We start from the raw sequence: 133849 nt of genomic DNA, 5'->3' as shown, positions 1-133849 counted from the left end.
ACTACAGCGGCTGCAACTGTGAGAATGCTACATGGATTGGTATCACGTTTTGGATCACCTGTTACGTTGGTCAGCGATAATGGACCACAATTCACAGGCAGTGTGTTTAAAGAGTTTTGTGATCGGCATGGAATAAATCATATGACTACAGCCCCATTTCATCCACAATCTAACGGGCAAGCCGAAAGATTTGTGGACACATTGAAGCGAGCGTTACGAAAAATTCGAAACAGTGATTTATCATTAGATGAGGCTTTGGAGACATTTTTGCAAGTATATCGGGCTACACCGCACCCATTATTAGAACGGCATAAAACACCTGCTGAAATCATGTTTGGTCGTCCCATACGTACCGAGTTAAATCTGCTTAGACCTACAAAAACTACTCAATTGCAATTAGCTTCCGTATCACGCACATTCCAAATTGGTGAACCAGTATTTATGAAATATTTCACGCACAATGCATACAAATGGATATCAGGCAAAGTTGAAAAACGGCTAGGGAATGTTATGTATGAAATTAAAACAGCAGATAGCAAAATCCATAGGCGTCATATCAATCAGCTTCGCAAGCGTAATGTATACTCAGAACATGAGCACCATCCCGATGGATTGCCGCTAGACGTTTTGCTAAGTGAGTGGAATTTAAAAGGCACACATCATACGATAGAGCACGCAGCATTGCCTATACCGCTAACTAACACCGACATAGATATCCTTCCCAATCAGCGTCCTCGAATTAGTCGCACGCTGGAACGACCTCCTCGTCGATCTTCTCGTATTAGAAGACCGCCACGTAGGTTCGAATCGTACCAGCGAATTTAAAGGAAGGAGATGTTGTGATCGTATTGTTGCTCACCCCTGGATCGCGGCTGGAGACAGCCGCCGATACCAGTCAGGCGGCCGACGCAACGAGAGAGGCGAAAACTAGATAGGCAAGGCGAAATCAGGAGAATTAGAAGTAGGAGAATTAGAATCTAGGAATTGCTCTCGCTCTTCCGATCTGGCTTTGGTGGCGAACGGTTGTGTGTCAGCGCGGCACGGATGTTATCATTTTACTTATAATATAAGTTGTAAATTGTAGTTTGTGTTCGCGTCATTATCATCAACGCTTCATCGGTCATCCGAACACAAAAGTTCCAAGTATATCATTGCCATTTTTTCCTACAATTTATCGTTAAATTGGCTGCGACGAGCTCCGACCGCTAAGATTATTCTTTAAAACCGCAAGAGCAATTTTGACACACATCGTTGTTGTTATTGTTTTGGATTATTGTTATTGTTGCTTTTGTTTTGGATGCTGTTCCAAAACAAAATTAAAAAGTTTTGTAAGTGAAAAAATAAACATTATTTTAACATTTTTTAAGCTTTTGTAAGCTATCTCAAGATGCTGGAACACTTTACCGATTCGTAATGAGTCAATATCCTTTGACAATGCGGCACAATGCTTTAAAAAATGAACCTGAAACAGCGTAAGTTAAGTCAATGAAGTCAATTTTCTTAGGGGCGTATTAAGAACTAAGCAAACCAAGTGGCCGTGTAGGGCCCACCCCTTACTTGAAAATAAGGACCTACCCCCCGCTTGAAAGACTTCTTCTTCTTCTCCTTTTTATGAAACAGTCATGGTCGGTCTCAATACATGGTACCTGCTTTCGTTTCTCTTGTATAGCCGGTTCAACCTACAACCAACTAATGGCGATAGAGAACCACTTTCAAAACTATCTCACAGCGTACTTTTTCCTTATTCCGTTACTGTACAATTTATGACGATTCACGTTTCGGGTTGCATTGGACCAGACCACTACCCCCAGGAAAGTTATCAAATTATATATACTATTTTTCGCGCGCGTGTCTCAATGCTATATCGACTCATTCTTTTCTTTTATTTTTGTTTTTGTGTTTACTTGTTTATTTATTTTAGCTTTTTTAAATTTAATTTTAAAAAGATATATAGAAAGAAATAAAAGCAAAAAAAAAGCTAAAATCATCATCATCATCAAAGCTGGTTATGACAAGTGAGGTTTACACAACAAGTGACTAAAACATTTATTTATCAATTTATATTTCATTCACGCTTTCGCGGATTTAATCTTTTCTAAATTAATCTACTTCTTACTATTGTCAGAACAGTCATACTTCATACAATAGTAGCCTTGACGTGAGTTGCACACAGTCTCTTAAATTGGGGTATAGTCGCTGCATTACAAACCACTCTGGGCATCATATTAAAATTTTGTATGCCTTTGAAAAACAAAGAGTTTATTGCTGATGCTGTCTCAACCTTAGGAACTCTCGGATCTGCTGCTCTTCTTGTGTTGTAGTCGTGCACATTTAATCCTCGAACAACCCGATCACAAAGATATTGAGGCAAGTGACTGTTCAGGAGTTTATAAACAAAAATCATTGTTTGGTACATTACCCGCTGTTTCACCGACATCCATTTTAGGGTATCCAGCATAATCAATGACGACGTATACCATCCGCATCCTAGAATAGCTCGCATTGCTCTGTTTTGCAGTTTTTGCATTCTTGTCGTTTGTCCTGCATTAACCATAAAAAGAATTGACGGACAAAAATCCAGATGTGGAGCCATAAGAGACTTTTTTTAGTCGACAAATAATCCCGCATTTTTTCGCCATTTTCTTAATGATATTATCAATGTGGCTTTTAAATTTCAGTTCTTCATCTATTGTGACTCCAAGATATTTATTTCTTTAACTCTCTCTATGGCCTCGTCATCAATATTGATCTGTAAGTCAAAGAGGGTCTTGGTACGGGACAGCACTAACATTTTAGTTTTTTTTTTGCATTTTATTTCAATTTTTTGTACTTCAACCATTGATCAAGCGAGGCCAGATCCTCATTCAGCTTCGTTGTTGCTTCTTTTACAGAGCTACAAGAGAGAAAGACCACCGTGTCGTCAGCAAAGAGATGAATATCACAAAATTTTAATACATTTTTCATGCCATTTATATACATAATAAACAAAATAGGACCAAGCACACTTCCTTGGGGAACTCCCAATGAGTTTTCAAGAGATTCCGATGTTGTGGTTTTAAAACGAGTTATCTGAGTTCTCCCTTCTAAATAATGTTTAAACCAATCTAGTTCTTGTCCCACAATACCGAAGTTTTTTAAGGCATTGCTTAACAAAGGTCTCGATATTGTTTCAAAGGCTCTTTTTAAATCTAAAAAGACAGCTAATGTTATATGTTTTTTGTTTAAATTGGTTTTCCACTTCTCAAGTACAAGGTTCAGAGCTGTTTCACAGGAATGCGATTCTCTATATCCTGATTGTTCTGGAACTAATAATTTATTTTCCTTTAAGTATTGAACCAATTGCTCCTTCACCACGAGTTCTAAATTTTTTTCTAGGGTGTTTAGCATATTTATCGGTCTGAACTCTTCTGCAATGATTGTACCATTAATCTTAGGGATGGGAATCACTATTGATTCTTTCCAAGTATTTGGAAATTGTCCCGTAATCAGAGAATCGTTAATAATGTTAAGTAACGTGTCCCCTGTGACACTGAGACAATCTCGTATCACTTTACCATTTATATCATCAAGTCCAGAAGCTCCTTTCAATTTGAAACAGATTCTTTGGAGTGTTTGAATATCAATCGGCTGAAAGTGAAATCTTTTTCTTGTTTGCTCCATATTTTTAATTTGCTCTGGTTCATTGCATTGAGGAATGCTTTTATGTTTATCCATAACACTATTGACAAAGTGTTCATTAAACAACCGGGCAATTTCTGATTCATCTTCGATTATCTTGTCATTAAATTGCACCCTACCTGTTTCATTGGAACCTGTTTGCAACCAACTTTTTAACAACTTCCACAATTGTTTGCTATCATTTTTTGATTCATTTATTTTTCGCTCAAAATAATTTCTTTTCGTCATTCTGAGCTCACGTAGGTAGCAATTTCTACTGGTTTTATAAGATAACCAGTCTAACTCTGAATTGGTTTTTAAAAATGTGAAGTAGCGTTTGTCCAAGCGCTGCTTTTTACATTGTAAATCCCCGGTGTACCAATTTTGATAATTGTTATTATTTACGACAGCAACATCAATGAGTTGAGCTATACTATTTTTTATTACTTGTTCTAGCCGGTGTGCTTTATCATGCAAACATAAATTTGTGATTGGTAGATTAACATTCACAGATGAACATATTTTGTCTTTACTGTATCTTTTCCAACTTTTAAATGTTTTTTTATTGTTTAATGAAACGTTGCATTTTTGTAAAGTTAGAACAATGGTTTCATGGTCTGCTATTTTCAATGTAGGATCAGTCTTCGCTATGAATGAGTTATGATTGCAGTATACATGATTTATTAGAGATTTACTTCGCTGAGTTATTCGAGTTTCCTCAGTGATAATCTGATTCATGTTCAAAGATTCCATTAGCTGTCTCAGTGGTTTAGATTCTGCGGAGTTCAACCAATTGATGTTAAAATCTTCTATTATAATGTTGTCTTGTCCAAGATCAAGAAATTTATCAAACCACCATTCGAGTAAATTAACAAAATTAAAATTTTGTAAATTATCGACTCTTTTATAAATATAGTCACACCTCCAGTATGTCGAGAATTGGATAAGCATGAAATTGCCGTGAATCCAGGAATTCCATACTGTTCGAAAGCTTCAGCTTCCACAATGTGTGTTTCGGTTATAAACACTAACCAAGGTTGAATTGTTTGTACAATATGATTCAACATTATGTGACTAGACGACAATCCAGCCACATTCATGTATAACATCTGTATGTTCTTACTTTGTTTATTCTGCAATTGCTACTTACTCAATTGCTGTTTTCTTGATTTCAACCATTTAAACATGAGACATTCTTTACTGAAGGCTGAATGAGCAGTGTTCAGTTTTAATCCTCTTTGCATATTTTGGGTGGAACAGTTAATGCAGCTTTCAGATGACGACTTACAATCTGATGTTTTATGTTTACCACTACGTTTGGAACAAGTTTCTTCATTATCACATGTTGTGCTTTTATGACCAAATTGTCCGCACTTAAAACATCTCATGATATGAAAAGATTCGTGTACGTAGACTCTATCAAATCCAATATTAATCTTTTTTTCTCTGTCTAAGTAAATTGCTGTGTCGTGATCCACCTCAATTATGACATTATACTTTTTGTATTTATAGTCAGCTTTTTCAAATTTTCCTAAAATTTTGATGTACGCTGCTTAAAAGCCATTATTTTGCGTTTTGATGAGATCTACCATTTCGTCTTCTTTGTAATTTTCCGACAAACCGATAATACGGAACTTTCTAGTTGGCAAGGAAGTTAGATACTGCTCACCCAAAAATGTCTGTATTTCCTTTCTTATATTGTCAATCCCTTCTTGTGAAGCCCATCCAACAATAATTTGACCAGGCTTACCATTACGGAAATTTGAACTGAACTGAATCAAATGAAGAAAAAACCCAACAATAAATCAAATGGATTTACACCAGAACATTAGAATAGCCGTTGCTCGCTATGGCAAGGACCTTTTATAGACGGTCTATGAAGAAATGCACAATGAATATTGTTTCCAGGAAATAAATTTCAGTCAACTGAATAACTGAAAAACTACCATGAATGTTATTGCAAACGGTCTGCGAGGGTACCTTCAAATTCCTTCGGGTTCCGTTAACCGGCCGTGTTTTGTGCGTTTATTGAAGAGTGTGAAAAAAACTAGAAAAAAATACTTTTCAATATAACTTAGCGTCGTCAATACGACAGCACGGCGTTGACATGTTAAGAGAACCAATTAGAATTAAGCTTTTTCATACAAGAAAGTTCTATTTAAATCTAATTAAGTGATCTGATATACCTAAAACCTTTTTCCTAAAACCTAAAACCTACTATCCAACAAGTAGTATATTTGAAGGACACAAATCAAACGAAATATCGATTTCAAACAGTTATACAATAGACTCTATAAATAACAGTCATAGTCAACGTAAAAATTATGCTACTAAACAATGTGTATAACTATAATTTTTATTTGAGTTATGAGCCCAAACGGGTTGTTTTGCATACTAGTTAATTGTTACTAAACCCGCATTCGTTTCAACAAAAATGTTAAAGCTCTAAGTAAGCTCACCCGGAAGATGAAAATGATCATTTACAATCGTTAAATGCTGGACTCACCGTTCTTACCCAACCATTTCGTACTTTCTCTTATTATAAAAAAATTAACCACTCCCGCAGCCACTGAGTTATGCAGTAAGCGAATCGTAAAGGTGCCAAAAGCATGAAAATAAAAGTAGGTGGCCAACTACCAAGTGCGGCAAGAGCATCAAGCAAAGGGATAAATGCCAATAGAAACGAGATGCGGAAAACGTTTCGCTCATCATCAAATGGAGCGGGTAATATAACTTTTATGATTAATCACCTTCTAACCATGCTTCCTTCACCCTTCCACCAGTCCTAACGGCGTAATGGCTGCCCCGGTCCCGTAATTAATCATCCTAATCAAACAACGCTCAGTTGCCGTGCGTACCGGTAAGATACTTATTTTATCATTTTCTCTCCCACTCTTTCTCTTCCCACCTTTAACGGTGCTTGGAGCAACACAAGCGTGGTCAGAACACAATGCCGTGGTTAATTTCCCTTTCAGACAGTGCAACATTTTTCGCCTGGATACTCGTCGTGCATTTAGTGTAAATTGTGTTGAATGCAAATCTCATTTGCAATTCACTCAAATGTTTTTAATACAGCGTAAAGCGAGAGAAACATCAAGCTGTCCTCCCGACGGATCCGAACCCTAGCCGTTGACGAATCTATCAATAGCTGCTTAAGGAGTTTACCTTACAGCTCCCGGGTAAGGGCAATCAATCTAGCTAGCACGCAGCCTGGAACAGGAGAAAGATCGGGCGCCGGCGAAGAACCAATCATCGCCATCGTCAACGCCATCTGACGGTTATCGGTTCTCAGGCAGCTACCCCGTAGGCGCCGTACCGAAGGCTGCTGATTAAGTATTAAAATGAGATTTATATTCCTCGGTTGAATAATTAATTAGGCATTAGTTAAATATTAATCCTGACGCTAGCCGTGCGGCATTGATTAAAAAAGGTGTGAGTGTATGTTTGCAAATGAAACTGATGGAGCAGGGAGGGGTTTCTATTGATAGTTGGATTGAGAGGGGTTTGGAATAGGTTATGAAAGGTCAGCAAAGGATTTAGCTGTTAGTAGTGCAAATCATGATTTCAAGATTAGAGTTACTGAATTAAATTTTGAATAGGAAATCATCATTCACAATGCTGCAAGAAGTTTAATAATGACTCGATTTCATAATGCTTTCCAGTCATGTTTTTAAGAGGCTTTTGATGAAAACTCAAACTTAAAACAAGTAAACAATTATATTCAGGTTTGACATCACGCTATTGTTAAGTTATCTGATATCTGATATTAATATCGAAAATGTCTTTCAAATCATACGTTCCAGTTTCAATAATTTCGAACAACGGCTAAACATAGCAACACCGGCATTAACACACTGATAGCTGGGATTCATTGTACAACTAACTAAACAACAAAGGCTTGTGTTCCACATTCCCCATCGACCAAGAATTATGCTGCAGTTCGATATTGTCTGACTTTGTGGAATGTTTAGCCAACACGCGATACGTTCCATAAGGTAAGGTGAACGTATCCATCGCATTGCGATTTTCTGTTCAATTGTGGACTATACGTTATTTATGTGCAAGTTACATTTGCACATACCCGGTTATCCCATGAGACTATTACTAAAACTGATTGGTGTTATAAAATAACATAAAAGAAACGGAATATGCCACTTTATACTAGCAGTATTTATCAGCAGTCTTATCTTAATTTGTGATTATTAAATTCACGGGGTTGTTGTACACAATAACAATATATTACAGGGTTTATTGAATATTTGTCGAATTCAATAATTCAATATCATCATTTGAAATTAAACATAAGCAATTTAATGGTAAAATATTCTACCCAAACTTATATAAACTCCTAATATTCAAGCAAAAGCCTCACGAAACTGCACACTGTTCTGTTCGTGAAATATTGATATAAAGCGGCCTTTCATCGTATTTCATGCCATGGAGATAGAAGATAACAAGCACAGACGTTATATCATGCGATAGGCAATTATGATTTCTAATGCATTGCGTAGCGCTGGCATATCTTCACCGATCGCATCGCGTACCATTCGAGTCCATTGCCTTCCTAAGACAACGGTTGACAAGGAATGCTGCATCTTCAACGTCCACCGTCCCCACGCACTGGCGCTGGCGGAATGTCGCGTTGAAGTTCAATTCTACATCGTTTTAGCCACAGTGGGACAGTCGTTAAAACATAGAATCAAACTTCAAATCATGGAATCTTTTTAAATCATTCCTAATTTATTATTGTATTTGTTAATTAACTACAAAATGTTTTTTCTCTTTGTTTACGTATGAGCCATTTGTTATTTAAATGTACTTTTAGATAGTAATACCATCTAATTACACTTTACTTCCTTCTCTGCCCATAGTTACCTCGCCACTCGAATTGTCAGGGAATGTCGCGAAGCTTTCAGAAAGAACGGCTATCTGTGGAAGCAAGACACATCCGTAGCACATTCCACCGGACAGCATAGCACTTTGCCTTCGAGATTGGAATGAAACGGAAGAGCAAAGGGACCGAACAGCAATCCAACGGCTAGAAATTGTTATTTTCAGCGTCATGATTTTATATTATTCATACGGCTAGTGATGATTTATGTGCCAAAGATACTAAAAGTTATTTCAGCATAATTTATACGCTCGGAAACACTCCAGAATCGGCTGCGGCTGCATTCAGAGATTTCTGCATTCTGTGCACCCGGCCTGACCGAAACGGACCCTGGCAGGAGGCCAGCAGCATACCTCACGCCCTTCCTTCCTACAACCACATGCACGCATGCACACACACATACACAATGCAAAAGGACGAAAACTATGTCAATTGGAAAACGGAATTCAATTGACGGCATTTATACGTTTCCTATTGTTCTGCTCAAGTGGTCCCATTTACTTTCGGACGCGATGGTGCTGCTCTGCTTTCCCTCGACAAAGAGGCACTGGTTTTGGGAGCGGTAAAAGTACGTGGAGGTAACATTTCCAGCAAATGTGCATCGAATGATTTGTTCGTGCTGTTAGGCACGTTTCGAACGTGCAGAAGGTGGAGAACAAATAACTGGCGCAAGAAACTGTCGTTAGGGGAAGTGATTTCTTCGATTATCCAAAAAGCACTCACACTCATACACCGAACCTTGATAAAGATGCGTCTTGGGGTTTAGTTTTTGAGCGTTATTTGCCGGGTAAAATGTGATGGCAGTACTGGTTTAAACTAAATATTTACAGCGTGTTTAACAGTGGTAAAATAAGCTTAAAATGAAAGCTTTACTAGCAGTAGGGAATCAAGAGATCATATCGTCATTTATGAAAGATTGCTCATAATTAATACAAACATATAAATACGGCGATCTTTCCACGTGCAATTGCTATTGCTGACTGACCTCATTGCAAACCATTTTCAACCACTTCTTCGCATTATTTCAAATCATTCATTTGCTCTAGCCCACAACACTTAATCAACATCACTCTTCAGCACGGTTCGGCTCTAAATCGCAACACGACAACCAGAGCGTGAACATATTTTCCAAAAACGTGTTGAAAATGGACAGCGACTCCTTCGATAATGTATGCCGTGCCAGATGTGAAGCTGACCTCATTCCTGCTTTATTAATTCAATAACAAATTATCTAGCAATAAACACATTATTTTAACGTGACCCCTGGGAAACACTGTTTCGCTTTTATTGAACCCTCCATCCACCGCCGTTGTGCGCTGTTGCGTGTGGAAACATTATGCACCCAGTCCAACTCGGTACGTTGGTTAGTGAAACACTCGTTACCAGGTATGGTACAAGTGGTACCGTGCATGTGGTTTAGCTGTAGGAATACTAGTCATTTTAATTAAGGTGTATTTTGTGTTGATTACTAATGCATGAAATATTCGCAGGAGTACATTTCAGAAAACTACTGGGGTACTGGTTAAACTATGTCCTTTCCTAAAACTCGCTAAACAATTCTAACTAAAACAAAAAAATACTAAACAAAAAAAAACTAAATTCTTCAAATTTAGTGCTACAAATGCAGTCGATCTAGCATAAATCTTTCTGTGCTGTAACCTTGGATGATAATGATTTAAAATGAATTGATTGAACAATGAAATGAAGCAGCACAATTGCAAACGTGTGACAGCCCCTCATATTATTACTAATTACAATGTAAAATTGGGATCAAACAGGATTGAGGCACTTTGTATGGCAAATAATTTTCTGTGTTTCATTGTCAATTATAAGAATTAATTGTTAATTTATTTTTGCAACTCTGTCTTTGATTGATTTTCAGTATTTTTCTGTGCAAGAGGAGGCCCTCAATTATTATTTATATTAATGAGGAGAGGCCTACAGCAAACCATTCATTGGAATTAGCTATCAGTGAATGAATAGTTTACCCAAACAAAAGAAGGATAGGAAGCCCTACGGTATTAGGAAGTTTAATACAGACTACGTTTGAAATTATGACAGGCATACTGTTAGGACTAACCCCGAAGAGGCTCCAATCATCTTTGCACAAATACTACTGATCAAATGCATCAAAAGTCATTTAGTAATTTTACCTGGTTTTCGACTTTGACGCTACATAAAAGTGATTTAAAGACCGTCTATACTCCAGGGGTCATCGATCTCTTCAGTTAGCGGGACACAAATGCCGTTGTTCCGGTTCATGTTGACATTGACTTAACGGTGATCGTTAATTCTGAGTTTTATATATAAATACTCACTGAAACCGTCATATTTATACAGTTTTCTAACAATACGTTTCGTCATAATATAGTAAAGAAGAAAAAAAGATAAAAATAGCCTTATTTTTATTTTATTTTAACCTTTAAGTCATCGTGGGCTGCGTTTTACCCATGATGGAGTTTGAAGAGCCCTCCTCCAGCATGTTTTAATACGTATACAACTCAAATTTGGTCTGTACCTAAGAAGGAAATAGTTAAAGAATAATTATTTAACGAGTGATCTGATCTGAGTGCATTGCATGAGCATTTTTTGGATTCGGTATAACTATGAAAGCCGGTCTCGTAGTACAGTCGTCAACTCGTACGACTTAACAACATGCCCGCCATGGGTTCAATCCCCAAATAAACCGCGCCGCCATACGTAGGACTGACTATCCTGCTATGGGGGGAATCAATTAGTCACTGGAAGCCAAGCCCACAAGTGGGTACAGGCAGGCCTTGACCGACATCGGTTGTTGAGCCAAAGAAAAGAAAAAAAAATAACTATGAAAAAAAAATTAAACAACATTTACATGTAATAACTGCATTGAGTATCTGATTGCTCTGTTTTTTCTTCATTTATCTCAAATCTGATAAGATGCTTACTTAAAGGAGGTGATGCCTTCGCGACTTTACAAAATCAAGTTAAGCCGGTTATTGATTATCGTCAAACTATCCCTGGTTCGTTAAAAGTACGATGGGATTAAAGAAGAAGGTAGCAATCACTAAATGATTTGTGAAAACCTCGAGAGATCTCGAGAATCAATTTGAAACAAATTAAAACACAACACATTTATTATACATATTTTAAAAATAATAGTTTTGTTTCAAATTATGCTACAGTTAAAACAAATCACTTAGACCGCAAATCAAAAGTAGCGCTTCACATTAGCTTTAGAAAACTAACTAAGCAGTGAGATAATAAAAAAATAAACAATTCAATACAAAACGTGTTTCGAAGCTGTGTGCATTTACACTAATGAGTACAACTAGTGTAACTTTTTTGTGATGTTTTTCGGTCAAGCAGGACCTTATCGCAATCGTGTTTATTTGCGTGTGTGTTCGTGTTAGGAGTTTATTTACCTTCCATTTCTTGGCTGAAACGAAACGGACTAACACTATCAAAAACAGCCAAAAACCGTACCGATAACACAAACCAAATACCATCAGCGTTGATAATTTTCTGCCAATTTACAATTACATAGACAAGTCTATCGTAATCGTCATTAGTGACGTCATGGTTGATTTTGTCTATGTTTTTTGCGATCATTTGCATGTGATCTTCACACACTAGAGTTGGTTTTCAGTGTATTTAGTGTGTATTTTGGTGAAGCGAGAATGGAAGAATGATTTTGGTCCCATTTTTGTCAGTGTTGCTTTTGATGTGCACCAAAGCACCTCGTGGTAATGCACCTTTAAAAATCTAAAATGACACATTTATCAAATAAACCTGTGTTAGCTGAATAAGGCTGATTTTTTTACTATTGTGGTTCTTACAACAAATTGACAGTGTAAAATCAAGTATTATTCATAGAAAAATATGCAAATGATATAAATTTTAAAGAGTGAGTTATCAGTGCGTTCAAGAGCAAGCAGTGTCAGTTTCAATTCCACTCGTATACCGATGATAAGCACAGCTATAAAAGACTGCAGTGAATAAAATCGAACCAAATTTGATACCGTAATAACAAAAACAAAGCTGAGTAAAAAAACAAGAGCAATGTGGGTAACATATTCCTACGGAAATGTTTCTAGATTATTTTGCACCTTTTTATTACAGTGCAATGAAATCGTTCCGATGTGCTATTATGCTAATTTTGTCATGGAGTGAACAATGAGTGTTCCAGCAACTGAGATTTTATTTGTTTATATAATTGACATCCAAAACAAAATAGCACTATCCAAAAGTCACACTGATCACGAAATACTAACATCTTTTGCACTTGATTTGATTTCAATTCAAGGCTCCATCAAGAGTGTGTACGCTAAATTTAATTTGCATTGGAATCTCGAAAGAGCCACGAGGTCAGCCTTGAGGCCAACAAAACTCGAACATAAATGCTTATTATATTCCCTTCGCCAAGCTGCAATCGCTTAGAAGTGGTGGCATACGTATATATTCATATTTTCAATCTTTTCTCATCCACTCTTTTCCACTGCACGATCTCTTTTAAAGAACTTCATTGGAGAGGGTTTCCCCTACATAAAGCATCATTACCTAGAGCACCCTTGTTCTTTTCTTAAAGTTTTTTTAAGCTCTGATTCTTCAAATCATTCCTTATCCTGAGCAGAAGCAGAGCGAAACCACCAAGTTCAAAAGTTTGAAGATAAGCGACCAGCCAACACTCAAACTCGACACTGCAAAGGGTGCATAATCGAATTCAGCTCATCACCATCAGCCGAGAAAGCAGTTCGCTTGAGTTTGTAGTTTTCAGAACTCATCAAAAATGGATCAGTCCTCGGCGGTTGGAGCCACGACAATTTCGTGCTCGTCTCTCTCGACCACTTCCAACGTGCTGACACACGCGCCGGACGCTTCGCACAGCAGCGATATGGAGTGCATCGATGAGAATGTGATCGTAAGTGCACGTTTCACTCGCTCGTTGCTACATACCGTTCGTTAGGGGAAAGGGGCATTGAAGGGGGGCAGAATAGGGGGTGAATTCTCTCACAGGTGCATTGTGTTATCAGGGAAAGCAAAAAACCATATTCGCTGGGTCCATCAAGAAAGTGAATAGAAAGCAAACGACTTCCCGTGTGCTCCCGAGAGATCAAAGTGATGAAACGCAAACCATGTGTCAGCTTTTCTCGACTAATGCAAGTGATTCGGACTCCGCTTCTGGTAGAGGGCAAGCTTAACAAGACAGTAGTTCAGTCCTTTTTATCAACTCTTCTTTTTTGTCCCGCATGTGAACAATGTTACTCGCTTAGCTCACCTTGGGCAAACTTAGCAATACCAAACGGTACTACCTGTTCCGTTACCGGGCTGCAGAATCTCTCCAACACATGAGGAAGCGACCATTTTCTGAATCAATTTTAAAACAGGCTCTTTGCAGCTGTGCGACCAGGTGCATCGACGCTGAAAGGATAAATAGAACGCTATTCGAAAGGGTCCGGGCATAGTACCAGCTGGCGAAGGAATGCGAGAGATTAGAGTAAGCTGTTTCTTTGCGTTTCCACTCCAAGTAAAGAGCATGCAAAAGCAATCTGTTTATATGGGGAAAATGGAAAAATTCTAATCCTCTCAACCTCAACCAACGAAGCAAAGCACTCTCACCTGTGACAAAACTTAAGAGATTCATGCAAAACGCACCTAATGAAACCCGACACACTGTAACTGGAATGTACAATTCCATATGATCTTTAGTCTCAGGAGAGATTTGAAGTATGCTCGTATTCTGACAACTTTTTCGTTCTAGTTTAGCTCTCTTTATGAGTGGAGTTTTAAATATATAAATACTTTTAAGCAGGTTCTCCAAAACACGTTATGTAAACAGTCGAAGAATAGGATGTTAGTAAAATGCCCTAGTTGGTTTATCCTGTTTTCATAATGGAAAAAATCATTTCAACAGCCTTTGACTTTTTTGTAACAAAAACTGTTATCTGAACCCTCCACTCGTCGTCAACTCAACAGCATAGCTTTGAAAGATACTAAACGTTTTTGCCAACCTTTTGCCAACCCATTTTGCTAGGCTTCATCAAATCAGCATAATGCACTCTCTATCTGCACTTTTCCCGTGTCGAAACTTGTACGGTTGAGTTTGTTGAAAGTTCAACAGCATAACACTAGGACACGCAGTATACTATTCGACGAAATCGTTAGCTAAGCTATGTGCCAAGAATCCCAAGTGTATAAGCAGAGCATAAAAGCAACCACAAAAACGAATTCTCCATAAATACGGTGCATCATACAGAAACAATGATTATGTGTATCAAGGCCTTTAGGGTTTGATTCGCTATGTTGTTTTTAGCTATGTTTCATCCTTTTTTTTTTTTAATTATACCATCAGATTGGGTACAAAATAGAAGTAAAGTAAACATCCACGCAGTGGCGGATTTAACGGTACGCGGACTGAGCGGCCACGGGGGGCCCGTCAATTTAGGGGCCCCGTGGATGGTAATTCCAGCACATACAACAGTGTGTACAGTAGTCTCATCGAGAACTTCTGTGCCCAATAGGGGCCTCATGGACGAAAAGAGTCATACTTGGTGTTTGGTACTTGGTGTCTAAAAATGATCTAGATATATTTTTTTTATTATATCGTTTCATAGACTTGAAAAACGATCAAGTATAAATATTCGCTATTAGGCAGCGTGTTAGATCGTCAACAGGAAGTTTGTAATCTAGGTGTTAAACTGTCTTCTTCTTTGGCACAACAATCGCTGTCGGTCCAGGCCTGTCTGTACCCACTAGTGAGAAGTGAGCTTGGCTTTCAGTGACTTATTGTTACCATAGCAGGATAGTCAGGTTTGAATCCATCCGAGGTTTGAACCCATGACGGGCATGTTGTTAAGTCGTTTGAGTTGACGACAGTACCACGCGACCGGCCTGCACCGTCAAATAATGACACTAAAACTCAATAGGATCATTTCAGGCGAAAATTGGCGGAATTTCGATATGACATCCAAGTCCGCGAACCAACAATTTTGTCGCGAAAACTAAGAAGCAATTATAAAAATCAATTATTATAAGCAATTATAAAAGAAGGTAGATCTTAATACATGCCTACACGAATGTGTTCGTCCGCACTGACAAACATTCCGGATAACTGACGATAGATAGCTCGCAGGGGCGAATATTTATTTTTGAAAGTAAGTTTAAATAATTACCTTTCCAAGGATGTTCATGGAAAGACATTATTTCGCATAGTTTTGTTTCTATAGCCAGCCCGAAAAAGTTCTTTTTCAAACGTTATGTAAATCTACGAAAATCAAGTGGGCTTATGAGGTCCGTCCATTTCATTCGAAAACAGGCAAATTGTTGCAGCTGGCTGCTTTATTTTGCATTCTTTATAGAATGCTTTGTTAACAATATATCTACATTTTTCATCAATATACGTGCTTTTGGGATATTTCCCGGTAGAACTTCATTCAGTCGTCAAACCTTCATTTTCTAGCCACCGATCACCCATTTGAAGATTTTTTTGATACAATAAACATTTGCCAAATTACGAAAAAAAACAACAATTAAATGGTTTTTGATGCAGCATTTCAACGAAAATATTTAAACATACTGACTGGTCCTAATATTGAAATTTTCATGTATGCCTCTCTTCGTCTTATGCATATATTTCTGCCATATCAATTTGAACACTTCATATTATGTAGGATCGGTTGAAAAAGTCATTATTGCTAAGTGGAACACTTCAATAAATAGTATTTTTTCGGTGAATTCTGGCATTCTGATAATATTATTAAAAATAAAAATAAAAAATTTAATACAAATTAATATGCTTGTTGGTTACAACTTGAAACAGTTAAATAAACAGAATTGTTTGAAGACTGTTAATAAAGTATTTTAGTTAAGATGGCCACCACTGTACATTCAAAGGAGTTTGTATGGAATAATTAAACAATTGATATCCGTATTGGATCACGACTTTAGGGTACAAGCAATATTGTATCTCAAAATCGTATTAAATTATATCTAAATATTTGTGGCCTAGTCTCGGTAAAAAATAACCCAGATACACAGAACTGAGATGTCGGATATGATCTGAGTTGAGTCTGACTAGCAGTTGAGATTTATGTCACCACTACTAAAGTCAGACTAAACTAAATACAAGCTCAACACATGTTTTTTCCGAAATTCGGTAAAAAAATAAAACCAACTAACTTTTCGATAATTCGTTATCGCTCAAGAAAACTTTAACTCATACATTAGTAAAATAATCAACAGCCGGGAAGTTTCGGCTATATATTTTCAACTTGGATAGTAAAGTGTGTTTAAGTGTGTAGCTAGAATTGTTAAACCTTACAATTTCTCATTCCTAAATGATTGGATATTAATTTGAAAAACAATTAAAAAAATAAGATTCATGAAAACAACTTCAAAATTACATGACATGTACGAATATCAAACTAAATATGAAAAATATCCCGCGTTGTAACAATATCTCATTTGTCGATGAAATAATTTATCAGCACTTATTTATCTAGAGAGCTTTGCCAATCGATCCTTTGCCGATAAGCACCCAATTTCATTAGGCATCCATTTGCCATTTCCAACGATACCATAGATCGTCATTCTATATCTGAGGTTTCGTTAGGCTAAAAAAAATTCAGCAAACGGGTTTTCACCACCATTTCCAATCACTCTCGGTGCAGATTCCAGATGACATTCAACTTTTTTTTTAAATAAAATGATACATGAATAAAAAAAACAATCCACAACAGTGCTACGTTCGTTACGGAGCGACAAAGCGTCACCCAATTCACCGTCCATCGATCATTCCATTTAACGTTTTGCATTTGCACTAGCAACCGACACCGAGACTGGCATGAGGCCTCTGGTTGTGCTGGCATTGATTTATGGGATTTGCAGTGAAATGTGTCTACTCGATGCATTCATTCCTTACCCTTTTTTGTAGCTGATCCCGTTTCACACCTTTTGGTGGGAAAATCCCTACGGAGATGAAACTGCAACTACGGTTTCACTGCTCCCTGGATACTCGAAATGGTTATATTATCGAACAAGCATGCCGTTAACATGATGGACATCGGAAGCTGACCACCGATGACATTTGTCGGTGGTTTGACATTTGCTTATATATCGATACGAATAGGGATACGTTTGGAAAAATGGAGGCCTTTTTTAAAAGCTTTCGATAGAAATGCATTTTTGAATGTAAAGCTTTTAATCGAAGTTTATCGTAGATATATGTTCCATTGTAAATAACGGTTCAAAATACACATCTTTTAAGTCGTTTATTCATTTATTTGAATTATTTTAAAGTACCTATAATCTTACCAATGTGTATGGTTTTGTTGTAATGTTATGATACGATATTTTATTATTAGTAAAACTGTCTAACTTATTGGTTTAATATCTAATATGCAAAAAGGATAATATTTTTCGAACATTACACTTCAAACAGATTAGTTTTAAAAAGTTACACCGTTTTGCCACTTGCAAAATCTTGATTCGACTAGAGTTTGTCAATTTGATGTATTGACATCTACTTCCATTCACTTTTTTAGATTTTTAGTTTTAGTTCCACTGACTTCACTTTTTGTACGTTTAAAAAATATGAAAAGGTAGGTAGTTTATGTCTACATTGAATTGCTTATTAACAAATATGATTGCAAATTCGAAATGTATTTATATACAGTTAGATTTAAAATTAAAACCGGTATGATTTAAATTACGGACAACTTCAAATTCCGGACACTCGGTATGTTTTTTTTTTTGTATTTCATCATATTCAGTCCGTGGCCATACCGCTATTTAATTTGAAAAAAAAAATGCTATGATGTACTAGAATAAATTAAAAGTGTGTCTGTCGTTTAGTAGACCATGATGCCACAGTAAATCAATCTTTTTAGTTTTGTTTCAAACTGACACCAGTATTTTTTCTTCGATTATTCCTTGTAATCGCACCCACATGCATTGAAATTCATCGGAATCCTCAGTGGAAGTAGTTATTAACGTGACAAACAGTGTTTTGTCACATGATGCTGTACAATTCGAAGCAAGATATTTTATCTTGTTTTAAATTACGGATAGCCGAAGTAAATTGTGATTAATTGCATGAAAATATGTTTTTTAGAAAATGTTAATGAGATTAAAACAACGATATTTAAAGATGTATGTGACAAATGCTTTAATGTATCTGACAAATGCTTTACGGAATAGATCCTCAATTCGTGTAACAGTTCCTTGGTTTTATGCACTTACGAGTGCATAAAAAACAGCACCCAAACCCCGTTGTTTTTAAGTCCGTCGTTCTGTCAATCTAGGAGAACTCCTTCACTCAGAATTCAGTATTCGGAACATAAAATAAGACAACAACTAAAAAAGGTGTAGTGTGAATATAAAAATTAAAGACCAAATTTTGAGGCTGTCCGGAATATTGATCGAAACGACTGTAATTTGAAAAATGAACTCTAAATTGTCCGGAATATGAATCAAAATATCGTTGCCATTTTGGGATTTTAGCAATATTTCGTGTATAATTATTGGAAATCCTTATTTTTTCTCAAATGTATAATATTTGCTTCAGTACTGCGTATCGTCATCATTGTTGCGAACGGTGACGTTCATCGACATAAAATTGTAAACATTCATTCGATTTGAAGCTTCCCATTCCCATCTCTCTCTGTCATTTGACATTCCCGTCAAAAAATGTCATTTGACATGAAGACATTTTCAAGATACATTCATTTGACATTCGCCAACCTGTATGAATCGTGAACTGTGTCGTATTGCAAACGGCCGTATTCATGTCAAACTACAACAGAGCGTGCGGTGCAAAGGCTTTCGTTTCACTAGTTTTTGCTATTTCACTAGAATCCCCATATTCAGCGACGATACACTTCATAATCCTCCGATCGTATCGATTTGTGTTGTTCAAAAAATGTCAAACGACATTCAGACTACATTGTTTACATTTCATGTCATTGCATCAGCCCTGACGGTAGCGACACGAATGAATTTCGTTTAATGACAGTCGTGTCGTGGAAGCATTGAATGTCATCAGCCAAAAATTATTTTGACCGGCTGTTTACGGTGACTGTCATGAAAAATGTCAACAGTTAACAACACTGATCGTCATACAGCAACTTGGTTATCATCCAACATCAGACGCCATCACGACACGCTGGATTCGCTAAACACTGACGGAAGTGCTACTTGAGCCGAAGGTAGTCTTGGAAAATCCGTCAGTGAATTGGCGGCTACTCTGGCGCAATATTCATCGTTCCTGTCTATCGTCCCTTCAACGCAGTACGCTCTTCTTGCTGGTAAACAGCAAGATCAGCCATGGAGAGCTGCTGCATCGAATGAACCGCGTCCCATCTCCGTCATGTTCGTTTTGTCCTGCAATAGACACTCTGGAACACAAATTCGCTGGCTGCAAAAGAGTTGCTGATGCTTGGCAGATTCTGCACCAGCGAATTAGCGTTGTAATTTTGAGGGTGTCCGTCTTCGTCAACATTATTGTTCGGTTTGTTGCGTTTGCCTGTACTAAATGGCATTAGTGCAGGTAAACGTAACCATATCCTAAGTTTGTTTGCGAACTACGTCATCCACATCTTCTTCTTCTTCTTCTTTGGTGAGTGAGGATGTATTCCCCTACATTTGACGTTTCAAATGTATTCAAGGATTTACCCACTCTATATTTTAACCTGACAGTTGTCATTTGCTTTTTTTGTTATTTTGTTATTTTTTTTTCTTGAATTCATTTTTGTCTTTCTATGTTATTTTGTTTGTATTTTTTAAATTCCTATTTGATTTTCCTTCATGAATTTGGTAATTTTTTTAATTTCATATCCTGATTTTTATTTCCATCTTTCTTTTAATCTATCAAATGTTATGTCTCCTCTATTTGTTTCGTATTTTTTGCAGTTAAAAACCATATGCCGCCCTGTATTTTGTGTTTGGCATATTTGGCACACTCCTGATTCTACTAATTTTATTTTGGCCAGCCAAAATGGTGACAGGTCGTGTCCTGTTAACAATTTGTTTATTGTTCTCACTTCTTCCGGGTTTATGTCAATATCTTTTTCCCACGGTATCATTTCAAATTTTCTTTGAAATGCCTGGAATTTTTCTCCTTTGTTTTGACATTGTTCCTCGTACCAGATTTTTGTTTTCTTTATCATTTCTATTTTATATCTTTCATACGCATCTACCAATCTTATTTTGTTTTCTGTTGTTATATTTGAGATTGTTGCTTCTTTGGCTAATCTATCCGCACATTCGTTTCCATGTATTCCTACATGTGCGGGTATCCACCATATTTTTGCCTTTAATCTATTTCCTATTTCTATTATATTATATATCGTTTCTTCAATTTCTTCTTCATTTTTGGCTTTTTTCAGGATATTACAGCTTGTTAGACTATCCATGTATATTGTTGGTCTCTCCATCTTTAGTTCTTCTGCCATTTTCATAGCTATTTCAATTGCTTTCAGTTCTATGCTTGCTATGCAAGCTTCGTTATTTGCTTTAATGCTACGATACCAGTTTTCTTGTCCTTTCTGTATGTATATTCCTATTCCGTATTTTTCTTTCTGTTTACTTCCATCTGTGAATATGTTATTTCTTTTTTTCATTTGTTCATTTATGTTCTCTAATACTATTTGTTTTGTTACTTGTTTATTCCTATTTTTCTTCTCTTCTATCTTGTTTTTTATGCTGGTATTTATGCTTACGTTATGTTCTATGTCGTTTATTCTACTTATGGCTATGTTTTGTATGGTACTTCTGTTCTCTTGAAATAATTGTTGTTGTGCTGTTAATGTTTTCTTGTTTGTGTTATTTCGTACTGCGTTCAACAGTTGTTCTCTTATTGTGGGGCTAACTGTGTAAGCTTTGGTCATTTCTTTGTTTGCTATATATTTACACCTTATTTCTAATGAGATTTCTGCATTTATGGCATGCAGTGAATTAATCGGGGTTGTTTTGGTACATCCTGATATTTTCCTTAGGGCCGTATTGGCTATAGTACTTATTTTCTTTCTGGTGTTGTTTTTTGCATTTTTTGTAATCGATCATCCACATCATTGCACATTGGGCAAACGCCTGTATAAAACTCGAAAAACCAACTTCATCGCAGGTTAACACCATAATCATTTTCTTAAAATAGATACTTAAACTTAGTTGAAACCAAAAAAAATCACGTTTTTATCTTAAACTTACTGAGATATAGGCCATCAAAGTGTAAACTTTGTGTTTTTTGTCCCAAATTTGAGCTATTTTTCGACCGAACATAAACCATCATATTTTAGTATATGATGGTTAGATTTTGATAATTAATGTGTCATTGAAAAGGTTTTTTGTCATACTTTGATGTAATGTCTGAATATTTTGCAAAAACTTGTTGTTAAAGTTCATTAATGATTGAAAACCAAACATCATTGCCGAATTTTTGGATATTTTCATTTTGGAGAGTGAATTTTTTTTATGATTCGACTCGATTTCACTCGTGTGTCGTATATCATAGGAAAGATCAACATTTTTCCTACGTTTTGACGTTGAAATTAGCTGCGACCATCTGCGACCCCGAAAATTATTAAACTTTTTCTTGAAAATAGCGCGAGCGATTTTGACGTGTTGTTGTATGAGCCATTAACCACCAGTATCCAACTACCTGTCATAAACGGGCATTTGAAACAAACAGGCAAAAAACAAAGCTGAAGAGAAGAAAAATAGTTTAAAAAAGGTCGTAAGATAGGAATCAGCTCTTTTCCAAACAAACCATTAAAAAACACAACTTTTTTAGTGCGTAATACTTTAAAAATACATGTTCAGTCAGAAACTTATTGCACCTTCGTTTTAATTCCTAACACTTACTGTTGATGCTGTTAACTGATACGCAAGAATGCAATGTTGTGAGCGATAATTATTAAGTTTTATTCGCTGTCTTGACGATTTTAGTGTAGGACTACCCTGTATAGTAAGAACAATTGTATTAAATGAAGAAAAACTGCAATAGCACGAGGAATTGATTTTCATCCCGGCGTTTGTATGGCCGTTGCCCACTGTGCATTGGAAACAATGATGCTGTGATTGACATAGAAGTTCTGCGTTGTTCCTTGTAAATATTAATGTTAAATAGAACCTAAGCACGTTTTCAATAAAACATTTTATAAAAAAAGTAAAATAAGTTATATAGAGGTTTGACTGATTTAAATTAAATTAAGAAAATTAAGAAAATATTAAATGTCAAATATGCCTTACGTGTCCGTAATTCGAAGCAATACGGTGTATATCAGTAATTATAATTAAAATGATTCTTTGAAAAAAAAAATGAAAACAATGCACAGTGACCATTTGCCGTGATGAAACCTCACAAATAAAAATTATCTTTTTGTCAAATTAAATTAAAGAATAAATAATTAAACTTTTTCACCAACTACTTCAAATGATATTTTTTGCTATTTTCTTATGTCTAGCGAAGACATTAAAAATCATGAAATGCTGCATTCTTACAAATGCTTTTCTCTACCTACTCAAATATTACTTTTTAAAACCGATATAAAAACAGAAATAATAGATCTATTATACGAAGTATATCACCAAGCTGGTATAAGACAAAACAAAAAGGAGGAAATACCTTGAGACGGATATAAATCGTTAGCACAGGAAGTGTTATCAATAAAGACAGAAAAAGACGTCATTCTCAAAATTTAAAAAATAAATAAATAAGTAGTGCTTTTTTACATCTCTCGCAACAGATTTTCAGGTAAAAGTACGTAGAAGAATCTCAGTAGAATTGAAAGCTTACTTAGCCCTTAAAGCTTTTTCCTTTTTATTTCCAAAGTCCCAGACAGTGTAGCACCTACCAAACAACTTACACCATACTATGTGTGATAATTTTACGTTAAAATCCCTATTGCCAATGCTGCCCCTCTTCGCTGCATGTGTACAATGTTGAAATTTAAATATAAATTGATTTCTGCTGTTCTCCGACCGTGCATCCAAAATAAAACCCTCGAACTCTAGTTTTGGACGTTGGTCGTTTGCCAAGTTTTTGTTCTATTGGGAGCTAAAAGTTAGTTACGAACACCGCACTCTGGCGACGATTGGAAAGTTTTGTATAATATGTTTGCCACAGCACGGGAAAAGCGATAGTCTCTTGTGTAATGGTGGTGATCACGTATGCTTAATGTGGGCGAAATAGGTGTTAAATGGAGGACACTGTGTAAATACGATGTTATTCAAATGCGTAATTCAAACATGGTAGAATGTAATAACCGAAAAAATGTAACATGGTAGAATACGCGCGCGAAATCAAAAAGCTTTTATTTCGGCAAGAAATTGCTCAATAAAGCGTTGTATTACACATTCAATAACTGGGAAATCCCTTTAATCAACGACGAATATACAACATATCCATCATGAATTCAAGCTTTTTGGCTATAGCTAAACCGAAAAAGCATAGATAGTCAGGTCCGTTAATTGAAAGCCTACATCGACTACAATTGTTGAGCCAAATAAGAAGACCCAGTATTTGTAATATATGTTACATATATTACAGATTGACGAAATTACTGAAGCTGAGCCTACGTCTGTTACGCTGCGGTTCTGCAAACGTAAGGTAAGCATACCATTTAAAATTTATTTTCCTAGCTCAGGAATGGAATTAAATTTTTAGGAACTGGATAATTAAGGCAAACATTTTTTATGACACCAAAAACCAAAGAATGAAGCGTACAATTCAGTACGAACTGTAAACAGTTGAAAGTTTTTCTTCACGGTAACAAAGATGAGCTCCTAAATTTGATAAAGCACTACGAAATTTCACAGCACTTAAACAAATGTCTGCCACGTGCACTACAACACATCTCATTCACTACTACTGGAGGATGCGAATTCGCTTAACTATGGTGACTTGTTACCTTGGCAAGTACTCAACTTGATACAATTCATTATTAAACCTTTGCAATCTTAGAGCAAACACTTTCTCGTACCGTGTCTACTCTGAGTTGACTGAGCCACATTGCAAACTGCACGCTACACAATCTGCGTTAGTTCACAATAAACTTTTGATCCACGATGTTTTGGGGAGTTTGGTTATTGTAGATAGCATCATGAATGGGTTCCTTGTCGTAAAAGATTAAATGATTAAAAATAGTTATTTAAGGTCCCCAGTGCAAGACTTTCAAAAATTTTAAGCTCCATAGAAACTCCAATAATGAAAAAGTTTTGGAAGTGCATCATACTGATCAATATAATACTATGCAATACTATCAATGTAATATTATGGAATCATAGAAAAAACTGGCATATTTTTCTTTAAAATAAGTTTTAAATCTTGTTTCGAAGAACACTTAAATATTGTCGAAATATAGTACTATCAAAATAAAAATGAACAATTCAGCTATACTTGAATTTCATCGCTAGGCAAGAACTAGTCTAGGCTGTATAGCTGAACAAAACTCAACTTGCACATAAATAGTTTTATTGTAGCTATCTCCGCAAAAAAGTATCCATTTCAAGTTTCATTCAATTATTCCACAATTCGTTTGTCCTGTGAAGGTGTAGCTTTCGTTCCAGCATAAGCAGTTTAAGCCCTAAATGAACTAAAGTTTACTTTGCGTGCAGCTCAACCAAGTCTATCAAATAAAAAATAAAAATCATTATCCTCGTACTACAAAAGGTATAGTCAGGATACTGCTAACGCTAAGCTATGATTTCGGAAAAAGCATCTTCTGCGCTGGAACAAACGGGATCGTTTGCCAGAAGGAACAACTTCGTTGATAAATCTTACTAGACGTCAAAACAACATCGTTAGTGCTTATGCATCTCCCAACGTAAACTATTCTTAAATGAGGAAAACTTAACCTTACAACTTACAAAATGCCCATCAGTTTCTTTTAACAAGCTATTTTGTAGTCGTTGAGAGAATACTTCTATTCCGTGATTAATTTATGCCGCGTAGCTTGAACAATTGAAAAAAAAAATATTTAAAAAACAATAGACTTATTTTGATATACTCTACTACTAAAAATATAGTGTATACACTAAACTATATACACTACAACAATAGCATGTGTGATTTATTTCAAGCTAGTTGAGAAACAATAACAGTGTAGTGCATTAATAACACGATTAATAACAAGAGACTATGAATTTTATTAGTTTTTTCCAGTTTGATACTTTTTTCACTGGCTCGCATTTTAACTTGTCTTTCGATAAGCGGTCTGTTTCAAAATCAATCACATGCTATCAATATAAACTGAAATTTGTATTAAATAAAAAAACACTAAATAAAAACGAGACGTAGTAAAAGAAAACTTCACTAGGACTTCGGACACTCTTCGCGCAGTCAACAGCAAAAACACTGTATTTAACTTTTTGTTTTGTGCAGAAGTAACGCTCATCTTATGTTGCCTAAGTAATAATATAAAACTAAAATTAAATAGCACAAAATTTACATAAACCAATTTTTTTTCAATTAACCTACTTTTCAGACTTGAATTAAGTCGATATTTGCAGTTGATCCTTCAAAGACATCCTATAATTACTTAACGCCAAAAACGAGAGATTTATTAACACATTTGTAACTTCATCTGCATTATATTTTCTAACGATAATTTTCCCACGCTATATTAGTTTCTTCGTCCATATGTGGTAATACTTGCCATTGCTGGACTACGCCCCAGTTCCAGCGATGTTGAATTTCTTGGTCGTTGGATAGGACATCTACAAACTTTCTTAGTGCTGCTACTACTCATCGTTGGATACATGCTGCAGTTTTTGTGTGGTTTCAGGTAAATATATAAAAATAATGGTTTAGTCTAAAGTTATTTACAACATTTCGTCCCATAGCGCGTATTTGTATGTTACATATAAGTTAATTATGCATTCATCGTAAAGCCTTCAAATGGATCGAGAGAGCCGTACTGTACATAGATCATTAAATAAACATAAACATAAAACATTTATTACCATTCACATATAATTCGTAGTATCTGCGAAACAATTCTATAGTTTATCAAATCGTATCAATATGCACCTACATTAACTGATCTCAATGTCTCACATTGTCTCACTAATGGCTACTTTGTGTGGTCAGATTAATCGGAATCCCATCGAGCACATTTTCACGCGTTTATTGAAACATGCACATCTTCACACAAACGGAGGCATGTTGCATGGGCCAGAACATTCTATTCACGCACTTTATGTTACTGACTGCGAGTAAAGAGAAAAATAAAACAAAGAAAAAAGGGTAAACCTTCCACGTACGCGCACGAAACTTCACTCTTAAAGGTCGCTTTAGACCTTGCGTGAAAGTGAACGTGAAATTTTGGGTTTTTGCTATATTTCATTGAATATTTACCGGAATGTGATTTATCGTACACCAAAAGAAAGGATATTCAATTCCCCAAATATTCATATACAACACATTCCCTAACATAAAACATATTGAAATAATGAATTAAATACATTTCCTTGTGATTCTTCGCTGATCATTATTTTTCCACCGCGAACAATGCGTGGAATCGCAAGAAAATTTATTTAATTCATTATTTCCGTATATTTTATAGATTGAATAGTTAAGGAATTATACTATGAGGAATTATTTATGAGGAATATCATTTTTTTGGTGTACATTCATCCATTTATTTATATTATTTATTTAGATTCACATTATTACGGTTTCGGGCGTATTTTCATACAATAAGCCATATTTTGATAAATATTCAATAAAACAAAGCAAACAACCAAAATTTCATGTTCACTTTCACTGGAGCTCTAACGTGGACTTTACAATGATGCAACGAATGTGTGAGATCCATTGACCTGCGGTAAAAAACAAGTCATGATGTGAGTTGGACCATGAAAGAACTTCCAGCCGCCGTCTACGACACGTGCCTGGACAATGCTAGCATTGGAGATAGGTGTGGGTATAAAGTAAAAGCTCTCTTCCAGAAAGGACACCAGTCTACAAAAAAAAACTATGTTTTTTACTGAAAGGACAACAACTATATCTTTCAAGTAAATCCTCTCTCAACTAAAAGGGCTGCGAGTTACAGGAGCGACTCACAACATACTACCCAACAAAAGTGTCGTGCCTATTATTCATCTCGCCCGCAAAGGTAACCTTGGCCGCGGGTAAAATCATGCTACCTTTATGTTGTGTTTGTTAATAAAAAAACACATTTGCATGCGTTCAATTAATGTTAGAAGCGCTCCTCAATTATAACACCCTTTTTGCCGGTCTAATGACGATTGTTTGACATTAGTTTGATCATATTTTAAAAAAATACCTTAATTATCTGTTCTTCGCAAAACAAATATCGCAATACACATTCTTTAATACGTTTGAAACCCTCCCTGCCAAAAAAATCACACCCCGGAAACACTTTCTAACCATTTCGGGTTAAACACATAGGTATATTTGCATATTTACATATTTTTAATATTCGGTCTAGAATTACCATTTCAAGCATACGCGAGCAAAGAGTGCGTTTGCTTTATTGTAAATTTTACCAAGGATTATACATATTTATGACCCGTGGTGTTTGTGTTAGGACAAGTTTTTAACCAATAAGGTCTTTGTTGTCGTAAATGGACGCACGTAGGTAAATGAAAACAGTGGTTGTTTTGTTTGCCTAAATTAACGAATATTGTATGTTCACCTGTGCTGTTGTTGTCATATAAAATGGCAAATTGCATACCATGCGTAGTAAAATCGCTGCCATATTGTAAATGCTTTCATACAGAGGCTCGTTTGAGAATGTTATTCAAACCAACCGCCATGTACATGCCCTTCGAGCAAAGAAAAGGAATAATTTTCATTTCATACGCCTCGTGAACAAGGGCGGCTTAAACGGTCATATGCCAATTGTTTTTTTTTTCAATGTATTTTGTAATACAAGGAATGTAAGCTTCAAAGAATGTAGTTCAAATCTTAGTTTTTATCTTACAAAAAAATAAAGCATGGATTAACGATTATCAATTCTTACATTGTGGTGTTTTTCATTTTGTCAGCATTGTTTACATTTTCGCGCCATTATGACAATTACATTCGATTTTGTTCATCAAACATGGCAGCTGCAATGTTACATATTTAGTGTATGTATTTATGCCATGAAATCTTCCCGTAATTCTTTCACTTTTTCTTATTGTTAATTAAGCAAACCTCAGCTGGAAGTAAGATGTGCAGCCCATGCCTTATAGTTCGCTTCATGTAGGTTACATGCTTGATCTCTATCTCATATTTTCGATGCAAGCTAGAAGCTGTTTTAGTACCCTTAATTTTTACCTCTATAATGACTCGACCTCGCTCGTCTTACACTTACACCCTCCACTCAACATTTTATCCATACCGACCGCACAATTTTACATTTTTTGGCTCATTTAGTGTCCTATATACTCAAACCCAACCGTTTACCACTAACGCCCGAACATCGATGGCCCTTGTGCAGGCATTGCATGTCTGCAAGAATTGTGAATTTCACAAGCATAAACTTACCCTCGGCAAGCACTGACGGGCGTGTGCTCCCTGGAAGGGTATAAAACATCCAAACCAGTGCAAGTGTTGGATATTGTCCACCACCACCAAATGCGCACAGGGAACGGAGGGTTTTTGTGTGATTAATGTTTGCACTTCTCGCATGCCACACGACACAGGAGAGTGCAATTTTTCAATGCAACAACGCTACTATCGCAGCACTAGTGTGAGGTAGAGAAAACACATAAACCAAAACCTGCCCGTCCTACCTCCATACCCGACAATCTGTCTTTCCCGTCCACCAACCACTTGTCTCTGCAATGGTTGGATTACAATTTTGTACCCACCATTTTCCTCACCCTTTCCAATTCCCCGTGGGTGGGTTAGAATGATCCAATTGGGCGATAGACTGGAAGTAAAAACAAAAAAACGAACCGGCAAGGGGAAAAAAGGCACACCATCTACCGACCAACTCGCTCCGGATAGATAATGAACCATTTCAACTCAATTTCCTCTAATGACCATGATTACGGTGCGGTGGCTTCGCATAAAATTCCATCATCGTGCAAATCTTGCAAAACCATGCTTGCTGCATTACACTGCGCAGTATGTATATGGCAAACAACAACAACAAAAAAAGTACACCAGCAACTTGCAGCACCACTACTGGGAAAGAATGCATGAAAGTCTCCCGATACCAATTTCCCGCATCATTGTACCGATTCAGGCGGGTGTCCCATTTTTCTACTGCGGGCAAGAACATAGAATGAATGGCATGTAGAAACATCATGTCCTTTGCTGGAGCATTGAGTGAAATGTATGGTGAAAAAATCCCGTTTCCTTCCCCATATGCAGGATACCGATTCATTCCGTCCATCGTTTTTTAGTTTCTTTTGTTTTCACTTGGTTTTATGCTCAAAATCTCTGTGTCAACCAACCATTTTGTGATCGGTGTAGAAAAAGAAGCATCTGCTCGTTGTGCCCGAGTTTGCTTGTTCATTCTTCTCTTCTTGTAACGTGTTGAAAATGAATTGGCCGGAACTCTCCTGGCCAAACCTTTAATCATTCCGTCTATTTTCTCCGCTATTATCAAACATCCCAGTGACGATTGAGACGATTGGGTTTTGTTTGAGTAAGCAATTCACAAGCAATCATGTTCGTGTTTCGGACAAAACCCACCTACCCCATACCTCCAAAGCATGCTGGCAAAGGACGTCTGGCAGGGTGAGCTTCCAGACACTACAAACCCAAATGGAAATATTGTCCTGAAAATTGCCCCGCAGCTACCGAAACCGAAAGTGCAAGAAACTTTGGAAAACAGATTTCCTCTACTCATCGTGCTGCCATTTTCTGCAGACACAAGAAAGGATGCATTCCAGCTGCCGTACAAACAGCAGAACGACAAAAAATCGACCGCAAATAAAACCGAAAATCTTACGATCATTACGCTTCAGGGGGGTTGTGTTCAGCTCAATGTTTGCTTCAAATGTAGGAGAAATGCTTTGGACACGAACAAAAAACCCCGCTTATTGTAGCTTGCTTGGGTTGTGAATATTTGGGTAATTCCTTGGAAAAGCTCTCTTCAGAAATCGACGGGGAGGAGTGATTCTCTCATTATTCTTCTTTTTTCCTACTATTTTTGCATATTGCTGTGATTTACAACTTCATCATCATCGTTTCTCGCCCATAATTTTGGTCATAATTTGTTTTTGCTCTTTTGGCATTTGCAAGTGTACATTTTGGCTTTTGTTTTGGTACTATTCTATTATTTTCTACTGCTTATGTTGCAGTTTTTTTACCATGCATGTATGCAGTAATAGCGTCAAATCATATTCAGTGATTGTCAACACGAGGGGCATTTCCTACTTGTACTTACACTGGTTATTAATTTTTCATTTTAGTTTGTTTTTATTTCTTTGTTATAAATTAATACATTTACGATTTTTGTTTTTGCTTTATAGATTTGACAAAATTTTGAAAATATATTGTTTATTATATGAAATATCCAATAACAATTTAAGAAACACTGAATTATACCATAGCGTACAAAACCCACACTTCGTATCCTCTATTCCTATTCCTCACCAACCTCGTCTATTGGTCTTGGTCTCCCTCTTAGTGGTGCAAATTGGCGCCTCAGTTGCTTAATTTGCTGCAAACATGAAACATCAAAAAGTGGTGGTCGTAAAAGTCACGAACTGTTTGTCCCACAGTCCCTTGTTGCCTTGTTGCAGCACTTCTCCAATGGTTCTCCAAGCATTTTAACTTTTCATGGTCCGTACTATTCGAGCGGACTGCGTCAAACCCGTTTCAGCGGTTTACGAATGTTGCACAGCATAGAATGATGTGATTCGATGTCATCTGCTGTGAGATGGTATTTAGAACAATCGGGTTTCACTCATTTTTGGTCACCATCATTTCCTCTTATTTTTATTAAATCTTTATTTGATGTTTTACAGCATTTTCATATCAAACCTTTGTGGAATCATGTTTTTGGGGAGTTTTTTTGTGGTCAGCTACTCATTCCATTACGTTCCATTTTTCTAAAGTTTCAACCATTTTGTGGCCTCATTTTCACTTACCCGTAACGTCCGGACTTTGAGACTCATGAAGGACTATTTTGCTGCTTATTTTTTCAGTTTGTGTCTCTGTTCTTCTCTCCCGAGTATGTAAAAACTGGCCCTATTGAAATTAATGACAATTAATCGCTAGAATTTTCCAGACAGTTCCCTGTATTAAACCAAATTTGCTAAAATTGCAATTCCTGAATATTGTGGATACTGGATGCTTTTGAAATCGTTTGTTTAACATCGTTTATTAAAAGTGTTACGTTTACTTTTGCATAAAATACGTAGACTTGAAACGACCAAAAGGAATTTTCAAAAATGTACGTACTTAAGCAAACCTGTAAAGGCTGAAATGACTACTCCGGTCGTGAAGAAAACGCACAAGCTTCGTTAAAAGCACAGTTATTAACATATAGTTACTATAGTTTGAAAAAAATGAACCGTTTTTTAAATACATAAATAGATATAAAAATGCTGTAAGAATCATTTCATGGAAAATATGGTTACAACAATCTGAGTGTAAAAACAAAAAAATGGCTTAGCACGCAGTTAAGTGTTAGAATACACAAGGTTATATTGATCTATGTGTTTAAGTCAGAAGAAACAAGCTATAAGCTGATTAAAATAAAAATATAGTTTTGGGGTAGTTTATATGAAATGCAATTAGAAAAACATAAAGGTTAATTAGCTTTGGGTATTGACACTTGAAAAGCGTGTTTTTGAATGTTTGATCCATTTAGGGGAAGGTAGGTAAAGACAGACACGTTAAGGGAAATGTTAAAAATCTAAGGATATATAAGTGAAACGACCATGAAAATATGCATATATTATCTTACACTCATGTTTTATCAAAAAATGTGTTGAAACTTTTAAGTTTCCATCGATTTTTGCGTTTTTTTCATGAATGAAAAACATTTTTTTTTGTTCGTGTGGGTTTGAAATGTACGGGTAAGACGGACACCTGATATGGGAAAGATGGATGAAGGGTAAGATGGATACCTGTAGAAAACGTTGGAAAGAAAAGAGTTTTACAGTATTTTAACAAATTCTATCGCTTTCCATGTCTTAGTACGTTTATAAACCAATTCTTGGTCTATTGCAACGGCGATTCATTCATCCGTGGTTTTAGAAATTGTAAGCGGCGCTTGCAATATATCGTAGAATGCAGCATCTAAAGCATTATTGAACTATCGCGCACAGGCAGCTGACGTTGCTATAGCTTACAGAACAACAATCTAGAACTTCCTTTTAGGAAATTACACCACGTAAAGTCCACGACGCCTGTATTTTTTAAGGGACTTGTTAATAGTGTAAGCTATTTTCCACCATGTCAAAATTCATCATTTGATATTTGTAATCCCATAGAATTTCTCATCTATTCCTGAACTATGTCGTATCAATGCATCAAATTTTTATTGCTTAAAGTTGTCCAAGTCGTGACAAGATATTGGATTTCGTGAGGCGCCTCATCAGCGTCGAGCGAGTAACAGCATATCGAATGGCTACTATTTTGACCGGTGTTTCATTTCTCGCTTATTTCAATACTTTCTCTAGTTGCTGATTGGTTTATAGCTTCGGAATGCCCTTATTTAAGGTATTTGAAGAAATCTATTCATCACCAAGTGATATAAGAAGTAAAATAAATCAATAAATCCATTTTTCCCTACAACAAAGTGTCCGTCTTTCCCGCTTTGATGTCAGAATGTTTAAACCACCAGAAAACAATATTTTGTATTGCTTTCATTCTCGTTCTTTCGCCAGTTTTTTTCATTAATGATCACGAAAACTCATTCATGAAATAAAACTTCTGGAAATAAAAACAATACAAGTTGTAGAACTTACGATCCGTAGTAGTCAAATTAGATCGACGAGGGTGCGCGCGATTGAAAATTTATTTTGTTTGTGGATTTAACCAAGTTTGCATATATTATGCCAAAAATGTTCTCAAATCTGTTGTTTAACTTTAAGTTAGGATGCTGCATTGTTGATTATTTCGAAAATTACCATTTTGATGCATATATGAGAAGTGTCCATCTTACCCTCATTGTCCGTCTTTACCTACCTTCCCCTACTAGTTACGCTAGATTTCTTCATAAATAAGCATTTTTATCGCCTACGTAATAATATGATTTTTCACAGTGTTTACAAACCTGCTTTAAAATTTTAACTTAATAATTCATATTCAAGAGATGTAGTTCTATTACTAAGTTTTATTACTATTCCAGACTCAAGACCTTACAATCAAGATGCGTGTTATAAGTTTTGGAAGTTTGCATCTTATTCATTGCTATCTATTCTATGAAGGCAGGGATACATACTCCATTTCTTTACCTAGATCGATTGCCAACATTGGATTATTTGACAGCCCATGTATATCTTTTTAAAGACATTTTTTATTAACATATTTATTGACACACTTTAAAATATATTACTATCATCTGCGCTGCCATTGATATTACTATTTTCACTAAACTTTTTTAGACGTGATCATGGGATCATAGAACCAATCCAACCTTTATCCATCTCCACAACCCCAGGATGGACGATAACCACAACAACGACACCAGACGTTGTTAAACAATCACCGAACTGGACGATCCGCGACGAGACGTCAGATTTTTTAACGGAGAGCGGCAATTTAACCATAAAACTGAACCGAGAACCTGGACACCTCGGTCTCCTAGCATCGGGTGAAGCAATCTTCATCTATCTTGTCCCTGCTTTGCTACACCTGAACGGATTCATACTAGCGGTTTTTATCTATCGCTTTGCTGACAATGAACAGTTGCAGAACCTCATCGAACGGGTACGTTTGTGTTTATGAAACAAATAATTCATAACAGTATTATTAATAATTACTGGAATAGATATTTTTGGACGGAAGCTCATCATCATAATCAATAATCCAGACATTCTCAGTCATGAGAAAAATAGAATTCTTGATGCGCTTCAATGCGCTGTCAATCGATTTGCAATGCATATAGGGTTAACATGGGGATAGTACCAATAGTGCTACCCCTTTTCGTTTTTAGGTCGTAGGCTGAAATTTCAGCCTGTCAGCTGTTTCCGTTGTATAGCAGTTTTCAAGAAGCTATCAAAGTGGGTATTAGTATACAGGTAAGCTTGTCCCAACGTGCATGTATTTAGAAGGCTGATTTTTATCGCTTCTGCTTCTGAATGAAGATTTTAAGAGTGTTTTGTGTATTCGCTACCAGAAAGCCTGTTTGAGCAAAAGTTTTCACCCGTCCTGTAAAAAGTGACATTCAAATTTGGTGATAAAATGCTATGAGACCACCTGGTTTAAATACACTTTGATTCTAGATTCCACTACGTGATCTCTTTAATGCACTTCGGGACAAATCAAAACACCAACTTGTTTTACCATCGAGCAGGTACTCGAATCTAATTCTGGCTTTGAGGCTAAGTAAGCAGGCTTGTTTTGTGAGTGGATTTTTATGGAGTGTTTACATGATTTCAGCCTCCAACTATCAAACTCCGTATAAAAAGCAGATTAGAAACGTAAAGGACCCCTGGTGGTACTGCACTACAATGCGCTCCATACTATAATTTAATAGTAATTAAGTATGAAATGTTATCTGGGTTTTTACAAAGGGGTTAAAAGTGTTGCATAGTGTCCAAAAATCCTTTTTTTTGTTAAATGTGTCAACATTTTTTCGGTATCCGGAGAGCATCCGGTATGCCTGTTTGAATATAGTGTACCTAACCATTTACAAAAACTGTGTCTTGAATAAACCTACAAAAATTTGGTGATAGTTTCATTAATAGTGGTAGTGTTCTAAAATACTTTCCAGGAAATTCACAAGTTTGCGGAGGATAACCTGAAAAATGACACACAGACAGTGGTCATGCATCAGATATGTAGGCTAGAACTACGTTTTACGTAAAATTAAGCAGCCCATAGATGCAAGAAGCAACGAATGCAACAATAGTGTTCCATACAAAAACCTGCAAAATTTCGGAGAATATGGCAGATGCACCATCTGTATCAGTAGAGGTGCAAATGATCAATGCTCCGGAGGAGACAGGGAAGACAGTTATTTAATTTTTGGCACAATACGAATATGTGAAAAATGTCAAAACCGTCAAAGTGGGGAGCAAGTATATGACCAAGAGTGGCGACTATATTGCCAGAATAATCATGAAATCCATCCTAGCAAACGAACACAAAATCACGAACACCTATCAAACCCAATCAAACTCATGCAGATTCTGCAACTGCAAACTGTACCTCAATTTATTATGTGCTTAAAACCTATGCCTAGACGATAAAAGCAACATCCAAAACAGTAAATACTAACACCACTAATATAAATAAATACTAACACCATTAACAAAACCAATACATTTAACAATCATCAGAGACCCACAATAACAGTTACATCGCCAACAGCAGGATTGTCAAAAAACGTTAGCGGAGTGCATCTGCAAAACATAAACTAAAAAAGAGGAAGAAATAAATTTAGAAATGTTCGATCTCTCGACATTCTCCCTCGAGGCAACATCAACAAACAAACCTCAAAGTGGAGCATCGTTTCTCGCAAGAAACAGTGGAATAAGAAAAGGAAAAACTCAAGCGAGGAAGGGGAAGGGCACCGAAGCTAACTCCGAGCTATGACAACAAATTAGAAAAAAATGAAGATAATAAAAAAACAGCAGATATTACATCAAACAACATCAAAAAAAATACAACAATAAGAACCTTGCTTGAACCTAGAAACTAGATTTTAAATACAACCTAGAAACTATTTACAAAAAGACCTTCACCCAAGAGCAATTAAAATAGTATCCTTTAATGAAATTAAATAAGTAAAAAACACACTACTTTACACAGACGATAGACTTCCCCACAAAATATCGTTCCTTAGTACAATTATAAAAACTTGCTTAAGCGAGCCTCTTTTAATATGTTAGGTAAGTATGATTATATCGTTATTGCTGACAAATTCAAAAGATTAATTAATATATATGAATACCGTATAGAAATCCAATCTTTTGTTAAACATATTGATTTCGTTAGAGGAAATATTAATAGTATTTAATGGTCAAATCAATAGCCAATAACATTACAGCTACAAAAATCGTATAATATTTCATTATGATGAAACATCTGCTTATCAACGCTAAAACCTCAAAATCCTTATCTTGTTAGCCATTTGCTAAATATTTGATTTTGCTTATTTTAAAACGTTAAAAATGCTTCTGGCCTCTTCACATTATGCGTACATACGTATCTCTCGTTTTTTCTTCCCCGAGATGTATGTGCTTCACTTGGACACATCACATGATAACGTTAAACAATTTCCCACAAACCCATTACCTGTGTCGTGGAAATTCCCGCCTACCGACGCCTATCCTTTCCTACTGTTGCATCTTTACTATGGCTTCACAGCTGCGCGGGCAGAGGAGTATCGAAGTAAATGAAAAACATAAATTCCATTAACGATGACACCGATGTACTGAATCCGTTTGTGCGAATAACCAACGGGAAATTAGCGTCCGACAGCCGGAATTGATTGAACTGGGCTCGTAGATTTTGAACCGGCATTATAAATTCATCGCCTGATTGATCGTGTGCATATATGCACATACATTTTTTGCAGGTCTTTATCCTCAGCAGCAATCCGCGCCGGTTAGTGTTGACACTTTGGCTCTACTTTGGACTGGGACTGGTTTGGCTGGGCGTCTCCATCGCGTACGTAACGCTGATCGGAATCGATGGAGTCACCGTTTTCGAGCGATTTTTATCGTTTGGATGGACCGGTGGGTTGGCACGATGGACACATACAGGCGAGCTATTGAGGGCGCTGCTCTCGGTTACACTGTTTCTCCATGATCTCGTACAGATGGTAGTGATTGTGAGTTATGGCTTGATGTGTTATATGCTGCGATGCTATTTAAAGGCGCTGAAGGAAAAGCTGCTACTGCACACGATCGAACCACTGAACTGGATGCGGGTGAGTTGTTTTTTTATATCACACTTTTGCTAAAACTTTTAAATTGTTTTATTGATTTTCATTGTATTTTTTATGGGGAAACGCTATTTTAGATGACATACATTCAGGACATATTAAGATGTAATATTTTAGTGTTTTTTTTTTTCAAATATTTAATTAATATTAAAAGTGTTCAAAAAATTGTATTAAGTGCCTATTAGACACAAACCCGAAAACTCTTGAATAATTATCAATGCAATAAACAAGATCAAACATTACTTAATATAACACCAAATCAGGACTAACTGTATAACAACCTACTTCCAAAATGCTGTGGCTTTACTTTACTTGCACATGTATCTGTAAAATTTATTGCATTTAATACATGCAATATATTTACTTGTTTCACATCATTTAGGTTTCAGTTCTACTCTAGTTTGCCGGTACTTACCGGATTGGAACAAAAATCCAGCTCGCACTAACTCTATGTTACGACGATGTATTCCAATTACTGTTCGACAGCTCGAAATGGAATGAATGTGCCGTTTGCCTTTTTCAACCCAGCCCGCAAAGAAGATTGGTAAACAAAATCATGCTACATAGTGTTCTGGTCATAGAAAAACTTCCAGTTCGATCAGAAGTGTATAATAATTTAAACTTTGAGCAGTATTTCAAATGTGGTTAGAATACAACATAAGTCTAACTTGTAACATAGCGTGAACGTTTCTTAACTAAGATTAATTAAGCAATCGATATGGCACAGGAGTAGTCAATAATCGCAATAGAATCAACACTGACTTGAAAACAGAGAGAAAATCACAATTTTGAAATAGAAATAGAAGAAATAGAATTGGGAAGCAACAACACATAAGTTTGCTCAACAAGTAATACAACACAAAATGAGAGAGCTGAACTTCCAGCAACGGGTTATTCTAGCCAACACTTTACTAACATTGAAACTATGGTACATACGTTCAATTATGACCATAAGTAAATATCATCTGGGAATATTTATATGATCAAATGGAGGCCCAAGGATAAAAATGCAACAACTTGCTTTAAGCAAAGCCAAGGGAGGTCTTAAGTTGCTAATACTAGAACACTAACTAATGCTAACTGCTAACTAATAACATTATTGATCAACCGACATATTATTGAAAAACAACCTTTTTCATGCCTTTTACAAGAAGCTTCTTCAACCAAACAGAAAATTCACCTAACATTAAAGATCTTCCAACATTCTATCCCTTCCTAGTGCCAATAAGAACAATAGTCCTTCAGATAAAGAAATTTATAAACAAGTAATATATTCACTTCCCCTACCACATATTTAATCCAAAACACCATCACTGAAATGGAACAGGAATTGGCAAAATATTAATAATAACTAAATGAATTCAAAACAAAGAAGTTACTATTATTGTTTGGTTAGCGAACAAATAGCGACTGAAGAAATTAAATTCAAATTTGGAATGAAAACAAACCCGAACTGTGAGAAATGATGAATTATCTAAGATCTTGACATTTCATGAACTCATCAAACCAGCCATGAATAATATGAACAAAGAAAAAAGAACTAAAATAACAGTTTTGGGACATTTTTCATTGGTAGTAACAATTTTTGTTCAAAATGTATTTATGAATTATACAGAACCAAACGATCGTTTTAAAAAAAAGTACAGTATAATACGGAATGTTTTTGATTTGTTTATATACAAGGAGAGATAATATGGAGAGAATATCGATGGCGATATAAGTGAATAAGGAATTTTAATTTTTTACTTTCTCTTTAAAGAATTATAAAAACAATGTACAACACAAATATAACCTCCTAGCAATTCAACTTTCTCACTCTCTACACGAACATCTCACTCTTGCTGGATTATACTCTTTTATTCTCTGTGACTCACTCTTTTCGGATTCAATCAACTCAGTCTCTGGGTCGACAAGAGACACACACTTTAACTCATCCACTTTCCTCGTCGACTAGTCATTTACTCCTTTAGTGACTGTGCTGTACATGCTGTGACTGTAAATAGTAAAAACAAAATCTCCTAAACTTTTCGAGCTCAGTTAAATCCATACATTTTTTTAACAATTCAACTCACTCAATCTATAGTGATAACAGCGTATATCGATAGTTTGTATGTTTTTAATTATTTTCAAAATATTCATATAGTTAAATGCCTTTTTATTTAGTATTATAAGGCCTTAGCCTTAGTATTTAAATTTTACTAGTTTAGTTAACTAGTTTAGTTCTAGTATTTATGTAGTAGCGATTTACGCGATCATGACAGACTTCCTACGCTTATTTTACCACAAGTAATCGGATAGCCAGTGCTTGCTGGGCGTACTGGATATAAATCGATCTATGCAAAATTTGTTTTTACCTATGATCTATGAAACAAGAAGCGTTTACCCTAAACACGCATGCTTTTTAATTAACTGTCAGCCAACTATTGACAATTGAACTAGAGGCGTAAAATTGTTGAATTTTAAATGCATAAAAATGAGTTTCTTTAAAAAAATAATAGGGTTAACACCACCACGACAACAAATAATATGATTAAAACACTTGATATGAAAAAGCTGACGAAGTTACCTAAAAACTCCCTACAAGAGCTACCTGTAGTTTGTTCACATAAATCTAACGGCTTCAACATACACATGATTTGTGTAGCTGTAGCCGGAAACAATCAGCACCCGAAATCGACAATGCTCTTGCGATAATCGGCATAAATATTCTCTACGGTCGCACAGGAATCCAATTAAATGTTCACGCTGCGAAAAGTATACCTTTCACCAGCTACCAACAAACACGGCGCTGCACTACACAAAACTGCCCACCGATGACCGTCTCGCCTCTCAGAGGACAAATTTGCCCACGGGAAAATTTATCGAAAACATTCCTCCTGCACATTTTCTCATTACAACGCGGTGGTGTATCTTTCCTGCTGGCTTCGGCACGGTTGTAATTAACGCGACCATGTCCTCTCCCAGCAGATGCATCACACGGGCCTAGCGTTCAGGGAAGCGAAGTAATTTCATTGTAGTTTGAGAAGGCATCGGCCAATGGCGGACCTTGAGCGGCATACCCATAGTCGACACTGCCGTCTAGAGTAAAGCGATACGTTATGTTACGCCCATCGAAAGCCCCAAAACATAAACCCATGGTAACAGGCGCTAATTTGACCATTCAATTATAGATATTTTCCGCATAATCACTATCATAATCTATCGAATAAATAAATCAACAGCTTCAGTTCAGTTTAGGGCCATAGCCCTCGATACCGGTAAGCTTTCCTCCGCTGGTCGTTTAGCAGTTTGCGCAACTTGGGTGTTTTGCCACGTCATGGAATGTTGGGAAATTCTTACGGACAATTGGTTTCATGCTTAGAACGAGGGTTCACATGGATGGCTTTTGATTCTAGACCAAAGGTTTGTAGAATGGGGGTTGTTTAGGAATGTGTGGTGTAGCCAGTTGCTAAACATTCGGACAAAAATTATAACCGCTAGAATTATTGTTGCAACGCTGGAATCATAAATATTGTGTAAATTGGTGTCAGAACAACGTATGAAGTAAAGTGATATGGATATGAAATGAAATTTGGTTAAATTAAAAAAGAGATTAATAATTGAGGTTTTTTTTGGATTAGCTAAGTTGAACCTAGCAGCTCATTATCGAGCTTTCATTAAATATAGTCACATTGTTGCTTCCATTAACTTTTGAGAGAATTTATGGATAATACTATTGAGAAAATGTGTGGATATTCATATTTCATCAACATTTGCCAGTTGGTACAGACGTCAACTGGTACGACTTAACGATATGCTTGATGTTGACTCAAGCCCCGTATAGAACGTGCCTTCATAATAGAACTAACTATACTACTATGGTTAATCAATAAGTTACTGATATTCAAGCCATTAGTGTCATAGACAGGTCTAGGTCAACTACGGTTGTTGTGAGAACTAAGAAGAAGAAGATTCATTGCTACAATCACTTTTCTAAACTACGAGACAATTTGGCATTTAATAATTTCTTTCATTACATTCTGTGCTGATTTAAATTGAAACGACACATCGACTCCCACATAGCCTAACGGATGTCATTTCTGTACATGCTGATAAAGACGTAAGACATTGTAAGACATTAGCGGAGCTAAACTGGCGGTTGCTTAGTCCGAATACCGTTGAAGCTGTTGCAAAAAATTCCAAACAATCAAGTTGAACAATGGTCTAATATCAGGCTCCATAAAAATAACCATACGTAGTAACAATTACCAATTAACAATTAAGTAGACACTAAAGAAAATTATTTGTACCATATTACCAACATCAACTATATAATTGGTAGATTTTGATGGATTTGATGGTAGTACAATAAAGTGTTCCCCTATGTTGCCATCATTCAAAAAAATTAGGAACTCTTCAAATAAATTAAATGCACTTGAAAATGTAATTAAACAAGTACAAAAGCAACCAGCGAATAGCCCATTTATTCATCATTGTTATTGTTATGGGTATTCTTCTCTATCAATGCATAATATGCATTAAAAGCAATCGTTCCTACTGCATTAAAAAAAGTATAGCCACTATCAAAGATAATTATTACCAACTTCAAATTTGTACTAAAATTATGACTATAACAATTGTAGGAACAAGCCTTTAATCTATACCTATAGTAGCAAAATGGTAAAAAAAAACCATAATGGAGCAATTGGAACCAAACGGCAATGCATTTTAGTAAATCATTTATAATCCATACTATAGTAGAACATCGATTATCCGGGGGCGGATTAACCGGCGGGCGACTTAACCGTACCAGTAAATTTGACGGTAGTTCAATCGTGGTGGACATTTGCAGCGATAGTCAAGTTGGTTAACTTTTTTTTGTACAGCTCTCTAGTTAGTGTCTAGTGTTATTTTCTAACTTCATTTTGTTAAAAGTCGATTGTTGTTGTTGTTAAAAGTCGAATGATTCAAAGTTAAATGTTAATAAAATCAGTTATTATTATAGTTTTTACATAAATTGACATTTCTTGGACCATTATCTCTAGTAATCGATCAACCGGTAACCGTCCAGTCTCAAGCTGCCCAGATAATCGATGTTGTACTGTAGTAATAAATATTTAAAAAATATTATTTTAGTGAAAGTGAAGGACCAGAGAATATTAAGTACTTACATAAATAACGTCATTAGTTCTAAACTGTCATTTATGTACAACGTATTTTAGTGCTACTACAATTATTATTAGTACTACCTACCACCACTACAGTTACAGTTACACTTTTCGAATATCGTCTTCAAAAGTTGAATTTAGAAAAGTTAATGAATAATGGGTTAGCTTTGTAATTGCTTACATATAAAAAAATAGCAATACTGGCGGAACATTTCAAATAAATAAAACAAATATGGAAAATTCATAAATTGATCCGAATATTGAATAGAAAAAGCTCGTTTGCTGCATTAGCTTGCTGGCTCGTTTCATGCATGACATTAATAAAAAAATATTATTAAGTGTGTATTTTTCTTGTTTTTAACCATTCACTAAATGTTTCCAATTATTCTAATAACAAAAATTCTTGTTTCTTTCAACATTTCTTGACTTTGCCGATTCCTACTGACCAAATCTACTGTGGATGTGTACAAAAAAAAACATAACCATAAAACAACAGGAAATCTGCGAGTTCCGGAAGCTTCTTCACCATCTAAACACAAAAATCTCACTACCGGTGGCCAGCCTGACCGTGCTTAACCTCAGCTACACGGTGTCGAGCGTGGCGCATCTGTTCCACAACATGACGGCCTGTCCGATTAACATATTCACCGCGAGTCTCGCCAACATTCTGCTCTGGCTGGTCATCGCACTGGTGCCGTTCTTTCAGGTAAGCCTACTTGCGCGTGGTCGCAACCTAACCGCCTAAGCTGCCCTGTAATCCTTTCGGATCATCTAATCACAAGCGACCGTCGTTTGGACGCGCCGCCAAAGGGCTGTTGGTAGGCTACGCACACTTGGCGTTGAGCTTTCCCCTAGAGCGACGCTAGGCCGGTAATGGGGGTTGACTTACCTCAAGGATTTACATTGATCCACTCAGCTGAAAAGGACTGCTGGTGGGGTGGGGTGGCGATGGGGGTTTTATTGGTGGAACAGTGGCATAACATTCCGCAGTGTTTGGCGGTGCACTGGCCTTATTGTAGCGTGTGTTCAATTAGCGCCGCGCGCGATGAAACTGCTTCAGTTCGATGAAAATCCTACCGATTGCTGGGAAACCAGCACACCATCACAATGCAGCCAGATTACAGAAATGTTGATCTCTCGGACACTGTTGGTACCGCAGGGAGTGTAGTTATGGTGGATTCTCGTTAGGTACTACGGCATGGTGAGTATGTTTGATTGGGAGAATATGTGTTGCATGCACGGTTGATTTGATCCAGATTATTATAACTCGGGGTTAGTAACAACCTTAAACTGGGTCAATATTTGTTGAAACCTAGATGTATATGCTCATAGATTTATTTGATCGGATTCTTGTGCATTTAAAAAAAAGGAGACCACTCCCTGCAATGCGAGTGTATTATTTATAATTGTCTACATGTATACAGATACAGTTATTCTGACCTTAATGTAACGAACCATAAGTTATCAAAGCTTCACTAAACTAAACCTAATCAAACTGGTACAATGCATAGTGGTAAGGAAGCTGTTGCACTTTTTGTGCTTTAACAATAGACATCTAGCAGAATTTGGAACAAAAGTTAAGCAATTAAAAAAGCCCATAAAAGCCGATTTGGCTTTCAAAGTCATTTAACAATTATCTTTTATCTTATAAATGAGTCTCAGTAATAATGAATTTGAAAAAAAAATTATTTGAATTTTTTGAAGCCGAAGCCGAAGCGTGTGCGAGGCTCCTTCACGTCAAGTAGCGATCTAGCCCAGAGGGATCTCGCCGGGACATAAATTTTTATTTTTTTATTATTTTTTTTTTTTTATAGACACTTTGAGCCAATTAGCCTCATTCACCTCTGTTATTCGGTTGATTAACTCTAAGCTTAAAATCGAACATTCTTCTTTGCAAGTCATTTGTGGCTTGCAGTTACCTTATAGATATAAATGTTGAGTTTAGAAAAAAACGCCGACTATTCGACCCGATTGACAAGGAGTACCGCAACAAACAGTCTCTAAGAGTTGCACTGACGCTGGTTCAGCGATTCGAGGCCTAAAAGCGCATAACGACCGGTATAATCTACCTGAACACTTCAGAAGCGCAAGGCAAACCGCCTTGCCTTTTTTTAATTGGATTTTTTACAACAAAAAAAAACATAATTTACCACTTACTCTACGAAAGTTTTCACTTTTTCTCAGCTTTGTGGACATATAAATATTTCCTCGATTCTTTGTTCCTAAGTGTTTTGAAAGCTTGTTCGTATTGGTTGAATCACTATAATTTTCTGCTCAATTTTGCTACACTTTATAGAATAATTGAAAACAATGAGAAACATTGGCCAATTTATATGAAATTCGCACATAATATATAGTTATAGGAACAATACCAAATGTATACTCATTTGGTCATTTAAATAAAGCTTTACTGAAAAAATGCTTTGAGGTACTATTGTCCTTATGGCACTCTTTCCAACATCCGTTTCAAACGTTTCCAATTTCTATTCGCATATTTTAATTGAAATCAAGTGTGTTTTAAAAATGTTGAATAGTGGATTAAAGAATCAATTTAGTTTAAACAAATGTATTCTTAAATTTAAGAATGCAAATAGTAGTTGTAGCATTTGTAGTATTTTAATTGGTAGATGGTATAAAAATAATAATAACCTCACATTACCAAGACGCCTTCAACTAACAAAGCCATGGATAATTACATGGTATAAAAATTTACATAATCATTGACTACTTTTAATAATAGAACTTTAAGCTTCTTACAAAATAGAAATAATTGTGCCATCTGGGATAGAATATTTCAACGATATATTATTCATTGAAGTGTGAATTAAACAAGCTAAACGTAAGACAACAGATGACAACAACATGTAATTGATAAACTCAAGAACATTAAACAAAATAATCTAAACACTGCCCGAAACATTAAAAAGTATTTCTAAACATTTAAAATATTGCTTTGACCTTCTAGAAAATAATCAGATAAACCGATCTATCTTGACCATTCATACTATTTAATCTCTATAATGTAATCCTTCATACCTACCCACTCATCCCAATGACGATGATTGTGAAATACGCACACACACACACCCTTCAAATCATCTGCTCCACATTGTGTTTGTTTCACTTCGCATTGCGTGCAAACCTAAACGTAAATTATCTCTAATTGTGTAAATACACACCCGGTAGGCTTCTCGGGGACGGGGTGGCCCAAAACCTCCGCCACATTCAATTTAGCGATTTAACCGAAAATCATTTTCCCTAATCCTCTGCACTACCATTCAAAGCAGTCATTCAAAAGCAATCTGTGGGGCAAATGTCGCCATGGTTCGCAGTGCGCGGGGTGCTGCAGTATTGAAATTCAAAGGCGCATACATCGCTTTTTCCTGTTTTTCACTCCCGCCCTCAAGCCGCCGCACAATATCAAGAAGGCGTTCAAATCGACCAAACTGCGCAGGCAGACCTGCTGGTTGGGAAAATGCAGGCGGAATTGAATTAGCATAACTTTGCATCAAGCATTCTTCCCGGATTCCCGCCGGGCCCACCACGATCTCCCGTCCGCCCACAGGATGTGATGCAGCAATAGAGTGTGTTCTGGCGCTTGTTTTTATCATTCCGATGCGTTTCGTGAGAGAGCATCGTGGATTGAGTTTCCAACTCCGACGCCACACTTCCTGCCAACGGTCGTCACATTTAATACACAGCACACGCCCATTATCAGTCTATAACAGAGCGATGTGCCCTGCTAGGCATACATGCATCCAGAAATGACCGATTCGTGGTGGTGGATGGGTACCGTACACATTTCACACTAATGCCGACAGGTAATGGCTAGAAGCGCAATGGTGAAGACGCGCCTCCTAGCAGGCACCTCGTGTTCCTATCATGAGGGTGCTGACTAATTAATAGCTAATTAAACGGAACCATTTTGCACCGGGCTGTGTTAGCATGCGGGAAGGCTCACATCGTTCAACGGACCGGCACCATTGCACTGCATTGCCAGTGCCGGTATAAAGAGATAAAGAGTAATAGCAGCTTCGGATACGCGCCAACAGCATACAACAACCGCGCGCGCATCACTCTATTGGCAATTAAATATTGCGTCGGTTTCCCACAACCTGGCCCGTACGACAGGACGCTGGGGCCGGGGCTGTAGTTGAAAATTAATCAACCATTGCCACGCGGCAACAATTCGGACATGAATCGTTGGGGTTTTAGGATCGCTTGCACAAAGGGACGGGTGGGTGGGTGAATTACAGCGTTCGCTAGCATTAACATAATGTTTGTAAACCACCGATGACAAATTTGTCTGCGATTAAGGAGGGTATTAAATTCAAATATATAGTACTTTACGGGTTGGTCATGTGTAAATGGGTGCACTTTTTCAATACAGTCAACACACGGTGTCATGAGCAACTTAAAATTGCAACGGTGTTTGCTCCTATAAGCTGCGTGCAACAACACACGAAACCGGTGGCTCGAACGGTGTTGTTATATCGCCCGCCCCAAATCAAACGATCATGCGCACGAATCATCGCATAAGCACCGATTCCAGTGACCAAGTGAATGGCGCGTTTTTGTTTTGCATATATCGGTTTTGAATCATTCTCCGTACGGCCGAATCGTTTGAGTGTTGTTATGCCCTTCCAAGAGACGCTGCAAAATTTGGTCGTTTGTTGCATCGTTCATACTCGTCGGCCCTTTCCGTAAACTGGCCAGTTATGAGAAGTTGATGGCGCATTCGTTATGCAGAAGGTTGCAAAGCCAAATCATGGCAGTTTGGCACCGTTTGTTCATTTCAAACCAGTACCGTGTACCGTCTGATTGTGACCGATCAAACGAAACAATTTTCCACTTTGCCGGCTCTCGTGTCGTCATCGTCGTCGTCCTACGGGATGATCCTACAGCACACCTTTTCGGGCAACCGGGATTTGCTACCAAAGCAAGAAATAAAGAACCGATGAATATGGTATAATGTGATAGCTTGTTTAAGGGGCCAAAGTTCCACGAAACGCTTCTCATCCTTCCTCTCTGTCATATCAAATCCCACGTGAAGAATTTTAATTCGTGGACTAACGAAATAACTTCCACGGTCTGTCCGACGGCAGAAAAATCGCCAGCATTGCTCAGCCACACCTGCGAATATTACGCTCAGCAGCAGGGAACGTACATTGGGTACAGTTTTCTTGCCGCTTTTCGTACACATTCTCCCGCCCAGCACGGCTCTTGGCGCGTTTACCCTGCCCGTTACCTTTCCTTTTGTCTCTGTGCTCCTACAGGCCGCCAGCCTAACCGTCACCTGCCGCCAAACGCAATCCTGCGGCCATCTGATAAGCATTCGCCCGTTCGTTCACCGTAATACGTCGTCCGAGGATCTGAACACGGTGCTGCTGTACGCGTCCTCGCTGAAGATGTCAGCCAAATTGTTCCGGATGCCCGTCAGCGCCCACTATCTATGCTTTCTCGTGCTCGTCTGCTTCATAGGCGTGCTGACGTTCGGAATGTGCCTCAACATATCGCTTGGTCGGCTCTAGGGAAACGGAGCAACGGTACGGCACTCCCTACCCCTGTCCGGGCACGTGACGTGCGTTCCCAAACCTCGTGCACGAACCTCGTGAGCGGAAATCTCGCCCGCGCCACCACGGTGGTGGGATTGGCCGGAAGGAAGTGAAATTTTCGTGGAATTGCGATGAACTGACGCGGACAGGCCAAGGACTGTCGGGGGTCGTTTGCCAGTAAGTGACGGATCGTCTGCAAACACGTGGAATTTACGGACGAATGACCGTTGCGTCAGTTAGCGAAGAGAGAGAGAGAGAAAGGGAGAGAAACAGAGCAGTTTAGCAGACAGAGGGACGTCGCATCAACGCATCGAATGAAATCAAACAGGAAACGGATAGCAGGACTGGCTTTTTTCTATATCGAAAGCACTGTGAAACAACATACGGTTCACAGGGATTTTTGCATTTCCATTCTGCTAACTGGAAGTGGATGGTTGCATTTAGTGTGCAGATGGTCTGTGATGCGAAAATGGGGTTGACGATGGCAAAAGATTGCAACTGTTACAACAGCAGTAGAAGGGGTTACCATTTGAAGAAAAATATTCGTATTTACAAACTTTGTTGTGTTTTCGACCCGGGCCGTACAAAAATGGAAGCAGTAAAAAGAGTCTTTATTTTATTCCTGTTGGATGGAAAACAATAGTTAATTTATACTAAAATGTGAAAAATGTGTATTGCTCTCCACATAATGCTGTATGCTGAAGAAGGGTTTGATAAAGGATGCTAGCATTAAATTACAATATTTTTAAGTTTACGTTCATTATGTACAATTAAATACTTAAACAATTATAAATTGTTCTTATATGATGCGTTATAGTTTATAGGCTCGGTCAATAAAGTGTTCATTGTAATGCAAGAACGAGTTGTACTATTTGGTTTCGGATTAGATGGCCACATGTCACTCGTGTAATTCAGACAGGCAATACTAATTTACATAATTTAATTATTTATTTATTATTAATTTCCCATAAAGGTTGGTTTGCAACTGAAAGCCCACACTCTTTAATTTCTCACTATATGGAAAAGACCTAGCCTTTTTGTATCCATCCGTTACGAAATTACCCAGCATTTTAATTTCCATTACAACACGATGCAAAACAATAGCACAACAGCACAAATGATTATAATTATTCTGCCACCGCAGATGTTTAACGAGACTCTCTTTTGCGTGTGTTTGTGTGGTTTAGTTTAGAAATTTTGCACGTGCTTTACCTTCTTTGAAGTTTGTTACGTAACTAGGAATTGGATATTAAGCGTGTTTGTTTCATTATCTTCTGCACTGGGTGACATGCACTACCGTGTACATAGAGTCAGATTAACGGGCTGGACTTTATATTTCGCGACATACTACAAACCGTTCTAAAACCGTGCCAGAACAACCCCTTCTCAGCAGTAATTCATGCGAGCGTAACACCAGTTGAGAGTACGGTTCATAAAATTGATTCCAACGCACACGCTCTCTCGTGTCCTAGCTCACCCATACAGACAGCGCACGCATCGTTCCACCCCGTTGACCCCGTGTTACCAGCAGGTTGTCCTTAATATCACATTCTAACATCGACCGACTCGGCTTGGTCTGGCATGCCGGTCCGTTCAACAACACGTGCCGGTTCGTTTCGCAGAGTTCTCATTTAATTTATTCAACTACATTTCGCACCATCCGTTGCACAAAACGTTTCGTTGTTGCATTTTGGATACCTGTGTTCCTGTGCACAGGGCTGCCCGTCTCTAGGCAACATTCATCCACAAATCCACCGTCCCTATCCAAATCTATGCCGATGTGTGTGTGTCTCCCGCCGCCCCGTAACGGAAGTCATTCGTCGAGCCCGGAAGTGTGTGCCTATGAATCGAGCACCACCCAACGTTCGTTAATCTGCTCGATTTGCTTCGTCAGGATTGGGTTACGAACGCGTATTTTGACCTCGAGCTTGCCGCCGACTGTGCGCCGCCCGTCCATTAGCTGTAAGGAAAAGCATCGCCGGAGAAACCCGGTTGAGAATGTTGTGCACGTGAAAATTGAATCCGGTTGGGATATGGGTCGACAATGCATGGCGGGATTATCCAGCGCTACTCACCGGAAATGAGTCGTGGATTTCAATCTGCGTCTCCAGCGGCTGCAGCTTCACCGTCACCGTACCGATCAGCACGTCCGAGCGAAGGAACCCACTGAAACAGGAGAAAAGTCCAGTTGATGCACCGTGACAGCAGCAGCTAGATCGTAGCGGCCGAGCAAATAACCATCATTACAAGCAAAATGAACACACGCACAAAATGCACACACAATATACGCGTTGATGCGCGCGTACACACGTGTCATAGCATCCCAAGGATGCGAGAAGCACGCGTACAGACACACACAAAAAAGAAACCATGTGCATGGTATTTGCCAACCATTGTCGTACGCCCAACAAATAGGACGGTGTAGCACAATGCACCCGGTGTGGCCGGTGTGTACAAACAAGCAAATGAAAAGGGAAGAAAAAATATACGCTATCAAATAAAAGCTACTAGACAATGGCGTACTGCATGCTCTAATGGGATGGTGCTACAGGGAACGCATGGAAATTGACGCGTATACTCTACGCAGGCTTGGTGGCAGGCTTGGGAAAGGATAAAGAGGGGAATTTAAATTCACATCACACTAGAACACTAAACAAGGGAGAAATATCCTTTCTATTCAAACTAATACACACATACGGGAGAGGTGGTTCAAGCAACTTACACAACAATCCACACCATAATTTGAGGACGAAGCATGACAAGTACTACATTACAACAATAACGCTTCTTACCCTTTGGAATAGACTTCACATTTCAGTGCGTGTCGCTTGAAGATACGATGACAGTTGCGCTGGCTACGCTGAATTTCAAACGTTTGCTGGTAGTTGTACTCAGGACTGTGAGTATCTTTCACTAGGTTCGTCTTTCCCTTCAGCGGATCTTCCTGTCGGGGGTGGAACGTAGCAAATGAAAAACGGAATTATTAACATGTATTTAATGCATTCTAGACGCGCGCACCTGTGGATAGGGAAACTCGAACTTCACGTACGTATCTACATCCTTCGGATTGGGCACGTTGTAATTGATTCCCCTTACCACCCGTATCTCCACCTCATTATCCGACAGATCCGTGTGGCACTTTACCACATTGAATTGCAGCTTTTCGTAGTGAAACTTTGGCAGTGGCAAGCCCTGCCGATGGCCCAACCGGACCAGATCGAGATCCTTCTGGACGTTGAGTGCGAGATTTTCAAACTTGTTCGTCCCCGCAATGTCTCCCATGGCTCGATGATGGTCACGCGTGTTCCGACAGATAATCAGCTGCTTCGACAGCTGCTCCTCGAGCCGTATGCGCGTCTCGCTATCAACACCTTCAACCGCACCCGCCGCCCCGCCCGTATCGGTTCCCACCTGATCACAGTCCTCCGTGTTGACGATGGTAAAGGATGCTTCGAGGGCGTTTCGCTTCGACGGTGCAATCGGGATTGTGGTCAGATCGACTCTTCCACCCGCACGGGCAACCTCTATTAGCTTTTCCAGCCCCTTGAACACCCGCAAACATTCCTTCGCTTCGTCGAGATCGCCTGCCTTTTTCGCCTCAATGGCCGCCTGTTTATATTCACGATGACGTTCCAGCAAAATGTTCAACTGCTTATCGAACTGGGTGACGGCCGGTTTGGGAGAGCTTTTACTAGTTCCCGGGATTGGCTCAGCGATCGGCACGGCTGGGGAAGTAGCTTGTGGTTTCAGCGGTACGGCTGGGGCCGGTTTCTTGGGCGCTGGCGGTGCCGCTGGCTTCGGAGGCCCGTCGACCGGAATTGGCCCATAGCCCGGTGGTGTGGGCAGTTCATCGATCGGAATCGGTTTGCCAGCCTTATGCATCTTTATCGCATCCTGATACTGCTTCACAATGCGTCCCATTCGACGGGCTTTTGAGCTGTTACCCTCGTCTTTTGCCGCCTGTTCGACGGATTTATACTTCTCCAACCGCTGCTCCAGCGCCTCTAGCACAGTGGTGGCTTCGATTAAATTTTCCTCTTCCTCCTCCTCCTCCTCCTCAGCGGCCGGTTGCTCGGAAGACGACGGTGCGGGAGAAGGCAGTTCCGCTTCTTTCTGAACTTTCGCTTCCTCTTTCGGTTTGCTAACGGAAGGCACTGACGGTGAGCTGGACTGTGCCATGCTAAGCTCGCTCGGTGGCGGTGGCATTCGACTCAGATCGACCTCCTCCCCGTTCTCCATGGCCCGAATCACCACATCGAACTGTTTCAGAACCTTAACGTACGCCATTGCCTGTTCGTTGTTTCCCACTTTTTTCGCGTTCAGTGCTGCTTGCTTGTACAGTTGCTTTCGTTCGTTCAGCAGGCTTAGCTTGGGGTTCGATGGCGCTGCTGCTGCCCTTTCTTGCAGCACCGGTGCAGGTGTAGTTGGTGGTTTTGCTTCACCCCTCGGCGGAACCGGTGGTGCAGATCGGGAAGGTCCTGGTTCATCTGCGGCCGGAGAAGCAATAGGCGGAGGAGGTGCCGGACGGGCAGGTGCAGAAATTGGTTGTTTTGGTGGTTCATCCGTAGGTTCTTTCGGTGGCGCTGCTAATTTTACGCTTACTTCTGGAGGGATTTCACTCTGATCCACTGCTTTCCCTGCTTCGGCCATTTTCAGCTGGTCTTTAAGAGTCTTCAGTCCTCGGTTAAATCTCCGCGCTTTTCCCGAATCGCCCGACGTCTTGGCTCCCTCCTCCGCTTGCGTGTACATTGCGATGCGGGATTTCAGCAGTGATACCAAATCGCCGCTGGTGGAACTTTTCCTCGGTGGGGGTACGGGAGGCTTCGATTTAGCAGCTTCCTCGTTTGCTCCATCGTCTTCATCCGGCGCAGCAGTCCCGGTTATCGCTGATAGTTCATCCAGCAAGTCTGAATCATCATCATCATCGGATGCATCGTCATCGCTGCCAACGTCTCGCAGGCTAGCTGCAACCATCGCATCCAACTCTTGGGGTGCTACAATTCCTTTCGCTTTGGGTTTCGGCTTCGCCTTCCGAGCGCCTCCCATTCCGGCTGTAATTGCGGCCAGCTCTGCTTCCAAATCCTCATCGTCCGGATCACTTCCATCGTCCGCATCATCTCCTAGGCCAGCGATATCGTTCGTCAGGCCGAATATTCCAAACTACACACACGCGGATACGCGGGAACACAAAGAAAACGCATTAGATGATGACTAATACAGCAGCTGGTCGAACGATTTCTCCCTCTCTCTCTCCCCAGGCGTTAAACTCACCTCCGCAGGATCTCGCTTGCGTTCACGCTTCGCTGGCGCCGCTGGTTTGTTGAAACCAAACATGGTAATTTACACACTTACACACCGTACATTCAAACGATACACACTAATTGCACTTTTATAGTCTATGCGAGTCCTTCTTCACTGCATAGGAATTCGCGTGCGTCTTGGTTTGGAGAGCACTATCGGAGCAGGGCTATCGCTTTTGTTTTGGTTTCATGACAGCTGCATTCATATGACAGCCGTTGCAAAATGAACCGGTTATTCAAAATGGTTTGGAATAATGTATGACTTGAAAGCAAAATAGTTTAACATTCAACTAATAGAAAACAACTCCACCACTTATTATCTCAAAAACAAGAAAATAAAATTTGATCACAATTTGTCCTTACAAAAAAAACTAATAATTTACATATTTTCTCGGAGAAGTGAATGTTTGAACCGGTCGAACCGGTACTTACGCGTACAACTGTCATCAGCTTCAATGCTGCATTTGTTTACATTGTGAATCGTCCGTGTGTTTTAAAGAGCTCCAGGATAAAATACATACCACAAAAATGTCCTCAAAAATGAATAAAGTTCAGCTTTCAAAGGGCATTTTGCAGATGAAATTCATGTCCCGCACGAAAGAGAAATTGGACAAAGAAGCCGACGAAGAACGGGGCCGGTAAGTAGCGCAAATTCAAAGTGGCACGTGGACATCGACTAAAACTTCCCATCCCGCCTTACCACAGCGCACTGTATGCAAGTGAAATCACGGATAAAATGCTCACTGAGACGGTAAAATATGTATTGGAGCCTAGCTACGTACCGTGTGAAAACCTGATCGAAGGTCGCATCAGCTACGGTGGAATGAATCCGGACATTGAGCGAATACTTGATATCGAATCCGGCGCGGACATAGCTAAGCGCGAGCAGCAAGAAGCGGCCAAGCAGGCCCAAATGCAAACGGATGTTCCGGATGCAGAGATGGCCCGGTTCTACACTAGCGTTGTGCACACGATGAACAAGAAGTACGACAGCCACAAAAAGAGGTTGCAGCACCCATTGCCATTGAACATTAAACGTTCGAAGTAGGTGATTGAATAAACGAATTCTTACTAAGCTCATGTTTGGTGTACGATGTCTACATTAAGTTAATTTATTAAAAGCAACGCTTACTGTTCCTTCATTTTGACGGCATGCAGTGCATAATTTATCTCAGTGTTCTTTGTCCAGCACCACTGATTGGACCAAAACTGGTAAAACATTCCATGCACCAGAATCGTGGTGCAGTTGTAGCTGGAGAGAATTCGTTGCAAATCGAGCGGCGATATAAACTTATCCCAATCGTGCGTTCCTTCTGGGACGAGATGGAAAATCTGCTCCGCAGCAACGATGGCTCCCAACCACGAGGGAGTTGTTTTGTTGATTGTGGTCAGAAACATAGATCCGCCCGGTTTCAGCGCAGCGAGACACTGCTCAACAAACGCCACCTTATCATTGACATGTTCCAGCACTTCCGACGCAACTACCGCATCGTACCGTTCGGCATGTTTGGCCGCATGCTGCTCGATGGTTTCTACATGGTACTGAAGATGTTCCGGCCGGAGCGTTGCGCTTTCCTTCGCATGCTCCTTCGCAACGCTGATCAACTTTTCGCTTGGATCGATACCAACCACGTTGGAGTGCAGTTTGGCAAGTGCTTCGGTCAGAATTCCTCCCCCGCAACCAACCTCGAGGATGTTTAAGCTTTCAAGTACGTTCGGCTTTTGGATGAGGCTTTTGTCCACGGCCCCGGTCGCGATCAGCCCATCCCGAATCAACGGAACACGAAGCGAGTTCATTGCGTGCAGCCCACGTATCGGACCTTGAGGATCCCACCATTCGCTGGACTGTTTGGACAAATTTTCCACCTCCCGCTGATCGACATTGCTGTACTGTGTTCGGATCGTTTCCGAAGGTGAGGAAAAGCATCGGGACGTTCTAGAAGGAATGGGCGAAAATTGCATCACATAATTCAATTTGAGAACTTTTTGAAAAACTTTACCTGGCGAGCAATATGGTCGGGCGGAGAAGTCGCACGCAGTGCTGAGGTAGCATGGTGTGATAATTTATGGTATCTTTTCACGGGGAAAGCAAGATTCTAATTCTTTCTTCGCCGGCGTTCGTTCGTTGTTTCCAAACATTGAAAATATTGATCGCACAGTTGGCATACCCTATGGTGAAATTTGGCCAATATTTGTAAGACGTCAAAAAAAACTATAAAATTTGTTGAAATTGCTCTTTATTAGACACAAACACTTTCAAATTGTTCCGGCATTTGATTTTTTGCATTATAACACATCTTCCAAAAGCAACAAAAGCAATGGAATAGATAAAAATAACATTTTTTTTAATAAATCAAGCATCATTTGGCATCACTTCCGCGATTGACGTTTCTTGCTGCTGTCAAATCGCGCATGCTCTGGCAAACGTCAACACAGTAAACACGTGCAAGCACCACCGGCAGGAGAAAACATCCTCAAAAATACGCTTTTTCCGTTTGTTTAACTGTTTTCTCGTTATAATTACATTTTAGTGTGGTTCTTCACAACTTCAAGATGAAGATCAAACAGTCAAAGAAAAAGGAAGACTTCCAGAACATGTCCCTGGACAACTTCTTGGACAACATGGATGCAGACGTTGGAGACGATGAGCAAGAGGCCAAACCGAAGAGTAAACTTAAATCTAATGGCATAGAAAAGGCCAAACACAAACAGGAAGCAAAGGGCGACATAAAGAAAGCGAAATCTGTCGGGAAAGTAAAGAAAGTTGCTGCAAGCACGGCGGAACCGGACGAAGAAGTGAACGGAGCTGAAGAGCAAAAGTCTAGGAAGACGAAAAAGGTCAAGTCCGTCGATGCCGAGCAAAATGAGGCAATGAACGGCAAAGTGAAGAAAGGGAAAAAATTGAAGTCCGAAGCACAGCGGCCAGAGCTGAATGGAAAAGAGAAGAAAAAGAAACGCAAACTGGCCGAGCCAGAGGAAGCGGACAGCGATGACGGTTCCGACCACGATGCTGCCGGCTCGAATGCGAACAGCGTATTGAAGAAGAAAACGAAGAAGGTTAAGAAGGTCACTGAGCAGGCTGAGATGAATGGTAAAAAGAAAAAAACTAAAACCGAGTCACAACCCGTCCAGCTCAACGGCAAGGAGTCGAAGAAAACGAAGGGTAAGCAGGCCACCGCCGAAAAATCCGACAAAGAGTTGACAAAGTCGAGCATGAAACAGGTGGAAAAGGAGCATAAAGAAGCGCTGGCCAGATTGGAAACGACCGATCCGGAACTGTTCGCCTTTTTGAAGAAGAATGACGAAAAACTGCTGAAATTCGGCCAGCTGGGCGGAAGCGATTCGGAATTCTCCGACTCGGAGAATGAGGCTGAAGACGAGGAGGGAGCTGTGCACGAATTGCCGGACAAGCTGGACGTTGCTAGTGACGAGAGCGACTTTGATCCTAATGAGGATGAAGACGAGCAAGGTCCCGGTGAGGTGGACGATGAAGATGAAGACGGTGAGGAAGAGGAGAAAGCCGCCGACGATGACGATGGCACGCCGGGCAAGAGGGTTACGTTTAAAATGCTGAAAGCATGGACCAACGATCTGACTACGCTGCCAATAAAGCACGTTCACGGTATCCGCAACATTTGCAAAGCTTTCAATTCGGCCCTGTACACCGTGACGGGAGATAAGAGCGTTATCCCGCCGTACCGCGTTGAAGGTTCGGCTATGTTTAACGGCATCGTACAAACGTGCGTTCTTTACCTTGGGCCGGCCCTTCGGAGCTATCTGGCATTGACCGAGAAGCGACAGTTTAAGGATCTGAAGAATGATTTCCGGTTCAAGAAGGTGAGGGCAAGCATAAAGACATACCTGATCGATCTGACCAACCTGCTCGAGAACGTCTCTTCGTCGCACATCATGTCCGTGCTGCTGAAACACTTGCACGAGTTTTCATCGATTCTGATCTGCTACCAGAACCTAACGAAACCCATTCTGAAGCGTCTGATCGGTATCTGGAGTACGGCGGAGGAAGAAACGATCCGTGTGTTGGCGTTCATGTGCATCTTGAAGATAACGCACGCGCAACAATCCTTCTTCCTGAGCAACGTGCTGAAGGTGATGTATCTGGCGTACGTGAAGAACAGCAAGTTTGTGTCGCCCAACACGCTGCCCAACATCAACTTTATGCGCCGCTCGCTGGCGGAAATGTTCTTGCTTAACTTCAACGTCTCCTACCAGCACATGTTTCTGTACATCCGCCAGCTGGCCATTCACCTGCGCAATGCAGTAATTTTGCAGAAGAAGGAGAGCCTTCAGTACGTCTACAACTGGCAGTACATCAACTCGCTGAAACTGTGGGGCGACGTGCTCGGATCGGCCCATGCGCATGGTGGAGCCCTTGAACCACTAATCTATCCGTTCGTTTCCATCACGATCGGTGTAATGAAGCTGATACCGTCGGCCCAATACTTCCCGCTGCGCTTCCACTGCTGTCGCACGTTGATACAGCTGAATGCGAAAACGAACATCTACATACCGGTACTCCCATTCCTGGTGGAGGTGCTTCGTTCCCATAGCTTCAACGAGGACCACAAGAAGCTGTCTATGCGACCGGTAAATCTGACCTGCTTGTTACGATTTTCCCCGGCAAACATTCAGGAGAACGCCTTCAAAGATGCCGTCATCGACCAGATCTACGAATTGGTGCTGGAGTTCGCGGCAAACGAGTCCGCCTCGATCGGCTTTCCGGAGATCGTTCTGCCGATCATACTGCAGCTACGCCAGTACGCGAAAACGACCAAGCAGTACAAGTACTCGCGCAAGATGAAGCAGCTGAGTGACAAACTGATGGAAAATTACGAGTTTATGGAAAAGCGGCGCCTCAAGATGGACATACCATTGAAGGAAACGGACCGTATCCGAGCCTGGGAGGAATTGGTCCGTGCGGAGGGAACGCCGCTGGCCAAGTTCTACGCTACGATCGCGAAGGAGACCGAAGCGGTGAAACGACGCCATGCTACGGATTCAGAAAAGATCAGCGATTACAAGCTCCCAACGTTGAAGAAGGTGGTGAAAAAGACACCGACGAAGAAGGATGGTCCGGTGACGCTATTCCCATCCGACGACGAAGACGAGGATGATGATGATGATGATGAGGACGGACTCGAGGACATGGAGGATGATACGGACGGTGATGAATCGATGTCCGACATGGAGGAGGGCAGTGATGACGAGGAGATGATGGGTTCAGATGACGATGAGGATGAGGATGATGATGAGGAAGAGGAAGAGGAAGAGGAAGAGGAAGAGGTGGTGTCTAAAAAGAGCAACAAGAAGAAATTAGTGAAGGAGCAAAAGAAACCCAACAAAAAGACCGTTGAGGATTATCCTTTGGAGGATGGTACGGATGCGGATCAAGTCGATATAGTGAAAGATTTGAAGTTAGATGATTGGGATGATTGAAGGGGTTGCCGTACATACATCGTAATTACCTTGTACATTATCTTGCAAGCAGATTAATAAAGTGCTAATTTTAAGGGATTATTTCCTTTAATCGTTTTTTGTTTTTATTTCTGCTAACATCTATCAGTTTTGTATCATCGTTTTGAAAATCGATAACATTTGAGAAAAAATAAAGATTTTGAGAAAGTAGCGATCAATACTTAATAACTTCAATTTCAGTATCTCCTTTCATGCCATATGTCAATGTTAAGGTCGAATCTAATTTACTTAGAAGGTAACCATTTTTGTATTCGAATTCGTGCATGTTTCGCGTGCGGAGAGGCGCCAGGTTAAACCGAAAACATATTGCTAAAACGGGGATGGAGGGGCGTTATAATAACCCTTTAAAAGCTTCTTCGAGTCTACAGGACGGTATCAGTCGTGTGTTTGTTTCAGTCGAGTTCAGGTGCTTCGAGAAAGGATTTATACTGTGCCCTATCAAAACATGGAGCTCCACGAATCAGTGATGCAATCTAATGGTGTCGTTATCTTCAGGCTTGTGCTAGCCTTCTTTCGCTTTGTGCTGGTAAAGATGTTCGAGAAAACTTCGATTGCTTTTCTCAGCCTGGTGGAGGGTTTGTCTATGAAAGGAACAGCCGAAGACGATGTAGCAACGTTCGATCAGCTTTCGAAGCGTTGGTGGGAACCGAACGGTCCCATGATTCTGCTACATCGGCTGAACAAGCTAAGGTAAGATGCCCACAGTAGCGAACTCTTGCAAAAGTACTAACCATTAAAAAAAAAAATTCGAATCATTGCAGAGTACCCATGGTTGTGGAAGGCCTCATCAAGGTGGGCAAACTCGATCGTAAGCAACGGTACACGACCGACGCACTGAAAGGGCTCAACATTCTGGACGTCGGTTGCGGTGGTGGCATCTACGCTGAGGCACTTGCAAAGCTGCACGCGAACGTGGTCGGCATCGATCCAGCACGCCACCTGATCGAGGTAGCGAAAGCGCACGCCGAGGCACAATCGGACATCAAGGACCGGTGCCACTATTACGAGCAATCGATGGAGGAACATTGGCAGGGTGCAGCTAACAAGTACGATGTTGTCGTGCTTTCGGAAACAATCGAGCACGTGGTAGACAAGAGTTCGTTGCTAAAACACGTTGCAGAAGTGCTGAAACCGGGTGGATCGGTATTCATCAGCACCTGGAACAAAACGAGCTGGTCCTGGCTGCTGGCGGTGGTAGTGCTGGAGAATATTATGAAGCGACTGCCAAAGGGTTCGCACGATTACGACAAATTTGTTTCGCCCGAGGAAACGGAGGCAATCTTGGAGGCGTACGGGTGCCGCACAATCGAGCAGAGACCGTTCTATCTGAAGTTCTGGGAAAGCGAATGGGTGTGGGTACCGTTCAATCAGCTCACGTACGCATTGCACGCGGTTAAAGGATAGACTGGATTTGATCGACACGTGCAAAATGGATAAAATGAAATTAAACTAATTGCAGACAATCGCTAAATATATCAAATCAAATAACATCAAATAACGTAACGTTTATTCATTTCCGTTATCAAAATTAAAAAAAAAAAAAACATAAAAATCTAAATTAAAAAATGCACAATGCTTACCAATCGTGATCTTCATTATACATCCTCATAGAAAAACGTATCAGGAACTTAAATGACATTGATCGTTATGCGAGATTTTATTCGTTATGACAGGTATTTATTTGATTTGCTCGTTATGCGAAAAACTCTTCACAAGGGGTACTCGTTATGAAGGTTCTTTGTGCATGAAATCACGGCACTGTAATGACTTAATTTCAATCAATTTCAATTAATTCCTTAAAAACGTGCACCCAACGTTCTACAACTAATTCCCTGTTGCAATTCTTTAACCCCGTTATTAATAATTCCTTTTATTCACGTTCATTGATGGAATAACAGATTTTCCTCAAACTTAACAATTGTAGGTAACTTACAGGGTTTATAACACAATAAACAACTGTCCACATGCTTAATACAATGTCCGATTTGGAAAACACACGTTTGTTGAATCGAACCGTTTGACGTTTGTAAAATCGAAGTCGATAATTATTTCAATCATGTGGACAGTGTACAAAAACGGGTTGTCGTATTAACAAGTGGTGAACAATAGAAGTGTGCCAAAGGAACCAGAATCGTACGGTAAACTAGAAACAGTCGTGTGAATCGCTTTCAAGGGAGAAATGATAGATTGTCAATATTGGCTTACTTTTCATGCGATCAGACCAACGGATATTTTGTAGTTCTATCGATTTTCGAAAAGTTTATCAATCCATAGTCTTTACAGGTATTACTGTTTGCAAAAGAATGAAACAACTGAAATCACGTTCACAGCAATAAACGACTCGGTTCACTCACGTTCACATAAAACAACCGAAATGAACACCTTTAGTGGACAATAGTGATTTCTTAACCGGGCATTGTATTAAGCATGTGGACTATTGTTTAATGGACTGTGAAATCCTGTATTGATAATGCTGTTGTGTCTCTCAATGTACTCTAATGCCATTTTCTAGATATTTCCGACAAAAGCATGACATTTTTATTCTAGCTAGCCCGGAACATCAAAATCCGGAACAACTCGGGATTTTTAGGGATACCACAAAACATAAAATTTTCAAAAAATAAAAACGGAACTGTCCCGTTCAATACAGTGCGTCTGATCAGCCTATTTCACTCTTTTAACCTTTTTGTATTCAATATTGATGAGCAATTTGCAAAATGAAGCGCTAAGGAGGTTATCGCTCATTTGATCGTTCAGCAGACAGACAGCAAAAACCTGTCTAAACAGTTCATTCATTCGTTTCTTCCTTGCGCAATTCAATGAACTATTTTCAAAAATTGTATACCATAGAGTGAACTGCTTAGAGACCATCCAAGAATTATTACATACCGCTCTAAGAAGAGGGCGGGCATGAACTGATACTTTATTGCTGAAGGGAAGAGGACTCTATAATATCTATTACTCTATCAACTACATATTATACTAAACATCCACGGTGCCCACCGCAACTGCTTAATTTGCTTACCGTTAAACTCCTCAGTGTATCAAGTACGCCAGGCTCCGGTGGGCTGGCATTGTTATATTCATGTAACTGGACGACCCAGCTCGTAAAGTCCTTTTAGAGTGTGCATAAGGACAGAGGTGGCGTGGTAGGCCCAAGTTGAGGTTGCAAGATGCCATGAAGGCTGAGATAGCGGATTAGGACACTACAGCATCAGCAAAAGAAGTAAGTAATTAAACAAGTACGCCAAACCTCCATCAATGAAATGTAGAAACTTTTCTTCCTAAAATGTCATCATGTGGATTTTAGGTGTATTAAAGAGAAGAACATTAGCGGTACATGGCGGTTGAATGAATTGATATTTTGTATTTTAATATTACTGTATAAGCTTAAGGTTATTAGCATATTTTAACGACGTTATTCCAATCAACCCGGACACTATCCCGCAGCTGAACGGTCTATCCTATAGATGTACTACTACGCACTGAGATACTCTCGTCAATTTACAACGTTGTTTCCTTTGGGTACGAAGGTTACCATCTCACGTCTGACCTTGATCAGCAGTTACGATTTCAGCAATGAACCGATAAACATGTTATAATTGTCAAGGAGATTTACCGTACTAGCTAGATCTTTACTTTAAACCATTTGCTAGAATAGAATATCTACATCTTCGGTATCAGGCATACATAGTAAACGGAAAATCACATGAGTCGAACGATTGAGTTGTCTCTTTAATATATGGGGATTGATCGACAGTTTCTATTTTTTAACAGTAAGAATAGGCTTTACTAGCTAGCGTTCCGGTGTTAGATCGTGTGTGTGAGTGTGCGCGTGTGTCCGTGCAATGTCTGGGCACATGTTCGTACTCTCGCTTCTGCCTCAGTGACGAACCGCAACACCGACTTCTAATAAATAAATTAACCCTAATTGCACTCATCGGTGTTGCGAGTTCGGTACGCGTGACGCAGAATCTTAGATAACGTCGAAACTAACAACGATCGCGACATCACCACGATCGCCACAATGATGAACGTGGTACATTTGATGAGTTGATGGAACACAATTCACGACGATTGCCTAACGCGCCGTGGTCCAGATTGAATCTAATTTGCCAATTACATAGCATAGCGCGGGGGTTGATCAGTACGTAGGGAATGAGTCATTTTGAAGGCTAAATTTAAAATTCATTTCTATACAATTTATACTTTACGGCTTATCATCGTAGAACAGCTAAAGCGTGATATCGGACCGGATGTTTTATCCTAAACATTGCGGTAATACCACGGAAGATAAATTAAGCTATGATAAACGATATCTAATCGATCTACAACCCCTACATAGGGGAAAGCAATCATTAAGCTAGTCGGTAATGTACTATAGAACGCGTCGTGCCTAGATTATCGTAACCGTAAAGAAGCATCTGATCGAAACGACCACCACGCAGACGTCCAGCTGCTGATGGTACTGATGATCGTGGGAACTAGCAGTAAAGTTGCGCTGTGTAATTGACTCCAACTACTGCTAGACGACGATGAGTACATCGATGGACATTTGTTTGATTTATAGTAGTCTTCGCAGTACATCTGAGAAAGTGGTAGAAAATGGTATATTCCAATTAGTGCTGAACAGCCATGACACAATCGACACTTTCAACACACACGCACACATACCTTTATTAACGTCGACGACATCTTGTCCAAGAAACCGCGCGTGAAACTTGCCGTATCATGGCCGCACGTATTCCTCGCGGCCGATTCCGAACAGTCGAGATACTCCATAAAGGAACAGCACACCGTTCGCACGTCATCCTCATCCGTGCGGCTTGCCGTGCGATGGTTCCGATGGCGCCGTTCGTGCTGATGTTCCCTTGACTCCTCCAGGGCCGTCTGTTCCTGCGCCTGGTGCTGATGACCGTGCTGGTGCTGATGTTGGCGGGCCTCGTGCTGTTGCGACTGTTGCGTTATGAGTGTCACGGTGTGATGGTATCGCCGCCCGCACACTTCGTAGTCCGGTCGCACCTTCTGTAGACAGGGTGCGTGTGAAAGGAACTCGCGCTGGTAGTCACCCTCCCGGCAGAGGTCTCGCACGAACTGGTGGGTACCGTTGTACAGCTTGTTGAAGCGGTTCCGCTGCTCCAGGGTCATACAGCGTCGCGTGTAGCTTCGTATGCACTGCAGACCGTTGTTAAGATCACTGAAATGGTGTCAATCAAATTGTCACAAAATATAAATACTTGTTCCAGGTAATTTAATAATTACTGTAAGAGAAGACAATATAATTGTATTTGTCTATGCCATCATTCAAAACCTTTCAAACATGACATTTTATTGATTTCTCAGTTAGCGAAAGCTCGTTATTCGTATCATTCTCTCAAGATCTTCGATTGAATAGGGTAGTTCAACCATAGTATGCGAGCATTTTTCGTACGAGTGATACAATTGATAAATTTAGTCTCCCGATGGTACTACGTGACCAACCGTACTTGTGCCTAATGAAGCAGAACGAACACAAGTACTTCCCACGACATGGGTTGTAAAATTGTAAACGAGAATCAAATTTATGAAACCCCTAAAAGAATGATTCGCATAAATACATAATGTACATCTGTATGAGGGGTAACAGGACCAGCACGAAAAAGGCATCCTCAGACTAACTAATCTCGTTGGGATTACAGCACGGACTTTCCTCCTCGCATCGTGCATCTGGTTTTAACACATTCCAACTAAGAAAAATCTGAGCACACTCTCAAACAACCTGCAATGACACTTTCGTGTTAATTGCTCTTCGGTACATCTAACGTAAGTCTCCCTCAGCACCACAAGGGCTTGATGATTTATGGGCAGAACAATGGGCAAGATTTAACTAACGGAATATTGCGGAGAGATAGAGAGAAAGAAAGGACGGCACGAAAGACATGGACGAAAAAAAAACGTAACTACAATTTATTACCGGAACGTAAACTTACGGGCATATTTTATCCAGATCCTCCTTTTTCGTCGCTATGGACAGATCCGTCGTCGATTGTATCACTTGGAATGGGCGGGCACACTTGGCCAGCTCCTCCTGACCACAGTTTTCTGCCCGTATTCGCGCTAGACTCACTGTCAGTGCCAACGATTATCAGGAAACCGCCGTCGTTGTGTGGTTACGTTACGTTACGCGATGAACGAAACAGGACACCATCAGCCCACGAAGGTGATCAGCACACAGTCGGTGCAGGTTGGTGGCCATGCAAAAGAAAGCAAAGAAAAGAGAAGGAGAAAAGAAAATTAGAAATTGAAAGAAGTGGAACGAACCAATTAAAATACACGTCAAAATATAACGCTCTAAGAGTGTAAATTCGTCGGAAGGATTCTTCCTTTCCTCCACGCAGCTCAACCACATACCAACCAGTTTGCTCGGGTTGGCACTTTGCTCGTCTCTCTGCAACGCTGCCGGTGGTGCGGGTTGGAAAGTTTTTCAAATTAAAAATTCATTTTCGAAGCGGGAATGATTTTTCCCACCAGAATATGTGTGGTAGTAGCGGTATCGGGTCGTGCTGGACGCCGCCTTTTAGTTTAGTTTGAACGTTGAATGGGAAAGGGAAAAACATGGTAACAAACTATGCTGCTTTGCTACGCTTGACCACGATTTGATAGAGAATTTCGCGTTCCTTTTTTCTCGACCTCACTCTCACTGGAAATGCAACTTTGGCATCGATAATGTGGCGTTTTTAACCGAACGCATATAATAAACGGATGGACGTTGGGCGAGAGCAAAGAAATGAAAGTTGCTATCCAAGTTTCTGTCCCAAGGATGGGTTGGGGTGGGTAAAACAGTTTTGTAAAACTTTCATTCCCGACTCTTGGTTGGGATAAAATTTCTCGGAAACCGTACCAAAAAAACGGAAAGAAATGTATACGTTCTTGCATTTTATGGCATCGCGCGTTGTACAACATGACGGGTTGGGTTTTTTGTGCAGAAAACTCTTTACTATTGAAATGATGGTGCCTTATCTGAACTTATTGACGCCTTCGAGTTGATGCGGTCGTGGCACATAACAAAACAAAAAAAATATCTTGCAATCAGAGTAGCAAAGATCATACTCTATGATTAATGTTCATCTGATCGCATCCGGCGAAAGGGAAATCCCAAATTACACCAAATCTTTCAAACTTATGAATCAGAGATTAAAAATACATTCCTTGGTTTATGCGACGCACGTGAAGAGAAGCACTGTGGAAGGAATCAATGACAAATAGCATATAGAATAATTTATCACAGATTTATACGAGGACAGCATAATTTGATGTAGAACAAGTTTCATGGTTTTATTTCTGGTCAAATCTTTGCAGTTTGTTGTAGGAGTGATAATGAGTTGAAAGTGCAAAAATGAAAATTTGTATTGAATAGTAAAAGAAACAATACTTTCCTTTCATTGTTTTTAATATATTTTATATATAATCAAAAAATCTAATTTGCTAACACAAATAATCTAAAATACTTAAAAAGTGCTATAATCAAGTATTTATTAAAGACACCCAATAAAAAGCATAAAGAACAATTCGGCAATGAACTATCAAAGAGCCTGGTTTAGTTATGAGAGTGCCGTTGTCTTTTACATTAGAACATATTAAAGCTACAGTCTCTTAGCAATGATAACCACATAGACAACATCTACAAATAAAAAGCAAATTTTAATCGCCTTTTCAAACCCTTCCCCCACATTGCTGATCATTATCAACTGTTTATGTTGCCTACTGCGTTAATTTAAACCGACCACAATCATTGCTTTTCAATTAAATCTCCATTTTCACTTTCCCTTATCTTCCGCAATCAGCCCGTTCCTGCACCGTTTAAGTGCGCGCGGTCAACCCCAACACCTCAAGAATCCTGAGAATTGTGGATTACGATTATCTTTCGTTGCTTCACACCTTCCAACGGCGGTGGAAATAATGGCGCAACAAATGCAAATGAATCGCAACACTTCACGCGGGAATTACCAGAAGGAAAGCGAACGCGAACGTACCCCGGGACGGATCGTTGCGACCCGATAATGTGTTGCATTATAATTTGCGTGCGGTTAAGGTAACAGGTAGGGTGGTAGGCTAAGAAGCGCGGAAAGAATGCTTCGTTTGCACGTGCAAAAGATGCTATCCTTTGGGTGTTTCCTTTAGCTTCAATTTGGTTACATTTTCTTGGTCGTACTCGTTTACTTACTCTGCAGCGCTTAGAGTGTCGCTGATGAACGGTGGACATTTTGCTTTCGGTTTCAGTTTCGGTTAGGCAGCCTGTACGCCGTTTGGTGATTACTGGAATATTTTTTGTGACTGGAGTAAATTATTTTTTACCCTGCTTGTATCTCCCATTTCCCAAAAAAAAGTCTTTCCCCCATTTCCCACATCTTTAAACCTGTTACCATTGCAGTTACTTTTGCAAGGGATCAAGATCCCTGTCTCCAACCCCTGACATTCCCGTACGTCCGGCTTAAGCATGCTGCTATCATTTATTTAAATTTTCGCAACAATGCCCCAGCAACGTATGCATCCAGTACATCAGCAGCAGCGTTATGCTCTGGGCCGTCCGTCCGAGGAAGGTGGGTAGCTTGTTTTCCCCCATCCCAAAAATACCCTTTCCTTCAGGGCGTAGCGTATGGGCCATGTCCTTCGGTCGGTGCCAGAGCGTCGATCTTTCGGCTTTCCATTCGGCGGACCGGGAGTTGTTTTTTCGAAAAGTAGTAATGGAAAACGGCCCGCTTTGCAGCGATGAACTGCAACCATTATTAATGAATATTCAGCACGAAACACGGCGGATGCACCCCACGGGAAGTTGTTGGCGAAATATCGGCGCACCCGTCGAGCAGTGTACCTGTTCGGGGAATACAACCCCCCAAAAAAAGGGAACGCACACACACACTCACACCGAAATGCGAAAAACCACATACATCTCTGGGAAAACTGTGAATGCGACGAATCGCAGGTTGAAATGTGCCCTCAATATGGCATATCCTTGCCAGGCTGGTGCATGCTTGGGCTGCCCTGTTAAGTGTGTTCCGAGCAGCAGTGATCTGCGGCAATTATGGGAGCTTCTGTCCACTACTGTGCCTCGCGATGTTTTGCACCTCCCTGCACGAAGATGAGCGGTCGTTTGACTTGTGCAGTGGAGTAAAATTAAAATCATGCGGAAATTTAATATGCAATATGGATGGCACAACCACACATACAATATAATGGCGCAAACTTCTGGACTGCCCTTGCAGCACACACGCTCACATATCCGCTGCATAGTTGTTGCCCTGCCCTTTTTCAGTTTCGGGAGGTACATAAGCGTGGCAAATGTCTGTCTCGCGCACATCACAACGCCTCGCCGCCCTTAACGATGGTCTAAAGTTGGAAAAACATGTCCAGCGTGGGAAGTTCTTTCGAGGGAAAATGCAACTCGCACCGGGAACTGGAAGGGCTTGTTGCTGTGAGATTTTCAATTACCGAGCGGGTTATAAGTGGATTAATGTATCAATAGCTGTGGTGAGATTTTAATTACTGAAACCGTTTGATATAGCGTGTCAACGCTATTTGAAAGTGGACACATAAAACCGTGCATTGATGCGCACATATGTTTTGACCGAAGGACCATACGTCTAACCGGGTACGTCAATGATTATCCTTTTGGAAGCTTTTATTGAAGCTTTGAAACCTATCAAGTGTGTGCGTTGGTATTTTTTTCTTGATGCGATTCCATGGTCATGCACTTTTATAGTTTTTATATGCCAGTCATAAATAAGTATTACCTGGTAGTGTAGAAAAATGAAAAAAAAGCCATATTGGCTTATGGGTGTAAAAAAGGGAGAAAGGGTGAAAAAGGACAGTGGAATACGCTTTGAATTTATTTTGCTTCTCATATTAAATAATTTAATATCCGCTTATTTTAAATAAATATGAATAGAATAAATGAGGCTTACGTTTATTACTATTTTCAATTACGAAATCCATACAATTGCAGACAGTTAAAAGCCTAGTAGCAAAACAAGGCATCGGCTATAGTAAAACCGACTACATGTTACGGTCAGCTAGGCCTTTTTTACGACAAATGGAAAAACAAGTGAGGAAACACAAATTTGGTTCTAGATTCGGAAAGATGCGTTGGATCCTACAAGGCCGAACATAATCGATTCCCAACCGGACCGTACCAAGGATGTTAGCTTTCCAGCTATATGGTAATTCTAATATGTGTTGGCAGCCTATATTGTATGGGTAAGCATAACATTATTCCTCGAATAATATGATAAAATTTCTCGCCGTTATTTGAAATTAATCTTTGCTTTAATATATTGATTTAGATGAAATTTCGATCAGCTGTGAAGTAAATTCAAAAAAAGAAATGAATACATTTTGATGGCAAGATTGCAACATCATATTTTGAATATATCTGCTGCAGATACTCTAAAGTTGCTTAAAAAAAGAAATAAAATTTATTTCATTTACTGTACTAAATACTAAATACAAATACTGACTAGTTATTTTCACAAAGTGATGCATCAATCAATTAATCAATAATTACTTCAATCATTTACTTTATTTCAATATGATGGCCGGATACTGATAATTCCGACAGTATTGTAGGTCTAACAAAGCAAGACAATTTTTCTTCTAATATCTACGTAGATTTTTCGTTTATGGCTAATGGTTAAAATTCTATAAATAAGTTCAAAAAAATATGTATATAATTTTTACAGTAATTATTACCGCTCAATAGCCCTCTGGCAATTCATATTCATTGGATTGAATTTCCAATCTGAAGAAAAAGCTTTTTCGTCACATCGTAATAGCGCTGGATCAAACAGCTGCAACACAGTTTCATCTTGCATTTGCTAAAAAATATATAAAATCTCCCCCCAAAACAGGAGCTCATAAAAATCTAATCCATCATAACGCTGACATCAAACACAGTCCCAACACCGTGTTTACGTTTCACGGGCCGGTGGTCGCGGTGTGTGCAAACCAAACACAAATTCTAATCATTGCTATCACTTTTTCCCTGTAAGCAAACAAACAAGGACACTACAATTTCACATATAATGCCGCTGGCACCGGCCAACCGCAGGAAGGGGACCGTTTCGAAAACCTGTACCGAGGTCATTAGTGTATGCCATGCTCATCAGCTCATCTGTTTGGAACATAATCGCCCACTCTCGTGGCCAGTGGGTTGGTTAGCAAAGTAACCAAACACAAACAGACTCACATACATACACAAGCCATTGAAGCAACGCGTGCATTGAATAACGTGCCGGCTTCAGTTCATTTGATTTCGCTTAAAATATTACCAAAGCTGGCAGAATCAATCGCGTGTGGGTTTTTACGTTTTCCTTATCCCTTGGTCGTTTGATTCAACTGGCGGATGAAGGTGATCATTGTTCACTGAAGGGCAGACATAGTCACGCTTTGCGCTGGATAATTTTGCATATTCAACGCCAGCGTGCTAATGCACGAATGATGAGAGAAAGTTGCGAGGTGTTGCAAGCGGGCCAAGGAGTGCAGGAGTTTGCAATTGAATCGCAAATCACGCAACCATCGTCAAGGGACAATTACAACAAACTGATCGAGCGTGATTTGCCTTGTACCAGTTCCTCCAGTCCCATCCTGCAGTTTTCCTGCTGTGTTCAGTGCTGGGAAAGCTTTAATATGTTGCTTCGACCAGCCACAATCGCAGTTCAACTGACCACAAAGTTCATCCTTTGCATCGTTGCACAAACACAAACATCGTCCGCACCCGTTCCTCGGCCCTGCTTGGTTCTACTACTACTCTTTGTTTAGCCGGTGGAGCAACACACAAGGCAAACATTTGCACACGCCGTCCCGGTATTGAGCGGTATCGAGAAAATCACGATGCCTCTCATTTTCCTTACCCCTTTTCAATCTCCATCACGGTTGAAAAGGTCCTTTAGCAAAATTCACCCTGACGGAGGATACTTTTACAATAGCATCAGTAGAATTTAAATCAATTGCTTGCCATCCACCGCAAACAAATCGCTCACCACGCGCAACGTATCATCCCAACCGGTGCATTTTCTTTGTCCCTGCTCTGGCTCAGTGATACACAGTGATGGATCTTGTGGACGTGTTTTTGTTTTTTCTATGCTTCAATCTGGTGCTATGTTATTTTTATTTTGTGGCTAAAAAGTCTTTCAGAAAGCAGCGCACAGCGAGCGCCTAGCTTGCCGGTTGCCACTCCACCATTCACATTATGCGGTGTTGCTTGTGCGGCTGAAACGGACACCAACCATTGCGGTTTGCAATCGAACAGCAAAACAAACAAACGGTTGTGGCTGTTAAATAAATTTAAATGCAAGGATACTGCTGCTACTTCCGTTTCGCTTCAAAACTGTTCAGTTCGGTCGGTGCGGCTCGCCGTGGCAGCATTACCGGTTCATCCCGGATAATAACAAGCACAGCAGGTAGGAAAGTCAGAACTGACGCAACCTGTGCGATGCGATTAAACAAGCAACCACCGTCCTAGGTCAGTACGCTGTTACAGGTGACCCTGGGAATGGTTCTAACCACTTCAAATAGCATTTTGGAAGAGGGGACCCCGGAGCGACTGGGGACAGGTGGACGGCAATTTGAATTCCAGGCACAATTTGCGTGAAAACTTGTGCAGCTAACCTACACTGCAGCAGGATTTTGTTTGTCTTTCCCCTTTTCGACTGTTGCCAGCTGATGGTGGTGTAACGTGGCCGATGCCGTGCTGCGGCATTTTGGGCTACGCTTGTCCTTGAAAATAAAAGTTTTGCCGTTTTCGGTGTGAATGAGGTCGGCTTTCCATTAGTGGCGTGAATTTGAATACCTATAATACGCTTAGCCACATTTAGTAGCAAAAAATAACGATTGCCTCTTCAGTTGCAATCCTTTGCAATGTGCGATTTGATCTATATGGTGAGTTACAAACCACTAACGAAACAAAACAAAAAATCAACTCTGAGCCACAACACCACAATCTAATTAGGGTCGCAAACTCCGACTTGCAATATTTATGATACGATGGAGAAAACTCCATTTCACACCTTCCGATATAAGCGCTTACCTGCCCTCTCCACAACACCAAACATCAGCAAAAGAAATAACGCTTAAACGTAACCAGCGTTTTTGTTGTGTACTGCTTTTTTTCATTGCGTTATCTCTTTACCTCTTCGTGCTGGCAAGGATCAGATACAGCTTGACTTAATCCTTTGCGATGCGAAACGACTTCACGCCCGCAAAGAAGATGCGGCGCTCAACCACAACACCTCGTTGTGGGGCCTACATTTAGGCGCAAGCGGTGAGTGGCAGTCGCGTGCAGGGATAATGAAACGAAAGATTGCAACCAAAGCGTGTAGCGTGGTTTAGTGGTGGCAGGAAGGTAAAAGGAACAGGACCGTTTTAATACCGACATTTCATTTTTTCCCATTTCCTTCCGCTTTTAATTCTAACCGGTTCTAGTTCTTTTTTAGCTTGAAATTCTCATTTTTTTTTATTCGTCCTTTTCCTTCTTGCATAAAACATGTCCGGCAGTGGGGACGTTACAGTGCGACGGCAGAATAAAAAAAAGCTTAAACACAAACTAGAAAACTTTAGCCCGACGTCCCTTCCGTTCCTGGGGCCTACCTGTGTGAAGGACTTTCAACTAACGGGATGGATATGTTTTCTCACATTCTGCGCTCATCCAGATCGCTCGGTGGATCGGCGCAAAATTGGCGCAAACCCTGCTCGGCTCACCTTCCGTCTAACCAGTGTTCAGCCAAAAAAGTGGAACGGTTGCATGTTAATCGCTTTTGCCCTGGCGTAAACCATTTCCGTTTTGGTGATTATGGTTTATCCTTGGTATTCATTGTGCTCATTCTCACTTGCTTCAACGTTTTTTTTTGTTTGGTTTCAAACTCGAAGACAACCGGTCGGTGCGGTCTGGCACACAGACAAGCCTATTACTTTGAAACTTTGCAAAGTTGCGACGAACGCCGCACAATTGCAACAAAAAACGGCTCTTTTTTCACCTCAACTCCCATTTAGTGCCCAGTCACGTCGATTAGCTATTCATCACCACATTTTGTTTTTGGGGTGGAAGCACCGGATGTTTGAATTAAAAAAAAAAACACAATATTCAAACGAGGTGCATAAATAACCGTTTTTTGTTAATCTTTAACCTTTAATGAAGCAGCGTAATTTGTAAAACGGTACCTTTATAGCTTAAAATTAATATTGTTCAACCCATTCGTGCTACCTCTCACCGCATACGGAAGCATGTGGATTTATGTGGAAAAATAATCAAATTTACTAACAAAGCAAGGAAAGAAACTTTATCATCTGTCGAGCACAGGGTTTTCGGTTGAATCTCGGCACCCCGGAAGAGGCAAAACAGAGCCGGAAACACATGTGGCTCACTACACCGGCAGACGGATGTACATGTCGACCGAGCGAACTCACCGGCAGGTTGCCCTCTACTCAGCACGGCCACTTTTCTGCCATTTCTTTCGCAACTCTTCTTTCACTGGTCTGGATGGATTATCCTTTGTCGTTCTATTTTCGCACAGCACAGTGGCTGGCCATTCTCCTGTATAGGTGATAGGGCTGCTGCCACAGTAGCGCAATGGTTCTACCCGTACCCGTTTGCTGCAGGTGCAGGATGTAAACTTAATGCATAAATTATTAATTTGCCACATCATGTGAAACGGTGGGCCAGTCCGAAGTAAAGCGAGCCGGTCGGATTCGGACCGTCAAGGTGTCGTTGAGGAGCAAATTGCAACGAGAATGGCCGCTTTTGGGGGTTTATGTCACAGCCTAGATTCTGGTTTCAGTTGTTCATCTTCATCTCCCCTCTTCTCTAGCCCTCTGTTGCCTTAGGCACAATTTTAACTGCCCCACAACGGTTTAGGTTCTGATTGCATTGCAGATAATAATCTGTGGCGGGAAAGTAGAGAAAAGCCTTAAATAAGCTGCTAATTTTTAATGTTTTGTGTGCACCATTGTTTGTTTTACAAATGATTCTCGCTAATTTTTAATCCTTGCCAACGCGCATTGTTGAATAGAATGCTCGTTTCCCGCTTTCATGTTTACGCAGCAGGACGTATATCGTATGAAAAAAGCAAGCACCTCTATGTAAACTAAAGCAATCCTATTATGGAGTGGTGGTTTCCATGAAAAATGAACAATATTGCTTGTTTTTAAAGTAAATAAATAATTTCATTCAATTCCTAAACTTTTTTAACTTCATTCAAGTTAGGCATAATAAATTCCATAAATAAAACAATTTCAGTTAACATGGTACTGACTCTTATTAAATTAATATTAAGTTAACTTAAGTATTCCACTAAACAACTTTAATATAATAGATCAATACGTATTTTATGTGCAGCTATTCAAACATCCCAAGAATTTCTTCCTCAACTCAGCCATACACCGCGACCATTGGTCCATCACATGGAGACGCCTGGTATTTTACCGCATGTCCTTTCTATTCGCAATTTCTATCCCTCCCTCCGACACCCAGCACAGAATCTAGCTACCACTGAATGGTCACTTCAATCGTAGCTTAATCATACCTCACCCCAGCATTCAAACAGGACCGAATGTCGACCAAAGTGTACACGAATGTACGCTGTTGTGGGATTATTTCCAGTCCGCAGCAACATTCCATTTCCGACACGCGAACAATTCAAGCATGCGATTAATTTGTAGTAATTTCAATCTAATTGTCATTAGCTAGCACCAAAATCCCCACAGGCACATCTGCCAGCGGAAGGTGGCACTGCCGCCGTGCCGATTGTACCATATTGAAACGCTTAGCATTGCCAAGCGCACCCAACGCCCATTATAATCGCACACGAAGTAAACACACGTGTAAGGTGCTGTTTTCCCACTTGTTGACACCTGTTACGTAGCTATGTAGCGGTTTTCACTTTTCTTCACCGGTGAGAATTATGGTGTAAACGTGTGGCTCGCTGGCCAGCTTACGATCGGAGCTGGGGTTTATGTGCATTAATTATCTTTACGATATGTATAATTCCCTAATCTATTTCCGATTTTCCACCAAGTAGCTTAAATGGAAGCTAAACGGTGTACGTAACAGGCTGAAGATGTATCTCAATGAAGAGCGTTATTCGGACGAAGGCTATAAATAATTCCCATTACACAAGGTACTCGGTAGGTAGGAAATAGAACGCCACGCGGTCAGTTAAAAAGCATCAACATCCTTACATCCATGCTGAGTTAATTGAATGGAGTAGATTGATAATTTTACACGATACTTCTCATCATTTCAAACGTTGGTACGAGCCTTTCGACATGCAAGGTGCACTTGCACTCATACTAGCTCTTAAGCATGAAAAAGGAATGGAACAATATTGCTTCTCATTATTCATTGTTCTGCACCCATCGCGGAAACAATGAAATGAAGCTTGTCTGTGTGCTTGTTCGTAATTCCATTGATGAAAAACTATGTTGAAAGAAGAAAGCTATATTTAATATAGATGGCTATAAATAAACTCTCCATCGGTTAACAGATGTCCATTGCTATACGAGAACATTTCTTATGATGGGTTTGTAATTTAATTTAAAGATATTCATTGCATACATGGCATTTACTGTCAGCTGTGAAGCACAGCAAAATTTGAGTGAATATTAAACTGCTAAATTATATTCCTCTTAAGGTTGATTTTAAACTGGCAAGGATTCTATATTGTACAATATTCCCATTAAAATATATTTTTTACAGCGTAAGTTGTTTTATATAGCTGCTCTTTGTTATTGTCCATCAAGCTTATGTATGTTCATCAAGCTTATGTCTAACCTGTACACTATAAGATTGCTTGAAGTTATACCGAACTTAATGAAACGTAAAATTAATTTCTTTGCATTCATACAATGTATCAAATCTAGGTGCTTGTCATGCACAATTAAAAAATAGGCCGCGCCTAATGATTCGCTATCTTCAAAGGCTATAAATACCGCGACAGCGCACGTGCAATGCTGGTAGCTTCTGTTCGTATAAAAAAAACGAGTATAAATAGTAAAGATCGTTTAATGTATCGGAAGGACGGTTAAATAACTTGTTCTAATCTTCAATGAAGAATGTTTCAATCTTCTACGACAAGTAAAAAAAGTATTTATCATGGACTGTTTTGCTATTTTTATTTGTAGACAATTCAACTGCATTTGACGTCTGCCATGGCAATAAACAGATAAATTTGAAGAGAATATGCCAAACAATTGATGGCATTAGACGTGCCGCAAGATGCAAAAAATTCAAATAATGCGCAGAATACTACGCGCTCGTGACGTAAACTGTGGCTCACAAATTCGTACTTTGTCCTGTTTCACGACGTAGTCATGGTGTTTACCGACAAGATCAACGTGGTCTGGTTTGGTTTGAAAATTATACAACCCTAACCTACGCCATCGATCCGACGACTTGCCACGACAGTAGTCTCTCATGTGACGATGTCAAAAGCATGTCATCGCAAATCATTTTCCTTTCTATTCGTTGTTTTAAAATTCAAGTAGCAACATTTACCGTAAACAGTTTTTATAACCAATCTCAATTCGGTTTAAAAATAGCGTCTTAGCGGTTATACTCTCGGAAGGTTCCTAGATGAGCAGCAAGACAGAGCCGGTTTACTGGGCGTGCTCTAATTTTATCTCAGGTGGTTCTCGCTAGCGTACAGACAAGATGTTCCTGTTTCAAACCTCAAACTAAGCACACTTCAAAGGAGTGAGAGTACCTAGCACGCTCCCGTGGGAATTCAATCAAAACCAAAACAAAGCAAAACCGTCGATGGCTTTTTTATTGCTGTAAGATAAACCACAAATAAGCCAGGTTGGCTAATTAAGCGTATGAAATCAACGGATTAGCGTGACATATCTATCTCAAAGGATTATAATGGTAAAATGTTGTTTCGATTTGCCGTAGAAACTGAAACAAACCGGTTCAACCATGTGATAGGGGTTCTCGTTTCCCAGTTATCAGCTTTTTGATAGGGGAGAAGATATATTGTCAGGTCACTCACTCATATTTTATCGATAAGGAATAAAAAAGTGCCTTGCCCGCAGAGATGCTCTTGCTAAACTTCCGGGAGTTTGTAAATTGCAAAATGTGAATAGAAATGAAGAAGGGACATTTTTGTACTTCAATACTGTGAAAGCTAACAACTCAAACTATCAACTTTTACTTATATTCAGACATGTATTTATTTTTTGTGAGGTAGATAATTTAGAGAAACTTAGTATTTAGCTATGTAAGCTGACATGGCTAGATATTTTAGTATTAATTAAATTTCATAAAAGGAGATATGTATTGAGATTCTGCCAAAGCCAAATATTGCATTTTTTAAAGTTACTGTTTTGTCATGTCTTTATGGTTAAATTGAATTGATTTGAACATGTTAATTAAATGGTATAAAATGCATTACTTCATATAATTTTCACTGAAATGCGACCACAAGATTCTAAACCCGTCAGAACATGATTTAAATAAAATACTTTTGATGTATGCGTAGTATTCTTTTTTTATTCAGGAGGAATGGTTCAAAAAGGCCGTATTGCTACGTAGTATTCATTTCAATATGCAACATGTAACAACCTAAAAAATAATATCTATTATAGAATATGCTGAATCGTCGTGGAATCCTAGACAATAATTAATCTGCATTTAATTCAAAAACTGTTTTTAAGCACAATGATATTTCTATATGTATAAATGGTAGGAATAAGGATTGTGATTGAAACTGTGGCTCATGAATCAACATGCTAAGCACTTAGGAATTATATAAAAAAAAATTTTTTGTGTTACGGAATTTATGGCCAAACCCAAATTAACTATTTAAATAACTATAACGTTAGTTGATTTTTGTGGGATATATGTATTATACTTATGGACTATCAAATTTGAAACACTTGTATCTACGATTCTCAAGTATTGCGTACATTCAGCAATAGACCGTACAATCGACACAGATATACACTAGATATCTATCTGACAGACACCAAATTTTGTGTGACATGCCTGGCTTGTGGTGTGCCGGGTTGTACACGACTGATGATACATCTGCAACACACGCTACGAACATTTTGACCGAGAAACACGAACGTGTATTCCAACGAATTCCAACCGATTGCTTCGTACCGATCGCTCGTAAGATCGTCCGTCTGCAATGTGCAGCTACCTTCAACTGAACACAAATTCGTACGACGCTCGTATCTAATTAAAGCATCGCCTCTTCTCCAACCCTGATTGCATTTCTTCACGCTCTTCCGCCATATGACTTTGCCATGCACGATGCACACGCGGCATGCCGCATCGTAAAAAGTTGTAAAAAGAAGAACACTTCGCGAGAAGTAGGTATACGTCATGTTTCGAACGTACGATACATCGTACGATGGAGCCTCAACCAATCGGACGCTTTGGGGGCTCGCCAGACCATTTCACAAATACATATACGTGTAAAAAAATTCCACGTGCTGAGGAGGTAAGGTGACTGGCGCGCTACGCAACACACCTGACACGTCCGCGATCGTCCGTCTGGGGTGGGCCGGATTAAACTGGCTTCAAGTGGAAAGAAAAATGATCTCACAAATTTCATTGACGTAACGTCAAATTCTTGGGTGCTCCAAGGTCTGGGAAGGGCCGGTAAGGACCAGTGGGAATTCCCCTCTTCTGGGCGTGAGGGTGTACATACGTACTCACTCATTTTTTGGTCAATTTTGTTTTGAGTACCTTCGTTCGTACTAGGCTCTTCCATGTGCTGAAGTGGCCATTGACGTAAATGCGCTCTCACAGTATTAATGGAGAACTTAAAGCCCAACGGAACCACGGGGAAGATCGTCACACCGCTCTCCAAATAATATGCCTGGGAGAGACAAGCCCTCTCCAAAATAAGGGCCTGGAACGTGGCGTAAACCAATGGGGAATTTGATAGTTACAGTTTATTTTAGCAGGTCAATGCCAACACATTGACCTGCTTTACGCACTCGTATAACTACGAGTAGTTCTAGAAACTTTACGTGTACGACGCAGTTCATCTTGAATCATTGGACCACTTCGTGTTTCGAGAATATAGGCATGATAAATTAATTCAATTAAGCTTAATTGGAGTGATTGGCGTCGCAATTGTTACTTTTTTGCGGCCAATGATCTGACAGGGATCTTTTTCCGGGTGGAGAAAATGTATTGCAACTATTGAAGATATGAAATCTGCCATCGACTGCTGAACAACGATTGTAAAAGTGAATGTGTTACACTAACTATCAAAAATGTAACAAGGTTACTGTAAACTACAACTTATCACAAATATATGATTGTCGATGGATCTACAATTTGCAGCTCGGTTTTGGAAAATTAAGAAATTTATGTGTTAGTCCCTTTGAGAATCACTGTGACCATGATGATGAATAAAAAGTTTCGAGATTGATAGATAATCAGGAAAACGACCAGTACACATTGTATTGACGTCAGTTCTCAGCAAGTTTTTGTTCATCAACACAAGTTGTATAGACTCATACAAATTATTCACCTTTTTCTGTTTATTCTGATTTTATTGGCATAGCAGTTTAAAAAAAATCACATACACACAGAAAATAATTATTGGAAGCCGATTTTAAGAACAAAAACATGCGTGTCTCATGTCTCATTGAGGACCAGAAGTATGAAAAAAACTTTTTTTAAATTACCCTCCTTCATTCAAGATGTGGCAGCGTTTGCGCATATCACGCCACCCGGGACACTGTCGCGGTTCTATTTTGCAGTCGCAGCAAACTCGTCGAGTGTCAGAGTGTTTATGCACGGGAAGGTGATGCTGTCCGTTGGCAGTTGGAAGGTTATTTTCAGTTACAATCACTCTTGAAAGCACACTGGGTGCGCATCATACTACGTTTTTGCACAGTGAACAGTAAAATCAGCTACGAAGCAAAATATCCAACACGTGAAACGAAACCCAAGTGAAGAAGGAAGTGATTGTAGATCCGTCAAACAATGCGTATTATGTAAAAAGTGTTGGGAATGTTTGTTTACTAGCACTGTCTTGCCTTTTTGGCGCTTTTTTTACCACTGAATGTTGGGAAAAAATAGATTTTGTTTTGTTTGGATACGCCCGAGCCGAGCTTGTGGTTGAACAAAACATTGATTATTATGATATGCAAAAGATTTTTTCCTATTACATTCAAACGTAGCTTGTGATAGCATTAGCGTGTGATAATATAATGCGCCTTATTGGTTGAGATGGCGACATAAGGGGCCTTTGCCTGTTTGACAATGATCTACATTAGCATATTAAAGTTATTCGAGTGTAGACACTTGAGCAGATAATTACAAGTCATTGATAGGATTCAACGAATTTAATTACCCTCTTGTACTGTGTGAAACACAGCATCACTTACACGTGACCAAGGCAACAAGCCCTTGTACGAAGTGACCCACCTCGTACCAGTGTGAGGAACGTAACAAGTTTGATCGCAATGGTTACACTATGTACGATCATAACAAATCAATCATGCAAACAAAAGCCACGTGTTGATGAATTGGAGCTGGCTCTCATGATTTTTTTTAATACGCATTTTTTAACGAACAACACGATCATCATGAACTTGTACGAGTATAATATGTGGCGATCTTGAATTGTCTTGCTTCCTTGACCATACACGTTCCGGTCGATGACTTTTTTCGAGAAGAATATAGTGATCACCATCGAAACTTGTTTCGTTCAACTACCTGACCATGAATGTGGCCTTTTCACTCCAACTGGGATGTCGGACCACACCAGTTATCTTATCTTTGCCTCATAGATAAAGCGTATTCTGGTTAGACTATACTTGTGAAATGGTTTTGCCGCACTCTGCTTACACAATTTCTATGGAAATTAGCATGTTTTCGTGCAAAGATATAGAATGACGGGGTCCAGAATTGGCTCACTTCCCGATGACTTCTAAACCATCTAATGACTAAAATCAACGAATGATCTCGATCCTGCGTGCCATCATGACCGACCTTGGCCCGCTGATGCTAAAGCTTCAGCACCGGCTTCTCGGTTCGCTGCGCATCCAACCAACGTATCGGCGTTACGTTCCAAGCGCGCAATGCGATCGTGATCGGCATGAAAGGTAAACTGGCTAAAAAACGGAACACGCTTACCTGGCCAACGTGTAGCGTGAGCGTCGAGTGGGGCGCTCCAAAAAGTTTTAACCATTTCGTGGTGGTAGTGTTGGCTGTTGGTATTGAATGAATTCCAATGGACAATCGAAAGCTATGTTACTGTTTGTGGTGCAATATTTTTCGAATTCGCAGTGTTTTGCACAGTGGTAGAGGATTGAGACCTTTTTAATTAAATTTTGAATGAAATGAAAATTTAAAAAGTTTTCTTATTATTTGGAGTATAATTTGTAGTACTGTTATGTAAAAGTTTGATTTAATATTTTTATTGAATTTGAAAAATAAAGCTTTCATTTTACTTAAGAATTTCCACTGTGCTTTGTTTGGTGGTAAGTAGCGTCCACTTCAAAAGTACACAACTTGCCTTTTTCAAGACCGCGTTCCGCTGCTAATCGAACGGTACTGAAACCCAACAACAAACGGTTTGCCATACCGTTTACCGATACCTGCTTCGGTATGCCGTTGTGGAAAAAAGCTGATACCTTGCCGAGCGAAAGTTGCACACCTATGTTTGAGCTGTCTGGGCGCACAGAGGCAGTCACGCATAACACACATAAAATAAAACATAAACTAAGCTGTTTAAAGGGAAAAGGGACTGAGTGCAAATTGCAGCTAGACCGATCAGCTCATATTACAACCGATTGCGCATCATATGTATCTTACCTATGTCTTCATTTCTCGTACAATACAACGTAGCTCCACATCATGGCGTTATAAATGTGTGGGTTTGTGTATTTCGTTGTTGACACAGGTGGAACCCCATTCAGTGACGTCACTGTATCGTACGATTCTCAGAGGGTTGCGATTGGTTGGTTGGTTAAATCCGGCAAAACATTGTGATCATTCCTTTCCGTTTTGCGGTGGGTCGCAGGTTTCTTCTTGTACTGTTCTCTTTAAGTCTTTTATTGGCCAATGACTCGCATTTGTTGCCAGCACTGTCCTCAAGCACCCGATACGGTGACATGATTGCATTAAGCTAGAGACAACTAACTTTGGCACTGTCGATATTGTGTAGTATGTTAGGGACTTAACCTTCCGTAACATGTGTGAACCCTACCGAATAGGTTGGAGCTTAGCCAAAAGACCAAAATTATAAATGATCATCTGTTAGTGTGTGCTGTTTGGCATACGTTGTGATGGGTTGTGAAAGCAATGCAAATATAACACATTTTTAGACACAGTCAACCCACACATATAGTGCTTGAAAAGACTGTCACAATCTAAAAATGTTGAAACTCGTCATGCAACCACTTCTGGATTCAGTGCATATTGAAGTGGGCTGGATGGCTGAAAAAGAAATATTATTCATTCATGAGCTTCGTTGTGAATAAACAAACGAGTTACAGCCATTGGTTGCAGCGCTCTCACCTAAGTAGACACGCTAGTATGTAACATACTTATTTGTCTGTAAGTTTATTCAGTATAATTAACTCTTTTCGTCATATTAATTAAATTTTTATGTTTTCTCTCTGGCAAAATGTTCTATGTTGATCATGTTTGTTGTAATACGGGTATTTTATAAATTAAGTGCCCGGTATCCGGATAATAACCGTTTGGGAATCGCTCCCATCTAGGCTTGATGGAGCCTATGTGTTTATTAAACGATTCAATTATGATTCAATTATACAATTTTTATCATGTCATTTTTTTCTAAATTATTCATATTTTTAAATAATGGTTATGGTTCAAGTTCATTGTCCCCCTTGAATCTATATGGCTAAACTAATGCTCTACAAACATTTGTTGAAGAGCGTTGACGCGTCCGCATCGTACGATTGATCAGATGACTGAGCTGATACCTTCATGCAAAACGTAGCGTACATTCTTATCAGTCCTCAATAACCTCAACTCCAACCGTTTGCATCGTGGGATACCCCCCAATACGGTCGTATAAGTTGACATTCAAGTATGATTGATGTAGGTTTTCCTAATTCAATTGTATCGCATGACGTACGATGACTACGGCGATGACTGTGTGATGACGAAACAATGACGGATCGTACGATCCTTCGCTTCAATTTAATGGGAGGGAGATGCCATTGAATAATTTATCGCCGATGAATACCTGTATATATCCATATGTCTACCTATGCCTACAGTGAATTCGCTGTGCTTCAAACTGGGGATAGAGTGTATATTCTCAGCCGATTGGAGTAAATAGTTCTAATAGTTCCAATTAGCCGAAAATGATCAATAAAATAACAATCCATATTCATAACGATCCATATTGGTACATCCGATACATTTCGATTAACGTCTAGAAAAAGTCGTAATAAATAAATAGAGTTTTATTAAACAAAAACAAAAAATATAATATATTAATGGATGCTTTTACGATACTAGGCCGCTGTATAGTTTGACAGTTGGCGCTTGTAATCATGTCAACACTCCGTACAAAATCACGCGCAAAACTAGCCTCAAATATTCAGCCTAGATTATGTCAGCTTGAAAAATATGTAAACAAACGCCAATTTGTTGCTGGCGCGATCAGATTAGCTCATGAAGGATTACATTTTCATGCTGAAGGTTAAAACATGTTTGAACTGATATTTTAAAATTCACTAAAGTATTATAGCTCAATTCAAACAGGGATTCGATGGTATGGTAAACAGAAACATACCCCTGTGGAGAAACACAAAGCCATATTCTTGTCCCAATTAATATCTTTGTCCCAAAAACACTCCCAATTCCGTTTTTCTGTGAATGAATCTTATTGATTTTCAAAGATATATCCAGGTAGTCCCCGAGATATTCGGCATCTCTTATATGCGGATTCGGAGATACGCGGTTTTCTAAATTTGACAGCTCTTGAAGCAAAATTTACAGATTTGATACATCATTTGACAAACACAAAATAATTTCCATTTTGATTAAAATTTAAAAATCTTTCATATAGTTTAACATTGTAATTTTCAGTCAGAAGTATCTCATTGTTGAAATCCAATATGGTGGAATGCAACACTTTATTCACAAACATGCTCAAATGTCAGCATTAATTTCAGAATTTTAATCATACGTCGGGCGTAAATTTTGTCAATAATACCAAAAATGTATTGCAAAATATTTCGTAAGTCTTAAAAATATAAAACACATTTTCTGAACCGCCTATAGCCATGATTGAGCAGGTTTTCCAGTTAAAATTTCTTCTGTAGTCGATTTTTTTTTTAATTTATTTGCGCATCAGACGTATTTATGAATTCCAAACAACGCAGTACAATGCCACGAAGCAAACGTTTGCAGATATTTGTACCACTTAACACCCTTTCCCGAAGTGCGCGGGTATCACGAGCAGGTAAAGCTTTGCACATGTTTTGAGTCTTCATAAAACAGGTAGGAGGGATAGGATCGCGTATGCAGACGCCATTCGCTGTAACCTTTTTTGACAATTTACTGTGGCCTGTTTTGCTTTTCTTTTTTTTCAAGTGGCTTGGAGGCCTTGGAACAGCTTTGAACCGGATTCCTGGGGGATGTGACATTTTTATCACCTCGTATGGTGATCGTTCGTTCGCAAAGAGTATATGCCCAACTGATATGATAATGTGTATTGTGCTGCAGATGACTGTCCGAAAGATAAAGCTCCTGCTTGTGATTAGCACAAACAGGTCACGCGTTTTGTAACCATATTTCTTATAAACTAATATAACTGCTATTAAATCACTTACCGGTTATAACGACTGTGACCAGTAAACATAATCTGTTGTAGAATTTGCTAAAATTGATGGAAACTGGAAGCATTTTGTTTGGTTTGCTGTTTTATTTCCACTAAACACTTTTGCTAGCAATCTATTATCTTATTCCAATCACGTTTTATGAACTCAAGTAAACTTTACTTTTATCACTTTTCACATTTATCTTTCAAACACATCACACATGCACTCACAAATCTTCTAGGATCAGTTGAAAATCATCAACAATTCATGATATTTTCAATCGATTAACGATGCCTGCTTCTCACTTAGCTGCCCGTGTAATGCCCGTTTCCACAAGTCAGCTTTTTATTTTTATGGCTTCTAGTAGTTGAAGGTTTTCACTTATTTGTCGACTCAAACACTCATACGATTTGGAAACGAAACATTCATCGAACTGTGTTCACTATTGATTCGGATAGTAGTATCAGTATGCAATCTTCTAGCGCAGCACTGTACACGCTAGCGGAATAATACGCTGTTGTTGACGAACCGGCGAGCCGTTATGTTTTGAAATGCCTTTACGTTAACGTTTCAGTTTTTATGCATATGGTAGATGGTAGATACGCTCGCACCTTGTGTTTGGCACGAAGAGAAACTTCGCTTGAGCAACCTCTCACAACGAATTCTCGGTCGTATCTGAAAAACAGTAAAACATTTTCAAAGCAGCTTGCTCTTACATTAACGTTGATTGCAGATACGCCAAATATCGCGCCAAGGGTGTCAAACATAAAGGGTGATACATTTTAAATGTAGCAGATGCGTTGCATGCGGTAAATGAAATATTTTGCTTATAATTTTGGAATTCCATAAATTGAGATGTTGAATGTGAAAATAAGATTACCCAACCATCCACATACTTTTCTCTCGAAAAGTTGCCATGTGAAATTATTTGCCTGATTTTTCTTCATCACTACCATTTGGCAAGCGTTGGGTTTGACAGACTTGCCTGACATTTTTTCAGTGAAGTTTGATGCTGGCATATAAAAATATATTTTAAACTATTTTATATTATATAGAATACATCATCTTATAAATGTATCTTACAATACATATAATGTTATTATTTTTAATTTTCTAACACACAACGAATACAGCTTATAAAAATTAATGAAACAACATATTATTAGTTACGTACAATTGCTAGTTATTAACTCGTCCAGTCTTCCGATTGCAATAGTCAATTTTCAACAATGAGTATTACATTCTAGGAAATGATGACAAATGTTGGAATTGTTGAAATTGTCTGCCATTTCCCAGTGTCAATAGTAAAGCCTTAAGTATAAAATTTGCATCTTTAAAAGTCCACACAGCTAGTAGGATAAATCCAAACTGAAACAATTATTGTCCTATTGTTGGGTGATATCAACTTCATTGCTGGACCATACAATGTTCAACGAAGTGCACGAAGGGATGCATATTTAGATACATACGAAGCCATTGCAATTTGGATTCCCAGTATAGTGCGCACATCCTTTCTGGATTCGCCATATCACGGCGACAGATTGCCTCGGCAGCAACCATTGTGTCAATCTTAAAAGCATAGGCTCTTAGTTTGAGTATATAAATATGCAAGGATTATGCTTCTGATGACACTTTGACGTGAGCTGAAACTCGCACCAAACGACTATGTTGCGTGTACGGGAGAAAACTCGAGATGTGGACTATAAATTTGCCAGCTTTAGAGCGTCCCGAAAAGCATTGTATGACATAAATGCACCACTTTAGCTGTAGGTGCCTCGATGGGCATCTCAATGTCAGCACAACACCGCAACAGTGACCATCCGTTCCATGATAACAAACCCAATGTCAGCCTATAAGTCAACTAAAGGAAAATGGGGACTGTTCCACTTTTGAAAAGAACCTTTCGGTGCAAGAAGCTTGCAAACACACATTAAAGGTAAGAGAACTGCTAAAACAGGTTGAATGCATACTGGAACTTTCAAAAAGCTTATTTACAGACAACGATGTAGATTATTGTAAGATATGAAAATTTAAAATGTAATGTGCTGAAATAGTCATGTATTTAAAATGTGCAATCCAAGGAGGTAAGCTATGTAAAAATGTTGAAATACATGATTTTTTTTAGAAAACTCATATATATACTAGTGCGATAAACAGCACATAATATTTTGTTTGAATTGTACACTCCAATCAATGTTATTTTGTTGTTAATAAATCAAAATTAATGTGAGTTAAAAATTTGTGCTTTTAGCGTATTGTTAAGGTGAAACTGCCAGAATCGTTTGTTTCATTTTTTATTTTCTTTTCGTTACGTTCACCTTAAACTTCATTAGTAATCGTAACAGAAGAAGTAATGAATTGTGCTTCATTATTTTGAATGACTTCTTGGTAAAATATGGAGAATGAGGATTTATTTCCTAAGGGAATACAGGAGAACGCCAAATCAATCATTAAGCATTCGATTTGTGAGTGAACGAGAAGAAGCTTGAAAATGATAGAAAAACGTCACAGTTGTGTTGAAATCAAAGCACGTTTGTTATCCTTTTTTATTACATTTCGGTTTTCAATACGTCGTAGGAACAATATTGAACAGTGTGCAATATTGTTTAATACAATTGCAGCAGTTGACTAGAACCTTTATTTTATTTGCGCCTGTAGTGTATGCAATGTAAGCAAAATGAGCGCAAAGCGTGCTATAATATTTTTAATTCTTATGTATTTTATAGTTTAGAAATTTATAGGATGATTGCGTGAGATAAGGTTAACCTTTCGCAAATGTCTTAATAATCTTTTACCGTATTAAGGCAAACGAACGATTTATTGATTCAACTAAAAGGCTAAAAATACTTTCAACAGTATTAATTCTCAAAAAATGTTACGTGAAAAGTATTTTCCACACCTTTACCCTTAGCAGCATACTGATAATAGGATCAAGGGAGGTATACATTTGAAGTTTTTTTTACTATAGTCCACTCGCAAAACGTAAAATTTACAACAACCCCTGACGACGAACCGTCTGGCAACAAATCCCTCCAGGCCAGTAATTACTGCATGGAAAATTAAGCAACAAATCCATCTTTTCATGCTGGACCTCTGCTGCTACTTCTGGTATTGCCGCCTTTGGATTGGATTCTTGGATCGAAGATCATCCGTTAATTTTTCTTTCACTTTTCTTCCCCTTCTGGTCACCAAGCTTCGCCGCTATGCTGCACTAGTTTGCGATCGGAGCTCCTTCAACTGCAGCTTACCAGTTGGAAGCGCTGTGTTGGAAGGTAGGTAAAGAAAGCTGAACTACCTCGGAGGAACATAAAATTTCTTTTAATTAAAAACTTTTCTCTCCTTCTCAGGGAAATGCGAGCGTTAAGCCAACGGGCAAAAGGAAGGTGAGGCGGGGGATGGAGAAACTCCACGCGTAAGGGATGAACAAGAAAGGAAGTAAAGGACCGATACAGCTGTCTCCGCTGAATCGCATCGAAGTAGTATTGAATCGTGGTGCAGAAGATTTATGAACGCCATCATTTTCTACGTTCAACCTTTTCAGCCAACACTCGTAACAAAGCATCCTTTCCAGCTGGTGGGATGCATTTGGAGCATTCTAAAAATTTGCTACACCTTTTGAAAATTTCGGCGAAAATTGAACAGAAAACATTTATTCCAATCAAAGGAAAAGTAAAGTTGGCTTTGCTTCAATCGAGTTCAAATGAGTGGACAACGCTTCAAGTAAGCATTTGCTGGAGGTTTTTTTGGAAATTTTACCTGTTGAGAGTATAAACAAATTGGAAGCCGTTGTTTCCGCGGAAAGGGGAGAAGTTATGCGAGCAGTAGTGTGAAAGTTTTCACGGATTACTTTTATTTTGCTCCCTTGTATCGTTCGATTTGCCGGAATAAATCAAATAGCATGGAAACGGCTTTTGGTATTAAACTGAAAATTTGTTGTTGTCCTTTATAATTGTGATTTTGCAAGATGGCTTCATATCCGTATATTTTGAATTTTGCGATGGGTGGTTTTACCCACTTCCTTAAATATTTTATACGATATTGATTGAATAACAATCTGAGATTACAATTTTTAGTTTTTCGAAGATTGTTAAAATAAAAAACATAATTATCAAATCGGGAAAACTGTGTATATCGGAGACTACCTGTAATTTTATCTTTGTATATTGGAAACTACCTGTAATATTTTCAATGTTTTTCCTTGCATACAACTTCAAGCACGTGGTGTATTCTAAAGTTTGTCTTTCTGTAAATGTCCTTATAGTATGTTTGCAATACGAAATTTAAGTGTATTTTTTAAACAAAAATCTACCGAAATGTAATAATTGCTGCATTTTGTACCATATCAGATTCGTCTAGTATACAGTTTATTTAGTTTCAAATTCAAATACATTATTTCCATCATACAAATAGCTCAAAGTTTAATTAAATAATTATGTGATTGAAGCTAATAAACAATTAATATATATTTTCATATTGTATGCTTTAAAGCCTGTAGCTTTATTTTAAATGTAATATTTTTCCACACTGTCGTTAAATGTTTAAATGTCGTTTTCCACCCTGAAGAGAATAAAAAAATCTTACAAAATCTACACACCATGCAATAATATATATTGCTCATTTAGAGAACTAATATCACTACTAATAATAATCTTTCATAGCAATGGCAAAGGTATTTCGCTAAACAAAAAGGAAAAGAAAGATGAAAAGGAATGACAAAAAAGCATTGCATCTCCTCCTCTTCGCTCGGTTTCAAATTGATTACCATAAATTTGCCACCAAACTTCAACCGACCACTGGGAAGCATGGTCGCCAATGACTTTATCGCTTCATCGATCGTTGTTTATGGATGTAATTGCTAGGTCACTCGGTGCCACCATTCGGCGAGGCGAAATGGAAGAAATGTGCGAAAAGTTTAAACGGATTTTAAACACAAAAATTGACTTCAGCAGACACTACCATGTGGAGAACTTTTTATAAAACTTTATCTGCTTTGACAGTGAATTACAATCGTGGTAGATCTGTATCAATGTGTTTTATGCAAGTCGTGCTACGAAAGTTAGGAATCTGTAAAACATCATCCGAATCCGGCTATTTCTTTCACACTTTACGAATTTTCAATACGAATAGTAGTTGCTTGCGAGGCTAGAGCATCGAGTGGACTCTTATCCTTCGTTCAAGGATCATAAGTTTTAAGGTGTTGGCTCTCAATTTGTTCGCCTTTCCTTTCTTCGCAATCAATTCAGACACATCAGTGTAATCGTTGATGGAGGCGCACGGTTGCGAATGGAACGCCATTTGTCACTCGGGAGTAGCTTTCGCAGGTATTTCCTCCACTAGACGTGCTGAAATTGAACGAACGATTTAGTAAGAGTTGATCATTAAGCAGCCAGGGTAGGTTTCACATCGTTAGCTTTAAATTTTAAACACGCGGAATCGTTTTTGTTTAGCAATGGTTTCATTGTAATTCATGGCACTGCTTTTTTTATTAAATCACATAGAATTCGAGACTAAAAACCAGGGCAACAGTAATGTGTAAAATACTCAACTAATACTGACTTTAGTCAGCTACCGTGGCCGTTGAACATCAATGCCTTTTTCTATTTAATGCATACGCTCATTAAAATGCCGTAGATACACTGCCAAAAACGGTTTTTCATGCCCCTTTGAGTCGCCTAACTGGATATCATTTTCAGCTCGTAGAATGTCGCACCGATCCCACAACGGATTGTAGGTGAGACTTTAATTTGGATATCTAAATTTTTCCACACGGGTGACGGTTTACTTGCAGTTCTTCCCAGTGTCAAAATACGTGTAGCAATGGCATGTGTCACTAGTCTGGTTGTCTGGTACGAGGAGCACATATTGCGCGAGAAAGAGAGAGAGAGAGAATGTGAAAAAAACGCAAATTGAAGTTCATTCCGGCGTTATGAAACCCGATAGCAAACCGGGCGATGCTTCCTTTTAATGGTCTCGGTAGTTTAATGCAAAGCTCAGCTGTGAGCCGGTTATGTAGAGCAGCCACTTACAGAAAACGGGGTTGAGATTCGGTCTCGCTGTATAAGATAGCTGGATACCAAACGTAATTTAAAACTAACAAGACATTATTGTTCTAGCAGCACTCACTATTATGTTGATAAAAGCGCACACTAATTTATTATTACTAGCTTTGTAAACAAATGAAATATACAATTATGTGGAACACTTTCAACTGGCAACAGTAATGAATTGATCAATTTTAAGTATCGTAATTCTCGCCAACACGAGCAAATAGATCAAAAATGCATGCACTCGCTATAAGGGGTACTCGTTATGAGGGGTTCCACTGTAAATGTATTACTTTAAAAAAACAAAATATTAAAAAAAAAACATAATATGGCACGGTATAGTCAAATGTTTGCTTTTTTATTCTTTTCGTTGAATTTTTAAATTATTCAACGAGCGATTTCAAACGATACTGTTTTTAAACGCCGAAATGTATGCATCGTGTAGTACATGTATGCCAGTACGTGTAGAACAAGGTGTAGGACTGCTAACTTTTACAAATACATATATTTACATGATTATTACATTGAAATTCAAATGTAAAATTATTATTGCATTCAAATACATAAATTTACAAAGATTATTCAAATAAATGCAGCCACATAGGCTGGTTCAGTGGTAAAAATTTATTTAAATATTCCTTTGATTCTTTATATAGTTTGTACATGAAAAAATAATATCAAAAAAAAAATATTCTGAATTCTTTAGAGCTTAGATTATGAAAAAACTCTGTAATTAAAAAAATGTATTTTAACTTTTACACTCAGCCATGATAATGGCTTTTGAGATAGTTTATTTGTCATAAAAAAAAAACTCTTCAATGGTACAACCAACAAGCACGCTAAATAATGAATGTAAAAGTTACCAATTTTGAAAAAAATGTATTAAACACTTATTTTCTTACATAATTCATTAACGAGGAAAAAAGCTGTAAGAATTTTATATCATGAAGCTTTGATCTATATTTGTATTCTTCGCAGTACTTAGTTTATGTTCGTTTCTTTGAGGTACTGTAACTAAAAAGTAATTGATTGAATTACTCAGCAGAATCCGAAAACCCCGCCCGCCTATGCCAATGTTACATTTCTTCTCATTTGCAGTTTTAAAATATGTTCTTTTTTGTAATCGTTTGATCTATCCCAATATAAAGAGTAAAGATTCGATAAAAAGGAAGTAGCAGCATCCAGTAAATAGGGTTTTCGCTTTGTTTGTAAATGTTATGCCCATGAGGCTTTCCATTGACTCTTGTTGCACCGCCATCGACGGGAGCAACGTTTGATCAATACAAAAATATACACAGGCACGCAATGGAGGCATGGGCATGAAGCTAAACCCCATGTAAACAAAATGCGTATACATTGCATCCTTGGTGCGTATGGTGAAACGCCTGAATCCTCATCGTCACAAAATGCACATAGCGAGGTGGGAGCCGCTTTTGTTTATACTAAATTCTGGCACAAAGCTATTCTTGGCTAGACCGGAGTATTCACCGCGCTTGCTACCGTTCTAGAAACCAACCTCAATTCAAAGCATCGTTCAGTGTGCACGTTCATCGAGATTCACGGCTTGTGAAAGTGCGTTGCTTTTCCAACAAACATTTCCTTCCACCCAGTGTGTATGTTTGCGTGTTTGTGTGTGATCACGAATCGGATATCAGTTGCGGCTAGTCAGTAACATGCTTCTACCCATCGATGCCCAACGCCCTGGGACAAGGTCGTCGGCCAGTAGGCGCTGTCGTCCAGACGATGGGCATGGCTGCCAAGGTGCGGTTCGAGAGTTGAAGCCGGATTGAAATATGGATTAGATTTTCCCGCCAGACGAATGATAGACCACCACAGCAGTACCGTGCTAAGGTGCATTAGGTCAACATGCTGTGTGCATGTGCATCGAGACTGAAGTGCATGAATAAGGCACTGAGGTAAGAATGGGCCACCTTCAATTGGACCATGAAATGCAGCCACCCGAAGCGTAACCGTACCAAGGTAAACAGAACTGGCACCTCGCCCACCCTGCCATGCGATTGTTCTACAGTTTTGCCTCATGCAGTACTGTCGACTTCATTTGCGCACCTCCTGTGAGGATGTGTTTGTGTGTGGTTGCGGTGTTTGCCACCAGAAAGGGGATACATCTGCAGGGTGCAATGTGCTATGTAAACTGTAACCAAAACTAACTCTCCACAGCATAAGGCATTACCTGAATCAAGGCTGATTCAAGCAGTAATTTGGCTTTCGGGTTTGGCTTTGCTGAAAAATCATACAGGAAGGATGTGTGCTACGCAGAGGCCAACAAAAGATAAAAATGTTATCGAATGATTATGTTTAGAGCTATTGCGAACAATTAAACGAACGATCTAAAAGGTGAGAAGAATTTACAGGTGATGATAACCTAACCTGACAAGCAACCATTTTTAAGAATGTAAAATGTAGAATAGTAAAAATAAACTGTCTTCACTCAACTATGCAGTATAGTGCTCGTTCGAGATCTTCAGTGATGTGCAATGAGCAGCATATTAAAGACTGAAGGCGTTTAAGTACAGAGGGATAGTGAAAACAATATATTAGGTCACTCAACAACACAACAACACTCTAGCTTCAAGTACAACTGCAATACGACAAATGAATTACGAATGTGTGCTTGAGGCTTATGTACATTGAAGGGGCAGCCGAACCTATACTCCATTTGTTTATATGGGTTTGCTTTATGTAAAAAAGTAATAAGGTAAAAGAAGTGGTACCGCTGAAATGACAGAGGTTGTTATTCGATTTTGATAACATTTGTCTAATAAGTGAACCGACAAAAATGAATGAAATTAATTTGATGTAGAGCATTGAAACGCACAATTGAAATTATATTAATATTTTATTTTTGGTGACCGTTTTTTCTCTAAGAATGTTGCAATTAATGCAAAATATTACTAAAAGAGTGAAATGAATTTTTTTAAAACATATTCTGCCAAATTCCTTTAAATATTATTATGAATGTTCAAAGAAGTTCAGATAATAATTTTAAAAGCCTATTCAAATATATTAGAAGAAGTTTAAAAGGACGACCCAAGCAATATATTCACCCATTACTATGGCGAAAAGACGTTTAAAACTTATTTAATGGGTTTAATTGTGTTGATTGACAGAAACTATATGATGATTTTCTGGAGCATCATGCAAAACTCTACGAGTTGCTGTCTAAAGGCTAAGCAAAGACCCTGCGGTATTGTACTGATGCTAAACTAATGTTTTTCAACACACATAAAATGTTAATAATCAATGTATGATATGTTCTTTATAATATGCATTTATAATATTGTAATTGAAACTGTGATAGTAATGAATCATTGGAGTAATGTAACGGGACGAAGTTTAAAAAATAATTACTCGTGGCTTATAATAATATGAGTGCATTAATATGATAAATAGAGATAAGTGAGAGAGAAAATAAGCAAACATTCGAATGAGAGAGTAACATATGATCAATGATATTTAAAAACAATGAGATGTAAATTTTTGACGAAGTTATGTCTTCAAGCTGTACATAATACAGCTACAGTACACATCAAATAATAAACGTTTACACAGATTATTGGAATATTATTTTCTTAGTTAAAAACATTTTATTGGGAATAAATGTACGTCTGAATAGCCTAACCTATCATCGACTATTAGGTAACAGGTTGGCTGATAAGTCCCCGGTCTGACACATAGATGGCGCCGCTAGTATTAAATGCATATTTTTTTATATAGTACCAACCTTCAAATGATTCGTGTCAAAATTTGACGTCTGTATGTCAATTAGTTTGTGAGACAGAGCGTCTTTTGTCAAGCAACTTTTGTTATTGTGTTGTTCCACCAAGACAACGCACCGTGCCACAAGTCATTGAGAACGATGGCAAAAATTCATGAATTGAGCTTCGAATTGCTTCCCCACCCACCGTATTCTCCAGATCTGGCCCCCAGCGACTTTTTCTTGTTCTCAGACCTCAAAAGGATGCTCGTAGCGAAAAAATTTGGCTGCAACGAAGAGGTGGTCGCCGAAACTGAGGCCTATTTTGAGGCAAAACGTCTTTGAACATTCATAATAATATTTAAAGGAATTTGGCAGAATATGTTTTAAAAAAATTCATTTCACTCTTTTAGTAATATTTTGCATTAATTGCAACATTCTTAGAGAAAAAAACGGTCACCAAAAATAAAATATTAATATAATTTCAATTGTGCGTTTCAATGCTCTACATCAAATTAATTTCATTCATTTTTGTCGGTTCACTTATTAGACAAATGTTATCAAAATCGAATAACAACCTTGAAGGGAACTATGTTGAATGATAAAAACGAATTTTGACAAAAAAAAAATGTTTTTCGTTGTTAGACCGGGGACTTATCAGCCAACCTGTTATATTAACGTATAGTGCACCCTAACGCACATCTAAGCACAGCAGGCTGCCACCACCAACAGAATTGTTCATCTCCACCCTCTAATCGAACAATGTGTACACGACGGAAACAACGACCCGTTTCGTCGGTAGTTAATAAATTAAACACTTTTTCTTTTGTGTGTCCAAGTTGGATCTTGATGTGACCGCTTCCCAGCATCGACTGACTGAGCACGCATTCACATACCGTTGTGGAGAATCCCTCGGTCTTTTCAACTAAGCATGCGCTTTACCGCTCGTAACACTTGCTCGTTCGGATGTTATTCCGGTGGGCTAGCGGCAACCTGTTGCTCAAATGCGTTTTGTTCCAGCTGGAGAGTTGTAATAGTGCGTTTAGGGCAAACTCCACCGGGAGCACTTCTTGCATCGGCTATCAACTTGGAGGCAGGTTGGGGAATTATAAACACGAGCAAGATAGCAGCACGACAATCCCATCCGAAAGGCCGGCGCAACATTTAGTAATCTTGTTGCAGTAGTATGTATTTGTGTCACGACAGTGAACTGCAAGTAAATATTCAGTATCGGAAATCAAATACCAAATAGCTGTTAACATAAAAATAATAAAAATGATATTAAATCTAAAATCTATTAAATCTCTTGATTATCAAGATTCTCTATATCGGAGATGTTACGTATTAACATTTTTGACTTGGATTTTAACACATACACATGGTCGATTGTGTTGTCATTATTTGCGTACTATTTTTATTATTTTAGTTACATTGCAATATGAGTTTTATTTTTTTGCGTACGTACCTATATAGTTATAACAACCAATTGCTTCACTTGAAAAAAGTTGGATTGTCAGAAGTGGGATTCGAACCCACGCCTACAGAGTAGACTACGACCTGAACGTAGCGCCTTAGACCGCTCGGCCATCCTGACTCGATGAAGGATGGTTGTATTTATTCGATTTGCTCGCCCAGCACGCGCACAACTGCGTCTAACGTCTAAAATTATCACGCGCTACCACACGTTATGCAATACTATGGTAATAGAATAATCCCTGGTAGTTGCCCAGCTCAATGCGTTCCCTTGTTAGCATTGTTAAGGGAATTGCCACGTAAAGAAAATGTATGTTATCTCTCTCCTAAGTTACAAAGACGCACTGCTTGACAGAGTGTCGAAGAGTAAACCAAAGATCCAGAATCATGCGTGTGTATACACCGATCATCAAACAAAGATATACGGAACATATCATGTTGTATTCTGATTTGATTTTCATTTCTCATCATATCTTTTTTTTCATTTGATACATGTTTTGTTTTCATTCGATATTTATTGCAAAGTGCAGTTGATTATTTCATTTAGTTGGTTATTACTACCATTTATCGAGCAAAATATTAAAAAGGGCGTAATAATTACAGTCTATTCCTGAGTTACACGGTTCTCGACTCACGCGGATTCGGAGATACGCGGTTTTCTAAATTTGACAGATTAAATGTCAAATTAGTACAATTTGCTTCAAGTTGCTAACAAATTGAAACCATTTAAAAGCCAAATATATTGCAATTTTCTGCATGAATCATATCCAATAAATGATAAAGTGTATAAAAGTACTAAATTACATCAAAAACTCCGAGTAATCAATAGTATTTTAGTCAAAAAACGTGAAATTCGACATACACGGATATTCGCGTTACGCGGATTCCTCGGGAACGCAGAAACCGCGTAACTCGGGAACAGACTGTACATAGTAAAACAAGAGCAACGATACATATAAGTGTAAATAATATTATAAACGTTAATGTATAAATAAATAAATTAATAAACATTTGAATGAATAATTTCAATTATAATTTCATGAATATGAAATTAGATAAATTTTCAATCGTGTATTCAAGTTACCTTACGAATATCACGAATATCGATACTTCCATTATTCGCAACAAAATTAACAATCGATTAGAAATTCTCATTTCACTTACATTCTCTTTCACCAAAATGTTTCTTTTATCCCATCTCCCTGTTCGGGATGCCATCGGCATGAATAATGTCTATTGGCTTAAGCACACTACGAAACCACCCAGTCACACGGAAGCCTATCTTCCAAAAACCGTCCTTTCTTTGCGCAACGAAACACTACAGCACGATGCTCTACCCATCTCTGTGCATCGCGAAACCTCTGCTTCGGAATCGCCCCCGGACCCCAGGGTGTAGATATCACAGCTACATTCTACGCATACTACCGACCCGCAGAATGTCCGCTATTTATGGTTCCCCGGAGTAAGCATCATCACCGCTCGCGAAAGGGCACACGGCGAAAGAACGTGCCCGTGTTCTTCCGCCTCGCATTCCGCCTAATCAAATCATCAAACCGCAAAGCGGGAAGCGTTTTTCAGGTGGTCTAAGGGAGGAAATGCAGATCGCGAAAAAAGCTCACTCCCTCTCTACCCAGGAAAGTGGCGCATAAACAACCAAACCAGCTACAACCGGTTTTTTTTTTCTTTCTCCAGCTAGGGAATTGGGACCTTTTTCCCATCGACCCAGCGGTGCATCTTTCGTATCGGGTTTTCCTGCTTGTCTGCTGCAAGAACCTGTTCGTCCACCTACACAAGCGGTGGTGCGAAGATTGCTGATTTGTGGAAGCCTAACCCAACCCTCGGCGAAGAAGTGCAGGTGAAAGGGTGCATGCGACAGGGTACACTTGATAAGTAAATAATTTTATCCATTTTCCCGCGCAGTTTTCGCGTACACCGTACCCTTTCACTTTACTGATGTGGTTGCTGGTGCTGCTGCTGGTGCTGCTTTGGCTTGGTTGCTGATTTTGCTCACCTCGTTGACCCGCGATGCAACTGGCGCGGTCGCGATTATCGTCCCGAACTGGTGTTCGATTATGTGCTCGCTTCGTTTGCATCGTTGAAGGCTATCTTAGATGGGTTGGTCCATCCATCGCACCCTGTTGCAGCAACAGTCTCGCAGCAGGTTCGGCGAATCAATTTCGGTGAAAGAAAAACCTTTCCAAACACCCTAGCGGCGGCCGACTGTGGGTGAGCGAGAATAAACATGATTAGGAATCGATGGGTGGCAAGAGGGAATGCTGCGCACTGCCAAAATGGGGTTGGGGAGGGAAGGAAAGGGGTATTGATGCGTTTCGGTGGCGCGTGAAAGGACGCGAAAGCGATGGTCATCATTAGCATTAAAACGGCACTTTTCGGAACGGCACCGGTTCCGAAAGCCGCCGCGGCTGAGCGGGAGCGGCGGAATCCATCAGGTAACAGAAACTGCATCGGAAGGAAAGGATGGTTCCATCTCAGCTTCGCTCTAACCGGTTCTCCCGATGGGCGATGGGGGATAAAGTTTTTCCTTCATTTCGCCACAAGCGCTCGCCCAACAAGCCGTCGGCCACGCCAACACGCTGACATCGTGGGGTCAATGTCGACGAGACCTCTCAGTTTGAACTCTGCGCTTGAGAGAAGGGTGGGTCCGTATGTGTGTGAGTATTTTTTTTTTATTTCTTACCTACTATACCTCTACTACCGATTGTATTGAGGCATTTCTTGGCGTTGATGGTGCTGTTACTTTTTTTACAAACGTCAATCTCTCAGCTGTTTGCGAAGATCGTTAATCATGTAGCGTCATGATTCACCACTGGGTGATGTGGTTGTCAGTGGCACAGGTGACAGCAGGAGTTGCTAAATGTTTGGAGCCTTTCGGATGTTTCACACCATTGCTCAGCACCCAATCATCGATAACCTCCCTTTTTGTTGTCCTGCGATTGAATTCCTTTCCATTCCAAAAAGATCTTGGCGGTGAGGTGTTCCATGAATGAGAAGCAAGTGGAGGGTCTGAAATTGGTGTTGTGATGGATGACATAACGGACATTCAGATCGTCGCTTCCTAATGAACATAGATGATATTTTAATCACATCAAGAATACTAATTTGAGTTTATCTACGGCTTTTCTTTTTGATGTTGAAAAAGGATAACTAGGAAAAAACACAATTATTAAACACTAAATTCTAAATGTGAAACGGCTTCTTTACAGTACATCATACACATTATGACTTATTTTTTACCTTCGGTCGAACGCTTTAATGTCTCACTTGAATTGTGCGTAACAGCTTACTGTTCTGGGTTCAAAGGAGTGTTAAGGATGTTATGAACAGAAATAAAAGTATGGATCGAAAAGAGTGTAAAAGTCTTCCCGGAGATCTTAAAAAAAAACTAACTAAAAATGATACACTTGATTAGGAATTGTACCAACCGTCACTAGGTTTAAAATGGCAATGTTTAAATAGATTGAAAATTCACGAAATAATGTTAAAACTTATGGTAACCCACAACATGGAGGCGATGTATAAATAATATAATTGTACCTAACGACACCAAACAAGTACATAACAAACAAATGCTATGTTGCTTTAAGTAATAAGAACTCCATAGTGGCTACACACTTATTAATGTTACTATCAGACAAAGAAGTCAAATATATAGCCAGGTCGGCACTATTTGAATGTAAAATGAATAGTGCATGAATTAAGTTATTAAAAATATTAAAGAGAACTAGTTTCATATTTTTACTTTTACTAAATTCGTTTACATAGCTATACACTAGCTAAAGCTGAATAGTGTTACTCTTGACTTCGCCAATGGCAATGTTTTCAATAGTATTTAAAATAAAGGTTTTAACATAATTAATAAATCACAGCTTATTGCAATCGTTTCTACTAAAAAAGAAGTATAATGTGACAACCCTGTTGATTCAAATACTCTTCGCGTCCAGTGATCCCCAACGTGATCTTTGTGGGTCTCTCAAAAATAAGATGGGCATTGTGGAAGCTGTAGATATATACCATGCTAGCTCACTTGTATCTCCGGATCAAATCTCACTCTCTTAAAGAAGCAAAACTCGTTCTCTCTTCTACTCTTTTTTACTACATTAAAGCTCCTTCTCCACACAGAATAAGCTCGTGGCCCCAAACAGTTTCGTTTCGTTGCGCTGGATGCTGCGGTTACTGTAATCTATGTTGCTCTCTTTCATCCATCCATACTCACATCGCAGCGAATCTCTCTTTTACAAAGCGCTCAGCTGACTTTACCCCCATCCGACTGGTGGTAGCGAGCTTTTTCTCACAGTTTTCCATTTGCCCCTCACTGCAATCCTCACCCGAAGCGGCTCGATCAGCAGCACCCACGACAAAGCGTTGGGCGCGTTCGACCGATCAACCGACTGACTGACTTCTGGTCGTTCAACGGCAACCCCGAGACGACGATCGATGCCAAAACCCCCAGTAGTAGCGGGCCTCGTTTTGAAGGTTCGCCGCTCGCTCGCTCGTGCAGCTCACTACTCTGGCGAGAAGCGCGTTGTTGTTGAACGGCCGCATGTCGCCGGCGAGCGTATGGTTGCGGTTTGTGTTTTGTTTTGCGCTTTTCATTTTCAGTATTGAGCTGTCCCGCGCGACGGCAGGACGTGTTTCGCGTGAAGCTTGCTTGCTAGCGGTTCGGTTTCAACTACGCGCCTTTGCATCCGTTTTCCGTCTCACGTTGGTGCTTCCTGATTCGTCCTTTTATTATAATCGTGGTTATTGCATGTGGTCTGTGCAGTGTTTTCGTTGCTGTTTACGTCGCAGTTTCGTGCATGACCTTCCTCACGCGTATGCAAAACACACCTCAAACTATTGAAAGGTTTTGCGTGCAGTGGAATAATTTACGCGCGTAAAAACGATCAGTTACGTGCGCAACCGTAGCCGGGGGCGATTAAATCCGAATCCTTCGGGGTTGTGAAAAAACAAAGATTTCTCGACCCAGCAAGCGAAAAAGTAAGCAACAAACGGAAACCCATCGTGGGTTTTCCGCAAACAGTAAAGTGTCTTGATCATTTCTTGATCGCGATCGCAGTCTTGTGTTCTCTAATCTAAGCGACGCTAAAAATCAACCGTTGTGTTTGTTTCTGATTAAAATTATTTACTGCTGTGATCTGGTAATAATGTAGCATCAATTTAAAGTGATCGTTTTGTGTACTAGTACTTCTAGCACGAGTGTCCTTCGAAGCTGTTAGAAATCTTTGTGAAACACTGTTTCATTAATCTGCTACCGAATTCCATGTGCTGAGACAGCTTTTATGCAAAAAGTACGATCGTCCACAAGTATGCACGGAAGTTGGAAGAAGGATGCTAATTTCCAAAACGTAAATACCTGCAATTACGACAATTAAAGTGTGAGTGCAAACGAGCCGCGTGTAAGACACAACACGATTGCCCCAGTCAGCTTAACCTGCGCCCAACCAAGCCCTTCGACCAACAGGCTTCGACAGCACCAGCAGGCTGGCTTCTGCTTCTGATGCGGCTGCTTGGCAAGATTACTGTTATTATCGCATGAATTAGGATCAATTTATGGTCCATTCCCGCACGGAACGTATTGGCGGCACGAAGAAGGGAGTGTATCGGTGTGGTATGATTCAAGTTTGACCCTTTCCGTGTCGTGCCGTGCTGAAGTGTAGCAGTTAATGCTGAAGTGAGTGGAGAGGATGTGTAGTCACCACAAGGATGCATGTACGGCCGTGTGATTTCTGACGATTTGCGCAAAGTCAATGTATAATGACTACAGTGTGTCGCAGAGTGCCGGAGATGAGTAGCATACCATGTGAGGCAAAGTAACACAAAAGAGCAAAGTGATTTTTATACTGTCTATGGACATAATGCCTGATTAGTAGTGAAAAGCTACATACCCACATACATTAACGATAAAATACAAATCAACACAACAGCAAGGCACTGAAGCATTCAACGCACTTTGCCTGTTCGCAATGTAAATAAAACACTCACTATCGCTTAAGGCCAGTATTAGTGATTTAAGGAAATCGATAGCGTTTAGTGACGTGTGGAAGTAGCATAGTTATTGTTGTGTGTATGTGTGTATGTGCATTTTCTTGTCTCTGTGCGTGTGTGAGTAACGAAACAAAAATTCCAATTCTAAAACTCGTGTGTGCGAAAGCTATTTATCCCCCAAACCCTCTCTCACATCACTTTGACGTTCTTCAACGTACGATCTCCAGCCGAGGCAAGATTTCCGTTATCGAAACCCTCAAGCCACGTAGCCCTTCAGTTCCGGTAGTTGCTGTTGAAAACAGTTGAAGGAAAAAAATAAGCCGTCCTACTGTCGGGGGCCCCCGAAGTGCACCTTCGTGTTTGGAGCGTAGAAGACAGCAGCGTGTGGTGAAAAATATAGAAAAAAATAACGCCGATCTAAACGCAACGCGAAGGCAACAACTCTAACGCGCCTTCGCTTCGACCGGAGCGCGCTAACCTGTTTGAAAGGTACTGCACAAATCGCACCGAACCAGTTGTGTCCGCTGCAAACAACAAAACCTGCCGCCGCTGGTGCAAAAGACTGCGGCTACTGCTACGACTGGGAGGTTCAAGAATAATAATACAAACCCTCCCCGCCTCCCGTCACTTGTAAGGGCCCATGCGCAGACAGTGGCAGGTAGTGGGCAGGCGTACTAGAGAGCAGCCAGCTTCACGTACGCAGTACCGGTTTGCCAGCTAGCTCGGCACCTGGCCGGGTGTGAACGGAGGGGGGATCGTGAAAAACCTATGGTCTGCACCGAAACGGCGGGGACCTCGAAGATTGCGCGAACGTTTGTTGGTGGCACTGTGGTCCGACGTTCTAGCCAGGTTGCCGCCGACCAGTCGTCCCCGTCCATTACTACTACTCTCGCGGTACAGTGGTCCTACCTTCCGAGCACGGTGGAGGCCTGATTGTGTCCAGCTCGCGAACACGTATGCTAAAAACACTCCATGCTCCAAACGGGTACAAATTAAGGTGTGCATTTACTCGTACACGTACTCCGTACACGACCATCTTGGCCAGTTTCTCCGCGTTCTAGAAACGCCTCACTTCCTCGGTTTTTGGTGCGCACCTCCACAGCCTCTCGAGCACCAGCAGGCGACCAATTAAAAGGGCATTAATGAAAACAACCGTCTGGTTGAGGGGACACCGTGCGCGCCGTGTCGATTGGGTTACCAGCTTTCGCGGACTGTCCGTCGCGCAAGAGTCCTACACGCTGGCGGGGGTCCTAGAGTGCTGACGGAAGTACCGCGGAATACATCGATCGATGCATTGGGCTTCTCAAGGCATTGAGCTTTCGTAAAGCTCTGAGTGATTGTCAGAAAGTGTGAGTGTGTTTGTGTGTGTTTGTGTGGTTGTATGTGACCCAATATTGAATCCAACTGACCCCAGCTGCGTTCCCGTTGACCCGCGCTCTAGTGGCATGATACCGAAGTGTGCTGCAGTCGATTGCGGTGAAACGAATGGGTCCGTGTGAGCGTGTGATCGTGTAGAAAATTATTGTCCAAGAATCCTGAAAGTGTCTGTTTGAAAAAAAAAGAGAGGGAGTGAGAAAAAAGGTCTAGATAGATGGGAAGTGTGCACTTGCGTGTATGTAGCTGTCCATTAATGCTAATCTCGTAGCGGTGATTGTCAGTTGGTTCGCCTACCGTTACTGCTGCGACTGCTCGTGAGCATCAGAAGCAAGCACACCCTAGACCTCTGCATTCGTCGTTGCATACACTCTCCCGGATGTTTCGATGCAGTAGTGCTGGTGTAACCGATCGACATCGGTGATTTGCCCTTCTTCTTCATCATCATCGTCATCGTTCACCTAAACGCTGGAGTTACAGTACGCGATTGCTGTTGTGGTCATCGTCACTGTCATCGCACAAGGATTATCATTTTGATACGGCGTACTGGAATTTTAATGGTTTACATGGTAAGTGCTGATAATTCATTGTACAGATCAAAGTTTTCAAAGTACAGATTATGTACAGATCAAAGTTTGGTTCAAAGGATAGCATAACAACACAACACAAAGGTGTCCGCCTGCGTAGTGCACAGCAAACGGATCTTACCGCCTATGGTTCGTTCTGTTACGGTCAAGGTTTCCCGGGTCTCCACGTGCCCTCTCGTCCTGTCTCGCACGGGCACTAGCGCACCGGTGAAAGGACACTGGAGCAGCTGTGCCAAAGCCTCTCGGTCTCCCTGAGGGCTGAGGACACTCATGATCATGATCGGGGGGTGAATAAAATCAGTGCCATGAGCATGGCCGACGGTAAAACCTTCCACCTGCTCTCGTGTGCGGTCGTGGCAGTACGATTACGGAACGCCGGAGTTCCTGCCCGACCGGCCGCTTCCGTGCCTACTACCGCCTCCCACGTCGCGGCGCCTGGTTTCCAACCGAAGGACAAACGATCAAACGGGCGTACATATGTGACAATAAAATACGGCTGTCATTATTAGGTAGCGTTTATCGATGAAATAAAACGGCACAACCAATCCGTAATTGACAATTGCCACTCTCATTAGCCGATCGGGCCTTTGTCGTCCGGAGGGCACCCCCTGAAGAGTGTGCGCTCAAGATTGTGGGCATCGCACAGTTGGCTGATCAGAAGCGCTGTCAGATCAGGGCCAGCCTTGAAAGGTGGTCCTAGTTTCTTGAGCGATACACAAATGTACGCACACATACGGAGACTTTGATCTTGAAATATGCATATCAATAATTGCGCTGAAGTGTACTTGTGCCACACGACTATTATGATTGGTTTGATAAACAGCGTGTATTGTGCTTAAAGTACTGCACCTTACCCAAGCCGTATGTGAGCATAGGACACATAGCATAGGATTGTTCTAACTTTTAAAGCATTGAAAGAAGCTCGCAATTGGATTACTTTTGCAGGTTAGACCCTCATGAGACATCAAAGGCCATATTCTCAAGAGTGGTCTAATTGACATTCGTAATCAGCCAGTCATTCATGAATTGCCTGCATTCGTGAAAAAATGTCTAAGTACACAATTTTTTCCACAAATTTTCAGCATTTTTTGGAGCGTATCACAAACATGCTAGATCATTTATGATCGGCATATAACATCGCTTGAGCAATGATAGCCGATTTCCTGAACACATTTCATACTATTGCTCGCCGTAAAGTTCCCTTCCTCAACCGATTCAACGTCTGCAAAAATATTTCAGTTCATTCCTTCTCTCAATATATACTAATTGTTGCCACCCCAAACCACTAAGGCGGCAACTTAATCCACTGTTTACCCGCTACAACACCAGCGCTAATGTGCGCCACTGCTTAACCCCTTAGCAGTCTCCCGTTTCGTCTCGCTGTCGCCCTCTCCCCGAAAAAAAAGCGAAAGGTGTGCCCGGTTTGCTTAAAAGGCGGCAGAATCGAGGCGAAACAAAATCACCGCCCGACCCAACCCAGCCCAATCTTAGGCGGAACCGTTTCGTCGGTACCGGGGTTCTCCCGAAAACTGGAAGCACCCACCGACACGGGTAAACACATCAACAAGCAAAAACTCACCTACATTGGCGGGACCAATCCCCTGGCTCGTGATGCTGGCGCTGAGCGCTGTTTTGCGGAGGATCGTCACCGCCATCAACGTCGGCGTAACGCGAACGACACGTTTTCGCATTAATTACATTAGAAGATGAATGTCGTGATTAGATTTTCGTTTATGTTTCTTTTGCACTCACAATGCGAATGTGTGTGTGTGTGTGAGTTTTTTTCCCAAAGCTAGAAAATTTGGTACACCGTTGGTGGGTGCTGCTGTTTGAACGAAGCGAAATCCAAGCTTTCTCGTGAGCTCGTGACGCCATTGAATCCACACCTTTTTGAGGAGTTGTTGGGTGCTGCAGATTGAATTGCAGGATCCTGATCAAATAGGAAGCACAAAAATCGGTTCACAAATGAATGCCGCTTAGCAGAACTGAAAAAACGGAGAAATAAAAAAACAAATCCTAATAGAAATAGCGTAACTGCACCAGAAATCTGGTCGGGGTAGCCGATTTAGCAAGCTTTTTATTCAGGCGTATCCGTAAGACGATTGCATACGAGTGAGGGAATGCAAACGTGTGCGATCGTTTAGGCGTGCTTTTTTCATTCGTTTTAACTTATCTTCCGGCCCTCCCATCACTGCCGCACGGTGCAGTTGCTTATAAGCAGCATTCGGGGTTAAACGGTTCATGACAGGGGGCCAAGTCCGAACGCGGGAAGCCTGTCAGCCTACAGGAAGATGAATTAGTTTCAAAGCGCCATTCGGGTGGAAGCTCTGATTTTTTCATATGTTTTTTTTTATTATTATTTTGCAAACCTTTATGTAGTTTTACAAGTTGCCCAGCCAGCCAGCAGTACAAATTTACGAAATGCGAGATATATAGTTTACAAAGAAATTTAAAATTATTTTAAGACACATTTTCATTCAATATTACTGCATAGTGCTCATTACTGCAGAGTGCTGTCCCTAATATTTGTCAGAGCAGTATTGAGAAAGCAAAAAACACTTCTTCATCATCAAGGGCACAGAACACTGAAGCTACCATTATTCGGCTCCATCATCATGAGCAGTGCGTATGGAAGTCGATTTTTTTTATCATAAATTCCCCTAAAAACTCATTACCAGCTCGTGCCGGTGCCTATGGAAGAGGTGGCGCAGTCGTCTCCTCCCACTATGCCCGACCTTCTCATTCTTCATCTTTTCCCTTTTCCGAAAATTTGTTGCCCTCCTAAGTGACCATTAAAAATGACCTTTGCGGTAGCCAGCCTGCCATCAAGCGAAGCTGTGTCGGTGGAAGGTTTGGCTGAGGGCTGCATCGGACGCACGATAATGGGCGGATTGAAGAACCTAGATGGAGCATTTGGAGGAAAAAATCTGAATCTATCAAGTATAAACGGTACAGGAACGTTTCAGGTGCCGGTGCAAAGCCTTGCAGATTATAGACGAAAAGAAGGAAAGGATGGCGTTTCTCTTATGAACATGAATTAATAGATGAAAACTTAAGCTGTGACGAATTGTCATCTTGATTGAACTTCTGAAAAAAATACTACAGCAAAACAACCTTTTAAATTCAAAAATTTTCATTCCACATGAATTTAAAAGATGAAAATATACATTGAAATTGATTTTTTTTAATATGATTTATTACCATTCTTAAAATCAATGAAATAAACCTCAAAACTGGAATTCTTTTGTTTTTATTTTTTTAATGTTGTCTTGACCATTTAACCAGAGAAAAAAGTAACATTAGCTTTCTATACAATTTCTATTACTTTACACACAACCGATAGGCATTACCAACTGTTTTCCATAAATCTTGCATTGCTGCAACAGCACCATTGCAAACAGAAGCTCAAGAGATACAAGCCCATGAAAGCTGGCAACTTGGGAGAAGAATTCATCCTCCTCTATTTTGCCACCTATCCTCCTTCTTATGTTGGTTCTTTTTTGCAATAAAATTTTCCTTTAGCTTCACGCTCGGGTTGCACTTTTCCGTCCGTTTAACTCGTCATCCATCAGATTTAGTTATTCACAAAATATGTATTTTGCCTCGGCATCGGTATCGAAGGCACGACGACATGAATATTCATAACCGTTGACTTTATCGCCCCACGAGTTTCTTCCTTTAGTGAACCAGCCGTGTCGGCAGTAGTAACAGCAGCAACCGTTTACAATTTTGCCCCAATCTATCTGGTGCTAGGTGTCGTCCGCTTTGGTGGATTTTGTCATTTAACAGGATGCTTCGGTTTGTGTTTTTTTTTCTCTTTTATGAGTAAAGTTTGCAGTTTTGTGAAGATCCATAGATTTTATTGCTTGTGCTTGCTTTCCCGATCGTCAGAGGTTGGACATTTTTTGTTGCTCCTATATGTGATTGTTTCTTCTGCTTTCAGAAAACATTTATCAAGTCGATCGTGTTCGTGTTGGTTTTCTTGTGTGATGCGACACCAACCAGCTCTGATGGGATTTATGGGGTATTAGGATGGGACTAATTGTGGCAAAATATTTGGCAGAAATAATAGGAGATTTACGTCGCTGTTGATGTAAATAATGTGACTGTTAACAACCGGCTATAAATTGATAGTGTTCACTTGTTGAAATCCGTTGTTCAACCAAATTTGTGGAAGATATATTTGGTGCTACTTTTACTCGTAGTAATTCACAATAGAATGTAAGCAATTTACTGCTTTTTGTGTTTAGTATGTGTATTATAAACGTAAGAGTGTTTATCACAAGCGTATGAAAAAGTGTATAAGCGTATAAAACATTAATGTGGTGTCTTACTTAAAAAATTAAGTGAATGACATATTGAAATCCAAAGACAAATTATTGTATATGAATAATTAACATATTAAAGTGTGTGTTTTTTTTCTTGAGTTACATGCACAAAAATGAATTTTTATTTTATTGTTATTTATTCTAATTGATTCGTAGTAAGCAATCATATTTAGATTTATTTACAAAGTTGAATTATTGCAAAAGGCGTTATATATATATATATATATATATATATATATATATATATATATATATATCTATATATATATATATATATATATATATATATATATATATATATATATATATATATATATATATATATATATATATATATATATATATATATATATATATATATGTGTGTGTGTATACATATATTACCAGAAAGCGATGAATACACAAAATATAATATTTTACATCATACGACACTAGTTAATGATTCTTCGTTGTAGTCGTCCTTCAGTTTTGAAGCCATCAGATTGAATATTGTCATAAAATTTATCCTCAACCATTTATCGCTGGCAGGATGCTACTTCTTTGAAGACCCACGATGCAATTTAATACCGTCAAACGGAACGAAAAAGAAGCCCTAGGTAAAGCTAAGAAGCTGCGGGGAGATATTGATCGATATCGTAAAAAACAACAACGCATCTTTAGCCTGCTCCCGTGTTGGCGAGAGGTCATCGTAAAATACTGTGTTGCTCGTAACTGCCTGGCAGGACTGTACCGAGTGTGCAAAAGGCGTTATTGCTTTGTATGCGACAAAACGGTGCGTGTGACATTTTCTTGATGGCGCCAAAATACGGCCCACCTCTGGAAGTGTGTCATCTTCACAGTCACCAAAAAACTCATTACCCACATGTAGCTTCAAGACGGTAAGCTGAGGGATGTGTACTATGCCGTTTACACCCATCCGTTCGCGCAAAGAAGCGACCACTCGATCGATTCATCGCAAGAAAGATCTACCATCTCGGAAGAAAAATGGAACGAAACGTGATTGCGAATAGTCTCCCATCATAAGGGTAACTTTTTCCCAAGGAATGGAAGATGATGTAGAAGGGAACGGGGAGAGCAATAGGGGAGAGCTGGTACACACAAGAAGCAAACGAAACGAAACGGAAAGCTTAACTCGTTTTTAATAAGCTAAAGATTTATGTAACCTAATGTAATTTTTGGATCGCTTCTCGATGTGTCCGTGGGTATGGGTCGCAGCTGAGAATGGGTCGTGCTGCCGCGCTTCAGAGACGCGCCAGCTATATTGATTGATTAACGACACACGGTGCATGACGGTTGGGCAGGGACCTGGGCGGGCTGGGGCATTGGAAGAAGAAAGGCCACAGAAAACGACACGAAAGATCGCGGGGCGTGGGATCGCACAAGTTCGCGCCACAGATCGCTGATGGTGCTGACGAGGGTTCACGACACGATCCTAACAGACAGCGCGACCTTATGCTTTGGTGAAGGCGTGTTTTGTGTGCCGTGCAACGTTTGGGAACGGCTGGGCTGGGCTGGGATTGAGTGTTTTGGGCGCTGGCGCTCATCGCCGGCATCATGACGAAGATGATCTTCTTCCCATCCCGACTGACACGATTTTGGGGTCTCGCCTGAAACCGTCGACGAAGCTGCAACAAACATACTCACTAACATACACCCGCCGTTTGAAAGCAGATTTGCCGAAAAGACGAACCCAAACGCAAACGATTGGGAAAAGGGTGGGAACCATCAGATCCGATCGTTGCTGGAACGTGTTGTGCGCTGGTTCAAATCCTCACCGACTGCAGTGACTCACACCACCCTCGCTACGGCGCTTGTACTAAAGGGGAGATTTGTATCTTAACGAATCAACAAAACGTCACCTTTAGCCACGGTACGAAAAAGCCAAGGATTCCTGCCGTAAGGATTTCCACCACATCCTGCCCAAGTGACATTTGATAGCTGCGATGGATCTGTTCACGTTCGAGGAGATACGAAGTTGGGGTCTGTCGACTGTTGCCAGTGTTTCGAGCACGTACAAAATGGCTTAATTAACCTTCCATAACATCGATCTGATCAGGCGGAGCTTAGAAATTTGATACATTTGTTTCTTGTTATTTGGTTATCTCTACGTAAATCTTTTCTTTCTACTTCATCCAGAATGGGTTCGATTGTAATGTTATGAAACAATCCTAATAGTTACTAGTTTGTAAAGCAGATTATTTATTTTTAATAATTTAAGAAACGATATTTTGATCACTTAGTATCACTTAAAATATTTAGAGAATCATAAATGCATTCATTACTTTTTTTAACAAAATCTGTTAAACTATGTTATAAACTCTGTTCATTTTGTAATCACAATATTATGTGAATGTCTATTTCAAAGCATAGCAACAGTATCAACCTAGTAAATTTAATGTTAGTTTACTGAATGGATCATGTGACCTTGAGCACTAAGTTTTTATGCGCCACATACGAAATTACAGCAATTAGACGGAATCGTTTATATTCACCCTGCATAATGAGCTCACAAAAAAGTGATCGTTAATGGTACACGTTGCTGTGTGGAGAAAAAAATGTTCCTTTAGAAGCAACATGTAGGAGTTGGCTACAAAAACGTTTTAGTTCTTTTTTTTTAGCGATGTCGAGAATCTGGTTGAAGTTTGCGATTTGATTTTACACAGCGTCTGCGATAAGGAACTTTAAGCATAGGTGGTGTTAATGAAGCAATAATAAAGCTTTAAAAGCTGTAAGATTAAAATGCGGTTAAATGGTGTAAGGTGTGATAAGTTACCGGAAGTGCTTGTTACTAACTTATTCAATTAATACTTTAATTGTAAGTAACTGAAAGGAGGAATTGCAATCATCGTTGTTGAAGTAAATAAAAAACTTTGTTTCTACTGCTAAGTTGTCTGTGTTGACCAATTGATTCAATAATATAACAAATGACTGTTTTAAGCCAACATCGAACGAGGTAGCGATTCGTTGGAATAATAACATAATATTAACAAAACTAATAGCATTCAATCATCAGCCAAGCGCGACGGCAGTGTTGATACCTACAGCAGAACCGCTCAGAAGAACCGCGCCCAAGTGTGAAAGTAAAAGTCCTACGATCTTCTTAAGGCACCTACCGGAGGTGTTGCGTTTCCAGCCAGCAGAACACACCTTATTCATTTTTTGTACTCTCCATAAACCCTACATATGTTTGAGGATATTCACTCGACAGCTCAAGCTACGATCGACACGTTGGGTCCTACGCGTGGACGGTCTGAATAATTCATTAGAGTAAGTCATTAAATTTAAATCCTCTGCTCAGAACGACCGGGCGGAAGGCGAACTAAAAAGGGAGATCAGACAGAAAGCAAAAAATACAGATCAAACTGTAATGCAAGTAAAAAGCCATTACGACACTTTAAGAGCGGCACAACGAACATTCAAGGGACCGTGGATCTTAAATGTGTCATAGAAGCAGCAAGGGGTTAGCTATATGGGACGATTTAATTTGCTCCGCATCTTAAGCACTGCTAAAGGTCCATGGTCACATATAGCAGAAACACTTTGGAGCACTTTTTTCGGAAGGCTCCCCAGAACGGGCGGCGTGGTCACACCTGCCAGCCGCCGTCCGGTGCACTTGATGATGATCTGAGGTTTTTTTTGCTTCTGCCTCTCAGCACCTTTCCGTTTGATCGCTTCACGAGCACAAGGCGCAATGGTAATAATTTTATTATTTAACGACAGGCGGAAAATGCGACGAACTTTTACGCACGATAAGTGTGGGGTGTGTGTCACACCGGCCACACATACTTCACACGGGCGGGCTATTCGATAAACCGCACACGCACCGTGTTGGTGAGGATGAAAAAAAAACAAACACACACAGAGGTGACAGCAGAAAAAGAACCGAAGAAGAGAGGAAGGCGATAAAGATGAAAAAAAGTCGAATGGCATCTCAAAATGACTTCGCTAACACTTTTATGACAGCTGATGACAGGTATTATGACAGGTTCATCATAAAGATATCAATAATAATTATACGAAGCCGTTAAACCGTCACACGATGGGTGCGATAGATGAGAAAGAGACTGGAATACAACGAGCTGAAGGCAAGAATGAAGCTGATAGTGTGTGATTAAAGCACTCATTTGCTCACCCGACTTTTCGAGGACAGCAAGAGCGAGAGAGAGTGCCAGCCCCACCTTGGAAATCAATAATCCGCTGGAGGGCGTTGTTTCTAAGATGGTCAAAGCATACCAAGAAAGGTCGCCAGAGGTTTGTCGTGTTAGCCTTATGTGATTCGCATTCCAATTATCCAGCAATACACACTTCTGAGTTCCAATGAGCAGCTGCGCAGGGCATTCCCATTCCCAGAAAGTTATAACTTTCTGCTAACTGTTGCGCTCCTATTGCTAGCTGGTCCGTGCGCTACAAGAGGACCGATCTCATGCGAGCCTAACTTTCATCTCTGATAACGGGGCACATTTGAGTAGGACTATTTTGCCACCTTTTAAACGTGGTACCCTCGCTAGACAACCAATCACTTCTCCACCGCTGGGAGTCTCACGGCACGGTATCAAAGTGCGAGCACGCCACCTGCGGTGCGCCATATTAACAACCGATTAAGTTATAGCCAATTTAGAGCGATATCGCCGGCAAACTGGTGGGTACGAGTGCACCCGATCGGCCCCGAATCGCTTGCTAACGTCAGGCACGCTTTGTCGGTAGCGAAGGTGCCTGCATCGCCAATGCTGGTCAGTATCCCAAAAACGGACAAAAACGGAGACAGTTGGATGATAAGTGATCGGAGTGGAGGTGCTACCAGCAATTTGCCGTCGATTCTGAACGATCCTTACCTAATTCCACGTCCTCCCCGAATGTTCAAAACGAGTTGAGCGCCTGAAAACGCTCCACACTGCTTACACTCCTTGTACAGTCGAGTGGTCGATCAAACCAGTCGGACAATCGGGCACAATCTTTGTAAAAAAGCAATCGTCATATTGGCCGTCAGACTTGTACTATACTACCTGAGCACTTGAATCAAGCAGTCTAAACGTAATCCACTACCCAAGAATGCTCACTCGTGACATAAAGTGGTAACGCCTTTTTGAAGGAGGGCTCGCGATCGATTGCAATCGCGACCGGGAAAGTGTAGGAATTAAAGGCACACTTCTGATTAATGTAATTTGATTTTATTTAATTAATAATAGTTTCATCGAGCTATCATCTATCTATCGGGCTTTCTATTGCACCCTTTAGTTTGCTTCTGCCGCTTGCCGTCTGACACCAGCAGCAGTCGCTCCAAAAGCTCCATAGACCAGATCCGTTATCTTTGGTGATTGTTGGCGAGAGTCTTTCGTAAGGCCTCCGCTTCAATGAGGGATACTGTTTGCCTTTGCTGTTCGCGTTCTGCTCTGGAGGCTGAGTGATGGCTGAAGGGATTGGAGAAAAACAACCACAACTAGCCGTAGCGTTAGTGTGTGTGGATACTTGCAAGAAGTACGCGTCCATCTGATCGCAAAGGCGATATCTGTGTGGTCAGGTTCAGCTTTTCCCTTTGCCATAATGCAAAGGAAGGGCTGCACGTGTATCTGTGTCTGGTGTTGTGTGTGTATTTTCCTCTTTTCTTTCGCCCGCATTATGATGCTCGTTTGGTTTGGACTGGCTTTGTGGCGTTATTAAATCCCATAAGTGATTGATTTGGCTTTTATGGTTTCGCCGTCCGCCACTGTTACCTACGCAGACTGCAGCCAGGCGCGATCGCACGAGCCCGAGTTGCGCACACGTTGCTGCAGACGATGATGATGTTGATAATGATGATGATGATGATTGTGATGATGGTGGCAAAAGCATGTTTCTTTCGCCGAATTGGCTAAACTGGCTAGAAGGACCACATGTGCTCGACATTTCTTGTGCCGGGCCGACATGCGCTTTGGGCGTACCAGGATGATTTGTATTTGAAGGAATTGTGCGGTTTCACTGTGTGGCGGCTTTTAAGTGGCACTTTGGCTTTGTGTGCAATTTTATACGCCTTCAGTTGGGAGACTGGGTGGTTTGGATCGCCGGCTCGTAGATGATGCAATGGGCAGTAATTAATAATAAATTTGATTTTAAAATTCCAACGGTTAATTAGATAAGACACTTGTCCCATAAGGTACGTAAGATGATGTGTGTATTAGGGAATAACCATTTTGGTCGATTGTCTACGTCCCTGTTTGGACATTTGGTCCGGAATAGATAGCCGGCAATAGATCAATGTCTCAACAGAAAACTCAGGCCGGAATCAAGCATTAACTAGAGTCAGCCTTAATATTCTAATGTAGGTATATTTAGAGCCAAGAAGAGCTTATAAAAATGATGTTTTACTATTAAAGATTGGAATTAATAAAAAATCATTCCAATCATTCATATTTTAAGAAAGAGATATAAATAGTTTACTTATTTGATTTTTACTAATTTTCTTAACATTCTACTCCTTACTTTCACGTGTTATTCTCTTTTATTTAGAATAGGACGTATTGTTTTGCATTATACTTCACAAATAATGAAATGACTGTAGCTATGTAGCGATGCTCTCAATACCCAGTAACTGTAGGCTGCATTTTCTCACCTTTCCAAACTGCACCAACCATTACCGGCTGCCCTTTGACGTACAGCATAATGTGACCGTACCAAAAGTGCGCACCGCACGGTACCGCAGGAAAGCACGAACGTTTTAAAACGAAAGTGAGAGGAAAACTAGAGCAAACCTTTTATATTTCAGCTTGGTCAACACGCCAAGCGGTACCGGGTGTAACGTTTCATGTTTTTTTTTCTCATATCTCCTGCGAGTGTGTATGTATGTGTCTTTTTTATTATTGCTTTCGCCTTCCAATCTGACTTTTGTCCAAAACCCTTCAAGCACGTGCTGTGTGAGTCATTAGCGAACGGGACCCATACCCAGGCTTCCTACAGGCAGGCGCAGCTTGTTTCCTCGGGCGATGCCGGGAAGCACGGTAGCATCGAGCAAATTCTTTAAGCACGAATCCGGCGCAGCCACACCGCGGAGAGCTTAAGAAAACATTAAGACGCTAAGCCTCGGTCGTTCGGGTGTGGTGCGAGCAGCGGGGTCACGAAGAAAAGTCGCACACAAACCACAAGCTGGAAGCTGCTTGCTTCCCTTGCAGCGCCCATCCGCATCCTCGGGGAGCGCCAAAATGTGGATCTTTTCCAGATCCTTTTCGCTGCACAAACGGGTCGCGCATTCTGCTGTCCGGATGCCGCTGAATTTACCTTTCTTTCGATCTCCGTCGTTTTCTGCCACCACTCTGGAGACTGGTCTTTTGAATACGGTCACACCACCGGTCCAATTGTTCATAAATGCAACTCATGAATTATTATGCTGCCGGCGGGTCGAGCCACTGCCTCCCCGGCTCGGGTGCTTGGTTGGGCACGGGAATTAAATCTTAACATCATGATTTTGCTCCACGTTTACATGGGTCCCGTTTCGAGCGACGCGTGATACACATATTTTGCAAATGACCAGTAAAACAGCGACAAACGGCAAATAATAAAAGGAAAATGAATACAAAAACCGTGGATAAAGTGACGGAAAGTGATACACTTTTTTTTTTCAAAAGCCATGGAAAGTTTTAGCTCTGTTGAGAGCTTAAGGAGTGTGTGCCTTTGCATTATTATGTATAAGTTGACATTATATTTTATTGATATGTTTTATCCGGCGAATTATGTTTTGTTTTTTCAACCCTTTTTGTGTGCTTGTTCTGTTATACTTTACTTCGCTGTACTACCATTAGTTAACTGTAAACTTATATTTCGGTTTGGTTATTAATGGTTTAAAGTAGTTCATTGCAGTATGAGCTGATTTATTTGTTTAATTGTTTATAACAATATCAACCCTATTACTTTTGTGTTTATAAAATCTTTTGCTGGCATAAGAATTAATCAGTATTTCATATTGTAGTTTTGTGCTCATTGTTAACAAGAAAAGTAAGTACACAATTTATCATCGACCTGTATGGATAGTAGTTTATTGACACTTCCTCTCAATTTATTTTTGTCATTGTGTATCGCTAAACACATCCGATCTATATTTAGTAATATCATTTATACTTGAATTGTCTCTTTCTTTGTGCTTTCACATTCATTTTTTGTTAACCCCTACGATCTGTTTCGTAACTTTGAGGACATATTGCAGTATTTGGGAAGTCTTGAAATCGACACACCGTAAAAAAATAGGTCGACTCATCCCTTTCCAATGTAGTTTGGCTTAACGCTGTGTCTTAACGGTGAACAGGCTGCTGGTCGTGTAAAAGGGCTTTTCGATGATAAGCAAAGGTATTCCTATCTCTGATGAATGTTTATGTAGGCCGGTTTTATCCAAACAAGTCAAAACATGTTGTTTGATTGCTTTTAAATGATAACTTTGACGTAAGGAGCTGAAATTGCTTTGTTTTAATTGAAATAAAAACATAATAATTCAAAAGCAATTTAAGAACTGTTACTTTCTTCAAAATTGTGTACTAAAAAGAAAATGTATCTTTAAAAAACTTGTACCAATTCAAAGTAGAAATTTGCTTACGGTGGACTAAGATGGAAAATAGTTCACCTAGCCTAACCTCATGTTAGGCCTCATGTTGTCTTCTCACCAGTGCCGATTAGTTTTCAATTAGTTTGCATAATCTTTTGGGCATTATCGCGCATGCTGTTCGACAGTTGGTTTGTGTAGTGCGGGCGCCATACATGACCTTATTTTTTACAATTGGTGGCGCCCCATTCATCAGCCTGTGGTGGACCGCGGTGGACCTAGCTGTCAAATGACGCCTCCGCCCGGGTGCATTACTCTAGCGACGACGCAACCTCCCGCGAGTGTGTCAATATGTGCGGAAAAGCACAATTAGAATCGAACATAAATAAATGATTTATGCTTGGAGTCTACCAACCAGTGCCGAAGGAGAATATTCTACCCCGAGTGCGCGCCTTTCAGATGAGAAATCAAGGATGGAAAAATAAATAAATATGAGGGGCAAAAAAGTGCTGCGACTGCACTATTTCACACCTCACAGTAAATGAGAATGTGCTGAAATGAATGATTCAATGTGCTCAACTTCGTTCTAGAGCTTAGAGCCATAGAGTCGGTCGCGCCTCGCAACTCCCACCACATAGGTCCTCCCAGAGTCGAACCGAACACGAACTAAAAAGCGATCTACAGCCTCTTTCCATCGATCAAATATTGTCTCGACGGCCGCTCCTGCAACCGAGAGAGCGCGCGCGCGCACGCCCGCTTTTGGTCAGTCGAAGACGCGAAAGGTTAATCGCGTATTGCACGCGATCTTATCGTTGACGTCGTCGTCGTTCTTGTTGGTGCTGCCGGCGGGTAGCCACCGAAAGCGCACGCTGCGTACTGTCAACCTGAACACTTTCGATGACGGTTCTGATCTAGTTCTGTCGCCCGTAGCCGGCCAGTTTTGTGGAACACCCGTGCCCCCGTATTCCCTGACTGGCCGGGTCCAGCCGACTGACCGGTTTCGCAAGGCCGGTCCTTCTTGTTTCACACCCATCACCCTTGCCCACTCCTGACCGGTGTCGTTATGCAGATTGGCTAGAATTTAGATATTAAGCTCATAATAACAAATCCATAAAATTTAATGAGGTGTAGTTTCGCAGTGTTTATCTGATAGAACATACACGTACAATCACTTCCTGATGCATTCATGAAGCTGTGGCATGTGACAGTGAACACTGAGAAGGAGAATGGATCGTCCACGGGTCTGGTTTTAAATCTACCGAGTGCGAAGAATACATTTTGAGTTATGATTAAACACGTCAGTGTTTGAGTTGATAAAGTTGTAAATCAGATTGGTAAGCATAATCACTTACAGTTTTGAGATGGATGTCCCTCAAAATGACAAATTTAAATAGTTGGATTCAAGTTATGTTATCATTCAAAGCAAAGCATATTGCAAATGCTAATAAGAAAGAGAGATAAGTGGTTATCTACAATTAATACCATTACTTATATGACTCTTTGTACGTTAAGTTACTGTTTGTTCCGTTAGGTTTGGTTCCAATCCAATTGGTGAAATACGATTATTGAATTAGGTTTGGAAACCCATTGGCATAGAATTTTATTTTTAATTTTCATAATAGCTTTATTCCCAGGATAGATTAGTTGTGTTATCATTAATGTAAGATGCGTTTACAAGCGCTAAATGCACACGTCTTATTTAGAAAAAGATGCTTTTTAAACACTAAATAGCACCATCTAACATTTTCATATAAAATTTAAACTTTAATGCCATCTTCGATGCTTTATTCCAATAATCAATAACCATTAGTTCCAAATAGTATTGTTAATTACACAAGTATACACAAAACCACAATGACATCTGTAGAGCTAGAACCTTCACCCTTAAACCATCCCAATCCAATGCAAACACACCAATCACTACGGCAGTGCCCTCGAAACTGGCGCCTTGGGCTTCTGGTAAGCTACAGCGTTGGCAATGGGATGATGGCTTCCTTGGTGCCCCTGACGGGCCCTGATTTGCGTGTCAAACGTATTCATCCGCCTTAACTCGTCCACAACCATAACGGGGCGAAGGGCTGGCGAAGGTTTTTCGAGAGTGACACAGCTACAAACCGACACGGATGGAGTGGGCCGTACGGAAAACTGATCATCAACCAACCGATCCTTAGTTTCACTCCGTGTGTATGTATGTGTGCAGTTCTCTAGAGGAAGGGAGAGGGGGGGGGGGGTCAATCTGCAAATGAAAGGGTGTGTTTTCGGTGAATTCAACGGAGGGTGCAGCCTCCGGAAAGGAAGCGTGTGTTTGTGCTGTGACCAAACGCGCCTTAAGAACAACTTTGCCGCTCCACTTCTAGCTCCAGTCGCTCAGCTGATGGGATTGGAGTTACTAAGCCATCGATCTAAGCCATCCCTTTGATTGATCGTCGTTTTTCTCCCATTAGCGATGAATATCAATTGGCCGGAGAATCGGGAAATGGTTAGAAGCATGATTTATGGTCCGGTCGGTTGCTTGCTTGCGCGCGGTTCGCGGCATAAGTTTTGTTCATTTCATTTTTTTCTGTCGCTCTCTTTCTCGCTGTCTCTCTCTCTCTCTCTCTCTCTCTATCTTGTTGCTCACGTCAACTATTATTATGGCAATCGGTGCGCGTTTAGGTGTAACTCAACATAAATAATGTTGGGTGTGTTGTCAAGTTTAGTTTCGAACCACCTTGCAAACATATTTTACACCCGTAAGGTATGGGTCGGAACTCTCTGTATGCCACTGTAACAGTAATAGTGTAGATGGCTTTGACAATTTCATTTTACTGTATAGAAAAATATATGTATTATTTTGTTGTTAATTAATGTTTTAATTATTAGAACAGTTTCCAAACATAGTTTAGTTCAATACAACGCAATAAGCTATTCTCTAATTATATCTAAAGCGCGTACACATTAAAGCTTTCACACAAATTCAGTGTTTTTTTATATCGCATAAACTTTGTATTCTATCTGATGTAAGCCACCCTAAACGTGGTCGTTCTGAGGTTTTGTTTTACTGTCGTGATTACCTAGCTACAATCGCGATCGCTCTCGGGCAACGCTACAATGTTGCAAGATTAAATACTGCCGCCTGTCTCTAGAACGGTGTTTAATGGTGATATGGTACCGGGATTAAATAATAAATTTCCCGACCGTGCATTAGGCTGTAGAAACCAAACGAACAACTTGCACCACTTCCAAATCCAGTAGCCCGGCAGCACAGATTCAAGCTGTTACCCGGAGCTGTGCATCGGAATTGATTGTTATGATCAGCATTCGGCATTGCACGCTACTTAAGCCCTGCTAGACCCTGCTAGACCCAGACAGTGCTTGTGCCTGCCGGTGAGCTGGTGCTTGTCGCATAAAATCACATTAGCCGCACATGACCGCTTTCTGGCGTAGAAGTAAAAGTGGCCCGGCTGTTTTGATGCGGGAGCGATTTTTCTAGGGGTGCCCCAGCGAAATGAGGCATTACAGAACCGCTCGGGTGCCTTTCCCTGCTGGCACCACTGGTGCAGTGTTCTTAGCGCCTTCTTAGCAAACCATAGCAGGCGTCCTACATGACCGTGAACTTCCCAGCCTGCTGTGGTGCGGCTCCGGCTTAAACTGGAGCAGTTCTCCATCCTGTCCCGTACACCGTATGCAAATTGAAATCGAAAGAGCCTTCACTAGGGTTGAGCACAAACCGGGCGCGCACTGCAACAAACGATCCTGCACTTATCACCAGCCTCAGCCAAGGTACGCTGGTACGAGGCAGGGCGAGACCTGAAGTGTACTTTAGAAGCCATTTTAAGACCCGGTTGGGCAAAGCTGTGTTATTTTTGTTGTTGTTTTGTTCGCTGTCCGCTCCTCCAAGGAACCGCCGATCGCCATCAGTCCAACCCTGCGGGGCCGGCGTTCGTAAAAACGTGCACACTTTGAAGTCAATTACTCTCAGCTGTCAATACCGATGGCCGAGGCCGTTGTCGAGCGCGGAAGCTGACCGAGAACCCCCTTTCACTAGGGCGTGCGAGAGACGCGAGTGCCCTCTTAAGGTGCACGAGGGCGCGGTCCACCCTGCAAGTTCTCGATCGCTAACTAATTCGGATCTGTGTGTGATGAGTGGGTCTGTCTGTGTTGGTTCAGTTCACAGGTGAGCAATTCTGGATCTGAAAACAAACGGTCCGGCGACCGATTAGAGCTGCATGCACGCTACAACGAAAGGAAACTGGAGCAAAAAATTAAAAAAAAAAACAACACCAACAGCCACGGAAAGGTTAGCTCACACGCCCTGCTTAAGGGCTCGAGCAATTTCAAACCAAACGCTGGCATACTGTTGGACAGACTTTTGGTACACGGAAGGCAAACACACTTACCCGAATAGCGCTATAAGACCTTCATACCACCTAGGCTATCGACGATTCGATCTATCGGTGTGGGATAATGGCGGGGAGAAAGAGCAGCAAAGTAGCCCCACAAAGTACTTACCCAATCTCGTGCAACCATTAGCACCTAGTGTCGGGCTGAGGTCGTGTAATTTACGTCCAAGATAACACATATCCGGAAATCTTGGCTGGCCCACGGTGCTGATGGTTTGGCGGGTAATAATCTTAAATGGTCATATTTTGAATCTTAATCGACAAAAACACACTTCAGCTGGTGGAAGCGGTTCGGCCACCCGACGATTAACGCCAGCACCACTTTTCGACGATGTGAAACTAGGAATGTAATGGAATTTCGTGCAAGCTTCTGGTTTTCGAACCGAACAAAACATAACGTTAGAGTCGGGATGAAAGTGATTCAAACATTTTGTGGATAAAGATACTTTACGTACTTTAGTTCAAGAGCATTTTAAAGTTACACAAAATTTATGAAACATAAAAAACAAATAGCAAATGCAATCTTGTGAAATAATCATGCCTTCTTAAATAATAGAAAAAAACCCCAAATCTTTGTTGAAAAGTTAATCGATAGACATGTGAGCGAACTTTTCATCCAAAGTCATGTTGGCACTTGTGTTTACTGTCAGCTTCCAGACGCTTTTCAACGTCCGGTCTAGGGTCATCCAGCTGTACGAGGCCGGTGCGCCCAGGTGTGATTTGACCAACGCTCTACGCTTCATTATGGTGTGTTTAAAAATTCAATCGAACGTTTGATCATCGATTATCATCACCGTCGGTCATATTACGCGCGTCGCTGCAGCTAATGGTTGCGCAAAGCCTCACAACCGCCTTTTCGTGTCTGCACACTATTCGTTCGATCTTCCGTCAAGTGCAGGTCCGAATCGATTCAGATTCGGTGGCTGGTAATGGTTCTTCCCTTTTCTCCGTTTCGCTCAACAGTGGCCACTTGTCGTAGCATTTGAGAGAAAGACTTTTTCTTTCGTTTTTGATCACATCTCGGGAGAGAGAGAAAGAGAGAGAGCATGAGTGGGAACGAAATGGTGGGTTAATTAGTTTTGGCACGCAAATTTACTGTTCCATTGGCGCGACTAAAGACGACCGATGATGAGCGAGCTTTTGTTGATGTGACTCTTGATGGATGCTATTTAGTTTTTATGTTGCGTCTCGCTTAACCGTTACAGAGCGTTACACGCCAGGCGCCAAAACATACCCACCTGCCACTGTGGGAATTTTCATCCACTCGAACCAACGGATGGTTTGTGATGGATTCGATCAAAAATTCAGGGGCTAGAAAAAGGGTTCCCTCTCTAGCTAACAACGCGCACGAAAGCAACAACGAATGGTTGAGAAGTGTGGAAGGTAAACCCGCGAACGCAGCATTTCGACTCTATGCTAATGACCATTTTGTACTCAGCCTCTACCAGTACACAGAGATCGCTTGCCTTTTCTGTCTGGCGTTGAAGTCTTTTGAAAAACTAAAACGAGTAATAAAAAAACGCACACCCATACCAAACAGCGCATGAGTGTTTCGCGAGAGTTCCGCTCTAGCGAGTAATGCTCCGGGAACAGTACTCTGAGGCGTCGCGAATACGATCGATTCGGTAAAGCCCGTAAATAAGATGTAATCGCATTTTGGGCTGTGTTGCAAATCAATTCACTCGCTTTATTTGGTCGGGGGAATCCCCACTCGTGATAGAAATTAGGATAGAGCTCGGGGGGTGGTCGATGTTCATGAAAGGTAAAGCTGTGTCACGCATAGTCAGATAATGTATCATGGGGTTCAGGCTTTTGGAATGTAGAGACTTGTAAAAGTTAAAAAGAATATAAAAGGAACTAAAAGAAGAATAATAATGGAGGATTATTCCAACTCAATATGATAAAGGTTTATTGATTTTTCTTTTGTATTGAATTATTTAAAAACTTATAGAAACATCAAATTAACCTTACGTAAACCGAAGGCGGAATTGATTTCAAATGCCGTAACCCTAATCAAGTAATCATTAACAAACATAATTAATAATTACGACTTAAAGCTATTACAAATCCAGTACAAATTAAACACCGTTTAATTTAACCGCAAGCAGATTAAATGTATCAAATACTGTAAACATACAGTCCGCACGATTTAAGATTGTATTTCCTTATCCAGCAACCTGCTGCATGATCATGCTGAAACGATCCGATCAAGAGCGAAAGGCTTGCGTATAAAATCGATCGTGAAGATCGCCCGGTGAAGTGGTATCAGATGAGGGTTGTATTTAAATTGTAAATTGATTTGTACTCGTGCGCTTGTTCGCATCCTCCACCAACGCCCTCAGCACGTCATCGAACATAGCATCCCCGACCCAAGATATACGATCTTTTCGCTCGCCTCCGCTGGCAAATCGATAGACATCGGATGCCCTGGTACTATGCTACACGGCCCGGTTGACCGGTTTTAATTAGCAGCCACATTATTCGTAGTCGCGTTCGATTTATTTCAATTTACCGTCCCATCCCATTAACAGCAACCCTCACTCAAGCATACTCATCATGCGGGCGCGTTCCATTCGCTTAGAGTCGAGCAATAGGCGCACGAACCGATAGAGAAGGAACTAGTTTTGCAAATTTTGTTCAACTAGCATTTCGACATGCCGCCAGACATGATAAGAAGCGCGTCAGAGCTATACTACCAACACCGCACCACTCTGCCCTTGGACATGTCGTGTTGGTGGAACACTAAAAAAAAGGTGAATGCCGTTTAATTCGAACGCGCCACGGTGGGAAGATTGTGAAAGAGTTTTGCGAGAAAAAATAAATAAAATAACACGAAAAACGGATCGTCGAACGGAGCGCCGCCGCATCCAACCGAAGCGGAGAGAAGGAAGCTTGGAGACTCTTAATTTATCACCTGGAAGGTGCCTTCTGCCGTGTCTTCTGATGCTGCGCCGATGTCGATGTTTGGAGTTGATGTGTCCCTTCTCTTGGACGGGTTGGATGCGCCCTGACCTTTCTTTCACTTTTTTCTGTGTTTTGCCGATGATTTGAGGTAAAACAGCTGTTTGGTTGGTGTGTTGAACCGATTTACTGTTTCGTATTTTTGTTGTTGCTTACGTTTTCGAATATAATCCATTCGAAAGGAGAAAAATGGCCCCAGAAAGCTGGATCGTGAGACTTTGCCCAGCAAAAGTAGTACAACTAGGAAGATATGCGTATTTTACTGATTTTATTGTTTCGTGCTACGAAATAATTGCAAAATGATTTAAATATGGGATGTTTATTGCACCATAAGTTATAATGTTACAACAATTCATGAAACAAAACCCTCTTTCATTATATTAAAACAAAATATTTACTTTTCAAATAATTACTTTACCAAAAACTTCAAATAATACTTAGTTAACATATCAAATGAAAGGATGATTTTTGGTGAACGTCCTTTTTCTTTTTTCATAATAAATACCATTAAGATCATATCCATCAGTCGATTAACTTTACTGAATAACCTACCCACTACTTAATCGTTAATTAGTGAGGGAGTTAAATAATGAGGCGTTAATCGGGGATCGCCATGATACCGCGAACGATATTTCATACCCCTTATTTACATGATGATCGTCTCCGACTCACTGGGTGGGCGAATCCACACAAACAACAACATGCATGAAAAAAGTGTGTTTCTTTCATGCAAATCCCTGTGTAAACGCACCGTGTGGTCGTCGTTATGGATTGTGCGTGGTCTCTTGTTTCTTTCATCTTCTTTTGCTAATGTGACACTCAGACAATAAAGCGTACCATATCGCAAGAGTGTACAAGCCCAAAGATGCGATGTCGCTCTAGTGAAAGTTTATTTCTTTCACTGTTTGGAGCAAGCGAATGAACAATTTAAGTAGAAAACCTTAAGCGGTGAACGCTTATTGCTGTCTTAAGAAGACTTTCCCCAAAATCCCAGAACATTCACCCATTCACCTACAAACTGTCCTTTACCTGGTGAAGAGGGAAACCGAAATGAGCTAAACGACCATCAATAGGTTTCCTAATGGATCGTTAGAGGTGAAAGGGGAAGACGCTCAACTGCTCCTTTGGTAGGATTGAATTATGTTTAATCCTGACGACAACAGATACAACGTGAAAAATTGACAGGATCAAGAAAATGTATATTTTTTAAGTTTTCTTCAATTAGGTTAAATGTCAGGAAATGACAACTTTGAAATTTATGTTTCATATCAATGGAACTGATGTAAGCATGACCAATTATTATGACATATAATATATATGATACTGAATGATTCTCGTCCAATTTTGAAACATGACACAAATAAATAAATAAATCGTAATCTTGTTCCATATGTATATGTTAGATAAATTGTTTCGTTAACTCTGTGAGTTTCTTTTTATGCGTATTCACGTGGTATTTTTAAAATTTGCTTAAATGCTTTTTGATGGCACTGTTTTAGATTTACTCTTTAACAATAATCCATTTCATTCATGTAACTTCATTTAAATAAAATGCATTTCACTATTAAAGTAAATTCAAAAACTTCAATCAAGAGTGGACCTTAGCCATGATTAGGCATAACAATGTCTGATGATTAATCGATTACTACGTGACAAAATAATTATAATAATTGTGTCCAGCCAAACATACAATTCATTTCACAGTGTCATTTGAATATTGATCGATTTCACTGCCCCATAAAGTGGTCCGTGATACAAAGGGGCCCCGAAGTGCTGCTTCATATGATTTCATTATGAAAACACAGGTCTCATATCATCGAGACAACATGTGGTAATTGGAAGACTGGTCAACTACAACTTCATCGCTTCCAGCTGAGTCGGCGTTCATCAATCTTTAAGTCTTACTGTGTCTCCCCGCTGCTGTTGATAGCCTTTACGCAGCGATCGTTTCGTTAGTATAAGCACACCCAAATAATACTAACGATTGTACCTTCTCGAAAAAAAAATAATAATGCCGTGCACGTGCTGCTCGCTTATAGCCGGACTTCCCCGGGGGCACCAGTAGCTAGCTATCCAATTATTCGACCAGGATGCTGATAATCGACCGAAAGATTGAAGGACACTCGGTGGAGAAAAAAAACCACCATCATACTATCGCATCGAGGGCTCGAGGGAGCCTCTATCTAATTGAGATCGTAAACAAATATCTCCGTGACGAGGAAACAAATCAAGCTCGTTTAAGGACTCGCGTCACTCCGCCTGCAAAATATGCAGCAAGCCACACTAGGGTAACTAGGAATAGCATGGGTAACTGAAACTCCGGCCAGCAGACAAGCTTTGATTGAGCATCGAGTTTCGATCGTAATAAATATGTTTAAGCGGTATGATGTTGTTGTTGCTGCTGCTGGTGCTGCTGTTGTCCGCCCATGGGAGATCGCCTCGGTGGGCCTTATACGGAGCGGCACATAGCTTTTCGCCCCATCGAATTCTTCCCTCTTTTATACTAGCGCCTCGTCAGGAGCGGACTTTAGTGTGACTGTCGGTAGGAAACATTTGCGAGTCGATACGTGTACCGGCGTCGCAACAGACACCGATACTGTGTTACAGTTTGAGCACATGGCCAGAGGCTAAATTTCAATTATGAGCCAGCGGTCCGCTGCACTGCATGGGACGTCTTCGTGGGGACGGCAAAACAGACAGCCGATACCTTTACCGATACAATCGGCAATTCCATCTGCAGCACGAATGATGCAGACAGTCCAGTTTGGAAAAGGCGTTGAAAATATCCCGCTGCGAATTCAGTGATCGAACTGATCGGTAAGATGATGAGCGATTTAGCAGTGTAACGAAACAGTCGGAACAACATGGGCAACATTGATAAGTTGTAAATTTCATCGAGCAATAACGAATCAACAAATATGACAGAAGTCTCTGTATGAAAATTGAATGAATTTCCAGAAACTTTCAGATTCAATATGGGTGCATGGGAAAAAAATTACAGCAAATTATAAAAAACTAGAATCATAACATAATGTGCATTTTATGATGGTATTTGGCTTTAGCATTCAAACAAATGCTTTATTAACCAAAATAGACTGAAAAGACTATATTGGCTAGTATAATTAAAAAATATGTTGAGCTGAATGGAAATCTTGTAGCCAATCTATTCTTTATAATATTTTACATAGTTATTATCAAAACAAATCATTTCATTGTTATTATTATGTTCTCCTTTTCTCATTGAGAAAAAAACAGATAAAATACTGTATTTATACAAACAAATCATTATTTACTGCGTAAATAAAGAAAACGCACAAGTATATTTATATTTCTTGTAATGTAATGTTCTGCAATTTGATTCTACATTCAAATATCTGTGCCCTCCATTCTGACAGTAATTTACCGTAATCCAACCCGATCATATACGGAAAGCTGCAGTTAAGTAGCAAACGCTAAGCAAGTCACAAATCGTTACAAACAACTACAACATTACACCAACAACTAACTGAGCACTCGTCGTCTGTGCAACCGAATGCATGGCAGACTGCAGGCAAACAAGCGACCCGGTGGATCGTGAGCATTATTTATGGCTTTGTGTCCCCGGGCTACAAACGGTGCCGGTCGCCATGGTTTCAACAATTAGCGCGTGGAGAGGATAGAGAAATGAACAGTCGGGAAAAGTATCCATCACTCCCACAAAATAGAAGCCATAGAAGCAGTGATCTTGGGGTCAAATTTCTGACACACGCTAAACCCTCCCTCCTTTGGAAACCGATCAAACTGATTCCGTCGTAGTAAAGACAGTGCAGAAAAACGCTCACTGGAGGAGGACTCCAATTAATCATTTGCGTACGTACATATCGCACTAGTGACAGCGATACAACGCTAATTACGTTACAATTAGGCATTTGAGTGTAAGCTAGTGAGTACTATAGGGAAATGGAAAAATGGTTTTTGCTCACCTATTTTCCAAGCGGGTCAAATGCTTTAGTTCATATGCCTGGGGGAAAATTTTACGTTGACTCACGAAACTACCATTCCTGGCAATTTGAATTCGATTTACGTACGAAGCAATGCTTAGGTAGAAAAAAAACCTAATTTTTATGATCGTTGGCAAGCACTTATAATGCGTATTCCTAGTAGAACCTATAACCCATAACATTTATAATTTTTTACGTCTATTCCATATGGTTTCAATCAAAAACAAAACGATTCCTCAAACTTCACTACAAAACACCTCGACGGCTTTGAATTGACAGCCCAAGACCTAATTAGTTAACGGCCCTTATGTACCGACCACCACAAGCAGTAACATAAATCAAACAATGATTAGCTTGCGCTTGGGAAAATTAACCCTCACGAAGATCGATCGGCTGTGTCTCTGTATCAGCCACGCTCGTGTACATTCCAGCCAATTCGATCGACAGATTGATCGATTGGCGGCTTGGGTTGATATTAGCCGGGCGAGTGAGAAAAACTAGCCCGAACAGGCTTGAGGACCACGAACCATAGCAAAACAAGGTGCTTCTGCGTTTGCTTTTGAAATTAAAACAAAAAAAACCCTTCCCTCAACATTGCGTAGCTGGGAAAGTCAAGCAGCGGCAGGAAACATTTATGAATCTAGCCTTGCCGCTGAGAAGTAGGAGAGAGAAGAGAAAAATAAATACAAACGCGTGGAAAACCGCACCACTGAACTGCGCGATTGAGCGATGGCGGTAATAAATAAAAGCCAGAAAATTATAAATACACGATCGGTTGCTCGTTTTTCGCAGCAGCAAAGCCAAGGATCGCTGTTCACTTGTTGTTGCAGAACGAAGACAAACGGGCACGTTCGCACGTTCGATCCGGTTATCGTGTGTATTTTAGTCTTGTTTTTTTTTTCTTGCTTCACTCCACCCAGTAGAGGACATTTCATTCGATTTCCTTGCCAGCGGCTCTGAACCGGCACCTGGCGGAGGAAATTATTCACTTTTTAAACAGTTTTTATGAAGCTGTTTTTTTACTACGCATTTTTCCATACTCCTAGCCTCATCATATCAATCGAGCGCTCCTATCATCATTAATCTCTGCAACCACCCGGCACGGATGGCTTTTCTTCGTGGATGTATATTTATGTCTCCGCTTTTCCGGACAGCGCCTGTTGATGTTGATCGAACGATTGGTTGAATTTTATTTTTCCACCGCACTGAACTGCCCTGTTTTATTGTCCCATGGTGCACTCCGTGATGGGATTTGCTTTTTCTCGCACTAAGCCACAATCAACATCGATCAAGGTGAAGGCGACGGAAGTGGGGCTTAGAGTTGTTTTTTTCTTTTCCTTCAACAACGTTCAGTTAAACCAAAAAACCACTAATCACCGCGTGGGAATAGGTAGGCAATGGCTTCTCTTCTACTTCAAGCAAAAACAAATCTGCTGTTCTACTGTACGGAGGTAACTGCAATGGTTTGCTTGCAGATTTTCGCTTTGAAGGAAATTAATTCACCTACCACCAGAGGAAATCTATCCGGAGACAGGTCTAACGATGCAGTATTCGCGATATTTGATTTATGTTTCCTATGGAGGAAAATTAATCAGAATTTATGAGACGCACTGGGACCGGCTGGTTCATCTTAATCGTAGGGGTTTTGTTAGACCTGTAATCGATAAAAATTCTCACCATCCTTGTTGTTCAATGAGTGCAACAGATTCCCTTCGAGAAGTCCAGAGTCATCGTTACAAGGCGTTTTCCTTCTGCACAAAGCTGTTGCACTCCCGGTTTCAAACAAGATTGATATTGAGCCCCGTAGGTCCGATATATTTGCTTATTGATTTATAAGTCAATTGCCGGGCGATCAGTGTGATATTTTTCCATAATCATATCTATAATAGTATTAACATATTTATCGGTACAAACACTTAGTGAGATGATTAAGAGAACACGCGATAATTATGTTTGAAACTATAAATAACGATAAAGAGATTTTTTCTTCAGAAGGAACGGATTAGGCCTAAAACCAGATGTAAATTGTTCAATGTTGTTTAATATGTAAGAATTTACACAAAATATAATATATTTCGAATAAACTTATTCCAATTCAAACTTATAAATATATACTTCTTGACCAAATAATACCATTGTTAAATTTATATGACTAAAATATGTTTATAGGTCAAATGTATTACATATAAATAAAATTATAAATTGAAATGTATTGTTCAATGATATTATCGTTCGAACATTGTTTCGAACAAGGAAGCCATGCTATATAATCACTACTTCCCAAGAACATTTAACGTCCACCCAGCTGCAGATGATTATTATGGCAAAAAGATTACAAATAATGTTCCTTAAGCTGTGGGGATTAACTGTTCTCGCGCAGCTTTTTAAATCCCGACACCGCAAACAGGAAGCATTGCAGATGTTATCATATCGCATTAATTCGCGGACGGCTATAAAACTCGTGCCCGAAAGTGGCAAAAATATGATGTACACCTTGGCGGTGGAGAATAATTTTATCTCTTTTTGTAAGTCCTCATTCGCACAGTTAAAGCAGGTCGCTTTAGCTGCCGTTCGCAAATGCACGTGATACGAAAACGTTGCTATTAAAATCACATTAAAAATTGAACAAAAACAGTTTCACCTCCGGGGAGAAGGACATGTGCGATGGCAGTGAGGTGTTGTTCAGAAATGGTCCCGTTTTATGATGATCATAATTGTGTGCACCATTAACACGACACCGCAACACCGGTGTAAAGAGCGATATCAAAGACGTTTTGACCACGGAAACGGTTACATATGATGACATAAAAAAGCAAAATGAAATGATAAAGCACATGTTTAACGTGAGTCGAACTATTAAAAAAGGAGTAACGGTTAAACCTGAAAATAGTTTAAACTGAAATATTTAAATAATAGATATTTGCATTATTATAATCATATTTTTATTTCTATTAATATTTTGATCCCTGTGTATCTTATTATGGTCGAAGTATTGAATAATTGCAAAATGAATATAAAATTAGCAATTAACAATAACTTTTGATTTGATTTTGTGATTCTTATTATCTAGTTTTCTTCTGGTTGTTTTGTTCATTGAATGAATTTAAGTTTCCCTTTTTACAGATATCAGGGAAGAATCATTCGAGTTTTAATGATTTATGCAAATTTGCTACAAAGTTATTTTTTGGGTTCATTAAATTTAACCAGTAATGAATGGTAAAGAATGTTTTAAAAAAAATCAAACTTTTCAAACTCACTGTTTGTTTTTATATGGTGATTTTTGTGTCTTGTATGAATCTAAAGGCCGGGCTACATTGATCGTACTCCGTAGTGTAATTTCGATTTTCACTAGCGCATCTGGCGCGGCTGGTGGAAGCTTTTTTTGGTCATCAAGGGAATGGTCGTGCCGGATCTCAAATTTAAGTTGTTTTTTCACCGTTTTTTGATGCGAAAATGGCTGAAATACGTGAACAACATATTCATCTATCAATTGCATAGCTTTCCTAGTCCAGTTAAAGTAAAAAACAAGGAAAAATAACATATTTTCTGAAGCAGCTTCAAGTTGTTTGGTAAAATGCTTCGGTCAGCTGCCGCCAGATGCGCTAGTGAAAATCAAAATTACGCTTGCGAGTACGATCAATTTAGCCCGGCCTTAATAGGATATAATTATTTTTATTATTATTTTATTTCCAGTGTTTGCTAAATAGATCTTCTCGGATGTTACAATATTTCTGTTTTTCATTGTTCTATTTTGTACAATGAAATATTTGGTGTTTGCCCGTTTCTTGTACTTGGCAAACATCGCATATGTCACTTTCTTCTATTTTGAGTTTTTTTAGCCAGTATTTTGAGTAATCATGTCCTGTTAATATCCTATTCATAGTTTTTATTTCGTTTGCATTGATGTTTATCGTTTTATGCCAGTTATCTCTTTTAAACTCTTTCTGGTAATCTGCGATTTTTTTTCCTTCGTATGTACATTCCTCTATGCTGTTGTTATATTGTTCTCTTTTGATGATGCTACAAGCCGCTTTACTATCCGTATATAGTATAAGGTTTTGTATATTGTTTTCCACTGCTAGTTTTAGTGCCTTATCTATTACAGTCAATTCTACTGATGTAATGGGTGTGTTGTTTTTTTGTGACTCCAGTACATATTTTTGTTGTTGTGTGGTTTTATATATATACCTGTACCACAACCGTAATCTGTTCTGCTTCCATCCGTGTAAATAATGGTATTTATTTTTCTGAAAAACTCTATTTTTTATTGGTAATATCTTTTGAGAATTTCTTTGTTTATATGTTGATGTTTCGTTATATTATCCGGAGCATTGGAAGTTATCGATACACTTTTAGTGGTATCATTGATTACCATTTTGTTTATGATGGTTTTGTTTTCTTCATATATTTTTTCGTAATATGTTTTGTACTTGTTATTGTTGTTTCTTGTGTTGCAATTTAGGTTTGTGTCACACAATAAGTTACTATGAATTGTTGAATGTGCAATCTCTTTTACTTGCTCATTGCTCGCGAGATATTTTTCTCTAATGCTTAAAGGAATTTCTGCTGCTATGGCCATTAGTGAGGCTAAAGGAGTTGTTTTGTTACATCCGGTAACTTTTCTTAGTGATTGATTTCGTATTGTGTTTAGCTGTTTCAGTAGTTTTTCTTCGTTTCTTATTGATGCCGTTCCTATTTCTAAGTCGCTGCTTATAAAACTTCTGTGGATCTGTACTGTTTTGTTAGGAATTAATTTATTGCGATAATTACAAATTATTTTTATTGTTATTAGTCTTTTTTTGAGTTTTTGTTTTCATTGCCTCTATTTATTTTTTGAATGATAGTTTATTATCTAACCATAATCCTAAGTATTTGTAGTTATTAACTTTTTCTTTTGATTTTCATTTTATTCTTATTTTTTTTATTAAAACTTTTGATTTAAATTATAGCAATGTTTCAAAGTAATTATTTTAATTTGCTTAAATACTATTTTAAATCAAAATTCTTTATTTAAAAACCTCTCATCCAACTCTTTTGTCAGTAGATTGGTTTTTAGCGATCTTTTCAAGAAACGGCAGGCTAAATGATTGTGGATTAGTAATTAAAACATAACGTATCTGAAATTTTCAAAGACGTACCATTAAGTGGGAGAAAGATTTACTGGAGATTTGTGTGACATACTGCGGTTACCCTGTTGGAGCTACACATAAGAAGGTTGAATTCACAGTTCACTTTCATGTCACTCCGAAAGCTAACGGCAGTCAATAAAGCAAACCAAAATTGGAACTAAACGAACGACCCATATGCTTAACACTGTTAGTTACACGGTGGCCTCCCAACGGATTCCGAAAAGAAGCACCCATAGCTGACCATTACCGATGCTTCATATGCTACGGGCAAACGTTATGGTACGGACTAAAATGACTCTAAAAAAATGGCTGTTTAGAAGCAAAAAGCAACCAACGCTACAACACCCACCAGGAATGTCTTCAAGCCTGAGTCCCGGGAGGGATTATCGGTGTAGGAATTGAAGCTTCCTCTTTTCTTTTTATTGTTTTCATTACCATGAACATGTATTCCCTTTTCTTCCAGCTCAGATGGTCGCAATCAGTAGTTATTTTATTATTGTCACTGGACGACGGCTACGTCGACCAGA

The 133849-nt window shown here is 39.8% G+C and overlaps 8 protein-coding genes, 1 long non-coding RNA gene and 1 other non-coding gene across 18 annotated transcripts in view; 6 read left to right on the top strand and 4 right to left on the bottom strand.

Moving 5' to 3' along the window:
* The first annotated feature begins 12169 nt into the window (after positions 1 to 12169).
* On the top strand, positions 12170 to 49112 carry LOC1275269 (uncharacterized). Of its 7 annotated transcripts, none has more exons than XM_061662012.1 (8): positions 12170 to 12270; positions 13158 to 13445; positions 24069 to 24128; positions 26147 to 26304; positions 34043 to 34367; positions 37183 to 37536; positions 43195 to 43404; positions 47975 to 49112. In XM_061662012.1, the coding sequence occupies exons 2-8, from the start codon at positions 13314 to 13316 to the stop codon at positions 48227 to 48229; spliced, it is 1494 nt and encodes a 497-aa protein (XP_061517996.1). In that variant the 5' UTR covers positions 12170 to 12270; positions 13158 to 13313; the 3' UTR covers positions 48230 to 49112. The 7 variants fall into 7 exon arrangements, with proteins under 7 accessions (XP_061517996.1, XP_061517994.1, XP_061517995.1 ...); XM_061662010.1 differs by having other exon boundaries at positions 12183 to 12377; XM_061662011.1 differs by having other exon boundaries at positions 12183 to 12387.
* Positions 49113 to 49182: 70 nt separating this feature from the next.
* LOC1275268 (coiled-coil and C2 domain-containing protein 1-like) lies at positions 49183 to 53756 on the bottom strand. 2 transcript variants are annotated; one of them, XM_061662004.1, is made up of 5 exons: positions 53525 to 53756; positions 51272 to 53413; positions 51046 to 51197; positions 50329 to 50464; positions 49183 to 50213 (listed from the first exon to the last, which is right to left on the bottom strand). In XM_061662004.1, the coding sequence occupies exons 1-5, from the start codon at positions 53585 to 53587 to the stop codon at positions 50094 to 50096; spliced, it is 2613 nt and encodes an 870-aa protein (XP_061517988.1). In that variant the 5' UTR covers positions 53588 to 53756; the 3' UTR covers positions 49183 to 50093. The 2 variants fall into 2 exon arrangements, with proteins under 2 accessions (XP_061517988.1, XP_061517989.1); XM_061662005.1 differs by having other exon boundaries at positions 50329 to 50419.
* A 257-nt stretch (positions 53757 to 54013) lies between these two features.
* Positions 54014 to 54633, top strand: LOC1275267 (uncharacterized). Its single transcript, XM_314505.4, has 2 exons — positions 54014 to 54191; positions 54259 to 54633. Exons 1-2 carry the CDS (start codon positions 54082 to 54084, stop codon positions 54599 to 54601), a joined length of 453 nt encoding a protein of 150 aa, XP_314505.3. The 5' UTR covers positions 54014 to 54081; the 3' UTR covers positions 54602 to 54633.
* Positions 54634 to 54635: 2 nt separating this feature from the next.
* LOC1275266 (ubiquinone biosynthesis O-methyltransferase, mitochondrial) lies at positions 54636 to 55735 on the bottom strand. Its single transcript, XM_314504.5, has 2 exons — positions 55554 to 55735; positions 54636 to 55489 (listed from the first exon to the last, which is right to left on the bottom strand). The coding sequence occupies exons 1-2, from the start codon at positions 55604 to 55606 to the stop codon at positions 54682 to 54684; spliced, it is 861 nt and encodes a 286-aa protein (XP_314504.4). The 5' UTR covers positions 55607 to 55735; the 3' UTR covers positions 54636 to 54681.
* Positions 55736 to 55953: 218 nt separating this feature from the next.
* On the top strand, positions 55954 to 59098 carry LOC4577761 (nucleolar complex protein 2 homolog). The gene has a single exon (XM_061662003.1). The coding sequence runs from the start codon at positions 56107 to 56109 to the stop codon at positions 59005 to 59007; it is 2901 nt and encodes a 966-aa protein (XP_061517987.1). The 5' UTR covers positions 55954 to 56106; the 3' UTR covers positions 59008 to 59098.
* Positions 59099 to 59404: 306 nt separating this feature from the next.
* On the top strand, positions 59405 to 60544 carry LOC1275264 (ubiquinone biosynthesis O-methyltransferase). The gene is made up of 2 exons (XM_314502.5): positions 59405 to 59736; positions 59808 to 60544. Exons 1-2 carry the CDS (start codon positions 59492 to 59494, stop codon positions 60448 to 60450), a joined length of 888 nt encoding a protein of 295 aa, XP_314502.5. The 5' UTR covers positions 59405 to 59491; the 3' UTR covers positions 60451 to 60544.
* Positions 60545 to 62389: 1845 nt separating this feature from the next.
* On the bottom strand, positions 62390 to 85539 carry LOC3291112 (uncharacterized). 2 transcript variants are annotated; one of them, XM_061662001.1, is made up of 4 exons: positions 84856 to 85539; positions 65016 to 65151; positions 63721 to 64243; positions 62390 to 63633 (listed from the first exon to the last, which is right to left on the bottom strand). In XM_061662001.1, the coding sequence occupies exons 1-4, from the start codon at positions 84926 to 84928 to the stop codon at positions 63448 to 63450; spliced, it is 918 nt and encodes a 305-aa protein (XP_061517985.1). In that variant the 5' UTR covers positions 84929 to 85539; the 3' UTR covers positions 62390 to 63447. The 2 variants fall into 2 exon arrangements, with proteins under 2 accessions (XP_061517985.1, XP_061517986.1); XM_061662002.1 differs by lacking the exon at positions 84856 to 85539 and adding an exon at positions 67250 to 67271.
* A 2106-nt stretch (positions 85540 to 87645) lies between these two features.
* Positions 87646 to 88772, top strand: LOC133393993 (uncharacterized). Its single transcript, XR_009766547.1, has 3 exons — positions 87646 to 87951; positions 88037 to 88115; positions 88191 to 88772. It is a non-coding gene; the product is annotated as an uncharacterized LOC133393993 (long non-coding RNA).
* A 7341-nt stretch (positions 88773 to 96113) lies between these two features.
* Trnal-cag (transfer RNA leucine (anticodon CAG)) lies at positions 96114 to 96196 on the bottom strand. Its single transcript has one exon. It is a non-coding gene; the product is annotated as a tRNA-Leu (tRNA).
* Positions 96197 to 100542: 4346 nt separating this feature from the next.
* The window catches only part of LOC1275257 (Krueppel-like factor luna), a 136820-nt gene continuing 103513 nt past the window's right edge, over positions 100543 to 133849 (top strand). The window contains exons 1-2 of the mRNA XM_314495.4: positions 100543 to 101073; positions 101279 to 104024. Coding sequence (XP_314495.4) covers positions 104013 to 104024 — 12 coding nt within the window. The 5' untranslated portion in view covers positions 100543 to 101073; positions 101279 to 104012. The remainder of the gene's footprint in view (positions 101074 to 101278; positions 104025 to 133849) is intronic.

This window comes from Anopheles gambiae, chromosome 3 (genome assembly GCF_943734735.2).
Source record: "Anopheles gambiae chromosome 3, idAnoGambNW_F1_1, whole genome shotgun sequence".
In the NCBI taxonomy this organism is placed as follows: Eukaryota; Metazoa; Arthropoda; class Insecta; order Diptera; family Culicidae; genus Anopheles; species Anopheles gambiae.
The sequence above is the reverse complement of the archived record's forward strand: the minus strand, read 5'-3'. Positions and strand labels throughout refer to the sequence as shown.

Coding starts and splice junctions, on each gene's coding strand:
- LOC1275264 (XM_314502.5), top strand. CDS start 59,492: ATGGAGCTCCACGAATCAGTGATGCAATCTAATGGTGTCGTTATCTTC. Junction 59,737..59,807: donor CATCGGCTGAACAAGCTAAG/GTAAGATGCCCA, acceptor GAATCATTGCAG/AGTACCCATGGTTGTGGAAG.
- LOC1275267 (XM_314505.4), top strand. CDS start 54,082: ATGTCCTCAAAAATGAATAAAGTTCAGCTTTCAAAGGGCATTTTGCAG. Junction 54,192..54,258: donor GCCGACGAAGAACGGGGCCG/GTAAGTAGCGCA, acceptor GCCTTACCACAG/CGCACTGTATGCAAGTGAAA.
- LOC1275269 (XM_061662012.1), top strand. CDS start 13,314: ATGGATCAGTCCTCGGCGGTTGGAGCCACGACAATTTCGTGCTCGTCT. Junction 24,129..26,146: donor TGCGGTTCTGCAAACGTAAG/GTAAGCATACCA, acceptor ACGCTATATTAG/TTTCTTCGTCCATATGTGGT. Junction 37,537..43,194: donor AACCACTGAACTGGATGCGG/GTGAGTTGTTTT, acceptor ATAAAACAACAG/GAAATCTGCGAGTTCCGGAA.
- LOC3291112 (XM_061662001.1), bottom strand. CDS start 84,928: ATGCTTCCAGTTTCCATCAATTTTAGCAAATTCTACAACAGATTATGT. Junction 65,152..84,855: donor GGTCACAGTCGTTATAACCG/GTAAGTGATTTA, acceptor TGGCACTGACAG/TGAGTCTAGCGCGAATACGG. Junction 63,634..63,720: donor TGTCGTCGACGTTAATAAAG/GTATGTGTGCGT, acceptor CCACTTTCTCAG/ATGTACTGCGAAGACTACTA.
- LOC1275266 (XM_314504.5), bottom strand. CDS start 55,606: ATGCTACCTCAGCACTGCGTGCGACTTCTCCGCCCGACCATATTGCTC. Junction 55,490..55,553: donor CCGACCATATTGCTCGCCAG/GTAAAGTTTTTC, acceptor CATTCCTTCTAG/AACGTCCCGATGCTTTTCCT.
- LOC4577761 (XM_061662003.1), top strand. CDS start 56,107: ATGAAGATCAAACAGTCAAAGAAAAAGGAAGACTTCCAGAACATGTCC.
- LOC1275268 (XM_061662004.1), bottom strand. CDS start 53,587: ATGTTTGGTTTCAACAAACCAGCGGCGCCAGCGAAGCGTGAACGCAAG. Junction 51,198..51,271: donor TCGAGTTTCCCTATCCACAG/GTGCGCGCGTCT, acceptor CACCCCCGACAG/GAAGATCCGCTGAAGGGAAA. Junction 50,214..50,328: donor AAATCCACGACTCATTTCCG/GTGAGTAGCGCT, acceptor TTTTCCTTACAG/CTAATGGACGGGCGGCGCAC.